This window comes from Arachis hypogaea, chromosome 15 (genome assembly GCF_003086295.3).
Source record: "Arachis hypogaea cultivar Tifrunner chromosome 15, arahy.Tifrunner.gnm2.J5K5, whole genome shotgun sequence".
Taxonomy (NCBI): domain Eukaryota; kingdom Viridiplantae; phylum Streptophyta; class Magnoliopsida; order Fabales; family Fabaceae; genus Arachis; species Arachis hypogaea.
In genome coordinates, this window is record NC_092050.1 from 157569742 (window position 1) to 157689324 (window position 119583).

A 119583-nucleotide genomic window follows, 5' to 3' on the forward strand; every position below is an offset into this window, starting at 1 on the left:
ATCATGTAATATCTCACCATATAATACAAAATAATTTTATTAAAAAATTATCATGAATATTTTTTAATAAATTTATTTAAATTATACCATAAAAAATATTTTATTCTATGCAAAATAATTTAAAAAATGCCTTAAAAGATGTTAGAAGTACTATACTATAAAAATTTGTAATGTCCTAATGACTTAAAACATTAAAGAAATACTCCACATAGTCACTAATAATTTAGAAATTAAAAAAAAATATTTTTATCATGTATTTACCTAAATCACTAGAATATTTACAAACTTTTATAGTACTCATAACATATTTTAAGCCATTTTTTAAAATTATTTTGTATAGAATAAAATATTTTCTTTCATTTCTAAATTATTATTGACTATGTAGAATATTTTATTTAAAATTTGAGTACATGCATGTATTTACCTAAGTTATTATAACATTACAAATTTTTATAGTACTCCTAACATTTTTTAAGCCATTTTTTTAAATTGTTTTGCATAGGATAAAATATTTTTTGTAGTATAATTTAAAAAAATTTATTAAAAAATTTATTAAAAAATATTCATGAACTATTAAAAATGGACAGAAAAGTATTGTATGGAATTCGAATTGATAGCTCATTAATATTTTAAAGAAATCTCGTAATTAAATATTTTGTTAGCTTTTTTTAACGTATGAAATAAAAATATATTTTTTTTAATTTTTAAATTATTAATTTTTTTAATAAATTTTTTAATAATTTTTTTTAATAAATTATTAATTTTTTAACAGCATAATTCGAATTATACCATGAATTACTGTGTGTAATTCGAACCAAGCTAGTTCGAATTAGTGTGTGCGTGTGTTTGTGTGTAATTCGAACCAAGCTGGTTCGAATTATGTGTGTGCATGTGTTTGTATATAATTCGAACTAAGCAGGTTCGAATTATGTAGAGATGGAGTTCGAACCAAGCTGGTTCGAATTACATAAAAATAGCTTCTGGCTTATTGCTGAAACGATTTTCAGTTTGGCGTATTTACGTTACACTATTTTTGGCTTGGCTTATTAAGGTTTTTTACCCTTATTGTTATTGTTATTATTGTAATAGAAGGTAAGGAAAAAGAGTTTTGGACTGCACAGGACAACGAATCTAAATACACCTTAATTCACTCGGAAATGAACTGAAATTACATAACAATTGTGACACAATTAACTCAGAAATGAACTAAAATTATATAAAAATTGCAACACATAAACTCAGTTCGAGAACAAACACACAAATAAGACTGAATCATGAACAAAAACACATTTAAAATCAATTTTAGATCAGATAACATCGTTAACATGACAAAAATTTAACAATAACAATAACAATAACAATAACGATGATAATGAAAACGCGATATGTATAAGAAGAAGATGATGATAACGATAACGATGATCATGATGATGATGGAGGAGAAGAAAAAGAAAAGAGAAAAAAAATTCAAATGAAAAAAGAAAGAGAATGAGATAGTGATGTTGCTGAATTTAAAATACTTTAAAATATTTAGTTAGAATTAGTTAGGGTTATGACTTGGATGTAAATCTTTATTGTTAATTAATTTAATGCAGCTAAATATTGAGGATGACAACAAGATTAGCGATAGCACTTTGAACAGTCATAATAACTATTCTCATTACGAGGAAGCCAACAATAATGTAACTACTCCATTCACAAGTGATTCTGCTCCGAATAAATGTGAGTAAGCATGAATTTGATTACTCGCTTGTTATAATTTTTAAACTTAGATTTTGTAATTCAATACTCAATTTAGCTCCTAAAATTTGAATTGGATTCAATATGACCCTTTAACTCAAATTGTTAGATCAGCAAGTTTCTCTACATCCATTGACCATGTCAATTCAAGAATTTGCTTCTGCTGCCAAGCAAGTTGATGATGAATCAAAGGTAAACCAAACAATGCTTGCAAATGATGTATCTTTTAGTGCTAGAATCCCTTTTTTTCTTCTTATTCCATTTCAATTCCAATTCGTACTCATCTTTGTTCTGAATTGCAGCTACTGAGATTGCAAGAAACTGCAGGTGATATAGTAGATATGAAGAAGCGAGCGTTGAATGATAGAATAATCCTTGCCGAAAAAGGCTTCCTTGATGCAGATGGTCTTCATGGAAGCATCTTGTGAGTGTGCTTGAGTTAGTTGACTTAGTTAATCACTTTCTTATTACTAAACTTGACTTAATCATCAATCCATGAATGCTTCTTATAGGTGTTTGGGCGTCCAAGGGACCAAGAAAGCAAGCTAGCTTTCTTCCCTGGGATTGCTGATTCAAACAGGGATTCAACATGAAATCTGGAGGGTTGCAAGAGCAATTCAAACAGCTGCTTCTGCACTCAAAGGAGAATTCACCTAACTCATCACACTCACACCACATGCAAATCCGTTTCTATGTTTTGGGTTACTCGTAAAGATTCCACTCGAAATAGTTTTGACACTTATAAATGTACATTAGCTTTCCAAAAGGGGGATGTTAATGTATTATGTCTTATATACTCTTATGTATGTAATAAGCAATTTTTGTTATGGTTGGACACTTATTATTCAAACTACTAGGTGATTTTGCAATTTTTTATTTTGTGGTTACTGAAATATATAATAGACAATTAGACTTGAAGTTTGGACAACGTCGTATAGCTTATTGTAGTGCTTTTCTATGTGCTGAATTTTTACTTTTTATTTAGCTCAAATAGTAGAGAATGTTGCAGAAAAGAGCAAGGAATTGGCCACTTGCCAGACCTTCAAGTTAACTGAAGCTCTCAAGAACAAGGCTATAGAAGAGGTATTTTTTTGTCTCTGTATTTCAGTTGCATTATAATTACAAAACATATATAAGAGCTTCTCATAACTAACTATTCTCTTTCGAGTTTGCCAGTTGAGAAATGAAGTTGATAAACTGAAGGAGAGGCTTGGAGTTACTGAGGATCATCTCAAATAGAAACGCAAGTCCTCATATTGCTATTGGGGCACTTGCTGCTTCAGCTCCAATTCTCCAATTTGAAGACATTGTGCCACTAGAAACATTCTATGACATCATTTCCAGTGATTTTAAGGTAGGTTAGTGAATTAGTAGTCTTGTGGTTATTACTATCTTATTTTGACCATTTTATGAATTTGTGTGCTACTAAGATTTTTGCTTTCTTGTTTTTAACTACATAAAACAGTAATGGAATGACATATCATCAATAGGTCAGACGCGTAATGGCCTTGTGCAACTGTCAACACTTGCCACTTCTGTTGGTAAGGATTTCCTTCCTTTTTCTTTTGTTTCTTTTCTTCTTCTTTTTTCCTTCTTTTTTGTTAACAGAAATCTCCTTGCTAGTTTGTGATGCAACCGGGAAATTGATTTAACTAATGGTTGTATAAGGAATATTGGTGGGAGTGGTGAGAGCAGGGGGAGACTAATGGTACTCTAAGCCAGGAACTAACCAATCCTTTTTCTAGTTTCCATTCCATTCTAACCAAGAAGGCTCCTGATTGTCTTTACATATCACCAAGATTATATATATATATATTTTTATGAATAAATGACCATTTGTATCCATAAAAGATGAAAACACTGACATATGTACCTACACTAGATCGAAACTAAACTTGTACCCACGCAAGATGCCTTCTGTGTGAGAAAAGTACCCTGTCTTTGGAAGGTTGGGTACTTTTGTCACACGGCAGGCATCTTGCGTGGGTACAAGTTTAGTTTCGATTTAGTGTGGGTCAGCGTTTTCATTTTTCATGGGTACAAATGGTCATTTATTCATTTTTTCATTTTTTTATAGTTTGCAAACGGATTGATGGCCAATCTGCTGGGACTAGTGTTCTGGAGCACATCTACGAGGGAGTGAATGTCTACTACAATTATACTGGAGAAACTGTTTTGAGTTAGATAAAGATCCTCAAGTGTTAGAGCTCCTTTCAGTCTTTAACTGCTTTGTTACATTTTAGCTTCCAGTCCTTTCTGTTTTATGTGATTATTTGTTGTGGAGCTTTTGTTCATTATGTTTTTTGTATTTTTTTTTAAGTACTTCCATTACTTTATGGTTTTTGTTACAAATTGATTCTAAAAGCTTGCAAAGAATTTGGCCCAATTTTACTAGATTCAAGTATTGTTTGTTAGGTTGAATCAGATAATTAATATTATTTTGGCTTTTGTTCTTTCGAAAAATATTCTGCCTTTATTTACAAAATGTAATTTTAAATTTGGCTTTATTAACAAACTTACAGTGGTTTCTTTTTATTTGATCAAATTAGACTTCAACTACAAATCTGATAACTATTTCTTTGTTCAAATGTGTTTATAGTTTAAATGATTTAATATAGTTATTGTTCAATTTTTCTTATGTGGATGAGCAATTTTTTTGCAGCCTAAATACAATAAAAAATTAAAATCTTCTTGCTTTTGGGCTGTTGTCTACTCTGCCATCTGCTTCAAGCTTTGATCATTCAATAGAATGACCTTTAAATAACTTTGCAAATTAGATTTCTTTTTTAGTTTCTAATTGAAATGATTGGTGCTATCAACACTCATAGGTAGGAACCGAGAGGCTCCTCAAAACCACTTCTTACCATGGTACACTAAATCCGACAACAATCTAAGAAAACAGAGGAAAAAAGAATTTGTATCCTTTTTTTTTTCACCTTTCTTATGTATGTGTCCTATTATACTATTTAAGTTGTGTGTTTTACCGTTGGTATTTTTACTTTGATATTATCTCTTAAGAGTTCACTTATTTTACATATCTTGAAGATTTGTTAAGCTTAAATTTAAATATTTGATCATTCCTCCAGTATATCAAGTAACTTTTGCAAATAAGTTATGCTTATCTTTTATCATAGAATTCTTATCTTACCATAACTTGATCTATTGTCATATTTTAAATGTTTTAAATCCTGCTATTCTTGACATTCATGTTTGTGCATTGGGGGATGGATATTGAAATTATATATTATTATACAAATTGCCTAAAAGTTAGGTAATGTCATTATGAAAATAAATTTGTTAGGTACTCATAAAGATGTCTTATGCCTTTGAATGATTAATTTAAATTATTAATTTAGTCAACAAAAAAATACTGCAAAAGCATTATGCTGTCTTATATCATAAAGAATGAGAAAATGGATGCGGAATGAATGATTGATGTGACTTAGTATTTTTTCTATATTAGTGTCGCAGGGTAGTTCTATTTCACTTGGTACAATAGAACATGCAAATAAAGACTAACAAAGTCAATGGAATTTACTTATCATAGCACATTATAATCCAACAAGTGAAACCAGAGATAAGCATCTTCTTCAATGTGAATGCACTATATTATTGATGCTGTTTCTAAAATGCATGTGCTTTTAATATGCTTTTGAACCATGTGTCTTCTTTTTTTTTTTTTGTCATTTGTGTTTTTAAAAAGTTTTTTTCTTTTCTTTTTGAGATGTAGATTTAAATAGGTTAATAGGACGGATAATAGCCTACTTTAAGTATTTCTTTGAATAGACAGAGACGTGAAATGTTCAATTTATACTTATGTGCACACTTTTTTCTTTTAATGCATGATATCTTTCCTATTGTGCATACTTGTATTTTTTTTTCATCCATTCAAAGCATATTTGTTCTTTTGGTCATTGTTATCAAGAAACAATCCATAAAAAATTTAAAAAATGTGACTAAACTGTAATGATATTATTTTTTAAACAAATTAGTTATATTTAATACAATGACCCTTTTGCATGCTATTATTATTCCTTTGGTAATGAGTATGTTGTTTTCATGCATTCAAAGTTCATGTTCTTTGTTTATCTTTATCTCTCATATATATTCAACGGCTCATTAAAAAAATATTATATTAAATTAAATAGATAATACAAATGGATAATAAAATTAGCAAGTTTAAATAAATAATTAAGAATAAAGATGTTTTGACTGAGTTATTCGAATAATGCCAAAGACAATATACAAAGAAAAAGACTAAAACCAAAGAGATTAACAGACCGAACAAAATGGGGGTGTGTCCACACATATTGACTTTCATAGATTACTACTAAAGAATGATTACTATGTCGCTCTACATAATCATCTCATAATTTATTGATTTTTTTAATATATATATATATATATATATATATATATATATATATATATAAGGAAATTTAAATAGTCAATATATTTTAATAAAATTAGTATAAAACTATAATAAAATAGGATGTTAAAAATATTTTTATTACATATATTTATGCAATATATATTTATCCAAGGAACAAGTGCAAGTAATTACTTATTTAGGTTTTAGTATAGATATATATTTGATTTTTTTATTAGAAGACACACAAAAAAAAATATTATGGAACAAGTGCGGAATTTTTCTAGTGTCTTCTTATAAAAGGCCATGCCACCATTCAATACACTTGAGTTTTCTCTCATTTCAGTTTTCTTTCATTCCTTCCAACTCAATTCATTCCTTTCACTTCAACCATCAACACAACCATCACTATGGCTGAACAGTTCCATCTGCAGCTGTTGTTCAAATGCGTCCATTGTTCAGACCCTACTTTCTTGGAAAGAACAAGATTGGGACAACATTCCAAAAACTAGATGTTTGATTATATTATATATTATAATTTTAATTTGAGTATGAAAAAATTAAAATTTTAATTTTATTACAAAAATAATAAAATATTCTTTAAATATTAAAGTAAAAATACTAAATTATTCACTTGAATAGTCATATTTTTATATGTACTATTTATATATATAATTTTATCAATTTTTAATATTATTTAATTTTATTTATTCAACTTAAACTTATAGAGGAAATTATTAATAATATATTATTGGTAAAAAACTTAATGACTCAAGATAACTTGATGCAAATATTTCTTCCATTGCAAAGAGATACAACAAAGGTTAGTTGAGTGAAAAGTGAATCAATTTCAACCTTTTTTTTTTATTTCTTTTTAGATCATCTAACTCATCGTATTTCATCTTTCAATCAGTGTGTACATTGGGATGGTTTTATATTCACTGACGAAACCAAACAGGAGCTAGTATGGGCCATTATACTAAAAAAAACTTCATATTTATATATAGGTTAAATTCATAAATTATTAATTATTGATTTTTCATTTTTTATTTTATTAAACATATTTTTAATATAATTTTATATAATAATTCTATAAATTTTGTTACTTTTTTTAATGAATGGTTAGATAAAATTATCACATAAAATAATTATTTTATTTTTTAATTTAAAATAAAAATAAATATTCATCTTTCTATATATAAAAATCTTTTTAGGTTAGAATTAATCTAAAAAAAATATTTCATTAAAAATTTCAAATTTTTTTAGTATTATATTTTTAAAATATACTTTAAGGATGAGTATATTTTAAAAATTAAAACATCTTGTTTATTCTCATAATAGTTTTTTAAATTTTTTATAATGAAAGATAAAAGACAAGAAAAGAAAGAAAAGGATTTCAATGCTCCAGTCTCAAACTGGTTTGAACACTTCCTACAGATAATTTAACCCTTTTCTTTTTCTTTTCTTTTTTTGTCTAACCCAAATAATTTTGCCTTCAGTATGTGTATTGGTGTGGCCATATATTTAAGGAGAAGAATCATGAAATTGGGCAAGAATGTGAATTTTGTGAGGGAAAGGGAGGAGGTGGTTGAGTAAACAAATTTGATTTTTGTGAGGGAGAGGTGGAATGAGATGATCTTTCAAGTGCATCTCAGAAGGGTGAAAAAAGGTCAAGCGAACTGTCAAGGACCTGTAATCTGGTCTGTGTTTAGTCTGATCTGTTATAAAATAGGTACAATTTTTGTAAAAATCTTAATATGTTAATAGGTCATGTTCACGCTCACTAATTAGTTTTATTGATCTGTTAGGTCTGTTAACACATAATTAAATATATAAATAATTTTTTTATTATTAACAAAATTATAGAATATCTTAAATTTATTATATTCTATTATAAATACTTTAAAAATTTAAATTTTTTTATAAATATTAAATATTATATACTACAAAATATTTTTATTAAAAGATAAATTTTTTAAATAATATTTGTATTTTTATAAACAAAAAAATATCAAACATTTTAACCCGTTATAGACTAGGCCAAGCCAAGCCAAGCCAAACTTGTTGAGAACAAAGCCTGGCCTGTTTCATCCTACTCAGAATTAGGGATTCTTCCAAGTGATCAAACATGGTTCTGAAGATGTGGATGAGATGATCCATGGAATCCGTAGTTTGATGAATAAGAAGCTGAGTTAAAGATATTGTTTTATTCAAGGGATAACAACAATAAAGTTAGGTATTTCTCCAATAGTAAGTTGTTCAGAGACTATGCTATTTCATTTGTTGCAAATCCTGATCTTCTTAATCCAGAACAATTACCAGAAGTGTGTACTTGTAGGTAACGGTTTCTAATATTAGTTTTAGTTCTAAAACTATCAAATTCTAAGGTGCTTGATGATGTTTCTTTAAAATTAGTAAGTTGGTTACTCTTATTAATTTCATTATATAGACTATAGTTTAACAATAATTACATGAATATCCTGATTAGGTGTCCATATCGAAACGTATTGCTTTCAATGTAAATCATGCTTGCTTGCTGAAAAATATTAAATGCTGCACATCACCTCACCAAGCATTGAGACAACAATTTAATGTGCGAAAATTGAGGTAGAACTAGCTAAAATTTTATGGGGAAAAAAATGTACAAATGTGAGTGAATGTTTTTGGACAATATATCTTTATAGCCCTTTCCTTTCTTCTAATGATATAAGCAGAGTAAGTATTCTAGCTATTTACCTTTAGTTTTTATGCAACTTTTCTTATACCTTGTTACATGGCTTTTGATTGGTCACGGTCATCACTTGCTGCCATTGTGCACTTTAGACCCCCTTCTTATATAATTATGTGTCTTTTGATGAAAACATTTGTGATTTGTACAGAGATATAGTGTCTGAATATTCAAAACAAGTACAGGCATTGTGTATTATAATTTTTGGCCTTAACTACTCTTACCTTAAAGACATGGATGAGCATCATATTATGGTCAGTACTACCCACAGTGTCCTGAACCTGAGTTAACCTTGGGACTTACAAAGCACACTGATTTCGATTTCATAACAATACTTCCGCAAGATCAAATTGGAGCTCTTCAAGTTCTTCATCAAAATCAATGGGTTGGTATTCCTCTAGTGCAAGGAAGCTCTTGTTGTAAATATTGGAGATATTCTACACGTAAACTAATGTATTTAGTTATAGAGTGTATTAAGATACATTGATTTATTTAAGAATGGTATTCAGAGAAGGTACATTGATTATAGAAAATGTAACAGTTGTATTATAGAAAATCATAACTTAACAGTTTCCTATATCATTGCAATACTTAGCTTGTTGAGTGTAACATATTGGTTAATTTCTTTTTGTTGGTTTTATTTGATCATTACTATTTTTAAGATTTGAGAGGTTTAATATCTCGGTTCATGGGACTTATAATGGTACAATTCCTTATTTGATATTCCATAAATAACTCCTCACATCATCTAGTTTGGCATATACCAAATGAATTTTGAAGAGACTTTTATTGAAATATAAGACATGAGAGTTTTTTAAAACAATAAATGTTGAATCTCTCACTCTAGCATCCCTCAAGAAAGTTTGTAATTAATATACTTTCATACATGAGTTTCTTTGATTCTTGATGCTTCAGAGCCTGAAGTGGTTTAGTGGAGAGGAGATTAGCTTTGTAGTGTACACCAATTTAACCAAGTCCGGCATTTTCATTTCCTTATAAATTGGAGGATTATCTTCTGTCAGCAACTCTTTTATTGGTCCATACATTCTTGGAGATTCATCATCAACATGTTGTCTCAAAAAGTATGCAACCGAAACTCGTGGACCCACTTTCTGAGCCACAACTCTGTGCATGGCGCTCATGAATTTGTCATTTGTGATTAGCTGTAATCAGTGCTAATACATTAATAGATCAATTGAAGAACTTAAATGTTTGTTTAATATTGTGAAATATTATATACAGGAGTTTATACTAACATAGTAATAACATGATTAGATATCTATATAAAATTAAATTAAATTCAATATATAATATAAATTACTACCAAAAACATTGATGAAATTATCATCACCTGCATCATATCTCCAAGGTTAATGATAAAAGCACCAGGAATGGGAGTGACATCAATCCACTGGTCTTCATGAAAGACTTGAAGTCCACCAACTTGGTCTTGTAGAAGAATAGTTACAAAGCCAATATCAGTATGACCACCTATTCCCCAAGTGAGTTCAGGCTCAGGGCAAGGAGGGTAATAATGTCCAACCATGAAAATTCCTTCACCACAATCTATGTCCTTAAGGTAACTGCTTTCTAAGCCTAATGCCTCCGAAAGCAGTTCTAAAAGAGTTAGTGTCAATTTCTTGACTTGGTCTGAGTACTCGATTGTTATGTCTCTGCAAACAAATTAATAGTCATGAAAACAAACATTTCTAGAATACATTTAGTTTGTATTTGTCGTTAAACCACTCATCCTAAAAGTTTAAGCTGATGGGAAGAGACAACATGAATAGTTATATTTCTAACACGCATTCTCAAGTAAGAGTCTCTTTTGGATTTGCTTATATTTTTGCATAAGCTTCCTTTTCTCCTTTTATTTATCTTATACTATTTTTTTTGACTTGTGGAGTTCACCAAAGATTTAACTCTTAATCTTTTAAACATAAAATTTTGATACCAGGCCATAAAACCACTTATCCTAAAAAGTTAAAGGATGGAAAAAGGCAATCTCTAAAATATTTTTATTTTATTTTCAAAATTTTGTTAAAAAAAGAGAAAACAGGATTTGATGGTTCTAAGCTATTTACATATACATAGTAAATATGATACCTGCAAATTGAAGGGAGTTGGTGAGGGTCAAGGGGCCCTGGCGCCAATAAACAATAGAGGGTGTCCCTCCAATTAATCTCTGAAGCTGTATAAAAATTGAAGTTGGTGTTGTAGAACACTCTCTTTGTAATATCACGTGAATAGAATTCTTTCTTCACCTCAACATCTTGCTCATGAAATCTACGCAACCCATCAAGCATTTCATCCAAAACACTCTGTGGAATGTCATGGTTGACCACTTGAAAGAACCCCCATTTCTCACACGCATCTTTCACTTTCTGAACGATCTCATGGCGTGAATTACCTTCTTCGTGTAGTGATCCCAAATCAATTACTGGAATACTAACATCGGTAGCAGGGGAGGAGGAGGAGGAGGAAGAAGAAGAAAAATCGTTGACTTTATGGCTGTCATGAACGAATATCTTTGGTAACTTGGATAAACCAGCATCAACAAGACCCTTCACACCTGCTTTTGTTTCATCAAGAAGCTTTAGTTCCCTGTTCCTGTCATAGTCTCCATGTTCGTGATCTGCTTCCACCATGTTTCACTCCGTTCTCAATAAAATTTATCTATTCAACTAAGAACTTAATTCACGATATCTGGAAACCTTGCGTGTAATGTTATTTTCTCTGCCTTGCTTGCCTTAATGGTATCAATTATCGTAAGTCAACTTTGATAATTGCAACATTTATAATATAATCAAACATTGAAACTTGAAAGTTTGTAAAGATTGAATATTTTATTGCAACCCAAAAATAGTTTTGGAAGAAGCTAAAAAAAATAGTTGTATTACAAAAATTCAAAACTAATAGATTCCTGTATCATTACATCATTACAGTATCTTTTTCTAACAATTTAATAACACTCAAATAAAGTCTTAATATCTCAGGTCATGAAATTTATAATGGTACAACCACACTTATGTTAGATGCCACGCCATCTTTAGAATCCAAATTATACTACAATGACTTTTAGGATTCTTATTTGATATTCCATAAATAACTCCTAACATCATCTAGTTTGACATACACCAAATGAATTTTGAAGAGACCTCACCAACTCTTTTATTGGTCCATATATTCTTAGACATTCATCCTGAACATGTTGTTTCAGAGAGCATGAAATCGAAACTCATGGACCTACTTTTTGAGCCACAACTCTGTGTTTGGTGCTCATAAACTTGTCATTTGTGATTAGTTGCAATCAGTGCTAAGACCTTAAATATGTCACTTGAACAACTTAACTATTTGTTTTGTGGAATATTATATAACATAGTAATACATTATTAGATATTTGCTTAAAATAGAAATTAAATTCGATATATAAATATAAGGAAAAGTCTAGGGCCAATAACTTTGTTAAATTTTGGCCAACATGTAACCAGCAAAGAAAAAATGAGCCATTGGATGAAATCTCACACCAATCTCATACCATTAAAACCATCATTGATGGCTATTTGATGGCTACAAATCACAAAAATTGATGGCCCCCTAGCAGTCCTTTAAATATAAAGATTAAAGTACGTTTTTCTAATGTATATTTTTTTTTAATTTTTAATATGAATTTTTTATTTATATCAAAATTATTTTTATACGTTTTTAATTTTGTTTCTAACATTTTAAATAGAGTTAGCGTTCAGAATTAATTTTGACATAAATAAAATATTAAAAACAAATTTAAATTAAAAATATTTTTAAAAATTTTAAAAAATTATAAATATTAAAAATAAAAAATATATTTTACTTTTAATATAAATCACAAACAAAAACAATGATAAAATTATGATCACCTGCATCATGTCACCAAGGATAATGATAAAAGCACCGGCAAAGGGAGTGATTTTTTTTTTTTTGGTAATTGAAAGGGAGGTGATATTAAACCATTGGTTTTTATGAAAGATTTGAAGTCCACCAACTTGGTCTTGTAGAAGAACAGTTATAAAGCCCATATCCTTATGATGAGCACTTAACCCCCAAATGAGTTCAGGCTCAGGGCAAGGAGGGTAATAATTTCCAACCATAAAAATCCCTTCAGCGCAATCTATGTTCTTGAGGTAATTGCCTTCTAGGCCTAACACCTACAAAAGCAATTTCAACAGCATCAGTGCCAGTTTCTTGACATGATCTAAGTACTCAATTATTAAATTTCTGCAAACAAATTAATCTCGCATGTCATAGAAACAAATAATTTTAACATTTTTATTGTGTTATTATTTTTAAAATTTATTTTAAATAATGAGAATATAAAAAATGAAATAGAAACGTAACTAGCTTCTTCTAAACAAAAATCAAATCTATCACCTTATTTAAAGAAAAGAAATAGTTATTACCTAACCTAATTAAATTAATAGGTGAAAATTCATGTATAGTTATTTTTATGAAACGTTAATAGTTGAAAGCATATCAAATTTTTTAATAATTTTTTATTATTAACTATTTTTTAAAATTTTCACTATATCTCCCTAATTTGGTAAGTCAAGAATTAATTCATTCTAAATTAAAATTTTATTTAAGGGTTTACAACCAATCAATATTTATTACATATTCAAACCTTTTGACATTTATTTAAACGAACGAATAAATTAGTCATTTGACTAATTTAAATTAGTTTTCAACTATCCACTACATACTACGTGTAAGTCTCTACCAAACTAAAGCAAGCTAGAGTTATATACCTCCAAATAGAAGGGAGTTGGTGAGGGTCAAGGGGCCTTGGTGCCAATAAACAATAGAGGGTGTCCCTCAAATTAACCTCTGAAGTTGTATAAAAATTGAAGTTGGTGTTGTAGAACACACTGTATAATATCACGTGAATAAAATTCTCTCTTCACCTCAGCTTTGGTAGTTAACATTGGAGATATGCTACAAGTGAGTCCAATATTTTCCTAATCTATTAAAATCTTCCAGTTTGTTCTCTATATGACGTGTGAATCTTTCGTGGAATCAGCCATCGATACTGTTATTAAGTTAGGCCGCCTACATTACACCTTTTTGACAGAATGTTTATGCACTACTTGACTACCGTTTATGACATGTGAATCCTTTCCAATAGATGCATAATTTATAATGTAACTCAATAATCTTAATTCATGTTACCATTCGCAGCTGATATCTAATGACAAATTGAAAAGCGTAGAGCACCGTATTGTGGCAAACCATAGAGGACCTAGAGTATCAGTTGCATGCTTCTTCACTCTTGATAACTACCCATCACAAAGAATATATGGTCCTATCAAGTTACTTTCACAAGATAACCCCCCTCTGTATCGGGATACATCATTACAAGATTTTAATGCTTATTACTATAACAAGGGACTTGGTGGCAATTCTGCTCTTTATCATTTTTTGTTGCAAAGATAAAATATGATATCACAAAATATGGTTTCAAAGAACATAATATAGGGCTCAAACACTTGCTGTATCAACACATCATATTCACATTTCTAAGGCTACTTAGAGATTAATGTATGTGGTCCAGAGTAGTATACTTGTTAGAAATAGCAATGTTCATCACTCATGATCACTCTCCAGTCTCCATCAACAATAATCTATGCCCCCCATAAGGGAGCTATTGTCTCGAGATAATCCTTCTCTCTTTATGGGGAAACATTATTGGAGGATTACAGAGCATACTTTTATGACAAAGCACTTGATGGAAATTCGGCTCTTTACCATTTTAAGTTACACAGATAGATATTAAGCATCATGCACCTGCATCTGAATTATATTAAGCACTGGTCTTGTTTTCATTATATTATAGTTATACTATATATATATATATAAAATGTCTCCTAAATAAGCATATACTAGATTTTGACCCACGCAATGAGGAGAATTTGTATTATGATTTTTACCTAAAGTTTTTTAATTAAGTTTTATTAAATGAAATATTATTTATACGAAGAATTTATCTAATATTTTTAAATAAAATAGTATATATTTATATGAAGAATTTAATCGAGTAATTGCAATAAATAATATATTAATAAATTTTTTATTTAATCATATATGAATATATTTAAAATTGTCTAAGGTTTTAATTTATTACGTAGTAAATTTAAAAAAGTTGTTCAATATAGTTTTTTACTTAATTTTTTTTGCTTTTGGCGTCTTCCTTTTTGTTATAATGTTATGTTGCTACTTGTTGGTGATACTTGTTTTGTTTTCCTTCGTTTGAATGTTTGGAGTAAAATTATCTTGTCATTAATTTGCATTTATGATCTTGATTGTCTTTTTTTTCGTTGTTGCTATTATTTGTTGATCTAATTATTCCTATTGTTGCTTGTTAATGTATTTTAGTTTTTTCTTCGTAATGTGTTTATTGGCAGTAGATTTTCATCGGATGATATTAGCGTTGGTGAGTTCTTTTTTCTTTTTTTTCAAAGGATATAATTTTGTTAGTAAGTGTCGAAAAATATATAAATATTAAATTATTTGTAACATAGAGTTTAATATTACGATTTAATATTAATACCTGTTTGATTTCTTTTAAGGATATTTTGTATTGGGCTTCATTTTGTAGAACAAATGTCTTTGTCATAGTGAATTTTTTGGATCCTTCCTTTAGGTTATAATCGTTTAATTTGACTTTAAATATGAGTGATCTATTACATAGATTTTTCATTTTTGTTTGGACGTCAGCTTCATCTTGTAGTTTCTTTAAATCAGCTACAGTTGTTCCAAGTAATTTCCTTGTCCTCTTGTTTCATTTTGAATCCTATAAAACCTTGCAAAAAATTTCATGAAGTACTATGGTAGTTATTTGCTAAAAGTTAAAAATAGCCTTAAAATTAAAATATATTGTTTTATTCATTTTTATTAGATACACTTTAAACTGCACCTTTTATTATTGTATAAGATAGGTGATTCACATGATAAGTTTTACACCCAACTCAACTATAAAAAAATATATGAGAACTAACATTAACATAATTCGTCAAGTAATACTTACAAAGAATGTTGTTACTTTGATTTAGTAATTATGTTAAGTGACTTAAGTCAAGTCTTTTTTTTTTATGTTTGGTTGAGTCACTATCATTTTCTCTTCACCTTTTTTCTAATAAATACAATTATGTCAAACAATACTTATAAAAAATGTTACCTTGACTTAGCAATTATGTTAAATCAAGTCTTCTTTTTCATGGTTGGTTGAGTCACTATTATTTTTTTCTTCATTTTTTCTTAATAAATACAATTAAATAGTCATTTACTATATATATATTTAACAAAAGTGATAAAAAAAAGAGATATAAAATTATGTGAAGAGGGATAAAAAAAAGTGTATAAATTGAATGTTGATTTATATAGTGATATAAGAAAAAATAAATATAAAATGTGAAAATGAATTAGAATTTAACTCAATTCATACCTATTAAAAAAAATTTATTAACGTTGAAAAAGTATAATAACATATATAAAATTAATGAATAAAAGAATATGAAAAATAAAATTTAAAAAATTCTATAACATTGAAAGCATAGAATAATCTATGTAAAATTAAAGAATAAGAGAATATAAAAAATAATATTAAACAAATCCTATGATATTAAGAAGGTATTACAAAAAATAGTAACATATATTTTTATTTTTTGTAACTTTTGATAATTTTAGTGACTAAAAATAGTAAAATTTTAAAAAGTTAAGAATGAACTTAAAATTGACGTGGCTCATACTAAAAATTTATAAAACTAAAAATGAATATGAAATAGTAAAATTCTAAAAAGTTAAGAATAAATCTAGAATCACTTAAAGTTAATATAGCATCATACTAAAAATCTAAGAAGTTAAGAATAAATATAAAAACTACTTTTAATTTTTTTTTTAATATATTATTATCTTCTTTTAGTGCTCTTTTAATATATTACTAATAAATAATAGATATTATTACCATAATACTATTGAATGATATTGATAGATCATAAGTTTGAGTGTGGCTTTCTAAAGCTGCAAACATACCCTCTGCATTTATGACATCAATTAATATTGATTTTTTAAAATAAAACATAATAGCTCCAAAAATGTTCAAATGAAAAATCAAATACTTCCAGACAATACGAAAAAAATATTAACAATAATAAAAAATAAAAAATAACCAAAAACAAAAGAAAGAAACGAAAAAATTCCAGACAAAACCAACATATTTGGGCCACTGTAAAGTTTTGTTTATAGAGATTGGGCCTTTCAATCTAAATAAAACTGCGTTAGACTTGGATCGTGTCAGATGACAGCCTGGTTTTTGTGATAAGAAACAAAAATCGGTTTTAATAAATCTAATTGTGTTAGCCGGTTTTATTTTTAGCCGGTGTCTAACACTGATAACGTCCAAAAAGAAAAAGTTTCTAACAATCAGTAACATAGGGGGAACATTGAATTTGTCCTCTCCATGTTAAAAGCAGAACTAACGTGGACAATAAGAGGTGTATATCAGTATATGTAAAATCAAATGCTTGTGTCACATATCAGCACCCTCATGTCACACAAATACATCTGTACATGGTTGTAATATGTACAAGAAACGGATTAACAAGAACTAACAAATCATCTCAGAAGGCTAAAGCTACAGAAAGTGACCAAAACTTAGACTACTCTCTCTTTTGAAACTAACGAGTTCAACATTCAACATGTTTATGCAAACGACAAGAATGAATTAACTAGGTCCTTGCTCTTGAAATGCCAAAGGAGATGGTATTTTATCAGCATGGAAGAATCAATGGAAGTTCCTAATATGCATTAGTTGTTCATTCTAAACTCAAATCTGGAAATCTGCTGAGGAATGCTGGATATAACGGCACCATATCTCTGCAACCAAGTTTGATTGATACACAAATTAGGATATGATCCTTCTAATGCAAACTTTAAGATTAGTCGAACCATCTTCAAAATCAAAAGCTTCAGTTCATGGAAATGTTTTTATATAGAGAATTTGACGATAAAATGTTTCAACCCACCAATTTACAAAACAATTTTCAACATAGTAACAGGAAGAAAAAAGAGTAAATAAATCATACATAATTTGCCATACCTGAGCATTGTCATACAGTTCAAACATTGGAATAGCATTAAGGTTTAGATTTCCCGGCACCTCAAACTCTTCCCTCTCAGATAAATGGACCATGTAAAGCACTCTGCACTCCTGCACAAAGTACTAGCATAATTGTAATCATGGACCAACAAAATCAGGAGTACATGATACTCAATGACAGTGGTAAATTACCTTTGGTTTTTTTATGTGAGCAGGACAGTGTGGATACATAACGGTTTCGAAGTTCGGCCTCCACCATCTTGCCACACATTCACCTATCTACAACATCAACAATATCTTCTGGTATGGGCCCATATAATGTGGAAAGACAACAATATTACACTCATCCAATACACACCAGTAGGTATAGAATCCAAACAATTGTCCAGTTTCATAGATTCATTCATCCATAAGACAGAAACATTTCGATTCTTCTACAACCACATCAGTTTTACTTTGTCCAAGTCTTTGCCTCTAGATAATTTCTTCCATACATCCAAAAAGCAAGTAATACTGTAACAGTACCTTCCAGTTAGGCACAAGATTTTGCGACCTAGGACCGAGCTTGCTAGTCAACTTTCTCTTCAAGCCCTCAATTTCTGTCAAGTTGAGGAACAAGAGCACAAACAGCAGATTAGGATAGCCAAGAACTCCTATTATCAGATAATTTATCATGCTAAACAAGTGGAAATTCAAGATCCTACCATTCTCTCCTGGCCTGAGCCGTCCTCCTGGAAGTTTTTTGAATGTTCCTCCGATTTGAAAAAGTAGTAAATGAGGATAATCGTGTTCTTGTACCTGCAAAATGAAAGCATATGTTGAGACAGAACAACAAACAGAATCACCAAATAAATTATCCTAACAACCCGACACTCATTCCAAATAACCTCCCCTATGAAGATGCTGCTAGATGAGTACCTTCTCAATGTTCATATTCCAGCTTCAAACTTAACATAAGCTCATGTGTTATAAAAGATATGATCATTTATATTCTATTAATATATTATAAATAACATTTCAGAGTACCTTACAGAAGGGGATTCATTGTTACATTAAAAACACTAGTGATAAAAATGCAGAACATACCAAAAATGCTAAATTCAAAGAAGATTAAATCAACAAGTGAACCCACCAGTAAGACGCCTGCAACGCTGGTTCTCATTCCTTCTTTCTTATAGCTGAAATTCATAAAACAAAAGCAAAAAAATATGCATCATATAAGCAACAAAGAACAAACACACCAACCTAAACCCTAAAGGCCTAAAACCCTATAAAATTCCCAGTGCACTCTAGAACGTTATAACAAAATCATGTCAAGAAAGTGCAACATGTCAAAATCTCAACTTTAAATAAAAAATAAAAGAAAGAAAAGGAGGATATAGCCTTATAGAAAGTGTTTTAAATTTTGTATTTGTTTGAGGGGAAAGAAAAGAAGAGAAAAACGAGTAATGAAAGAAAGAGTGAAAAGAAAACGAACATCTCTCTCAGACGATCAAAGCGAGCGGCGACGGAGGTGTCCTTCTCAACCTTGGTCTCTTTAGTGCCGAAACTGTAGTGAGAAAGAGAGTATAAGTCCACTATCGGCCTCATTTCTTCTTCTTCTTCTTCTTCAAAGTGCGAAACAAAAACAGCGCGAAACAAATTCAAAGATTTTTTTGGTGTCTAATTCAAAGAGACTTTGACATCTTAAATACCCTTCCTCATTGCGTAATTGCGTTTTCTTTTTTTTCCGTAATTAATATATTTTATTTTTTATTTATGAAAAAATGCCTTGGGTTTAAAAAAATTTTAAACTTTTTTTTTTTTTAAAACATTATAAGTAATAGTATTATAGTTTTAATTAAAAAAATAAAAAAGGCATAATTACTGTTAAGAATTAAGATATCTAGACCAATTGTGCAAAAAATCTAATACTATAAACTTTTTTTTACATAAAATTTTAGATAACTAAAATAATAATAGTTTTTTTATTTTTTAATTACTTATAAAATAATTTATATAACTCTTCAACAAATAATTGGATCATAACATAATAATAATAATAATAATAATAATAATAATAATAATAGTTTTGTCGACCTATACCTTATATATATTAAAATAATTGTTTAAACAAATTAAAGAATTTTATTGTAATAGATTTTATAGTATATATAATACAATTAAAATAGTATAACAAAGCTAATTCTCTCAGTTTATATATATATAAGTATTTGTTTAAGTGAAAATTTTTATAAAATATAAAAAAAAGATAATTTTTCTTATTTAAGTTAGATTTAAACTAAAATTTGATAAATAAATACGAAAATAATACGTTTATTAACCCTCAAACATAACTTGATTCATCTAAATCTCACTAAAAAGATTTTTAATCTTAGAAAAAATAATCTATTTGTCCTTTTCTCAAAAAATTATGATTATTTATACAAGTTAAGAAAAATCAAATTATAAAGAATTAAAATAACATTAAGTATTTGAGTAAAATGACAATTAAGTTCTCGAAAATTTGTATTTTAAATAAAATAGTTTTTAATAAAAAAAAACAAATAGATTAAAAAAAAAATTAACGGTAGACACATTCAATTCTTCTTGTTAGATTTTTTTATAAATATTGACGGTGTTACTAATGTGTAGCATTAAATAAAATGACCTGCCTGTTAAGTTACATCTTAGAATAAAACAAAAAAAAGATAATTTAGCCTTTATTCACTCTCAATCAAATACCTTTTTTAATCCCTAATTTTTCTAAAATCTCCGATTTCATACTTTTTTTTCCGGAACATTTAACTCTAGATCTTGATGACTTGACCTATTAAAAGAGATCCAATAAATGGATTATCTTCAACTTCTTTTGCAGCATTTTTAACAAGCTCAGAATTCACACAATATCTAATATTATCATCGACAATAACATTCTTCTTAGCATCTGTCTTTTTTGTAGTTATACTTTCAATGTCCAGATCCTCAAACCTCACATTTGACACATTTTTTCTTGAACCACTGACCTTTCGTTTTTCCACATTCTTCCTCATCTTAGTTGCATTATCATCCACCTCAGTCTCATATTAGTTTCATCATGCCATTGGATCACACAAAAAGAAACCACAACTTTTCAAACACAAAATTATTTAAAAAAAAAATTAGAGAAAAGGACAAATAGGTCTCTGATCTTTTGTCATGCGGACATTTTTGTTCCTGACCATTGAAAAATACTTTTAAGTCCTTCACCTTCACAAAATTTGAACGGATCAGTCCCTCCGTCCAAATGCCTCCGTCAGGGACTGATCCGTCCAAATGCCTCCGTCGGGGACTGATCCGTCCAAATTTTGTGAAGGTCAAAAACTTAAAAGTATTTTTGAATAGTTAAGGATGAAAATATCTGCTGAACAAAAATTCAAGGACTTATTTGTCTTTTTCTCTAAAAATTATCTAGAGGATGAATATGATAACAACGCACACCGTCTTCTTCCTTCTACAACATCGCAAGATCGTCACAAAAATCACCAGATTTAAAAGGAAGTTTTCATGGTCTGTTAAGGTTTGTGGGTAAATAAAGAAATGTGAAAAGGATTAACGAGAATTTCTGAATTTAAAAGCGAGGAGGAGGATTACTCGAAAAAACGTTTTATTTCCAGTTAGTACTAATGAATACATCACTGTTAATAATAGTATACGTGGCCAATTTCGTTTCGTTTTGTATCAACACTTAATAGAAAAATCAAACATGCTTGACGTTAGTCATTTTTAAAGATCTATTTGTTATTTTTTTTCCCCTTAAAACCTATTTTATCTGAAGTGCAAATCCTCATGAATTTAATCATCACTTTACTTCAAGTATTTTTGTAACAATTTCACTTAATATCATTGAATATCAATAAATTGATTGATCTATAACATAAAATATATAAGAATAGAATAATCTTTCAATAAATAGAATTGATAAAAATATAGTAAGTCAAATTTTTTTTATTAAAAAAACTTAATAATCATATTAAACTATTCATAAAAAACTTAAGTTATATGCATTACATAAAACTTCATACCATTTTTTTGGTGACTATACTTCATACCATTTGATTTTCACACATTAACCATTATATATTACTTTTAAAAAAGATAAGATTTTCATATACAAATATTCAAAATATTAACAAAATTATTTGTAAAAAAATTTAGTATTATTTTCATAAAAAATAAGTTTTATAAGACAAATATATTCCATTTTTTTTTGTTGATTTCTAAATAAAATTAACTAAAATTCTTAAATATAACCCAATTTAAAGAGAAAAGGACAAATAAGTCCTAATATTTTATTCTGCGGACATTTTCATCCCTAATCATTAAAAAATATTTTTAAGTCCCTGACCTTCATAAAACTTGGACGGATTAGTCCCTCCGTCTAAATGCCTCCATCAGGAACTGATCCGTCCAAGTTTTATGAAGGTCAGGAATTTAAAAGTATTTTTCAATGGTTAGAGACAAAAATGTCTGCGGGACAAAAGGTCAAGGACCTATTTGTCATTTTCTCTAATTTAAAAAAAAAAAAAAGGAAAATCGGGGATTCATTCTCTTCTGTTCTGAGTCTCGTATCTGCAACCCGGTCTCCTCACCCTCTCACATCTGCTGCAACTGCAACTCGGTAATGTTTGATTCAAACTAGATCTGGTAACATGATACATGAGCAATAGATCCATTCTCGGTTGCTAACTTGACAACTCTTGGGGATTCATCCATCCCACCAATTTGAACCAGCTTATCCTTTAAATTCATGCTTCATCCATCCCTTAAATTTATTCCCACTATCATCGATTTTATTATTTCTTTTTATTATATTTTTAGAATTTTTGGTTTAGTTGTTTACTGATTTGCTGTTAGAATTTTTGATAGCACTAGAAAAGATGGGGCTGGATAGTGTAAACATTACATGCAAGGTTTTAAATACTATGAATTAAGTTCTTAATTGAATACAGAAATTTTATTGAAAACAGAGGAAACATGATGGAAGCAGTTCATGAAGATGGAGGCTATGATAGGAACAAGGAATTAAAGCTTTTTGATGAAACAAAAGCAGGTGTGAAGGGTCTTGTTGATGCTGGTTTGACTAAATTACCAAAGATATTCGTTCATGACAACCATAAAGTCAACGTTTCTTCCTTCTCCTCTGCTACCAATGTTAGTATTCCAGTTATTGATTTGGGATCATTACACGAAGAAGGTAATTCACGCCATGAAATCATTCAGAAAGTGAAAGATGCGGGTTAGAACTGGGGTTTTTTTCAAGTGGTCAACCATGACATTCCACAGTGTGTTTTGGATGAAATGCTTGACGGGGTGCGTAGATTCCATGAGCAAGATGCTGAGGTGAAGAGAGAATTCTATTCACGTGATATTACAAAGAGAGTGTTCTACAACACACACTTCAACTTTCATAAAGCTTCAGAGGTTAATTGGAGGGACACCCTCTCTTGTCTATTGGCACCAGGGCCCCTTGACCCTCACCAACTCCCTTCTATTTGCAGGTATATGCAGAAAGACTAGAACTCTAGCCTGGTTGTTGATTTGGTAGAGACTCATGTAGTTTGTCATCGTATAAACTTGATAATTGAGAACTATTAGATGATTTAATTTGATATGCTTGCAGAGATGTAACAATTAAATACTTAGATCATGTCAAAAAACTGGCACTGACTCTGTTAGAATTGTTCTCGGAGGCATTAGGCCTAGAACGCAGTTACCTTAAGGACATAGATTGTGCTAAAGGGATTTTCATGCTGGGACATTATTACCCTCCTTGCCCTGAGCCTGAACTCACTTGGGGGTTAAGTTCTCATACAGATGTGGGCTTTGTAACTATACTTCTACAAGACCTTGTTGGTGGACTTCAAGTCTTCTATGAAAACCAGTGGATTGATGTCACTCCTATTCCTGGTGCTTTCATCATTAATCTTGGTAATATGATGCAGGTGATTATAATAAATTCATCAATGTTTTTGGTAGTGATTTATATTGTATATCTAATTGTGTATTAAGTCACCAAAAAAATCTAATTGTGTATTAATAGGTTAACCATATACCCTTGTATATAATCTTCTACAAAATTAAACAAACATTTAAGTTGTTCAATTGACCTATTAATGTCTGAGTACTGATTACAGCTAATCACAAATGACAAGTTTATTAGCGTCAAGCACAGAGTTCTTGCTCAGAAAGTAGGTCCACGAGTTTCGGTTTCATGCTCTCTGAGACAACATGTTCAGGATGAATGTCAAAGAATGTATGGACCAATAAAAGAGTTGGTGACAAAAGAGAATCCTCCAATTTATAAGGAAATGAAAATGTCGGACTTGGTTAAACTGGCGTATACCAAAGAGCTAGATGACGATGTCTCTCTACTAAAACACTTCAGGATATGAAGCACATCAAGAATTAAGGATACTCATGTATGAAAGTATATTAATTACAAACCTTGTTGAGAGATTCTAAAGTGAGATATTCAACATTTACTGTTAGAGAAACTCTCATGTCTTGTATCTAAATAAAAGTCGCTTCAAAATTCATTAGGTGTATGTTAAAGTAGATAATGTGAGTCATTTAAGTAATATCAAATTAGGGGGTGTACTATTATAAGCCCCATGAACTGAGATATTAAACCTCTCAAATCTTTAAAAAGTTTAATTTTGATGAATGACATAGTTTATTTTTTATAAGCTGACAGTATAAAAAGTTTGTCTTTTTGAATGACTATTCATATTGTCAATAAAAATAGTAATTATTTTTAATAATGTAGGTAAATAAATATGATTCAAGATAATAATAATAATAATAATTTAGCTAACATACATATACATGATAATATTATTATTAATAAAAAATTTTAAATATTTTTTAATAAATACAAAATAAATACATTAAAAAGTTTAATTTTTTATATTTTTAATAAAAAAATTTTAATTCATAATTTTATCATGTATTTTTAAGGTAATAATAATAATAATAAATAATATTTTTATAACACTTGTAAATTAAGTCCAATCTTTTGCTCAGCCATACTAAATTTTATTTTTATTTAATAAATTGTTGTTAATTTTAATTAATTATGAGAGAAAGACTATACTACACATTTTTAAATAAGTTTTCAGAGTATTGCCAGAAGTCAAGTTCCTTTGTCCTCCTGTTTGAGTGTTATCCTAGTTCATAGTTCTTAAATTTTTGTCCTTCTACTTTAATCTTTTCAAGTCTTCATTAATTTAGACTATTTGCTATATCCTTGAATATTAGTTCTTCCATGTTCCAACAGTATCATTCTCGTTGTGTCTGACTGTCTGTGAGTTCAACTAGTGGGTTATTTTCATTTCAGCTAATATTAATATATATTTTAAAATTTTCATGAGGTATGCTAAGGTGAGAGATTAACATTTCCTGCTCAGAAACTTTAATGTCTTCTTTGTAATAAATTTCCTTTCAAAATATATTTGACGTATGTTAAACTAGTCAATGGAGTCAGTTATACGGTATAATAAGAACTCTAAAATTTATGTGGACGTTAAACATGCTCTGGCATCTAGCATAACTGCATAAGAGATTAATTAATATGTTACACCCACAACACTTAGTACTGTCATGATACAGAAAACTATTATGGTTTTCTATGGTATAGCCATTACATTTGGCTTTACCTTGTGCATCAAGAAACTGATGCTGCTTATTTAAAACAACAACATTCATAGGCACTATTTAACAATTACAACTATTTGGTTCATAACCTTAAAGGGATCAAGTAAGAGTTTCCATCAAGGCCTTTTGCATAATAATTTTCCATGATTTCTTTCCTAGTAACATCTCTGTATAGTGGAGGGTTTTCATCTGATAACAGTTCCTTTATTGGACCATAAACCTGCGATGTACACTCAGATGTGGTAAGGTCCATGAAGAAGGTTGTTACTGAAATTCTAGGACCTACTGTCTTGGCCTTAACCCGGTGATAAACACTGACAAACTTGTCATTGCTCATAAGCTGCATAAAAAAACAATTCAATAAACATTCTCTAAAGACCTTTCATAAATAAATCAATGTATCTTAATACAGTCTATAAGACTATAACTAAATACATTAGTTTACCTGTAGAATATCTCCAATGTTCACAACAAGAGCACCTTGCATTGGAGGAACATCAATCCATTGATTCTGATGAAGAACTTGAAGACCACCAATTTGGTCTTGCAGAAGTATTGTCATGAAATCAAAATCAGTGTGCTTTGTAAGTCCCAAGGTTAAGTCAGGTTCAGGGCACTGTGGGTAGTAATTACCCATAATATGAAGTGCCTCAGCAGCATCCATGTCTTTAAGGTAAGAAGAGTTAAGGCCAAGAGCCTCTGACAACAGCTCAAAGATTATAATACCCAATGCCCTTACTTGTTTTGCATATTCAGACACAATATCTCTGCATAAATCACAAGTGTTTCATCGAAGTCATAAGAAGAGGGTCTAAAGTTTACAATGGCAGCAAGTGATGACCGTGACCAATAAAAAGTTGCATAAAGCTAAACAGCTAGAATACTTATTCTGCTTATATCATAGAAGAAAGGCAAGGACTATAAAGATATATTATAAAAAATTATGCACTTGCATTTGTGCATCCCCCCCCCCCCCCCTTTTTAAATTGTAGCTAGTTCTACCTCAATTTTTGCACATTAAATTGTTGTATCAATTAACCTCTGAGTCTTAATTGGAAACTAGTATCATTATCTCTATTGGTGTTGGAGATCCATAGATGAACTAATTCCGATATGCGGATGAATTGCAAATCGATACAGGCAAACCTGTATCCAATACGTCATCTAATTGGTGAATTTATGTAACTTTCTATAAACTATAGTCTATAAAATGAAATTAATAACAGAAACCACCCTACTAATTTTAGTGAACCATCATCAAGTGCCTAAGAATTTGATAGTTTCAGAACCAAAATTAATATTAGAAACCATTACCTACACACTGCTGGTAATTGTTCCGGATTAAGAAGATCAGGATTTGCAACAAATGAAATAGTATCCCTCCAAGTAGCAGCATAGTCTCTGAAAAGCTTACTATTGGAGAAATACCTAACTTTCTTGTTGCTATCCCTTGAATAAAATGGTTTCTTTAATTCAGCTTCTTGTTCATGAAACCTACAGATTCCATTGATCATCTCATCCATAACATCTTCAGGAACACCATGGTTGATCACTTGAAAGAATCCCCATTTCTGAGATGCACTTCTAATCTGATCAACTACTTGGCAGCGAAGCAATGAACTCTTGTCTATGTCTTGAAGATCTATGATTGGGATGCTGAAATTTGAGTCACTTGGTTTGATGTTTTCTAAAGGGTCTAACTTGACATAGAACATGCTAGGAATCTTTGTCATCCCAGAATCTAGAAGACCTTTTACACCAGCTTTTGAATCATCAAATGCTTGTACTTCAGCTTTTCTGTCATAAGTAGAATCATTAACTGACTCTGACTCCATGGTAGGAAATTTTGCAGAAAAGTACAGCAGATCTAGATTCTAGAGTCAGAACACCTGAGACTCAGTTCCTTGCAGTGATGAGAAAGTTGGTGAAAGGAAGATATTTTGTAATAATTTTGTCCATTTTCGGGCCAAGGCTTCATATAATCTTGGATCAACTATTCCTCAGCCCATAATTATCAAAGTTGATAATACTTTGAGAATAAATCCTATTTAAGATTAAGTATAATCTCTTATCATACAATTTCTTGTATCACATTTGTTGAACATAAAAATTGTACAATATTGACAAAAAATATACTTCATAGGTATCACATGCTTGGTGTTACTTAGATAGCAAAACTGATTAGTACTAAAGATTCAAGCTTTCAGAAGAAAGTAGAAGCTTAAAGAGTATTCATTGATGGAATATTTCATGATGGTTTTCAATAGTACAATTATTATATTTGACTTTGCCTTGTGCATCTAGAAATTGATGCTGCTTATTTAAAAGAACAACAGTCACAGGCACTAGTTAACTACTTGAGAATCAAGAAGGTATCAGTGTTAATACAATACCTTATATTTGGTTCACAACCTTAAAGGGATCAAGTAAGAGTTGCCATCAAGGCCTTTTGCATAATAATTTGTCAAGATTTCTTTCATTGTAACGTCCCTGTATCGCGGAGGGTTTTCATCTGATAACAATTCCTTGATTGGACCATAAACTTTTGATGTACACTCAGATATGGTGAAGTTCATGAAGAAGCTTGATACTGAAATTCTAGGGCCTATCGTCTTGGACAAAACCCGGTGATAAACACTGATAAACTTGTCATTGCTCATAAGCTGCATAAAAAAGCAATTCAATAAATATAATCAATACATTCTCTTAAGATCATTTATGCAATCTCAAGATCATTTATCTTTAGAAAAACTTAAACTACTCCATCATTATGTATTATAAGTCGCTTTAACTTCTATAATACATCTATAAATCAATATATTTTCATGCAATATGTAACTAAATACATTGATTTACCAAGGTAATGTAAAAATCAAAATGTCTGATCAATGTGGAATGGAGGGAGTGTTACAGTATTTACCTGTAGAACATCTCCAATGTTTACAACAAGAGCACCTTGCATTGGAGGAACATCCACCCATTGATTCTGATGAAGAACTTGAAGACCACCAATTTGGTCTTGCAGAAGTATAGTTATGAAGTCACAATCAGTGTGCTTTGTGAGTCCCATAGTTAACTCAGGTTCAGGGCATTGTGGATAGTACTGACCCATAATATAAAGTGCCTCAGCACAATCCATCTCTTTAGTAAGGTAAGAAGAATCAAGGCCAAGAGCCTCTGACAGCAGCTCAAGGATTATAATACCCAATGCCCTTACTTGTTTTGTATATTCACACACAATATCTCTGCATAACACACAACAGTTTCATAAAAAACATAAGAAAAAGGTCAAAAGTTTACAATTCCAACAAGTGAAATGAACAAGTGAGCTTAACCAACCAAAAGCCATGTCACAAGTACAAGAAAGGTGCTTAAAAGTTAAATTACCAGAAAAGTGTTTTGCTTATTCATTAAAGCCATGTTACTCACATTTGTACAGTTTTTTAACAATCAATAGAGCTATCTCAAAGTGAAGTGTCAAGTGAGGTGCAGCAAGCATTATTCAACTATGAATAGCAATTAATAAGAGAAACCACCCTAGTAATTTTAATGAATTATCATCAAGCTCAAGGATAAGCATTTGAAAGTTTTAGATCCAAAACTAATATCAGAAAGTAAGAAATCATTACCTACACACTTCTGGTAATTGTTCTGGATTGGGAATATCAGGATTTGCAACAAATGAAATAGTATCCCTCCAAGTAGCAGCATAGTCTCTGAACAACTTGCCATTGGAGAAGTACCTGACTTTCTTGCTGTTCTCCCTTGAGTAAAACGGTTTCTTTAATTCAGCTTCTTGTTCATGAAACCTACAGATTCCAGTGATCATCTCATCCATAACATCTTCAGGAACACCATGGTTGATCACTTGGAAGAATCCCCACTTCTGAGATGCACTTCTAATCTGGTCAACTACTTTGCCGCGAAGCGATGAACTCTTGTCTATGTCTTGAAGATCTATGGCTGGGATGCTGAAATTTGAGTCACTTTGTTTGGTGTTTTCTAAAGGGTCTAACTTGACATAGAACATGCTTGGAATCTTTGTCACCCCAGAATCTAGCAGACCTTTTACACCAGATTTTGAATCTTCAAATGCTTGTACTTCAGCTTTTCTGTCACAATTAGAATCATTAACTGACTCTAACTCCATGGTAGGAACCTTCATCAGAAAGGTACAGCAGTTCAAGTACAATAGATCTAGAGTCAGGACACCTGAGATTGAGTCCTTTGGAAAGATGTGAGAGTTGGTGAAAGGAAAGATATTTTGGAATTTTGTTCACATTTGGGCCTGGCTTCATAAAAGCTTGGACAACCATTTGTTTCCTCAGCCCATGGTTATCAAGTTCATAATGCTTTGGAAATAATTAGTTGAGTGGTCAGCTCACTCGTCTGCTTAAGCAAGTATTGGAAGTTCGAATTCCGCATTGTGCATGCAGCAATCCGTTTGCTAGATTAGTCCTTGGCCTGACCAATCGAACTGGGAAATACTGTGGGCAACAAAAAAAAATAACTCTGGATTTAATAATTTAGTGTAACCGGAGCCTTACATTTTTGTTCTTGCTTCATGTTACTTTGCTAAATATGGTATACTTTGATGATAATGTAAAAAAAGCATATGTATTTAGAGATAGAATGATACGTATAGACTTATTTGATTTCTTTTGATTAATAGTATTTCCAATAGTATAAGTCTATGAAAAGTTGGCTCAATTTTAAAAGAATAGTCAAAGTAAATCTTTGTGATTATTTATTCTTTTTCTTTCTTTCTTTCTTTCTTTTTTCTGAACCCTCTCCATGCCTCAATCATGTTCCTTTTCCTTATGTCTAATTTGTTCAAGCATCCATGTCTTGTCCTTTTTTCTTTTCCTCTTTTATTTGAAAAATAACTTTATAGCATATATCCATGTAGAAGTCAGAAAAATAAATATGATAAAAGCAAAAGAAGCCTCTCAGCATCAGATTCTTTCTACTGCATAATGATTGGCATTGGACAAAGATCACTGCATTTCCATATAACATAAAAATTGGTTTCTGTTTGTGAAAATTCTATAACAAAGCTACATACAAAACTAGCATATATCTTCTATATAAACTATGCTTTTGGCCAGCATAGACAATAAACATGGCTTTAATTACCTAAAATTCCCTAGATAAGGAAAACCACAAAACACAAGTTGACAACAATAAAGAACAAAGTAAAAGACCGAATCAAAAATAGTAAAATACAGAGCAAAACCAACTATATCTTATTTGTTTGCATCACAAGTCACAACCTGAAGGGATGCAAGCAAGAGTTGCCATCAAGGCCTTTTGCATAGTTATGTGCCAAGAACTCCTTCATAGTAATGTCCCTGTAGATTGGAGGATTCTCTTCTGATAACAATTCTTTTATTGGACCATAAACCTTTGATGTACACTCAGACGATGTAGAAAAATTCATGAAGAAGGTCGCAATCGAAACTCTAGGCCCTGTATTTTGTGCTAGAACCCGATGATAAACACTGACGAATGTGTCATTTGTCATAAGCTGCATCAATAAGAAGAAAAGGCAATGAAAATTTAAACTATGATCAAAAGAAATTAAGAAACCAAATTGATTATCTAGAGGATTAAGGGAAGTTAAGAAAAGAGTTGTTAGTGTGAGTATGATAACAAAATATTTGCATCTTTCATTGTCTAACAAACAAGTCAATAAAATCAATGTTATAAAATTTAACAAGTCCATAACAAGGAATGTCCACATCATTATTCTTTTGTTAATTTGGTTACACAATGCACTCAACTTTATTTTTCTCTGAATTAATTGTTAGATAAACCATATGCTATCTCGAGAATATTGAGACCATTTACATATCAATAATATAATGAGTTTAATTTTTATGCACTGCTTGCATTTACCTGTAAAATATCTCCAATATTTACAACAAGAGCTCCATGAACTGGAGGGATATTAACCCATTGATTGTCATGAAGAACTTGAAGCCCTCCCATCTGATCTTGCAGGAGTATTGTCATGAAATCGCTATCGGTGTGCTTGCTAGTGCCCATAGTTAATTGAGGTTCAGGACATGGAGGATAGTATTGACCCATCATGAAAAGATCCTGAGCACACCCCATTTCTTTGAGGTAACAAGGATTAAGGCCAAGAGCCTCTGATAATAGCTCAAATATTGTAACCCCCAATTCCCTTATTCTCTTCAAATATTCTATCACAATGTCTCTACAAGTATACAACAACCAATTCATCAAAAATAGCATAAGAAATTAGTCAAATTACCATAAAACACCCAAGAAAATTGGCATTAATTAGAAACATGATTGATTACCTACAAAGATGTGGTATTTCTTGAGGATTTGGAGGATTAGGATTTGCAACAAAAGCAATAGTATCCCTCCAATTAGCAGCAGGGTCTTTGAAAAGGGTACCATTGGAGAAATACCTAACATTCTTGTTCTTATCCCTGGAGTAAAATAATGACCTTACTCCAGCATCTTGTTCATGAAACCTACGGATTCCACTGATCATCTCATCAAGAACATCAACAGGAACACCATGATTGATCACCTGAAAGAAACCCCACTCCTTGCATGCACTTCTGATTTGATCAATAACTTGAACATGAAGAAGATTATTATTATTATTGTTGTTGTGTATGTTTTGAAGATCTATGACAGGGATGCTTCTCAGATTTGAGACACTTGCTGTTGTTGAGGTTTCATCAAAGTTTGGTGAATAGAACATGCGTGGGATCTTTGTGACACCAGATTCTACAAGACCCTTCACACCTGATTTTGAATCTTCAAAAGATATTAGTTCAGCTTCTCTATCATAACAAGAAGAACTATTATCATTATCAGCACATGCCTCTAACTCCATCATGGAGGAACTACTAGAACAACAGTGTAATGATGCAGAGTATAAAGGAGTTAGCCAAGGTTGAATAATTGTACTATGTTACCTTATCCTGTCTACTTTTCCAATTTCAAACTATTCTTAGTCTTCAGTCTTCGCGGTTTACTAATAAAAAAATGGCTTAAAAAGATGTTACGAAATATATTTTATTCTCACAAAATATATTTTTTAATTATTTTGTATGAAATAAAATATTTTTTTTTATTTTTAAATTATTATTGATTATGTAGAGTATTTTATTTAAAATTTGAGTACATGCATATATTTATCTAAGTTATTAGAACATTACAAATTTTTATAATACTCTTAACATTTTTAAGCCATTCTTTTTAAATTATTTTGCATAGGATAAAATATTTTTTGTAGTATAATTTAAATAAATTTATTAAAAAATTTATTAAAAAATATTCATGAGCTATTAAAAATGGACAAAAGAGTATTGTCTGTAATTCGAATTGATAGATCACAAATATTTTAAAGAAGTCTCGTAATTAAATATTTTGTTAGCTTTTTTTTAATGTATGAAATAAAATAAAAAATTTTTAATAAATTTTTAATTTTTTAATAGTCAAATTTGAATTATTTAGAAACGCGTGCTGTGTGTAATTCGAACTAACCTTGTTCGAATTAGGTGCATTCTTAGTTCGAACCAACCTGGTTCGATTTATGAAGAACAATCAACTGGTAATTCGAACTGCCCAGGTTCGAATTACTATCATATGCAGTTCGAACCACACTGGTTCGAATTATATAAATATAACATCTGGCGCATTATTGAAACGATTTTCAGTTTGGCTTATATACGTCAATTCTAAATGGCATTGGCTTGTAATGGTTTTTTACCCTATCCTGTCTACTTTTCCAATTTCAAACTATTCTTAGTCTTCAGTCTTCACGGTTTACTAATCAAAAAGCTTTTTTTTTTTTTTTTTTTTGACAATTAGTCCAAAATTTTAAAACTTTTTAATGCTCAAGATGAAGTTTGAGTTTTCAACACTTATCCTTGTGTTTATTATTATATATCAAGTTATTCTTAATAAAAACTTTCACAAATAAAGTTGCAATTTACATTACACTATTTTCATACTCTAGTATAGGTACCAAAAATGTGCAACATTGATGATTTTCAACTCCATTCAAAATCTTAAGCAACTTAAATTAATCCGAAGCACACACCATTTTAGTTCTTGATGATTTAATCAATCAACCTCCAAACAAAACAAGATTGCCTCATGCATCAAATGAGGTGGGTTGATCCACAAAATTATTCTTATTATAGAAAAAATGAATTATCTTTATCATGCTCAGTCCTACAACGCAAAATGTGGCTGCAGCCACGGCGGTAGGGTCTGATTGGACGGAGACGTCGACGGCAACCGGGATCAAACGGAGAACACCTGGCAATGTCCCTGCCCATGACACCTTTCCTAATGTAAACAACTTTGTTACATAGTACAATACATGGTGAAGTAGCCATGAAAACAAGCATAAGCCACCACAGTGCAACCAACTTATAATTATTGCTTTTTCTCATAACACCTTTGTTTAATTCATAACTCACTTTGTAGCTTGGAGAATGATGGGTTTCTATTAGCAATTATGCTATATATACTATGTTTAAATATACGTTACATGATATCTTCTATATGTGTGCAGTTATTATAAATTTATAATATTGTAATGTATTTATAATTTATGTTACACATGATTATTCATGTGTTAATTCTTGAGTTAAATTTCAAACTGGTCCTGAGATGGGCCTGTGCACTGAAATTGCTCTTGAAATTCCAATTGTACTATGTACGTCTTTTATATTGATAAAAGTGCACCATATTAGTCTCTAATCTATTTTTCATTAATGACGTGATGACATGGTTTGATGATATAAACTGTAAGTGACATGTGTCACTCTATGATTTGGCCATGTGTAATGATATGATGATGTGGTTACCAGTGACACGTGGCATGCTGATGTGGATGGTTGTGCCACGTGTCACAAGAGTATTTGTCCACGTGTCGTCCATTATGTCATCATTATAGATGCACCAAATTAGTCACTCACTTTGCATTAAATGACTCATTTTAGTCCCTGAAATTGAATGTCGTGCACTAAATTAGTCCTTTTACCAGTTTTTTCTCATTTTTTCTATAAATTCAAAATTCTCAATATTTTTTAATGCATTAATTTCAATTCTATTTTTTCACATGTTAATCAAATAAAAGTGCTTTTATAAAATATTTTTTCTCTTGCGAATACCCTAACCACCGACTTAGAGTTGACGTGAAGCCGTGAAGGCATTTCAAGCACTTTCACTACCATCTCTGACCTCTTTTAGTGCTTTTATAAAATATTTTTTTCTCTTGTGGATATTCCTAACTGCCGTTTTGGAGTTGACATAAAAACATTTCAAACTTCCCTCATTACCATCTTCGACCTTTTTTGTCTAGACTGCAGAGGCCGGAGATGGTAGCGAGGATGTTTGAAGTGCATTCAATCTAGCTCATTTACACATAACGAAAACGTGTATTTCATAAGAACAAAAAAAGACGTTTATTTTAATTATTGATTTCTTGTTAAAAACACGTCTTTTATGAAAAAAATGTGTCTAATAATCATATAATTATTTTTTTATAATAACATACTTATATGTTATAAAATTTACCAATGTTAAATTATTAAAAAAAATTATATAATTAAAACTAAAGTCTTAAAATTTTTTATGAAAGCACTTGTATTTAAACAATATATGAAAAATAGAAAAGATATTGAAAATTTTAAATTTTAAAAAATGAGAAAAAATTGGTGAAAGGACTAGTTTGGTGCACGACATTCAATTTTAGAGACTAAAATGAGTCACTTAATGCAAAGTGAGGGACTAATTTGGTGCATCTATAATGATGACATAATGGACAACACGTGGACGAATACTGTTGTGACACGTGGCACAAACGGACATGTGGCCAAATAACATTGTGACATGTGGCACAACCATCCACATCAGCATGCCACGTGTCACTAGTCACCACATCATTATATCATTACACGTGACCAAATTATAGAGTGACACGTGTCACTTACAGTCCATCAAGTTATGTCATCACGTCGTTAATAAAAAATGAGTCAAAGACTAATATGGTACACTTTTTTCAATCTCAGATACGTAACTGGTGCAATTAAAATCTCAAAAACGTGCATGGCGCCAATCTCAAAGACCATTTTGAGATTTAATTCGTTAATTCTTTCTATCTATTTTAGTTTGTAAGAAGAGTGCAGTACTTCCTAGTTAGTTAGTAGTTACTAACAACAACTTCAAAATATTCTAGCGTTTTAACTAACTCATTGATTTTATATACCATGTTGAAGTTATTTTGTGTGTGTATATATACACGTAACATTCTCCATCTTAATTTTTCATATATAGTCACATGAAGTTGAGCCCCTACATTTTTTTTTTGTGACGAAGGAAATTAAAGTGATTATTGGAAGATGTGATGGAAGGATGAACATGCGTTGTAAAAATGATGTGTTATAAACTATGAATAAATTTGATTTTATAAGGTTGAATTTTTTACTTAAGCTTTTAGAATGTCAAAATTAAATTATTCTTTACTATTTGAATTCTAAAATAAAACTTATATACTTTTTAATTTAGGTGTCTTTTCACATGTTTAATTTTTCAACTACTTGATACAAATATAAATGGTGAGATAGATTCACCCTTTCATCTCCTACTTTTTAGATAAATCGGACATAAGCTTTATAGGCACCATAAAATTTTTCTTTAATTTATTAGAAGGTTAATATAAACAAACCAAAAAAAATTGTTATGTATACTTGAAACTAGTGTTTAGAACTACGTGATCTTTGTTCAATAGATGCAAAATTTGATTGATTTAATTTGTTTTTCCTCTTCGATACGTTTCTTTTTCTTTCCTTTCAACATTAGTAGTGTCCTCACAAAAAATACTTTACATATAAATAAGATTGTAGGGAAGGGGACAAGACAATGCCGCCCGTGACTTCATTGACACATGACACATGTGTGCTTCATGCATGTCAGATATGGACGTAACAAGGCTGGTTTGTATACCATGACAAGATTTGAATATAAAAACACAAAATCGTATTTAATAAATAAGATACGAATAAATATATTATATCTTAAAATATTAAATTAGTATATTTTATGTTATAAAAATATTATATGAAAAAATACAATTTATTTTAATAAATTATAATTTAAACGGTATAATCTTTTTTATATTCACCTACTTAAAATTGTAAATTTGAATTTTATTCATAACTTAAAAAAAATATTTTTTTTATTTTTTTTATTATTTTATTAACTTTTTTATAATTTTATATTTTTATTATTTATTTATCTTACATTTAATTTATCATAAAAAATATAAAAATATTAATTTTTATATCTTTATCATTTATATATTATTCTCGGTATTTTATCCTATTTGTTAAAATCAAACGGACCTTTAATACTTTCATATTCAACAAAGATGTGTCACATAAATATAGTAACATACATAACACAAGGTCGTGGCGTCATCTCCATAAAAATAGAAATGCTGACATTTAATTATCATTATTATCATCATTATAATTATAGAAAAAGAAAATCGTGCAAGTGATCTCAAAATGCTATAATAGTAGCATATACCCTACACGCAAACATCAAAATGTTTTAGATTTAATTCTTAATGAGTGTCTTAATTATCCGTTTGCCACTTTGTCAAATCCTAAAAAGTCCATAAATGGTTAATTAATTAAGAATATGATTTTACTAATAATTATCATAAATATATCTTTATTACCATTTTTAATTCATAAAAATAATATTGTAGTAAGTTAATATAGATACCTTTTGGTTTGACAAGTTAAAAAAAATAAATAAATAACCCTAGATATTCGTAAACGTATGTGGATTGAATAACTAATTTAGTGCTTGGAGACAACGGCAATTTGAGGCACTCCACCTTCCTAGATCTAAGTTTTGGAATTTGCTTCGAAATGCATGCCTCCATTAATTTGTATATATGCTATTTTATTAGACAATTAATACTTTTAAAACAAATAGTAATTTATTTAGGGATGGCAATTTTATGTTTGTTTTTTTAATCTTTGACAAGTAATATTCTATGGGTAGTATTAGATAATTAACTTTTTAAATTATTTTATTTATTTTAAATTATTAATATTTAACTTTAAATTTTAAATTTTAAATAATAAATTTAAATTTTAAAATTTATTAATATTGTCTAATTAAAAGTTAGATTTCACAGTTTCTCATAATCAACAAGGACGCCTTTATTGAAAAATCCAATTTACCATATGCTGCCCTCTGTATATCTTAGTTCAGATGTATGTATATATGGATCTGACTCTCACTAAGCAAGATCTTACTGAAACATAAATAACATTATAACAAGATCTATATTCTATATTCTATATATTGTTGAAAGATCTTTTAAAATACCGTTTTATTAAATAGATATACAAATTAATATATATATATATTTAATAATACGATATTTTAAAATTTGATGAGTTAAATGTGATGTAAGCTAAGTCTCACGTTTTCTTACTTTTTAATATATGAGTTTGCATGCAAGAATGCTAGTTAGAAGATTCACAGTTACTAACTATTTGTTTAAGAAAAAGTCTCAGAAGTTAATACTTTTCATTATATTAAAATTTAGTTAATATTTAATTATTAAAAAAATATATAATTTTACATTATTAAATATAATTTTGTATAATTAAAAAAATTAATAATAACTTATTAATATTGATTATTTAATTTTACCCCATATATAGAAGTAGCAGTTGTTTAATTTAGTCCAAGTCAACTAAGAGATTACTAAAGCCAGACGTTGAAGATCCATAGTGCAAACTCGACCATATTACTCAAGATCCTATTCCTATGCACAACTAAAATAAAATACAGCAAGTAAGTAGCACATTATACGTTTAACTTCGCCAAAACACTTATCTCCGAGACTGCACTGAATAGCGGGCTAGCGGCGGTTGATTTAGGGATTTGCAGCGATTTTAAATCGCTGCGAAACATTTAAAAGTGTGGACTAAAAATATGTTGTTGGATTATTATATTAAAAAAATTAAATTAATGACTAAAAATAATGATAAAAAATAAAAAATTTTAATGAATATTGAATATTTCTTTATTTCTAATACTTCTCTTCTCACAAAAATTGATTTTGGGTTTTGTGTGAATCTTTACATAAATATTTTTTTAATTCGTCTTATGTCTTTTTTAAATTCAACAAAGATAAAAATCTATATTTTTTTATTATAAAAATTTTAATATCATGTTATTATGATATTATTTCTCTCAAAAATTTAAATTAATAAAAAGATGCATAAAAATGATTATAACTCTGAAAATTAAATCAATTATTTAATCGATTCAAACTATAAATTAATTGCAGTAAAACGATTAAAATTTTGATAAAGCAGGTCAAACATATAAACCAATTGAACCAATCTGATTTGTTATAATATATTAGAGGATCATGTGACACTTTTTTCTTTTAGGCCAAAGGTCGTTACAGGGGATTATTTTTCCAGGACAATATGTACTGGACCAATTTATTTGGTGCATTCTACGTAAATAATATTATTTTGTATAATGTTTTATTTATATATTTATTTAATAACCAAATTATATAAACAGATTATTAGAGGGGGATGGATATAATTAATTATAAGGGATCATATATATATATAAGTCCATTATATTGTTAATGTACTTCATTCAATAGTAATTTCACTGCATTTAAAGGATTTTCGAAGATTAGAGTTTGACTTCACTACTACTGTAAGCTCTTTACTCATTCATGAAGAAAAGTAGAAAATTTTGGCTATTAACAACAACTATTTGGATTTAGCTTACTTGTTAATCTAAAGTCCCTGTTTTAGTATAACTATATAAATTGAGTTTGATATGATTTTTAAATATGAGCGTGAATCTATATATAACTTATCTTATTAACAAGTTGTGTTTATCGTACAGAGTATAATTTTTCTAAATCTCATTATGAATACCCAAAAATATGTTGAATAACAACTACTAGGATCATTGTTTTTGTTACAAGAATGAATAGCCAACAATAGAATTTCATAGTAGTTGATAATCTCAGTGAAAACACTAAGCAATTAGTTTTTGGTTAAAAACTTAATATGAGAAAGAGAGAGAGTTATCTCACATAATAAAATTAATCATTTTTATATTATTTAGAGCAATGCTAGGAACCAAAAAGGTATTAGCTAAAAATTAGCTAAATATCTTTGGATGAATCCAAAATCTCTACGAGTTAATATATATGGATGTTTTTTTTTGCTAAGTATTATAATGTTTCTTTTTCATACTAAGGGTTTGTTTGGGTGAACTTTTAAAAAAAGATCTTTTTTTTTAATTATCTTTTTTTAAAAGATCTTATAGAGAAGTAAAAGTAATTTTATGTTTGGATATCTCATGTAAAAAGGTCTTTTTATCTATCAATTATGTTTGGGTATAACAGTATAAAAGTACTTTTTTGTTCATTTATTATATGAAAAACATCTTTTTTTTAAGGAAAAAAGATCTTTTAAAAAAAGATGTAAATTACAACTTCTCAAAAAAGATCTTTTTTTGATTTTACTAGTGCTTTTACTTTTACTATTAGAAATTTGCCAAACACGTTAAAAAATAAAAAAAGATATTTTTTCATTGAAAAAAGATTTTTTTTTAACAAAATAATAACGCCCAAACATGCACTAAATGGATGTTCTTTTATGTATTTTTAAAATTTTTTTTATTACAAATGTAAATGTCTCTATTTCTGTTTAAATGGTATCACTTCAAGACATGAACAAAGTATGGATTTCCGAATATCAACACTCCATGAATACATAAATCAAAAAATTGTGAAATACAAAGTTTTTGAACTGCACCGTGCTGCCAAAATCAATCTTTCTGAAGTAAAGAAAAATGGCATTCGGTGATATAAGAGTGTGGCTAACTCACTTAAAAAGTAAAAGCTGTTAAAATAAAAAATAAATTAAATGAGATATTTAAAAATAAAATAAAAAATTAAATTACAAAATTAAAAAAATTTAAAATATAATAAACAGTTATTTTAAATGTCATAATTTAATAATTTTTATAAAATTATTAAATTTAATTCCTAGTATACATATTGAAATAAAATTTTAAATAATTATTTAAAATATAATAAATCTATTGCCATACATTTATTTTTTAAATAAAATATTTAAACTATTTATTAAAAAAATTCTAACCAATATTTAGTAAAACAGATTACCAAAAATAAATACCAACAACTAATAAAAACTAAACTAACAATTAACCTATCCTATATCATGTAACTAACACAATATCTATTTTAAATTATGTATCTTACAATCATAAAGCAATCAAACTACTTTAACTATAATAACTCTAGGATTTTTTATTAAAAAATGAAAATAGCAACAATAATCTCAAAATTAATCGCTCCAGCAATATGTCACGTCGTGTTAAGTCAGTTGATGTCGTCTCCTCATACATCTGCACATACTTTAATATGCAACTAACTCAAATATATTGAAAAAAAAAAAGAAAAAAAGTGACATAGTGTTGAAAGTAACAAATGAGAAACGTTGTAAACGACTTCTTATATAGACTTGATTTAAACTTATCTTATTTAAAATGTAAATGAATTATGTATATATCTTATTTACTGTCTAAATGAAATAAGTTATGTTACAAACATGTGTTTACATTATACTTTTGATATATTCATAGATGTAAGTGTCTTATTTCGTTTATAATATAAACTAAATATGTGTATAATTAATTTTTTTTGAACAAACGAGCTCAACACAATTAAAATGGAGCGACAGAAAATAGTACTCAAACAATAAAAGCAACAAAAATCAATCTGAACATGATCCTTATTATTATCTTCGACATTATCATTTGTCAAAAATTTGTGAAATATTTCTTGTACACCAACTTTAATTTATTTATATTATAAATAAGATAAATAATAAAATATAAAATCATAAATTATATTTAAATTATTTATATTCGTAAATAAAATATTTAAATTATTTATTTAAAAAAAATTCTGAAAAGAAAGCTGTTAAGTAAGAATATTTTTCTCAACGTATTGTTTTCTATACACCCAATAAATTTTAATCGAATCCTTAACCAATTACTTTCGAGGAATTGTTCAATCTAAAGATAGATTTAAAAACCATATTAGTATATATACGCAATTGTTTACTTAAAAATTAAAAGAAATCTGAAAGTCACCGATTAGGCAACACCCACTTGCATTCTATTTTCTCTAGAAGTGGTCCCCTCGCATTCTCCATTTCATATCTCACTTGCTCACATACCCGTACCCTTCTGACCTTCTCTTTATTATTAGCATAAGAAATTAACAAGTTTTAATAATATGTAGAGAATGTCTAAGATGAGTATAATTACGTGAATATTGAATGTGTTACATTTATATATACTATTAAATTTTATTAAATAAAAATTAAAAATTAATATAAAAAAAGAATATTAATAAATTTTAATAAATATAAAATATTTTAATATATAAATAAATATTTTTTAATATATAATATTTTAAATGATAATATAATTTTTTATTTTTAAATAAGTAAATATAAAATATATAAATATAAAAAATAAATATTTTTTATTTATTAAAATTAATTATTATACAAATTTTTTTATAATATTAAAAATTATATTAAAAATATTTTAAACTGCAATATAAACATATAAAATAATTAAATTTTATTTTATATTATTTGATGAATAATTTGATTATTATATTTAAAATTTATTAACTAATTATTTTTATTAAAAATATTATTATATAATATAATTTTTTATCAAAATATTTATAAAAATATAATTTATTTAAATATGCATAAAGTTAAATAATATGTCAACTACATATTTGTATTATATGTGTATGTAATAGTGTATATATATATATATATATAAGTGTGTGTGTCACCATATGACTCTTTTTTCTAGTTTTTTTTATTCTTATTTATTTTATGATAATATTAAATAGATAATAATTTAAAATTATTTTTTAAATTTAAGATTTATAATTTTATATATATAATATTATAATTAAATATTTATTATATTTAATATCATCTAATTATTTTAATAATAATTAAAAAATATAAAATAAAGTCATATTTATTTTCTATTATTTTTAAATATTTTTTTTATTTTGCTAGTTAAATTTTTTATTCTTTAACTTGACAAGACTTTTATATATATATTAAAAAATTTAATATACAAATATCCTTCACAAAATATTTCATCATATATAGTTTATTAAAAATATATTTTATTAAATTTAAGAGTAAAACATAATATATTACCTGATTTTAATATTATTATATTATTATTATAATAATTATTTAATATATAAAAAAATTCATAGATAATATACATATTAAAAAGTTATCACTTATTTTATTATACGAAAGTAAAAATTTTTTGTTCTAAAAAATATAAAACATATAAATACAAAATGTATAAGTATTTTTTTTACTAAGATTAATTATTATGTAAAAAAAAATTTATAATATTAAAAAATATATTAAAATAACATTTTAAACAGTAACATAAAAATATAAAATAATTAAATTTTATTTTATATTATTTGACAAATAATTAAATTATTATATTCAAAAATTTATTAACTAACGATTTTTATTAAATATATTGTTATATAATATAATTTTTTAACAAAATATTTATTAAAATATAATTTATTTTAAAAATTATATATAATACATAAAAATATTAATTTTTTTATTTTTTCAATTTTTTTAGACAAACCCATATACATGAGTATAATTATTTTTTTTCAATTATTTAATAAATGTGTGATTATATTTTTGCAATAACCTAATTTTGTATACAATTTTTTAATTACGTAAGTTTCATTAGTTTAAATTCTATTATTATAAATGAATATATAATTGGTAGACATGCATTTAAAAATATATTATTTATTCAACTTTTTTTTAAAATATTGAAAAAAATGTTAATATTTTTATATATATAATTTTTAAATAAATTATTTTTTACAAATATTTTAGTAAAAAATTATATTATAATTAGTTAATAAGTTTTAAATATAATAATCTAATTATTCGTTAAATAATATAAAATAAAATTTAATTATTTTATATTTTTATGTTACAATTTAAAATATATTTTTAATATATTTTTTAATATTATAAAAGTTTTATTGTATAATATTTAATTTTAATAAATAAAAAATACTTATATTTTTGTTTTTATATATTTTATATTTAAAAATAAAAAATAAAGTATTATATGAGTCTCAAATTCACAATAATTACCACATGATAGTACCAACTCAATCACAATAAAATTATTCAAATTCATCATACATGTATTACCTCACCAACAATATACTATAACTCATAAGAAAAACATTGAACATAATTACAAAAGAAAAGACACATAAATAAAAAAATACCAACTCAATCACAATAAAATTATTCAAACCCATTATATATGTATCATCTCACCAATAACATACTACAACATACAAGAAAAATATCGTATTATCTTGTCATTAAATTTAATGTAACAATTATAATTACATTCTCATATTTCATATATAAAATTTATTTTTACTAGATATATTTTTTATGTATATATATAAACATTTAATTGGCCTAAGTGTATTATCTCACATTTTCATGCTCTAAGCCAAGTTCTATGGGGCTTTATACTTCATTCCAAAGAAACACGCTTAATTATTAAATGTGTAGTAGATTTGGTAACTTTTTCTTTAAATTGTGGGGTAGAATATAAATATATAATAGTATGATTAGTTAAAATCTTCTTACTTTGGATGATTAATTGAGGTGCTTTTTAGGCAGCTTCCTAAGTTGCTATCATTTATTTTTATTTTTTTTATCCCATTATTCTCTTATGTTTCACCATTCCTTGCACATAGAATTAATTAAATATATATTCATTTTTAGAAATATTGAGCAACTAAAAAAATATTAAAATTTATAAACTTTTATATATATTTAGTTATTTATAAATTTTTAATGATAAATTATAAATAATTTATTGTGTAAAATTATCAAATTTTAAAATTTATTAGTTTAAAAATATATAAATTTAAATATTTAAAATTATATATTATATTTTTTATAATTTTATTATATATTAAATTAAATCAATTTAATTATAGTTCAATCTCAATTAATTATAGTTCAATCTCAATTAGACTACTAAATCAATCACCAAAAAAATTAGACTACTGAATCATTAAAGCAGCCATTCAACGCAATAATCAAATTCTTAAAATTTTACTGGAGGCACTAATTAAAAGGTGACGCCACGTTTTATTTTTTACGTAGGATTATTTTAGAGAATGTTGCTATGATTTTAAAATTCTGAACTTACCGCTTCTTAGTGATTGAATCAACAATCAACTGACCACAGCACAATGTGCATAGACCTATCTTGGCATTTGAGATGGAGGTGAATCACCATCAGAGACATTGATCTTGAAATTGGCGGGGTGAAAGACGGTGAAGATTCGAGATAAAAGAAATATAATTCTTTTATTAAATTATTTTTAGAAAAGTAAACGAAGCTTGTCACTTTATCGGATAGAATTTAGCTATCTTGTCTCTTATCAGTATATGTTAATATTATAAATTAATTTTATTTATTAAAAATATAAAAATTTAAATTTTTAATGTATTTATTTTATATTTATTAAATATATATTTAAAATATTTTATTAATAATAATCTTAATTATTTTTTATCTAAAAAATACATAATAACTAAATTTTATAAAATATATTATAAATTAAATTATTCTTTTTTATTAAAGGTTAATATATTTAATATTCTAAAATATTAAAGACTAATTTGATAATTTTAAAAAATAGTTTGGAATATTACTTTCTTAGTCTCCTAAATAAATAAAATACGCATTAAGATAAAATACATATAATAATAAATATTTAATTATTAACTATTATATATTATTTGATTAAACTATCGAACTTGAATAATTCGCTTCAAACTATAAGTAGAAGAAATATATTTAAGTATAACGAATTTGACTTTGTCCATATTAGATATATTATTTTTGTGAATTATTAATTTTATTAATTAAAAATCAAATAATTTAATAAAATAAATGTACCAAATGATTTTAATAAATACAAACAAAAATTCATTGAAAACTAAATATCTTTTTATTAAAAAAAAAAAGAATAAAAAATATTATACTGGTGTTAAGTATTAACACTCGAATTATTTTTCAACATTATATAAGTACATAAGGTTTAATTATTCTGTTAGTGCTGATAGTTTCGCAAAATTTTCAATTAGGTCCATATATATATTTTTTTAATTGGGTCTCTGTATCAAAATTTTTTTCAATTGAGTCTCTATACTTGTTTTTCCTTTTATTTAAGTTCCTGCACTAAATTTTTTTTAGTTTAGTTCCTATACAATTAAGCCAATTACTAGCAAGAGGGATCTAATTGAAAAAAATTTGGTGCAGAAACCTGCTTAAAAGAAAAAAAAATATATATGGACCTAATTGAAAATTTCGCGAAACTATAGGGACCAACAGAGTAATTAAACCAATACATAAACAAAATTCTAATGTTGTTTTCACCTTTCATTTTATTTTATTTTTTTCTTTGATAAAGAACAAAACCAAAATAAGATGAAAATTAAAGAAAGAAAAGTGTTTATCTCAATATGATTTTTTGATGCAACAGTTAAGAAAATTACTCTACTTTTTTTATTCACACCTAAATTTTTCAAAAAAAATAAAAAAAAAATTGATTTATCAAAAAAAAAAAGTGACTACAAGATTAATTTAGAGATTTTTATACTTTTTAAGTTTAGACTCTAACTCATAAGTTTACTAAAATAAAAATGGGTCAAATCTTAATTAAACCTAAAATAAATAAAATAAAATAAATTAAACTGTGAAAATTGGACTATCTAATTTTATTTAGTTGTTTTAAATCTTGTATTAAGTATTTAATTGCTAGATATATAAATTTGAAAAACTATTTGAAGTAAAATTAAAACCATCGTCAGTGAAGACAATGTAATTTTAATTAGGGGTGTGCATGGCTCGGCCCGGCCCGAAGATCCGGTCCGGTCCCGAACACTTTAAGGGCTAATTTGGTATGATTTCATCGGGTCTAGGGCCGGGTATGGGTCTCAAAAATAGACCAAGTCATAATTTCGGGTCGAGTCCGGGCCATAGCTCGGGTCACCCGAAATCGGCCCGGTGGCCCAGTCATCATATATAATTAATATTTTGTGTTATTAGTGATGGATGATGGCTATTATTATGTGAAATTTAAGTGTTGTAAGCTTTAATATTTTGTGTTATTAGTCATTATATATAAGAATATAAGTTAATATTTTATGTTTAAAATGCATAAGACTTTAGACTAATGCATAATCTTGTGTTATTTGTATTGATTTAAATATTTGGTGTTATTAGGCAATATTAGTATTGATTATCGTTATGCTTTAATTTTAGAGAAGAGTTGGTTCTTAGTATATATTTCTAAGTGAATTTTACCATGTCAAATAATGATTGGAGTCTTGAAAATTTGGATATTTTTACATGCTAACTTACAAGAAGGTATCAAGGTAATATAATGTTAACGGCCCGGTTTTCACCCGGTATAATCGTGGCCCGAAAGTGTATAGGTTTTATCGGGTCTAGGGTCGGGTTCGGGTCTTAAAAATAGGCCCGGTATATGTTTCGGGTCGGGTCTGGGTCACACCAAACCCGGTTTCACCCGGCTCATGCACACCCCTAATTTTAATAAAAAAAATACAATTCATATATTTTGACTAGGTTATATATCATGTTAGAATAGTTTCCGTTAATTAATAAAAATTAAACATAAGTGTAATAGTATCTTAATTTTGTTTAATATGTTTAATCATTCCCATGTAAAAATGAAAAGAAAGCAAACTAATAAAATGTTAAAATGTAACGATACATGTTATACTTAATTTTTTAATATATATTTATAAATGAATATTTAACAATTTTTTATATATCATACGAATACTATTTTTTATAATTATTATTTAAAAAGTTGTGAATAAAGACGTAGAGAAGAAAAAAAATTAAAAAAATGTGTTATTATTGTTTAAATGGTTATACATGTATTATTTTACCGTCATATAATTATAAATTCTTTTATTCCCATCCTCACTTAGAGGTAAGGTTCTGAAAATCGAACCGGTCATCGAACCGCTTTAATTATTGGTTTATTAGTTCAATTGGTTTGATCGTAGTTGAACCGAAAAAATCGTTTTATAATAAAATAATAAATAAACACATTAAAACATAATTATAGTCTAATATAAACCTTAAAAAATATCATCCAAATTAAAGTACTACATAAAACAGAATGTTATGATCTTACTCAAATACAAACTCAAAAGTCAAATAACAAAAAAAAAAAAAAAAAACAACCAAACATAAAATGCCAAAATCCAAATTTATTATCAATCATCAAAATCTGCCATAAATCACAATGTTATTGATACTAATGCTGCATACCATTAATTCTGGATGGAGTCATAAATTAAGGAATGGAATAATATATATCCTCCTGCTTTCAGTTTGCTTATTGATTCCGTAATATAGTATATATCTGTTCACCAGTTTTATAATTTATCATCCACAAAAAAAAAATTACAATCCAGGGAATCCACAAAGACCTCAAACTTGTCAAGTTTCAAAAATTTAACAAATATGGATATATGTGTGAACTGTTATTAAAATTTGTGTTTGTGTTAAAACAGTAAAACACAAACACAAAATAGCAATTCAATCTCCAGCAGCACATCACTATGCAAAAAGAAATCACAAAATCCTACATAACTGAAATAAATAATCATAAAGACAGTCACCATCTAAGCATAATTAAATCACAAAACAGTAAAACCAACACAAACACACACCAAATAGCAGTAATTCAGTTTCTAGCAGCACATCACTACGCAAAGAAATCACAAAACACAAAACATCAGCACAACAACAGCATAGCAGAACATATGCTGAATTAACTAACTTAACAATATAAGAACAATTAAGCCCAAAGCATAGTTTTAATTGACTTAATTAAACACAAAAATGCTCAGCAGTGAATAACAGAGCCAAAAAACACAGCATAGTAGCGAAGAAGACACAAATCAGAGTACAACACAGCATAGCAGTAGTGAGCAGAGCCATTCAATAATCAATATAATTTGATAATTTATGAACTAAAAAATAAACACGAACAGCAGGCAATAGTAGTGAGCTATGTGATACAAGTATTCCTTTAGGCAATGAGCACAAAATTTATCATCAAGAAACTTTAACAAAATTTAACAACAGAAAAAAATAAAAGCATGTACAAACCAGTAACAATTTATCGGTATCAATTTATCATCAATCAGTAGGAGGATTGGCATTGGGGGAATGGAAGGGCCTTCGAGCACGACAAAACAGGAGGATTGAAGAACGACCACGACGAACCAGGCGGCGACAGTGTAACCAACGGCGGCGCGATGGAGGCTAGGGTTGTATTTTGGGGAGAAATAATGAGAGTATGTACGAGACTGAGGAATTAGGAATGGGACTCGAGAGGGGGGGGGGGGAGGGCTTCACGTCACTTAGGACGACACTGTGCGACGGCAAGGAGTGGTGGCGGTGGCTGCGATTTCCACGGCTGACTTCGCGACGGAAAGGGTTGCGCGAAGCTCCAAGCTGGCTCCACAAACTTGCGACGGTGAGTGACTTCGACAGAGGTGTTGCGACGGTGGCGGTGGCTGGACGGAGGTTGCGCCGGAAGCTCGAGGTGGGGACTGCATGCATGGCCACTGAGTGCGAGAGGTGAGAGTGGATGGCTGCAGGGTGGAGGCTCGAGAGTGGTGTCTGAGTGAATTGAAGACTGAAGGCTAGGGTTCGTTTCTGACTTTCTGGATCTGTGGGCAAAACGCAACGTTTTTTGCAAAATTTAAAAAAACCGACCGAATCACGGTTCGATTCGACCAATCGGTTTTCGGCCAATCCGACGGTTTAACTTCGATTATTAAATTTGGCGATTTTGTCTTCTATTCGAACCATATTTGTTAATAATTTCCGGTTCGATCGGTCGGTTCAAACCAGTTTTTAGAATATTGCTTAGAGATTGTAGGTTCAAATTTTTCTATCTTTGAAAAAGAAAAATAAATTCTTTAATCTACTAATATATTACATTAGAAAAAAGTATAATAAGTCTTAAATTAGTTATTGTTACTTTTTTTTGGGTTTCTTACATTATCTTTCGATCTGTAATGGTCAAAAATTAATTTGTCACGAAATAACACTTACTTAAATAGACGAGTGAGTTGACTACTCAACCAACTCAAATTAGTTAGCTATTGTTACTTCTAATCCAATACAAATATACAACGAAAAAAATTATATAAAATAGGAAACATTTCAAGTACACCAGGAATACCGGTGTACCAGTTGTTTTAACCGTTGATCTGAATTATAAAAAATATATATAATATATATTAATAGAAATCAACTGTTGAAACAACTAGTGCACCGGTACTCCGCGGTGCACTTAAAATGTTTCCTATAAGATAATATTAACAAAAATAGAAATAAAAAAATAGTATTTAATATTTTATGATTTCCCTTGTATATATTATTCTTTTTCCCCAAATCTCCATTTGCTCCCAATATAAAGAGTAAGTTAGTAATACGCTAACACGCACATTAATACACATACATATATCTCCACCACCATGGCCGGCGGTGACTCCACGCCACCGTCCTACCACCCAACCTCAAAACCTTCCAAACACACCACCACCACCACCTGCAAGAAGACCAACCTCTACACCCTCGTAGCACTCCTCTGCATCATCTCCTACCTCTTCGGCTCATACCAACAAACCCCCTCCTCCTCCGCCGCCGCCACCACCACCACCACCACCAAAACCACCCTCCCCACCTGCATTCAAAACCCCACAACCACCACCAGCCGCACATCAACAACTCCCAGAAAACCCACCCACCTAGACTTCACCTCCCACCACAACGCCACCTTCCCCACAACCACCACAACCGCCGCCGCCGCCACCTCGAAACACTACCCGTCATGCCCAGTGAAGCTCAGCGAATACACCCCCTGCGAGGACCACACTCGCTCTCTCCGCTTCCCCCGTGACAAGATGATTTACAGAGAGAGACACTGCCCTTCGAAGAAGGAAGTCTTGAAGTGTCGCATTCCGGCGCCGCACGGTTACAAGAACCCGTTTCCATGGCCCTCGAGCAGGGACGTGGCATGGTACGCCAACGTGCCTCACAGAGAGCTCACGGTGGAGAAGGCCGTTCAGAACTGGATCCGTTACGACGGCGACAAGTTCAGGTTCCCCGGCGGCGGCACCATGTTCCCCAACGGCGCCGATAAGTACATTGACGACATTGGAAAGTTGATTGATCTCAAACATGGTTCCGTTCGCACCGCCGTTGATACTGGCTGTGGGGTACGTACACGCTACCCTTTTTTACTTTTAACTTTTTCTAAAAGAAAAATACGTTTTTTCATGAATCATGGTGAGAAAAACATTTTCGAACAAGAAAAGGAAACTTGTCTTGTTTTTATCTCTATATATTTACTTTCATTTTCTTGTTCTTTTTATTTATAGGATAGAAAACAATTTTTTATTTTAATTAAAAAACTATTTAAAATTCTCCTTTTTTTTTTTCATCATCAATTTCAGCCAAAGCTTACGGCAATTCCACCAAAAAAAGATTAGATAGACTTTTGATACATAGGTAGAAGATAATTATGCGGATTTGAGGTAATAAAATGGGAAACACGCGTATATATTATACATTGTCAAAATAAGAAATGAGTTTGAAATTCAATGTACATATTAATTTTTGTTACCAACACTTTACTTTATATAGTTGCAAAAGATTTCCTTTCTTATAAATATATATTGTTATTAAAACAATAAAAAAAATAAAATGAGGTCTGAAAGGAGGTAGGAGAGAATTTAGTTGGGACTGAATGGGGCTTTTACTGCATTTTACTGTGAAAAGGAAAGGGTCATGGTCTTCAACTTGAGACTGTAACGTTTTCCAGTTTTCCTCACTATTTTTGGAACTTAAGGGAAGGGACTATGAACGGATTATTTGACTAAAAATTAAAAATATATTTCAAATACTAAATGCTATATAGATTCCAAAATTCAAATTCTGAGGGCGTTCGGTTTGTCTTCACCCGGGAGGGTTTTGCGCGTAGATATATATATTTTTACTATATTTTTTAGGAGGAGTGTTCAGCTATCAAATTTTGTAATTTGTAGTCATTAATTAATTATTATAATATAAAATTATATTTAATAATATAAAATTATTTATTTTTTATTAATTAAATACAGATTATATTTTAATAAAAATATTAATTTTTTAAACTTAATCATTTTTTAATTTAACATATTAATAATTAATATATTATGAATCTAATTTTTATTTAAGAATTTGACGTAACAAATAGATTTCTGCAAGGTTTTACATATAGATCTAATTTAAATAAGTTTATATAAAGGGGTAGTAATGAGTAGGATAGAGTAGGGTTTAGATCCAACCCTAATCCTATGTTGAGATTTTTATATAAATTATACCCTACCCTATCTACAGGTTGAAAATATCCTAACCTTAATCCTAACCCTACCCGCTCTTAATCCGAGGATACTCAACTTTACCCACAAGTTACAAAAAATATACAACGTTATTATATAATTTGATGATAATTTAAAATAGAACTGATTTTTATGTAAAAAAATATGAAATTATTAATTAATGATTTTCTTTTAGTGGCTAAGAATCTTTTACATTTAGTGAGAGGTCTTTCATTCAACATCCACTTAAAATATATTTTTATATAAGTATATAATATAAACATATATAGAGTGTGGGTTGGTCGGTAGAGTTGAAGTTCAACCCGCACCCTACCCGACCCGCACGAGACCCTACCTGCACCCTACCTTACCCGCTGCGGATCGGGTTGGGTACCCGCCGGTGGGGTACATATCGACACCCTTATAATAATAACTTATCTATTTTTTAAAATATTTTCAATGGAGCGTTATTTCATTTGTTATTTTTTCTCTCACACAAATATCAAGGACTTGCCAGTTTTAATTTTATTGACATGAATGAGTGGATCCAAAACAGTAACTGGCTTCTGAAGACATGGCTTTCCATAAGGGGAATAATGATTCATGCCAGCATGGATTTTGTGTATGTTTTTCAAAAAGATTATATCACAGGAAAAAGAAATGAAAACGAAGCACACAAGTTAATCATTCATACCCATGGTTTATGTAAAAAGCCAAATATTCCGCCAGTACTATGTTATGTCCTTTGAACTAGTAAGTATAATTACGGTAACTAAGGTGTTTATATAATTTTGATTAAAATTAAGGTTATATTTTTATAGTATTTTACTATTTTTCACTTTTAATTTTTAAATTAAAAAATATATAAAAAAATATTACTTTAATATGCATCATGGCATGCACTTCCTACTTTCTACTATTCGTCTAAGCTATTTTTTTTCTTAATTATTTGGGGCCATCCATGGCCAAGGAACATGGAAGCACAAAAGTATGTAAGGCTTATGAATATGATACTGTTTTTTATTTCCATTGGAGTGTTTTTGCCTTGAAATGTGCAATCCATAATGGTCTCTTTTAGAAAAAAATATAAAATCGAAATCCTAACTGAAAAATTCGTCCTTTTTTTTCTCTTATTTAAAAATAAAGTGAGAATTAAATTTTTAAAAATTTTAACTTCGACCTAATTAACTTTTGGAAAAAAAATATTTTATTATTTATAATAGTAGATATTTTATTGTCGTGAACATGAAAACGATATATTTTTAAATAGTAAAATATTATTATTTTTTAAGTTTTCATATAATTTTTTATCAACTGTTTTTTTATTTATTATGAATCTTACTAAAATAGGTGAAATTTCGTTCCAAAAATATTTATTTACGTAACTATCTTTCATAAATAGATATGTCACATTAATTAATGATACATATAAATATCACTTTTAAATTTTACGTAACAAATTAATAGAATCACATAATATATCTATCGTTTGCATTGTAAAAAACTAAATTAATAATTTTTTTCTTAAAAAATTAATTAGTCCATGATCAAAATATTCAGAACCTAATTATTATTTCCCTCTAAAAAAAATAAAAATGAACCTGGCTGGCGTTACTATAATACTGTACCACCTAAGCCATAGGATTCCACACTCCTAATTTCTAGTAATAGTTGTACTTTTGACTAAATTAATTATTACATGTGAAGGGTGAATATTTTAATAATCAGCAAGTATTATTCTTGCCACGAACGAGGCATTTGTCTAGTCGGTCACCACTAACCACGTTATACTAACTTTCTTGACAAATTTAGATTAATTGCATAATTAATGTTGATTTAATCTTAAGGTTAATGTGTTTAGCATATGCAATTATGCATGGTTGGTTCAGGTTGCAAGTTGGGGAGCATATCTTCTATCCCGTGACATAATAACAATGTCAATAGCACCAAGAGACACACACGAAGCACAAGTTCAGTTTGCTCTTGAAAGAGGTGTTCCCGCCATTATTGGTGTTCTTGCATCTAAGAGGCTCCCATTTCCCTCTAGAGCTTTTGACATGGCACATTGCTCTCGCTGCCTAATTCCATGGGCTCAATATGGTTCGTACCTTATTATTATATATCACTTGTTACACAACTGTCTCAAGATATGTTGTTTTATGTGGTGTTGTTTTTAATTTCCCTTCAAATGTTGAATTAGATGGGGTTTATCTAAATGAAGTTGATCGGATTCTGCGGCCCGGAGGCTATTGGATCCTATCCGGGCCACCCATCAATTGGAAGAGATATTGGAGAGGTTGGGAAAGAACAAAGGAGGATCTGAATGAAGAGCAGACCAAAATTGAGAAGGTGGCTCAAAGTCTATGTTGGAAGAAGCTTGTAGAGAAGGGTGATATTGCTATTTGGCAGAAACCCAAACACCATTTGAAATGCTCTCAAAATAGTAGGCCTTTTTGCCACCCACAAGATAACCCTGACAAGGCATGGTATGTTGCTTCAATTTTCCACCTTCTACTTTATTCTTAGTTACTTTCATGTCATATCATATTCACTAGCAATATATCAGACCGAATACTCATATGAAGTTGTATTTACATGAAGATCATAGTTACAAACTGTTAAATGGTAATTTTCACTTATTATCTTCCTGTCATGTCATGTTCACTTATGATATCTTATGATACATCAGCATAGCAATAGTGATTTACTTCTTAAGTGTTTTGTATATTTATTTTGGTGAGTTGTTTGTATTCAGGTACACTGACATGAAGACATGTTTGAGTCGTCTGCCAGAAGTGTCAGACAATGATGAAACTGCAGGAGGGGCATTGGAGAATTGGCCAGAGAGGCTAACAGCCACCCCACCAAGGATTTACATGGAGACCATAAAAGGGGTTACACCTTCAACCTTCATAAAGGACAATCAATTATGGAAGAAAAGGATATCATATTACAAGAAAGTTAACAGTCAGCTAGGTAAAGCTGGGAGATACAGAAACCTTCTTGACATGAATGCTTACTTGGGTGGATTTGCTGCTTCTCTTGTTGAGTACCCTGTTTGGGTCATGAATGTGGTTCCTGTTCAAGCCAAGGTTGACACACTTGGAGCAATTTATGAAAGGGGATTGATTGGAACATACCATAATTGGTTAGCACAACATTATTTTTTTCCTTATCTCCTTAACATAATGTTCTCTTCTTCATTGTCTAAATTGCTTGTGGCCTAAACTTATGTTGCAGGTGTGAAGCAATGTCCACTTATCCTAGAACTTATGATTTAATTCATGCTGATTCAGTCTTCAGCCTTTACAACCAAAGGTATTTATATATTCAATTCAATATCATATACACTATATAACACATGGTTGTCCCTTTTTAACAAATGATCTTGGAAATTTGGCTCATTGTTTGAAGTAATCTAACAGATTCAAGTACTGTTTAAATTCTGATTAACCTACTTGTATGTTGCAGATGTGAATTAGAAGACATTCTGCTAGAAATGGATAGGATTCTTAGGCCAGAAGGAAGTGTAATAATCAGAGATGATGTTGATATATTAGTAAAAGTAAAGAGTATAGTCAACGGTTTGAATTGGGAAAGTCAAATTGTTGACCATGAAGATGGGCCTCTTGAAAGAGAGAAACTTTTATTTGCTGTGAAGAATTATTGGACAGCTCCTAAAGCTTCAAACAGTAGTTAGTTAAATATTAATTAAGGTCTTTTTAGTTTTTAAAGCCTTCTTTAATTTCTTTTCTCTAGTGCTTTTCTTTTTGTTTGTTCATCTCAAAGTTGTTAGTATTCTTTTGTATCTTTCTTCATTACTTTTCATTAAATGCAAATTCAAAGTGTGCAGAACATACACCTAATTCAGGAGTAAAGTAACCATTGTCATATTTTGCTCAATAATTCAAGTGTTTGAACACCTAATCCAACATGCTTTTTAATTGGCTCTGTTATCATTACTTTGTCATCAACTTTTATAGGCATAGTTATTAGAATCGAATCGGTAATTAACCTGGTCATATAATTGGGTTACTAAGTTACTGGTTCAACCGGTGAGTCACTGATTTACCCGATTGACCTGGTCATAATTAAATAAAAATATAAAATTAAAATTAAAAGTTAAATGCATATTTTCAAAAATATATTAATAACAATTAAATATTAATTCTTAGATATAATTTATATTGCAAAAAAGATAATAAATTAATCACTAGTACAAAATATTTTGTCAATTTAAATGAACAAGAAAAAATAAAAGATAACACAATCAATATCAATATATCAATATATTTATATACCATGTGACAACTTATTTGGTATTCATGTGAATCCATATTTAAAAGAATAAAAAAAAAAAATAAAAAATCATTCACCATTGAAGACGTGAAGCTTCTCATGATAAATCTTTTTTGTTACTTCATGCCTTAATATCTGATTTCATATCATGTTATATGATGCTTTGCGCCCCCAATTTGAGTTAGGATTAGTGGATTACTCATGGATCCCTTTATTGGGTCTGCTATGCAAGCTTCAATTAATTTTTCTTAACCATATTTGCTGGTTTTGTGGGATAGAAAAGAGGCAAAATCTTTGTAGCAATGAGCAATGTGTGTTACTGATTGTAATATTCTTTTCTTTATTTGATGTATTCTTCTTTCATAAAAAGTAAATAAATAAATAAGACAAATAAAAAAGTACTCTTAATATTGGAAGCAGCATATTTTAGTTTGAGTTATATATTAGTTTTGTTAAGTCCATAATAGTTATTTTAGACTCATTGCTGCACTGACTGGTATTCCTGCATCAATTCTCTAGTATGAGTTTAATAGTGGATCCGTTGCATATATTTTGCAGCTTCTTCAAAGCAGTGGTGCTAATATTTTGAATCAAGGACAGGATACTAAATATGTAAAATTTTTGATTCTTGCATTGAGTTTAGTTCTGGAGCTTCATAAAGCAAAGGAAATAGCTGTTGAATACGATAATAAAGCCAAAACTGATGTAGCAAATGCCTTTTCTGGAATAGTTGATGGTCTTAGTTTATGTGAAAAATCGGTGACGGTATTAGCAAAAGACCTTTTGAGATTTTGCTTTTAATTAAGGTTTGGTGCTATTCATTTGATATTACTTGTTGTTGTTGATTTGTGTTTCCATTAAAAATTTTAGTATGTTTTCTGATGTTACAATTTATCATATCTTCTAAGAAAATATTTTGTTGTGGCAAAGACGTTGTAAGAATGCATTGTATTCCCTGCTCACTTTTAATGCTCGACGGCCTGTGCGTCACTTGGCATCAGTTGCATTGGCAAAGATCATATTCAAGGGAGATGGAATATCTGTTTATGCTAGAGCAAGCAGCCTTTAGGGATTTCTTTCTAATGGTTCTTGTTACCATAAGGAAAAATTATTTTTTCAATATACTTGTTTTTGAGTTTTTGTCAGTCAAATTGGTTCTCTTGTTTGAGGAACTATATAGAACTCAATTTTTGTAAACAATTTTAGTTATTATTCTATCAATGGTTCTTGTTACTATATGCCATATGCAAGTTCTTTCATTATATTGGTCATAATAAATACTTGACTGATGGAAATTAAATTTTATATTATACTTATTACTACTATTTCTGTTTCATTTTATTCATTACTTTTTTTTGTATATTCTTAAGATAAGGTATTTTAAAAGTTAAAAAAATAAAGAGAAGGTATTTTGGTACAATTTGTATATAAATAAGAAAAAGAATGATAGTGATAAAATAAAAGGGATTATAGGAATATCTTTCATTGAATATTTATAATTTTTCTAAATTTTCAATTAGGTCCCTATACTTTTTTTTCTTTTTAATTAGGTCCCTAGGAGTATACAAGTAATTTCACAATTTACTAACATTTTTTTAACGTTTAACGTTAACAAGGACTAAATTAAAAAAAAATAATATATAGGGACCCAATTGAAAAGAAAAAAAGTATAGGGACCTAATTGAAAATTCGGTGAAACTATAGGGACCTGCAGAGTAATTAAACCATTATTTTTATATTGATTAAATTGTATTTTTTTAAAATATATTTTTTTCATTTTTAATAATTAAATTATTTTTTCTTAAAATACCCTTTAATAATATTTTAATTATTAAGAAACTTGTTTTGTAAAGATGTGAAGGAATGAGATGTTAATTTTTTAAATTTGGGATTTATCCATGTCGACTTATTTTTAAGTTTTGATAAAGTTTTTAATAATTTTAAATAGTTCTATGAAACAAATTATTTATTAATATTTATTGTTATATATAACAGTGGTAAGATTTTTTTAATTTAATATTAAAATAATATACATCAATATCAAAAAATTAATAGTAAAATACAAAATAATTGTTGACAAAAATTTTGGTAAAATTACAATTTAATAATTAAGAAAATATTGAAGGGTGTCTTAAGAAAAAAATAATTTAATCAATAGACAAATAATTTGTTAAATAATATTTTAGTAAACAAAATTTAATCACAAAAAATAACATTTTTGTTAAAGAGTATTTTTGTAAAAAATAATTTTTTTTCTTAAAAAAGCGGATAAAGTTAACACAAAAAATTTAAAATGGATTAGAAAAGAGGTTTTTTTAAAAGTTATAAAGGAAGGGAGTGTATATTTTACAAATAGAGGGGAGGAGAGTGTCATTTTAGCATCTCTTAGAGAAGAGGAGTGTAATTTTCTCTTTAATTTAATAAGAAGTTATAAATATCTTATAAACTAGGATATTCTTAGCATAGAACGATTTAGAGGTTTGAAAATTTCTTTTTGGTTTCGTAATAAAACCATAGTATGAACAATTGAAGTTAAAAAGTTCCTCTCTTATTGTATCGAAAAATTGGGTAAAAAATTGAGAAGTTCATTCGATTTATTTTTTAAATTTTGACGTTGACAAGTTAGATTATAGAATCTCTTTCTTATTGTGTTAAAAAAATTAAATAAAAAATAAAATAATTATCTTTATATTCAATTTTAACTAATTTTTTTTATTTTAATTATAATTTATCTTTTTCTATTTAATTTTAATTTTTACCATGTTTATCCTTTTATTTCTTTATGATATTGGTTCTTCCAAATCGATTTCTTCCTCTTTGTTCTAATCATATGCCCGGTTTGAGCCAAATTATTATAGTTTGATGATGAATCTTTGATGGGTTTTGTTTAGCTATTTTGATTTTGAATTACACGTCATTGAAAATTGACTCCTTAGTCCCCCCCCCCCCCCCCCCAAAGTCTTTTTTTTGTTCCAATGCAAAATCAAATTAAAATGATGACAAAAAGTAAAAAACTACACTAGCTAGGCCCGGCTAAAAATATCTTCTATCTAACTAAACACTAATGAATAATGATGTTTACATATTGTCCTTTATCCACAAAGAAGGTGGGCAATAGCCTTCATAACTCTAAATATACAAAATTGTGGCATAATAAGGATTATAAGTGAGGTGGTGTTGGTGTATGTCAATTTGTGATATAAACATAGAAACTTTTTGGAAATGAAGCACAAAGAAAAAATTTCATATCATAGTTAATTAGTATTTGTTCTAGAGTTTATTGCTGCACATATATCATTAGTATCACATATGCATCACAAAGTATAATTTCCAAAATAATTAATGACATAGTACATATGTTAACTTTTCCGCAGTAAGTTAGAGCCAAAAGCTGGAAGATAAGATTATTAGAATGGAGTAACTTTGATTATCTTCAAGCTAAAGCAAAGTAATAAAATGTGCAAAAAACCAAAACCATGTGTTTGGACAGGCGAATTCATTACTTGTTTTCTTTTCTTATGCAACTAAAATCTGAGAATCATATGTAAGAAAATGAATATATATGCGTGTGTATATATATACAGAACACTACTGTTCTTTTCACATCTCTATATAGGACCGACTGATATAATATTTCTCTTTATTAAGAATCAACCAAACCTATTCCACACTGGCCACACACTATTCTTTTTTTTCTCAATTGATTTTATGAAATTTGAGTTTTAAATTTTAATTATAGAATAATTAGAAGAAGCCTATGTTGTTCTCTATGACATTTTAGTCTCTCAAAAATTTTCAAGTCAAATACTTTTTTTTTTCGACAAATTTTAAACAGTAAATTAGTTTTTAATATTTTAGTAAAAAAAATTAGATAAAACACTTTTGTAGTTATTGAATAAAGATATACTAGTTTTTAGAAAAATTTAAATCAATCTTTTATAAAGATAAACAATTTGATGTGAAGATTAATTTTTTTTTGGTGACTCGATGTGAAGATTAATTTATATTATAAACTAAAAATTTGAAAATTAATTTAATAACTAAAATTTATTGAGAATTAAAATATATATCTAATTAAAAAACGTGTAGAAACTCATTTAGATATTACTCATCATAATTAAAAACTATCATTAAAGTAAAAAAAAAAAAAAAAGGAAAAGTATGAGACTATGAAGAGATAATTTATGTTTTATACAATGTATATAATAGTTTTAGGGGTTGAGCAAATAGCTTGCTCTGCTGCTTACTCTGCCTCAGTTAGTTTGTTAGTCTAATTTCTGTTAGAGTTAGTGGACCCTGCTGACTCAGCAGAAACTTCTAGGCTATTCAGTTATTCAGATTGTTGCAATACAGTGATACACACATGCTTTCTCTCCTCTCTCTGAATTCTCTCTGACTGTACCTTTCACTCACCTTCCAAATTTCAAAATCTCTCTATTTCTCTCTCTCGGATTGGCATGTCTGATGAAGACCAAGGCGTGGAAGACGGAGGTGGAGGTGTGGAAGACGGAGCCGCATTGTTTGAATGCGTCAACTGTGACGCCACCTTCACCACGAAGATTGGCTTGCAAATTCATTCGGATAATGAGCATTTCAAATTTGGTTTTGTTTGCATCAAATGCGGGAATAGGTTCGAAACCTCTTCCTCACATGATCAACACAAAATTGAGGTAACCGAACACTGAATTTGTAAAAATTAATTGTGACGGAAGTGTTTTTCCTAACTCTAAGAAAATCAAGTATGAATGTGTTCTTCGTGATAAAAATGGTGTATAGATTTCAGGGAGTGCAGAAAAAGTTCATGGTTCAACTGTGCTCCACACAGAGTTGGTGTGAATTGATGTTGGTGCTAGAAAATAGTGTTCGAAATATTGTGTGCGATACCAACTTGATTGATACATATTCCCTTGTTAACACATTAATCCCTCTTTAAGATCACTGTGAATCATAATTTTTTTTTTCAGATTTTTTGAGCTTAAGATGTGCGGAAAAAATTCTGTAACCGAATCTGATTCATTCTTTTCAGTGCGTTCACTGGGCTCCATTTAGGCGGCCACCGCAGCGGAGAGCCAAGCGTCATCCCCGCCGTTGATATTGAATCTAGGTTCCTTTTCTTTAATCTTTCTTTCATGCATCATAAGTCTTATGATCATGTTATACATTTTGTTAGATATGTACAAACCAAAGTTGTGGCCTGTATTGTGCCTTGCAGAACAAGACTCAGTGTGATGGCCTCATCAGATATTGTGAGGGGAAAAACATACGCCGAAGCGGTGGCCGTGTATATGGACGATGATCAGTGGATCTTGTGGGAGAACAAAGAGGTTCTATGCCTTCATGCTGAGCTTTGTATGTGGGCTGATGCCGTGGTCATTGCTCCATTATCTGTACATGCCCTTGGAAAGGTATCAATAAGCTGCTCAATTTTCAGATTTTATATGTAATTTAGATGAATGTGCTATATGTGTTCTCCTAGTGTTTTGGTTGGATTTTGGTTTCGACTTCACCAGGAATCCTGTATCAAGATTTTGATTCGGAGACACGCTTCATGCTGTCCCCTAGTGTTGCTAGCATTCTAATTTGCTTCGACTATCTGTGTTTGGTAGAAATAGTTTTTACCTCAATGCCTAGTTACTAAGAATCATGTAATGTTAAGTTGGTATGTATGTTTGCGTCTAACATATATTAATTATGGTAGAAACTCGTGTAAATTATCTTCATGTAAAGTTAATAATTGAAAACTATTAGATGATAATTTTATCAAACATGTCAAATTATATAACATTCTCATGAATCGTTACCCTTAGTTATTTGCATGGTCTATCTTTATTACTTGTATAAAGTTGAGTTGTTATGTTATGTATGCATCTTAAAAAAGAGTTATTTGCATAATTGCATGTTTCATTTTTAACTTTAATATATAAAAGATGTGTGATATTGCTGTTGTTGTAGTTTGCGGGAGGATATTGTGACACTTTGCTAACAAGTGTTGTGAGAGCATGGAACTGCGCAAAAAAGCCATTGTTTGTAGTATCATGCATGGACCCTTTGTGGAAGGAAAATTATATCACATTGAGAAACTATAATCACACTGGTAATTCAGAAGCAAGATGGGAAAATGCCTGAGCCTGATGAGATTTCCAAATTTGTGAGAATACATGATGCTTTTGAAGAATGTGAGAGTCAAATTTCAGATATATGTACTTAGAGACAAATTTAATGGATTTAGATTTGAAAACCGTAAAACGTGATATGCATGTAAGCAAGGTAGCTGAATTCAATTGTTTGATGCATGGTGGATAACACATTGTTTGGGAAAGTTTTTCAACTTTCTAGATTTTACTTTGTTAATACTTCCAAGAACACATGTTTTGAACTTCCTAATCGATGTTTTTATTTTTTTGGTTGAAATCGATTCTTTTCTTCCTTCATTAGTGACAAGGGGATTTAAATCTAGAATTTTGCACATGTTGCCCAAAATTTTTATGACCAAATTACTTTTTAGAGGACACGTTGAACTTTTTTCTTAAAAAGAGTTTCAAAAAAGGACAATAACGATAATATATTGTCTATCAACCATGCAATTAATTACTATAATTCTACTAAATTTTTAATTAGATTTTATATTTGGAGATTTATAATTAAATTCTTGGTTTTGATAAAAAAATTTAATTAAATCCTTATTAAAAATATTTATCCAGTATAAGAATTTAATTACAAAATTTTAAATAATAAAAATCTAATTAAAAATTTGATAAAATTATAATTAAATCTTATTTTTTGCATTTTATTTTTTCAACAAAAAAAATATAGAGAATTTTAAAATATTAGGAAGCAACCCTTAGAAATTAGAAAATGGATTTTCTTCAATTTTTCTCTCAATTATTATTATAAAGTATGATTCTTTATTATATTTTTTTAAGTAAAACTAAAAAAATATATAAAAAATATTAAATAATAAAAAATACATTTAATAAAACAATTAAAGAAATTGAGAGGTCTATTTTCAGACGTTATAATTTTTTTTAAGATAATCCTCGAATATTATGGATACATCCAAATAAAGAAATCTATAAAAGCATTTAAATTTTTAGGGAAAAAAATATTTTCTAATTAAGTTCTAAATTATTTTTAATATCAAAATGCTTCATTCAACAAAATCTTAGAAGTTAGACTCTATTTAGTCAATATTTTAGAATAGAAATATAAAAAAAATTGAAAGACAAACAAAATTTTAGAAGAAATATATTATAAATGCAGGCGTAGATAGATAAATATTATTTAGAATTAAATAAATTTCAGTATTTATTTATTAATTATTACTACTGTAGACTATAGGTGAGTAGCAGAGATTGGAGATCAGTGTAGTAGGCTTAGGGTTTTCACTTTCAACGATTTTAACCTTCAACCCTTTGTTGTGATTGGAATTTGTAAGAGCGAAAATGGACGAAACCACAGAGGGCAAAGCCGTAACGGTGAAGTTGAACCCAAAAAGCGCGAAGCTGATTCGCAAAGCGACGATCTTGTTGATGTTCCCTCGAAGAAGCCAAAGACGGAAGATTCTTCGGTTTTCGAAGCTTCTTTCGAAATTGATGCTGATGCAGCTGAGGATAAGGGTTCTAGGCACACAATGGAAGATGCTTGGGTTGTTCCCTTAGACGCAACTTTAGATTACCCTGGAAAATTAAGTTATTATGATTATTATTATAGATGATGAATAATCATTTTGATTTATCACTAGTATTTGTCCCTCTTTTATTTTTTAACAAATAAATGGTGTGATTTGTGGATAATTTGTTGCCTGTTCCTGAAATCAAATTCATTTCTTGATCTTTTGCTTTCTGTTCTCTACTAATGATTATGAGAGCTTGGTTTTCAGGTGTGCACATGTTGCAATTTATGATGGGCATGGAGGACGGTTGGCTGCAGAATATGCACAGAAGCATTTGCATGGGAATGTTATCTCAGCTGGATTACCACGTGAGTTGGTGTGTTTTGCTTGGTCTAATTTTATGCATACTGTAGCAAAATAATAGTTGTTCTGTATTTACTTTTTAGACAGTTAAATTAGTTACTACATGTACAGATACTAGAATCTATTAGTTCACTTAGTTAGGCTCAGTTGCTTAGATAGAGTTAACACTACATTACACACAGGGTAACTCAAACTCTTCTATTCATTTATTACAAACTTCTATGATCCTCATCAGGCCTCTGTTCTTTCTCGATTGTCATATGAGATACAGTTGAAGTTAACTACAGTTAAGGGAAACTATTCAACTGCAACCATTCTTATTGTTGGTTGACTGAATCATCAAGGAAGATAGTTATGAAGTAGCAAAAATATCAGTATCATTTTGCAAAGTTTTGTTGAAAGCCGTTGAACCGTAGGGTGTGTACCCTTGTTCTAACTGAGATTTTATTTTGAAGAACATGATGGGGCACGAGAGGAACCCATATATTGTCTGTTAGGCCTTTTACAGCAGATTTGTATAGTTGAGTTGATGAGATGAGTCTCCATAGTCAATAAAACAATTAAGGGAAACATGAAAGCCAGTTTTCTTGACCATAAGCTCATAAGTAAAATGGATGTTTCTATCAAAATGAATTCTTCTGGTCTTCTTGGGCAATTTCTTTTTCTTCTTTTTCAAAATAAAAATATATTGCTTTCAACTTCCGTAGTCTTTGATATCTTTTCCCTCTATTGCTCTCAGTTTTATATATTTTTGCCTCTAATATCTTGGTTGCTTTGCTTTGTTTCAGTTGGATGTAAAGGCAGCTAAAAGAGCTATACTTGATGGTAAGCATTCAAGTTTATGATTTTCGTTATTCAATCCCCCATTTGTTTATTGCAAAACTGAATTGTGGACGAATACTTATATTCATCTATTTTTTGGTTACAGAATGTTCTCATTTGATGTTTTTACTCTGATTTAGGTTTTCGTAAAACCGATGAGTCTCTTCTTCAAGAAAGTTCTGAAGGTACAGTTTGATTGCTTCGATTTGTTAATCTCTCGTTATAGGTGGCTAGATTGTGCTTAAATTTTGATGTTAATCAAGTTTTTACTGGGGTTTTAAAGTTTATTGGTTTGAAGTCCATGTGATTTTTTGTTTTATAATTGGTTAGCAGTACAATGTACTTTTTCCCTTGGTATTAAAAAAGGGAAATGTATCACACTATGCTGCAGGCCACTTGCCTAGGTTTTTGAATTATAGATTTCGATACAAGTTAATTAATAATAATTAATATAATCTTTAGAGATTTCTTTCATGTTATCTATATCTTTATGAGTCTATGTACTGCTACCAGGGGATGGCAGGATGGTGCCACAGCTGTCTCTGTCTGGGTATTGGGACAAAAAGTAAGCTTGTGTTTACTTATTCTCTATTCTGCCAATTCATTAAGTAAGCTTGTGTTTACTTATTCTCTATTCTGCCAATTCATTCATAACCTGTTTTTCCCCAATTATTTAACACTGTTTGACGACTGTTTTTAGGTTTTCGTTGCAAACATAGAAGATGCCAGAGCAGTTTTGGCTCGGTCAACTATAAGTGATGGATCCCAAGGTAATTCTGATGGAGCCCATGCACTAAAGGCTATTGTTTTGACGAGAGAGCACAAACCTATCCTTCCACTCAGAAGGTTCAAAATGCTTCAATGATGATTGGTTAGATCTTTGGGTTTATATATACCTGTTACTTGACAGTTATCAGGACGTGCAGTTGATCTATAACTTTTGGCTCTATGCAAAAAACTCAAGTTACCATATCCATCTCTTTATATAGAACTTTCCACACTCTTCCAACTAATGTACCTTTTCGCACATAATTGGACACAGCAACATTCTGGTATAAAGTTAAGCATCCATAATAAGAATTTTGATTTAGCATTCAGTCTTATGTTGCCAGAAGCTTTAATAACTCATGATTCACAATCTTATTAGGATCAGCTTATCTAGTAAGGTGTCAAATTCAAACTAGTTCAAAATTTGAATTAATGAGAAGCCCATGACTGTATGTCTATGTGTCTGTGTATAGCTGTGCTTTGAAGAACTTTCATTAGTCCCTTGAAGCATTCATTATCTGTGATGCATTACATTTAGAATTGTTGGTTACGTGACTTATCTATGTAGACCTGGTGTTGAGTTTCATCAATTGGTTCTCTATTCTGATCACTTCAATTTGCAGGTTGGTGGTGTTGTAAGTCAAATGGGCGATTGCAAGGGCGTCTAAAATTTCTAGGGGTTTTGGAGACCGGCAGTTCAAAAAGGTTTGCTGCTAACTTAGAAATGCTTCCTTGTTCTCTTTGTCAGTTAGGCAATAAAATTTATCCATACCATGAAATAGGCCTAAAACAGGATTTTAATGTTAAAGAAAAATACCATTTGCAGGTGGGTTGTAGTGCAACCCCAGATATCCATTCTTTTGATCTTACTGAGAGAGAGCATTTCATCATTCTTGGCTGTGATGGCTTGTGGGGGGTATGTTTTCTAGGATCCATCATTGTCCTATTTAGTTGTTTTGCTGGTTTGATTAACTGTTATGAATGAAATGAAATGAGATTTTCCGGATGTTAGGTATTTGGTCCCAGTGATGCTGTTGATTTTGTTCAGAAGTTAAATTATCAACAAAAGAGACAGAACAGAAAATATTCAATCACATATTTCCTTGTCAAACACAAAAACTCGAAAATTAAAATAAATAAAACCGTAATATAAAACTCCAAAATTAAAATCCAAAAACTACCCCAAGAAACACAACGTAATGATCAGAGAAATTAAAGCATTATACTTACATTTTTCAGGAGAGCTTGTTGGGCAGTCCCTTGCAAAAGCCCAGAATACCCACAGTTGTTGCGGCTTCCACCACCGCCTCCGCCGTCGTACCTACCACGGCATCCGCCTCTTCCGTGGTTGTAATCTGTGGTCATGTGATCCATCCCACCGCAGCTGCAGCAAGCACCACCGCCTCCTCCTCCTCCGTATCCATCACCACTGTCATAGCTCTTGAATGGCTCTTGCCTAATCCGTTGAGTACACGCACCGTTTGAGGGGAGATCGTCGTCGTTGCCGGAGTTGACGTCTTTGCATCGCGATTAAAATGAACAATGCGCACAAGGGATTATATAAATGTGAGGGAATAATATATGAAAGAATGATCCTGGAAAACTTTAAATTTTGAAATGAGGGACAAAATTTAAAAAATATGGGATGAAAATGGGGGTGAATGAGGAAAATGTATATGATTTCAGACTGAAAAGTGGGGGTAAGGGATATAAGCAATTGATCTTATTAGTTAAGAAGAGGAACTACAGGAAGATGTTTTTAGTAATTAAGCATGGCATCAGAAAGAGGAAAAATCAGGAGGTAAAACATTTAGAAATCTTTGTATGGTGTGCACCAGTTATCTGAACATGATACATGTGAGTATTATGATATTGAGAGATGCTGGTAGCCAATTCCTATGCATGTATATACCATGGTATGGCAGGTGGAATGATAAACATGACACCAACAGTATCACCCATAGTTGTCAGAACCGAACTGATAATCAAACCGGTCAAGTCACTGAGTTATTGGATCATTGGTTCAATCGGTGGATCACTGGTTGAATCAATTAATCCGGTCCTATGTAAATAAAAAATAAAATATAGTCAAAAATTTAAAATACATATTTTTACTAACATTTTAAAAATATCTAGCTATTCTAAAACAATATGAAACAGGGACAATAAGTATTTTGTTAATTTTACTCTATTATAAATATTTTTATTTTGTTTTTATATTAAAATAATTATTATTTTCGAATTTTAATAATTTATTAATTAGTTTATATCTATTATACTATTATATATTACAAGTATTTATTGAAAAATAATATTAATAAATATTATATAATTATAAAAAAATAAGTAAATTTATAATTATTGCTAAATAAAAATATAATTAAAATAAATAAAACTAAATTATTTGCTGAAAGATATATATATATATATATATATACTTAACAATATGATGGTTGTGAGTATCATGTTTTTTCTTGATGAGGGGGCTCGAACTCTAACTTCAACATTTCGGAAAAATTTTGAAACTCAAGCGGTTCGGTCGAACTGGTCTTATTGAGTTTGATCAATTTTAACCGGTTTACTCTAAATTTGACCGGTTCATATCGATTCGTTGTTTTATTCGGTCAAATTATCGGGTTAGACTGGCTTAGGATCCGGTTTACCAAAAAAATTTTTGGTCGAACCGACCGATCCAGTTTTACTAACAATGGTGTCACCAACTCACCATACTTAGTAGGGTTGACAGCTTGGAATTCCCCTACAACATGCTGTCTTTTATTTATAATGATGATATAGGATAGGATAGGATATAGGATATAGGATGTTCACTTTCCCTTTTCGATTTCACGTTTTGTTCGTTTCTCGTGATTATTGGGAGATCTCTTTTGCTTTGTTGGGTCCTTATAATATCAATATAGACACCTGTTTCGTTCTATTTCTATTAATGAAATATCATTGATTTTGAAAAAAAAAAAATTATTTTTGTTATATTAGATTAATTTAATTAGAGTTGGTTAATAAAAAAATTTAGATGTATAATATTATTAAGTTTATATTATTTAAATTTTAAATTTAAATTCTAAAATAAAAAAATTAATAAAATAAGAAATTAATTATAATTAATTTTGTAACTTTTATAAAATATTTATTTAACTATCTTAATTTAAAAGTGATTAATTTTTTTATTTTACTATTTTGTCAACTTCATTTTAAAAGATATTAATTTCTAAATTTTAAAAGTTAATTTTATAATTTTTATGAGTTAATATTTAAATTTTGTTTAATTTATCTTCTTTTGTAATAAATTTTAAATTTAAAAAAATATATTTTTATATTTTTTAAATTAAATAATTCAAAACACATGTATATATCTTTGAGCAACCGAAATCAAACCGACATCTTTCTTTGCAAATCTTTGAAACGGCGCCGTTTTTTTTTTCTTCAAAAAGAAAACCCAGCGCATAACACCCCTACCCCCAACCCTTTTTCACTCTCTCGCACCCAGCAGAAAACCCTAATCTTCTCTTCGAATACGAAGAACAGCCACCATCCTTCTCTCCCTTCTCTCTCTGTCGCCCTCTCTGTCCGAGCTCTCTCTGTCGCTGCTCCTCGCCGTGGGTAGTCGCCGCTTCTCTGCTCCTCGCCGTGGGTCGTCGCCGCTTTTCCCCTCCTCCCCGTGCGTCGTTTCTGCTTCTCCCCTCATCGCCGGCGTGGAGTCTCTAGTCTCTGCTTCAACCCTCTCAGGTCTCAGGTCTCAGGTCTCAGTCTCTAACTCTCCCTGATTCTATCTCCCTGACTCTATCCCTCTAAAATTTGAAATTTATTCTAAACATGCATATGATGTATTATTGAAGATTCTGCTGAATTTTGAGATATTAATGTTTTGAATTTTTATTTGAATTGAGTCCGTTGATATTGAATTAATTCTGCTGAGATTGAGTTATAAATTCAATTGTTTAATTTATTAATTCTGCTGAGATTGATTTTTAAATTCAATATGTTAAATTTGTTTTGGTTGTTTAATTTATTAATTCTGCTGAGATTTATTTTTAAATCCAATATGTTAAATTTGTTTTGGTGAATTGTTGTTTTGCTGTTATTGATTCAAAATGAAAACATTGCCACAATTCTGAATTGAATTTCCTATATGGCTTCATTTGATTTGGTTGAATTATGCTTATGATTTCGTTGGATATATGATTTGGTTGAACTATGGTTATGATTCTTTGATGCAGCACAGAGTGACTTTTTTCTAGGGTTTGGTTTTGACGATTATTATGAGTACTTGTTTGGACGTCATTATTTTGAAAAAAAATTTTTTTTTTCAATAAAAAAAAGAAATAAAAAAAAGATTTTTTTATTTTTTAACGTATTTGACAAATTTAGTAAAAGTAAAAGCTACTAGAAAAATAAAAAAAATCTTTTTTGAAAAGTGGTAATTTACATCTTTTTTTTAAAAGATCTTTTTTTCCTTAAAAAAAAGGGATGTTTTTCATGTAATAAATAAACAAAGACGTACTTTTATATCGTTATATCCAAACATAATTGATAGATAAAAAGATCTTTTTGCATGAAATATCCAAACATAAAATTATTTTTACTTTTCCATAAAATCTTTTAAAAATAAATAACTCAAAAAAAAGATATTTTTTAGAAGTTCACCCAAACAAGCTCTGAATCCTTTTTCGTGTTTGTAGTTTTATTTGTGGGTGGGAGTGAATTGACGTTTATTTTCTATGAATTTTCAAATTCTTGGATCTGACTCTTTGTAACTCAACATAGCTCGAGTCAGAGACATGGACGAGATTAATCGATGGGCAGACATCGATGAAAATTTGTTGAAAGAAATTTCAAAACGGTTCCATGCCTACGATGATTACATCCAACTTCGATTGGTTTGCAAAGAGTGGAGCTTGAAACTTCCAAAGATTCCCAATGGAAACAAAATTCCGTGGTTATTGTTACCTGACGAAACTGTCAAGAATCATTCATACGAAGACGAGGAGATTTATCATCTCATGCAATTAGCTGCTGCAGATGATGAAACTCTTGATACTTGCGCCCTTGAAGAGAAAGATATTTACCATGTCAAGCTGCCAGAGATGCAGTCGGACAACAAGTTCATCCGCGGTTCTGGTCATGGATGGTTTATTGTCCAATCCATATCTGATGGCACTATGCAAATGTTAAATCCATTTACAAATCGTAGATCGTATCTTCCTCCAGTCTCAGCTTTTCCCGATATAATTGATTACCAGCCTGATAATCATGGGGATGAATACACACTGTGGGATTTTCGTGACATTAGGAGCACCATGGAAAGAGATTTAGTGCATAGACGCCATGTTTATAAGGTTATTATAAACTCATCTCCTGAGCATGACATTGAAAATTTTATGGCGGTAGTGATATTCGGACCTAACCGGAGACTGGCCTTTTACAAGCCTGGCAATATGAGATGGGTAGAATTTCCGACAAGAGATAAGAGGTTTGATGATGTAATATTTTTCCAAGAAAAGATATATGCCATAAACAATTACGGGCAGCTATATGAATTTGATACAAAGACAAGAGCAGGGCTCAAGGGAGGAATCCATGAAACCAGACCTCCATCTAAAATTTTCTTAAGCCCTCTCAGGCATAAATATCTTATTGGGTGCCCCAATGGAAGCTTATTGATGTTGGTAAGACATATAGAGAAAAAAGGCAAAGAATTTGAAACTTCTAAATTCGATATCTATGAGTTAAAAAGAAACAGGAAAAAATGGTCAACATTAGATAATTTAGGTAATTATATACTAGTGATTGGATTTAATTCTTCTGTTCAAATTCCTGTGCCTTATCTAAGCAAAGGAAATCAGATTTGGTTTACGGATAACCTATCATTATATTACGGTCCTGTTGCTCAAGATATCGGCATCTTTGACTTGGACCATGGAAGTTTCCAGAGAGTATTGTTAGCGGTGAAGTTCCTTTGTCCTCCTGTTTGGTTGTTGCCCTAATTCATACTCTTTAAGCTTTTGTCTTTGTACTTTAATCTTGTCAAATTTCAAGTCTCTTAATTTATTTAGACGATTTGTTATATATCCTTGAATATTAGGTCTTCAAATTCTAACTGTACCATTCTCCATGTATGTTGAATATATGTTTTCAAATTATTATTAAAGCACTAGTTTGTGCGTTATTCAGATTTAGATTTAATTTAGAGAATTATTAGAGGGCGAGTATAATTTTATTAATTTTAGCCAACATTTGTAATGAAATGAAAATGCCGGACTTGGTTAATCTGGTGTATAACTTTTTTGAGGGATGCTAGAGTGAGAGATTCAACATTTATTGTTTTAAAAAACTCTCATGTCTTGTATTTTAATAAATGTCCTTTCAAAATTCATTTGGTATATGTCAAACCAGATGATGTGAGGAGTTATTTTTATGGAATATCAAATAAGGGGTTGTATGTACCATTACAAGTCTCATGAACCGAGATATTAAGTGTGTGTGATATTAAGTGTGTGTTTGGATTATAGTTTACACTTAGGTGTTTGGATTATAGTTTATAAATAGAAATTTGCATAAAATTGATTTTGTAAACTTGATTTTATAAAAAAGTAAGTTTGTATTAAGGTGATTTATGTTTAGTAATCTTTATATGAAAAGTAAGTTTGTGTTAAGGTGTTAAGGTTATTTATGATTTTCTTTTTGTTTGTTCATCTCAAAGTTGTTAGTATTCTTTTGTATCTTTCTTCATTACTTTTCATTAAATGCAAATTCAACTTGTGTAGAACATACACCTAATTCAGGAGTAAAGTAACCATTGTCATGTTTTGCTCAATAATTCAAGGGTTTGAGCACCTAATCCAACTTGCTTTTTAATTGGCTCTGTTATCAGTACTTTGTCATCAACTTTTAGGGAGGAGTCATAATTACAAATAGCCCTATAAAAGTAATGCATGCTAGATCCACAAGTCTTTTGTGCAAGAATATTTTAAATTTTGAGTATATACTTAAAGGTGAATTCTATGATGTAGAAGAAAGATTTTTTCTATACCTATATATTTGTGTTGTCAAAAAAGGTTATGAGACAAGTGTGTAGAGAGAGAATGTAGTTAAAGATAATCTATTCATAGTAACTGATACTCTGACAGACTTCATATGTTACATCAATATCACGTGATGGTGGTATATAAAAGAAGCTACTTAATTGTGTTTGTTATGATTAATTATTAAAAATGATATTGGGCTTGGTTGTAGTTGTGTTTTTAGTTTAAACTATTTTGAGAAAATAAAAATAAATTTTGATTGTGGATTAACCTATTGTTAAGCTTGCAAAAGGACTATATGTATTCATTAAAGTAACTCCACTAAACTTGCATAAAATTCAGACTCTCTTTTTTCATGAATTAATTTCTTTTATTCACATATGAAAAATTAAACTTAACTCCCAAATATTTATTAATAACTACTTATTTTAATATGTATATATAATTATATATCCATATATAAATATATATTTAATTATTTATATATAAATAAATTAATATTTTTTTCAAATTATATATTACTAATCGTAGAATCAAAGTAATGTGATTAAGTGTAATTTACTTAAATGTGATTAAAAAATAATTGAATAACTATGTACAGTAAAAGATTGATATTAGTGAAGGATAAAATTAAAATTTATTTCTATGTATCGTTTTTGTCCCCAATATTTTCGTCCTATTTAAATCCCCAACGTTTTAAAATCGTCTCAATTTTATTCTGTCATCAATTTCGTTAACATATTTTTAGCGGTAGGACAACATTGAGTCAATTTTGAAACGTTAAAGATTTAAATAAGATGATTCAAACGTTAGGGACAATTTTAAAACTTACTCCAAATGTTAAAGATAAAAACGATACTCTACTCTTATTTTTAATATCAAAATGCTTCATTCAACAAAATCGTAGAAGCTAGACTCTGTTTAGTCAATATTTTAGAATAGAAATATAAAAAAAAAATTGAAGGACAAACAAAATTTTAGAAGAAATAAATTATAAATGCAGGCGTAGATAGATAAATATTATTTAGAATTAAATAAATTTCAGTATTTATTTATTAATTATTACTATCAATGGAGGCGTGTGCTGTTGATTAGGGGTGCACATGACCTGGTCCGGCTCGAAAGTTTGGCCCAGTTTCGAATATTTTAGGGGCTAATTTGGTGTGATTTCATCGGGTTTAGGGCCGCGTAAGGGTCTCAAAAATAGACCCGATCATTATTTCGGGTCGGGTCCGGGCCATAATTCGGGTCACCCGAAGTCGGCCCGGTGACCCGGTCATCATATACAATTAATATTTTGTGTTATTAGTGATGTATCATGACTATTCTTATGTGGAATTTAAGTATTGTAAACCTTAATATTTTGTGTTATTAGTCATTATAAGACTATAAGTTAATGTTTTATGTTTAGAATGCATAAGACTTTAGACTAATGCATAATATTGTGTTATTTGTATTGATTTAAATATTTAGTATTATTAGACAATATTAGTATTGACTGTGGTTTTGCTTTAGTATTGATTGTGGTTATGCTTTAATTTTGAAGAAGGGTTGGTTCTTGTTATATTTTTCTAAGTAAATTTTACCATGTTAAATAATGGTTGGAGTCTTGTAAATTTGGATATTTTTACATGTTAGCTTACAAGAAGGTATCAACGTAATGTAATGTTAACGGCCCAGTTTTTACTCGGTATAATTGTGGCCTAAAAGTGTATTGGTTTCATCGGGTCTAGGGTCGGGTTCGGGTCTAATAAATAGAGCCGGTGTATGTTTCGGGTCGGGTCTGAATCACATCACATCCGGCTTCACCCGGCCCATGTGCACCTCTATTGTTGATCGCATTGATTCGAACATAATTTCTACATACATCTACATGTACTCGGTTGTGTGGAGTACTACGGTGTCGTTGGTGTCTTTTGAATGTATTGAATGACATGCAACCGATAGGTTTAGACGACAGTTCGGTTTCGTTCAGGGAGTTACTCATCAGGAACGGAATCTAGACAAGGCACACGGAGAAGTCTTGACTGGTCCTAAAAATCTTAATTGTGCCACAGCCACGACTCATTTATTTTTGGTGATGAGTGGACAAATATTATTATCTTAAACTTGACTAAATAAACACTTTTACAAATGTCAATTGAGTATATTTTCACATGTCACTTAACTATTTGATCCATCCATCAATATCAACTATTACAAAATTCTAATCCTTCTTATAAATATAGACAATTACGTACCTGCACTCATATATTCCGAAAACTCCGGAGCATGCATAGCTTCCAAATTCAAAACTCGCATGAAAGATGACTCCTCAAACGGCACTTTGTTTGCGAGTGCATTTGTCACGTCTGTCACATTTGGAGCCACAGTGCCGTCGCCTTGATCTTCATCTCCGTTTGGACCAACAACTTTGTAATTGCTTTCAAACTCTTTCTCAATGTCACTATTATAATCTTCCCGTACAATATTTCGGTCGGCTTCAGATTGTTCGAATTCAATGTACAATTCGATGAACGAGATTTGAGAACGACTTTCAATATACATTGCAAACATCTCTTGGATACTCGCTTCGTCTGTTATATATTTGGTTTGAAATTGAAAGAATCCACCAAATACTAGTATGGGATATCTGTATTTTATATTTTTCTTGACATCTTCGAATCTATCTTCTTACAAATCACATCTTTGAGCTCTTTAAATGAGATTATGAAGGGAATAACAACATCTAACAGATCTTCACAAATAAATTTTACTCTTTCAGATGTTTGTAATAAAATCTGACCAAAACAATACACTTTCAAAAGGACTCTATCATCCATTTCTCTTACTCACTTAAACAGAAACAGAAACTTCACTATCAATTTTTTTTTCTTCATACCCAACAAGAGAAATACAGGAGCATAAAAAAGAAGAGCAAGCCGAAGAAGAAGAAGATTGAATATGATAAGTTGTTTACGCGTTAGACACATTCATATATATATATATATCGGACCCAACGATTAGTTTAAATTCATTAAAAAAAATATATAATAATCAATTCGGACCGTCCGATTTAGTTTTTGGAAAATAAAAAAAAATATTACATATACAAAACAGACGGTCCGATTAGCTTTCATCAAAATTTAAATCTCCCTTCTATTGAAAACGGACCCTCCGATTTGTTTACAAAATTTTTCACTCAAAAAAATCGAATGGTCCGATTTCTTCACACCAAAACGCAGCAAAAGCTGTCCCACATATTTGTCTAACACCTCCAACATCCATAACGAAGCACAACGCATACTCAGCTTCCATAACTAAAAAATTCAGCCAACAGCCACCCCCACCAAGGATTTAAATGGAGACCATAAAAGGGGTTACACCTTCAACCTTCATAAAGGACAATCAATTATGGAAGAAAAGGATATCATATTACAAGAAAGTTAACAGTCAGCTAGGTAAAGCTGGGAGATACAGAAACCTTCTTGACATGAATGCTTACTTGGGTGGATTTGCTGCTTCTCTTGTTGAGTACCCTGTTTGGGTCATGAATGTGGTTCCTGTTCAAGCCAAGGTTGACACACTTGGAGCAATTTATGAAAGGGGATTGATTGGAACATACCATAATTGGTTAGCACAACATTGTTTTTTCCTTATCTCCTTAACATAATGTTCTCTTCTTCATTGTCTAAATTGCTTGTGGCCTAAACTTATGTTGCAGGTGTGAAGCAATGTCCACTTATCCTAGAACTTATGATTTAATTCATGCTGATTCAGTCTTCAGCCTTTACAACCAAAGGTATTTATATATTCAATTCAATATCATATACACTATATAACACATAGTTGTCCCTTTTTAACAAATGATCTTGGAAATATGGCTCATTGTTTGAAGTAATCTTAACAGATTCAAGTACTGATTAACCTACTTGTATGTTGCAGATGTGAATTAGAAGACATTCTACTAGAAATGGATAGGATTCTTAGGCCAGAAGGAAGTGTAATAATCAGAGATGATGTTGATATATTAGTAAAAGTAAAGAGTATAGTCAACGGTTTAAATTGGGAAAGTCAAATTGTTGACCATGAAGTTGGGCCTCTTGAAAGAGAGAAACTTTTATTTGCTGTGAAGAATTATTGGACAGCTCCTAAAGCTTCAAACAGTAGTTCGTTAAATATTAATTAAGGTCTTTTTAGTTTTTAAAGCCTCCTTTAATTTCTTTTCTCTAGTGAGTTTCTTTTTGTTTGCTCAAAGTTGTTAGTATTCTTTTGTATCTTTCTTTATTACTTTTCATTAAATGCAAATTCAAAGTGTGCAGAACATACACCTAATTCAGGAGTAAAGTAACCATTGTCATGTTTTGCTCAATAATTCAAGGGTTTGAGTACCTAATCCAACATGCTTTTTAATTGGCTCTGTTATCATTACTTTGTCATCAACTTGTAGGGATTGAGCAAATAGCTTGCTCTGTCACGTGTTCTGTTGCTTATTCTGCTTCAGTTAGTTTGTTGCTTACTCTGTTTTAGTTAGTTTATTAGTCTAATAAGCTGTGATTCAATTTTTCTGTTAGAGTTAGCGGACCCTGCTGACTCAGCAGAAGCTTCTAGACCAATATTCAGTTATTCAGTTTGTTACAATTCACACATGTTTTCAGCCCCATTCGTCTTTTTCTCCTCTCTCTGAATTCTCTTTGAGGCCTGTACCTTTCACTCACCTTCCAAATTTCAAATTCTCTCTCGTGCTCGAGTATATAGTCTCGAATTGGCATGTCTGATGAAGACGGAGGTGTGGAAGACGGAGGTGTGAAAAATCAAGCCCCATTGTCTGAGTGCGTTAATTGTTACACCAAATTCACCAGAAATATCGATTTGGAGATTCATTCAGATCAAGCACATTTCAAGTTTGGATTCATTTGTATCAATTGTAGGAATCGATTTGAAACCGATGCCTCACACGATCAACACAAAAATGAAGTTACATTCGTTTCTTTCTAATTTTTGTTCAGTTCTTTTCTTTTCCAACTGTAACGAAATCTTACTTGTTCGTTTTCAGTAGGGATCCGTTTAGCAGCCACCGCAACGGAGGGCCGAGCTTCATCAACACCGCCACCGTTGATATTGAACGCACTTTGGTGGATTTTAAATCCAGGTTCGTTTCTTTTCAGACTTTCTTTAATTATCCGCACTTTTACGTATTCTTTCTAATATAAAAAACTAGTGTAGAAAGTAAAAACCGCACTTCGCACGAGTCACGTAAATAATTTATTTTATTATATTTATAAATTATTTACTTATGAAAAGAGAGATTTTTAATTTTATATTGGATTTATAATAATGTTTTTTAATAACATGTAAATTTGTGTGTTTTTTTTTTCATACAGAAATCACAACTTCAAAAGGTCCGATTTGTAAATTTTAATTTTTTAAAATGTTTAAAATGCAAAACCTATTTTTTTTATTTGTGACCTTTAGAAAACTTATTTTTCGATTTGTGAATTTTAATTTTTTTTTTAATTTTTAACTCAACAAATCGAACTCTTTAATTTGTAATTATTTTCATATTAAATTAAAATACATCACTTCTCCATAACTAAAAATAATATAACAATAATTTTTATATAAAAAAATTAGCCACAAAAAGATTATTACATATTTGTGAGAAAAATTAATTTACTTAGTATATAGATATACTAATTAATATTCAATCAGATTACTTAATAATTTTTTTAATAATTTCTAATTTAAGATAGATAATACATACTTAATTGATCATTTTTAAAGGAAAGAACATATATTTTAACAAATATTATATTTAAATTTAAATTATCCTTTCTTACAAAGCAATTACCTAAACTACTTCACAACTCTCATATAAAAAATTTACAAATTTAATAAATATCAATGTTTATATATAAAAGTATATTAATTAAAATCGCAAAATAGCAATAAAATCTTTTTAAAAAATTTAAGACAAATTCTTATTACACGCTATTTAATCTTTTCAAAATATAGAATGCATTGAGTGATTTTTTTGTATAATATTCATAAGAGGTTAAAAATTATAAATGCTCCTTTTATAACAAAAAATCATGAAATTTAATGTCTCATACTAAATTCATGTTATTTCACAAACTACTATAACCAATTTATTTTATATGTATAAAATACCAATATTGATATTTGATACAAAATGAATGAGGTCTCAAATAGAAAAAGGCTTGAAAAGAATTGAGTTTAAATACAAATCATTATAATTGCATTTCATTGGTTGACCATACAAAAATAATTAATGTATTTATTCACCAAGATATCCAAGAAAAAAAAAAAAGACAGGATCCAAATATCTTTTACAAATATCTCACAAAAGAATTAATTGAGAAAAAATAGTAAATTAAGTGTCACATTTTTTTGTCTAATAAATTTCAATAAACATTCATTTCTCTATTTAGATTAAATTTCAATTCTTGTTTACAAATTTCTTATTTTCATCCTTACTAAGTGTAATTTAAAGGAATAAAGCAAAAGGAATGATGTCAACCTTCCAAAGTTTTTTCACAATTTTATGTTTATATGACTATAGTAAATCAATTTGCGAATAGAATATGTAGCTTTCTTGAAATTCCGATTTTGAAAAGAGATAGCAAAGGCGTTCCACCAACTTTTTAAATTCTCTTTCATCTAAATGAAAATGACACGATATGAAGAATATATATTAAATTATAATTCAAACTAATAATTAGTTATGCATGATAAACGAAAATAATAAGTAACATATATGATATACAGCATGACATACATATATGTAGTACAAACTATTACAGTGGTGTTAGAAGTTAGGACCAGACTTTTGTTTTTTGTTTTATATTTTATTTTTTTTCCCACAAACTATTACAGTGGTGTAAATTGCTTTTGGCCTAATCTTATGTTGCAGGTGCGAAGTAATGTCCACTTATCCTAGAACTTATGATTTAAGGGTTTTTTACTTAAATAAATTGTTTGCATTTTAAAATTACCTGATTCCCCTAAAACAGATTTTGCAACGTGATTATCCTTTTTGTATTATTATATAAATCGTCCTAGGGTGCAAAGGGTTATATAAAACATGAATCATCTCACCCTAGGACGATTAATACATGAACTTGTGAGGCAAAGTAAGAGTAAATCGTGGCAGGGCTTCTTGGGTTAGAAGTAGAGCATAAATCGTCCCAGGGTAGTAGGTTTTACGTGTTAATGGGCTAAACCAAACTGGGCTGCCACGATTTATGTGTTATTGAGACCCTCAGGAGCCTGGGACGATTTATGTGTTACTTTGTAACCCTCAAAGGGATGGAACGATTTATGCCCAAGTTATAACCCTAAGGACTCAAGTCAACGGGTTAACAGTTCAACCGGAAATTCACCGGTTGAACCGATTGACCTGGTGCAATATAATTAAAAAATAAAATATATTAAAAATTTTCAAATTTAAAATTTAAATACATATTTTCACTAATAATCCAACTTCAACTTTTTTAAAAAAATTTGAAACTCAAGCGGTTCGGTCGAACCGGTCTTATCGAGTGATATCAGTTTAAACCATTTCATTCCGGGTTTGACCATATCCAACCGGTTCGTTTCCTCATCCGGTCAGATCATCAGATTGGACCGGCTCAGAACCCCATTGCCCGATTTTTCTCTCGAACCGGTTCGGTCCGGTCCAGTTCGATCCAGTCCTGTTCGGTCCGGTTCGGTTCGGTCCAGTCCGGTCCGAACTCAATAGTAAAATCAGCAAATTTCATGGGATTCTACCGTCAGAACCATCACCCTATCATGAGCGAATTCCATAATCTATTAAGAACACTAATTTCTAACATCTTATACTAAACCAAAAACTAACTAAATCACTATACATGGTATCCGACAACGTCTTAATAAAAAAATATTCTAAGATGCATATTCACCCTATACAATATCATCCAACATACTATATCATCCAAAATTTAAAAACATTAGAAAATTTAAAATCTTACCTCTTGATCGATAAATCCAGCAACATGCGCAATGCCGTTTAGGCGGTACATATCTCCTTGGTTCGCGGCCATTACCACCGCCGGTGAGATCCCCCAACTCCACCAACCGGCCGCCGACGGCCCACTGCCACCACCCCCGGTGCCACTCAAACGCCTCTGCCCACCACCAGCTGCACCTCCGCCACCGGCTGGTCCCACCCCCGAAAACAGTTCTCCCTCCAAACTTCCTCTCCGGTCAAATATGGTGGCTCCAAGACCTCCCTCCAATCTGATGATCTGACCAGATGAGGGAACGAACCGGTTGGGTATGGTCAAACCCAGAATGAAATGGTTTAAACTGATATCACTCGATAAGACCGGTTCGACCGAACCGCTTGAGTTTCAATTTTTTTTAAAAAAGTTGAAGTTGGATTATTAGTGAAAATATGTATTTAAATTTTAAATTTGAAAATTTTTAATATATTTTATTTTTTAATTATATTGCACCAGGTCAATCGGTTCAACCGATGAATTTCCGGTTGAACCGTTAACCCGTTGACTTGAGTCCTTAGGGTTATAACTTGGGCATAAATCGTCCCAGCCCTTTGAGTGTTACAAAGTAACACATAAATCGTCCCAGGCTCCTGAGGGTCTCAATAACTCATAAATCGTAGCAGCCCAGTTTGGTTTAGCCCATTAACACGTAAAACCTACTACCCTGGGACGATTTATACTCTACTTCTAACACAAGAAGCCCTGCCACGATTTACTCTTACTTTGCCTCACAAGTTCATGCATTAATCGTCCTAGGGTGAGATGATTCATGTTTTATATAACCCTTTGCACCCTAGAACGATTTATATAATAATACAAAAAGGATAATCACGTTGCAGAATCTGTTTTAGGGGAACCAGGTAATTTTGAAATGCAAACAATTTATTTAAGTAAAAAACCCTATGATTTAATTCATGCTGATTCAGTCTTCAGCCTTTACAACCAAAGGTATTTATATATTCAATTCAATATCATATACACTATATAACACATACTTGTCCCTTTTTAACAAATGATCTTGGAAATATGGCTCATTGTTTGAAGTAATCTAACAGATTCAAGTACGGATTAACCTACTTGTATGTTGCAGATGTGAATTAGAAGACATTCTGCTAGAAATGGATAGGATTCTTAGGCCAGAAGGAAGTGTAATAATCAGAGATGATGTTGATATATTAGTAAAAGTAAAGAGTATAGTCAACGGTTTGAATTGGGAAAGTCAAATTGTTGACCATGAAGATGGGCCTCTTAAAAGAGAGAAACTTTTATTTACTGTGAAGAATTATTGGACAGCTCCTAAAGCTTCAAACAGTAGTTAGTTAAATATTAATTAAGGTCTTTTTAGTTTTTAAAGCATCCTTTAATTTCTTTTCTCTAGTGCTTTTCTTTTTGTTTGTTCATCTCAAAGTTGTTAGTATTCTGTTGTATCTTTTTTCATTACTTTTCATTAAATGCAAATTCAAAGTGTGCAGAACATACACCTAATTCAGGAGTAAAGTAACCATTGTCATGTTTTGCTCAATAATTCAAGGGTTTGAGCACCTAATCCAACATGCTTTTTAATTGGCTCTGTTATCATTACTTTATCATCAACTTTTAGGGAGCAGTCATAATTACAAATAGCCCTATAAAAGTAATGCATGCTAGATCCACAAGTCTTTTGTGGAAGAATATTTTAAATTTTTAAATATTCATTTATAATCCATTGCTGAAAACTTTCTTGCAGATTTTAAATATTTCTGTGTGGTAATGATTACTTAAAATTACATGGTTAACTTAATAAAACACCTACAAAAACGGTTCATATAAATTAGTGTTCCCTCATTCCATGTGTATTTAATTTTAAATTAGAATTCAACAAATATACATTGTATAATAGACCTTAACTGTAGTAACATTTAAGAAGTATTAAGAGCTAGATTAGTGGAATGATAGATAAACTCGTCATATTCTCAATTATTCTATTTTTAAAATTAATATGGAATAAGCAAAATTGAATATCGATGGCAAAAACAAAAAGAACACTTGAAAAGAAAGATGATTGATTCCTAAATCCTAACTCAATGCCATTTTAAACTAATAATGATTAAATATACAAATAATTAATTACACTTTATCTTCGTTTTTCGTTTAGTATTAAAAAAAAGATGTTCAGAAAAATTATTATATTAGAAGTCTATATCATGCCACAAAACCTACCATGAAAACACCAATGTTGTAGCCAGTAAGTTATAACTCAAATGGCATAGTCTTTCCATACTCAATTAAGACGTTGCGGGTTTGAGTCTTCTATCTTTGGTAATAAAAAAAAAAAAAAAAAACACCAATGTTGTATGTTTTGAATTGTGTAACTGAATATCCTCTTAGGTAGGTGACTCATGAAACATAACACCAATGTTTAATTAACTTGCAAACTTAACACTATAAATTGAGACATGAAATCCCATTAATTAAGAGTCAGAAGGAGAGAAAGCAATTAATAAGCTAACCTAGGCATGGAATCAATGAAGTGTTTGTTGTCTCTAAAGTCACAAATGGCATTGATGTTGATGTTGGTTGTGGCGACAGGAGGAATGGCTAAGGCACAGAGTCAGAGAGGTACATGCTCGAACGAGCTGAGTAACCTAAACGTTTGTGCACCGTTTGTGGTGCCTGGTTCATCCAACACAAACCCAAATGCTGGGTGCTGCAATGCTCTCGGATCTGTTGACACTGAATGTCTTTGCAGCACTATTAGGATTGGTTCTCAATTGCGCTCTAAGTGTAATCTTCCAACCCTTGGTTGCGCCAATTAATTAACTCACTCTCTCTCTCTAATAAGGTATCTACATATTCTTACTCTATTTTAATTTACTTCTTTATAATAAGACTTTAATTTTTTTGATATATCTCACTCATGTCTCGTGTATTTTGTAGGTGCGAATTAGTGCATATGAAGATGCATGCATGCAATGAGATGAATAATAATTATAAGAGAGAATTAATAATGCTGAAGACTCTTGACAATGTCTTTTTTTTTTTTTAAATTTGATTTTTGCTGAAGTTTTCGTTCTGAATCTGAGCCATTTAGATTATTATGAAGATAAATGTCTCCAGCAATTGCACACTTTGTTAGAAACATAATACATTATGGGAAACAATGCAATAATATATGATTTCCATATCAATATGATTTGGGATCGATAATTATTTGCATGTGATGAGCGCATTCTCTCAATGACGCAACCAAATGAAACGAAATATGATAAAAAAAAAAATCATATCGGTGACCATATGATAACTTATTTTTTATTTTAATTTGTAAATCATAATTCCTAATTTTAAACTCTCAAAAAATAGGTTAAAAGTTTAATTGAAAATTGATTCCTATATTTATTCTTTAGAATTTTCGGCAAACTTTAGAACCAAATGACTCATAGGTTACAATAGCGTATTCAAACTCTCTCTCTCTGTGAAGGAATACCTTCATCAAAAAATAAATTAATAAAATAAAACCATATATATATACTTTATCATAATTACTATATCAACTGAACTGCCTTCAATTAGTTTAATATACTTTTTTTTTTATAGATCTCCCAAATCAACAAGTTAAAAATTAATCTGTTGCGGATATAGACTTCATTTAAAGGTATATTGCTGGACAATAGATTACTACATATAATAATAGGTGAAATTCGAATTCTTAATACTTATTATATATATATATTTTTTGGTAATTTATACATTGTTATTAACTTATTATTATTAACGAAGGATAATAATAAGAATATTATTAACAAAGAAAAAACTGAAGGTATATACGAGCATTGGAGCATGACAAAAAATCATTTTTTTTTGTCTGTTTTTTTTTTTCACGAGTTTTTGGTCTATTTTATTTGGGTCATTAAACAAATGGATTGAAAAATAGCTTATTTTCTAATCAAAGTAGGGTATGTGAGGTTGTTCCTGGAAGAAGCATTGGGTCCAATATTAAATACCATGTTAGGCCCCCTCAATGTTTAACTTAAGGGAGGAGTACAATTTAAGGGTCTAGTACATGAAAAACTAGTGCAATTCCATGCTCTGCAAAGTTGTACCTGTGGGGCTATGCCACATTTAGATTCCTTATGATTTAGGGTGTCACAAATTTCAACCAAGAAATGGGAAGCCATTAATGACCGAAGAATAGAAGCCATTTATTTTCTCCACTCCTAATGTTTCAATGAACATAAAGAAGATTTCTGTAATCTTTTATCCAACAAGTTAAGATAGTTTCTTCTTGTACCTTTTGAAGGACTATACTATAACATCATTTATGAAAAATGTAATAAGAAGTAAAATAATAGAATAAATAAATAAATAAAACAAGAGTAAGCAATCAATGAGATATTTTATTTCATTTATTAAAATAATCAAAGGTATAAGTATGGTACATAAAATAACATTAGGGAATTAGCATTTTAGCAATGATAATAAGATGGGCTGTGACATATATAAACATTGACATAATTATTGTTGTTTTGGGAAATGATAAAACTGACCCAACCCAAAAACAAAACTATACTAATTCTTCCACATATATTTTTTATCATATTGAAAGTATTATTTGGAAATTTCCTTGTTGGGACAGGGGGATGCTACATCTTGATGGATGAGTGCACTGTACAAAAATTGGACCCTGACTTAATACTTATTTGTTGTTTTTCATGAATTTAATGTGTGTAGGTCCGGTTCTTCTACCACCCTAAATAGCCCCACTTACGCCATGACAATTGAAGTATTCATCAAGTTTAATTGTCAATTGCATGAGCAAGAAAAGTTGGATTTTCAATTACTACTCTGCAATGAATTAAAAGTCCACTCTTGATATATTAAAAGCTTTCATCTTCTTTCTTTGATGTGTGTGTATATATATATGATGGTGATGATTTTGATGGGTTTGACCTTTTTACTCTACCAATTCACAACATTGTAGTATATTTTAATATAAGGTTTAAATTAATGTTGCTTAAATTTAAAATATGAGAATGTTGGACAATTCAGTATGGATGTAACTATAAAGCCTTTCGGCTATAGACCTGGGTAGACTCTAAATTTATCATAGTTGAGACTAGGGAGTAGATTAAGACTTTTTCATTGTCCATTAAACTTTCAAGTGCTAGTTTTACAATGAACCAAAAGAAACACTAGTATTTTATTAGATTCACTTAATTTACGTTAAACTATAGTATTATTACTATTCAAGTGACATGTTTCTTGCCAATTGGATTTGTTTGATTATTCCTTATGCTTATTTGGAAGGAATGAAGTATAACACATATAAAGCCTATTATTGCTTTACTCCATTACTATTCAATTTTGATATCAGCATTCAGCACAGTAAATTCCCAATTCAAACAGCGCGTGGCACCAAACTCTTATAATAGCGCGTGGGCTTACACCATTGAACATGATACCACTTCCCAAATCCAAATCTCTGCAAAAAGAAAACACACAAAACTCCATATAAGAGTTCCACACTTCCCCAAACTCTTCTATCTCCAATCTCCTTGTCCTCCAAAAAAGTAAATAATCTTTCATTCTAAAATCTAAATTCTTTTCGTTTACTTGCTTCCTTCTCTCTCTCTTTCTCAGTCAAAATTTTCTACTAATGAGCTGAGAGTGGAAAACACATATCATTATGGGGTTTCTCCGGCGACTCTTCGGCGGCGGAGGAAAGAAGAACCACCACCATACTCCGCCGCCGGGAAAGGAAAAACGGAGCTGGAGCTTTGTGAAACAAAGCACCAGAGACAACAAATCCAACAACAATAACGGCTATGACAACTTCACCGACAACTTGGACCCCAACAGGCACGCCATCGCCGTCGCCGCCGCAACCGCCGCCGTAGCTGAGGCAGCTCTCGCAGCCGCACATGCCGCAGCAGAGGTTGTCAGGCTCACCAGCGGCGGCGGGGCCGCCACGCCGGCGCAGGTTCAACTCCGGCTGGCGGAGGAAATCGCCGCCGTGAAAATACAGTCGGCGTTCCGTGGTTACTTGGTAAATTTCAGCTTTTATTTTTTTTACCAGAATGTCCTCGGAATCATGAACATAGAATAATGTTGTTATGCTGAGTTTTTTCTTGTTTTTTCTTTGCATGGTTTTCTGGATTCACCTCTTCTTCTTTTTCAAAATAATATTTATTATTATTATTATTATTATATTATTATTATTTTTTTTTACTAAAGATAGGAGACTCGAACCCACAATCTCTTAATTGAGTATCGAGAGACTATGACATTTGAGCTATAACTCATTGGAATTATTATTATTATTATTATTATTATTATTATTATTATGTGTTCTTAGCGGGACTACTAATTTCAAACATATTGACACACTCTGTGAATCATGATGTATGCTCACTTTTCGTTTGTTAATCAATTTTTTAATTGAAGGGAGTTTCTAATTATTATTAGTATAATCGTATTTTATATATTTTTTAAACTGTTTCTCTGTGGCTGCGATAATCAAATTTCAAAATGTCACATCTATCTTCGTTTTTCCGAATATTATTATTATCTTGGGAGAAAGTTAATGGACCCAAAGTTAATAATTACCTGCTTCGGAGAAAGTTAAAATCTTATACCAAATTCTCTTAATTGTTGATGTTTGTTAGATAAGAGTTTTTATTTTCTGAGAAGAAATCTAGTATCCAATTATTTTCGATTAACATTCAATCAACTTTATTTTTACTTTTCATTTCTTGATTATTAGTTTTAAAAAAAATGGTTGATTTCTTAGGCAGGCCCTTAATTTCCTTCAGAAATTGCTGGTTAAAAATACATAATAAGTAAAAGTGTTTTTATAGAAATTTATTTTTTTAAAAAATTGTGTTACTAATCACTTTTTTTAATATATATTCTTAAGCAATATGCTTTGAATAAAACTTTTGTTGATGGTTGGATTCTGGAAAGTTCATTTTGTTTGTCCGCGCTTTCGGATGCGCCGACAAATTTTGTGCATGTTATCATTTCAATATATTTGGTCATCAAACTACGTTTTTCTCTTATTATTATTATATAAAACATTGGTTTATCTTATCATGTGGTGATGAAGTTAACCCTTGTCCAAAGATAATACTAATTGTTGTAAGATGAGCATTGGTAGGAATTGAAGTGAAGTAAGGTCTCTTTCTGAAAAGGGACCACAGTTAATGAAGACTAGTAGTGCTTAATTTATCTTAATTTTTTTTTCATTAAATGAAATCACAGTATTGAGTGCCACATGTATTGTTGTCACATGCTAGCTGCATTATTTCGTGTATTGTGTTTTTGTTCTGCCCTGTGTCCTGTACTTGGGAGTTGGGACCCCATTGTAAGTGATGTTGGTCCTCATGGTTTTACAGTGAGAAATGGGAAGAGAGTAGTACTAGACTACTAGTATTAGGATTGTGTGATAGAAATCTAGGAATTATATGATTCATTCATACCAAAAGGGCTTGTAGAGTAGGTGAAGCCAATAAAATCTAACTGGGAAAAATGGGAGCCTTGTGTGTGAATATTGTCATCTTAGTTAAGATTGGCCCCACATACTTGGCTACTTATGATACTTTACTTTCCTTTTGCCAAATTAGAATGTCCCTTTGTACCCAAAAATAACACCCAACTTGTAGTGGCCCTCCATGCGCCAACCCATGCATCATCATCCATGTCTTAGGTGCTAGCTAGCTACTTTATTGTATAAAAGAGTGAAGTGATGCAAATATTATTTCTCTTTTACTAATTACTAAAAGAGTGAAGTGTTAAAATAGTATTGAAAGATAAGGAAAATCGATCCATGAAAAATTGAATATTTGTCTGATTTATACGCAAAGTTTTAATTATCTAACAAAATAATCCTGTCAAAAAGTCAAATTATTGATCGGATGAATATGTCAACCAGAATTCATTTTTGGAACATATTTGACAAATACATTCGGCCTTTTATGTGTTATTTTTGGTCTTTTACTCATAAGTGAATGTAAGAATAGGAGATTCACGTGCATGATGGTAACTACTAACTACCGTTCATTTTGGTTGGGTAAGGGGTATGAAAAGGTTATGATTTGTGATTTGTGAACAAGTTGTTTCTTGTCATTTGACAAGTGAAAACCAAAAGGGTTTACTAATTTACTTACTTTTTTGAAGGGGGGAAAAAGTTGATGTTCTAACCTTCACGTGAAACTTGAACGAAGTAAACACTTGTTAAGGATACTATTATAGTAACATGTTAGGCTGTAAAGCATTACTTTCTTTTCTTATAGTGTTCAAACATAGCAAGGCTACTATGTTAATTAACCTTAGTTATTTATATATGTCTTCTCCTTTTGCCATCATGCTCATTATTTCGTGTCATGTCAAGGTGGGGAATGTGACACAAGGAATGATATATCAATAAGGGGTGACTTTACACTATGTATTTGTGTTTCTTAATCATTACCTCCATAACCCCCTAACCCACCATTCTCTCTCTAATGTCCTTTTCCTTTGCTTTTAATATTCTATACCTTTTTGACATTCCATGCTTATCTATAGTACCCTATCTTGTATATCTTATTATTGTTTTAGACTCATGGTAGTGATCTCACAAATGGGAATCATAATATTTAATTTGGACAACCCTCTTCTACCAGCTCTTTTGATATATATTTAATTAAAATATGATATTGTTAATCCTATACTTAATTTGCCTAATTCAGTTATTCATTTCTTCTTGGATCTTTTGAATGTTGAAGGCAAGGAGGGCATTGAGAGCACTTAAAGCATTGGTGAAGTTACAAGCACTGGTGAGAGGCCACATTGTGAGGAAGCAGAGTGCGGATATGCTGAGGCGCATGCAAACTTTGGTGCGCCTCCAGGCTCGTGCACGTGCGAGTCGCGTGCACTTGTCTGACAACATGCCTTCTTTCAAGTCTTCACTTTCTCATTACCCTGTAAGCCTAAACATGTTTATTTATTTATTTATAATTATTCTTAATTTGTTGTCCTTTTTCTTATCTTAACAAGCTGTTGCTAACTTGTTTATGTTATCCTTAACTCCTTAACAATGTACTTTACTTTATGCCCTGTCACAAACTGCATGTTTCAAACAAAGGTTAATGTAAAATTTGGCTTTTAGGTTGGAATGTGCGTATCTTTTGAGATGAGAACTACTATGCAAAGAATAGCTTATGATTATATCACAATCTGTCAGGTTTTTCATTTTCATGATTAATTGCAGGTTCCTGAAGAGTATGAGTATCCACTTCGTGCCTATAGTACGAAATTTGATGGATCTTCTATCCTCAAGGTACAAAAATTTATAGGGAACTCTAAGTAACCAAAAGTTTTCTATTGTACTACTTTAGAATGATGAATTGGCCATTTTGACTTGCAGAGATGTTGTTCCAATTCAAATTTTAGGGACATTGAGTTAGAGAGAGCCCGATTCGGTTCCAGTTGGTTAGACAGTTGGATGGAACAAAGTGCGTGGAGCCAAACTGGCAATGCTTCAAAGAAAAACGGGCACATAGATGACGAGAAGAGTGACAAGATTCTTGAAGTTGATACTTGGAAGCCACACATGAATTCCCACAATAACAGTAGCAGCTCATTCAAGGCACCACAACATTATTTCGCTCCAGATTACAGCGACAACTTTCTCATGGCATATGAATCTCCATCGAAACGTTCCTCGAAAGCGCTAAATACAAGTTTCTCATCTAGGGAAGTGTTGCCCTTAGGTTCTCCTAGATTCCACAAAGGAAAAGAAGTGGTGATGGCTTCAAGAACCGCAGAGAATAGTCCCCAAGCATTTTCGGCCTCATCTAGGCTCAGTAATGGTGGAAGGAGAGGCCCTTTCACACCAACAAAGAGCGAGTGTTCTTGGGGTTTCTTCAATGGATATACTAGTCACCCAAGCTACATGGCTAACACTGAATCTTCAAGAGCTAAGGTTAGGTCACAAAGTGCTCCAAGGCAAAGGCTTGAGTTTGAGAGATATGGTTCAACAAGAAGGAGTTTTCAGAATCCTTGGGATGCAAGGCCTAACCCAAGTTCTACCTCAAGCCAATTTAACTGAATTGGGAGTACCAAATTAAGATTATTCAAGTTTTATGGTGAATTTTATTATCTCTACCCTCTTTCTTCCCATTAAAAAAAAAAAAGAGAAGAGAAAAAAGAAGAAAGAAAGGAGAGGCATTGTTTTGTTTTGCTTTGGTTGGTTTTTATTTGTATGACAGTGGTTTTAGATTGTAAGTAGTTCAATAGTTGACTTGTACTCTTGTAGAAAAAAAAAATCCTCAAAAATGAACAAATAACTTTTTTTTTTACCAACCATCTCTCTTGCTTTCTTGATGATTGCCATTAATCTCGACACTCTTAACCAAAAACACTCGAATCATGTTCAAATTCTCTTCCAAAACTACGTATCATAGCCACCATGTAATTTTATGAAGGGATTATTAATCTATAATTTCAGATATGCAAGGCCTAACTTATAATCCTGTCCCCTTAGATACTTTTTCCATGCTCTTAATTTGTTCATTGATACATGATAAATTGTAGTCATATATGTAAAATTAGAAGTCTAGAGTTCCACATTGTTTACTCTCAATGGTCTTTCCACCATTCCTTTCATTTCTGTCCCCGGATGCACCAATGACACCATGACTTTGTCCAATTCCAAGCTTAGGCAAACCTCGATTCAATCCGTCAAGAAGGACACAAGCTTTACACCATTTCTGTACATGAAAAATATTGTCAATCAGCTGATAAAGTGAAAACCCAAACATCTAGGCAATCCAAATATGAAACAAACTGAAAATTGAATGTTAAAATATAAAAGGAAACAACTATATCTAACAGGTATATCTTTTTTGTGAAAGAAAGTTAGGCAGAGTGGAGGTTAGTCCATTCTATGATCAATCTATATCTTAGTACTTAAAATATCACAAAAAGAAACATCAGGTTTTGTTGAAATGCATCATTTATATATGAAACAAGTTTCCCTGAGATCTGATATTCATCCAATGGGGCACACTGAAGGTAATACCTGGCTAGAAATATAACCACACCGTTCACATGTTCCTTGCTCTGGCATTTTTGCAGTTGTAGATATCCTGAAATTCTCACCCGATCTAATGATGTCGAGAACCGCCCGAGGTCTACATTTCAAGAGGAAACCATTAATATTCCAATTTCAACACAAGAAAGAAAAAAAATAGCCTATCAAGCACGAGCAGCAACCTAGACAATAAACCCACCTGAGTCTTTCCAAATCTTTGATGAACTCTCGGGCAAAACCACGATAAGCATTTGGAGAATAGATGCCTGTGGGGTATTGAGAGAATATATAGTATTATGTTATAGAGTTTAATCGGAATGGTACTAACTATGATAGGGAATGATAAACATTACATTCAGTGGAAAAGTAGTCGAGCCTCTTGAAATATGCATACGTGAGAGACATCAAAGTGAGTCAAGGATTCGCAAATTTGCATTGCAGTTGGAGAAAGGTGACAAGAACCAACAAATATTTTTACGAATAAGATTAGCTTGTTCAACTAACTAACTAAAAGGATATATTACGATCTCCTTCTCGTATGTATACTTGAAAGGCTTGCACCTGGGAATGGGCCCATCTTCACCTGTGGTTATGGAAGTGCATCTACTCAATCTGATCACAAAGAGAGACAAGCATCACAACGACCGGCGTGAATTCAAAGGGAAAAGCTAAGATAAGAAGCTACCTAGCAATATCTCCTCTAAGTATATTCAAGAGAACTGTCTCTGCAATATCGTCGGCATTATGACCGGTAACGAGCTTATCTACTTTCAAGAGTGCAGCACCACGATCAAGGGCCTGCCGACGGAAGACACCACAGAAGGTACAATTATTCTTTTTACCAATGGTGGCAACAATTTCATCCATGGTCCAACCATAGAGGTCCTTGTAAGAGACAACCTTGAGAGGCAGTCCATACTGAATTTGGTTTCTGTGAACAGTTTCAAGGGAGTCATCACGGTAGCCGGTGATGCCCTCATCAACAGAGAGCAGGAAGAGATGGAGGCCATAGTCATGGGTTTGGTTAAGCTTAGCTAGCACATAGGCCAGGACTGTGGAGTCTTTGCCGCCTGAAGCACCGATTGCCACACGCTCCCCACGTGTGAAGAGGCCATTGGAGACAATGACTTGGTGAATCTCGTCCTCAAAGACCCGAAAGAAGCACTCCCTGCATAACTGTTGGAGGGTTTTCGGCCTTCTCAAGGCGGCCCTCCCACTGCACAGGCAACACAATCGCCCATTTCTCTCCCTTTCTTGTTCCATAGTCTCCACTTCTGTTCTACTTTCAACCAAAGAAATGTGTATTATCATGAGAAAGAGTAATTAATAAAGAGAAACTCTTGGTGGCCAGCAATCTTTAATAGTTTTAGTCATCATTTGACCAGCACAAATACTAAATTGTCTTTAACAAATAAATTTTATTAATTCATGTGGGCAAACTCTAAAAAATGTGGGTGCAAACTGTATTGATTCATGTGTGCAAACTCTGGTAAATATAGGTGCAAACTATATGCTTCTTATCTGCAAAATTCATGTAAATAAGGGTGCAAATTATTTCAGGCCAAGTGCTGGTAAAAAATGATAATATTTACTGATCATATACATTGCTCATTAATAAATTCAACAAAAACAGTTAAGTTAGTTGTTGAAAAATTTTATTCCCATATCTTATCCTCTAATAAATTTTACACCAGACAAATTAGGTTATCAGATTATGATTCTCCCCTTGTAAAAAAGTTGCTCCACATCATTACATACATCATACTGCACATGAACACTAACTCCTAAGGAGTTTGAGTAACATGATTTGCCTATAGAAGACAGAGGCTGAAATTGGATACTATAGATACTGCACATTATTACATACATCCCAATATAAAACATGGAACGAAGACAAACCTAGTCAGAAATTGGATACTATAGATACGAATTCATGAAGGAGAAGATGGTCTGACCTTGAATCGAAAAAGGAATGAAACGCAGTGTGTTGCTTTTGCTTCAGGATATTCAATAGCTTTGGATTTCTTCTTCGAGGCTGCTGGAGTATCCTTACTGTTATCTCTGTTTTCCGTGTCTCTACTCTCTACTGTTCTGAGAGAGTAAAGCGAGTTCCTTTGGTCCGTTCTATTTTCAATTTCATTACTTTTTTTTACAAATTATAAAAAATAAAAACAGAATTTTATTATTTTTATTTTAAAAAAAAAATAATAACAAAAAAATAAAAACACAAACTAAACGCATTGTTAGTTCAAAACGTGATCCATTCGAAAAAACCCTAGCAGAGAAAGAGTACGTACTCCGTACTCAAAGAGAATGAGAGAAGGAGAAAGCGGGGGCGAGCGGTTGAGGGTGAAACACGGTGAGGAAGATGGCCATGCCATCGGAAGAGATAAGGGGGAGAGCGTGGGTGGGTGTGTATCCGGTGTTAAGGAGGGTTCTTCTCGAGAGGGGTTAGGAAAGCCATCCAAGGTCTCTTTTAGAGATAAAGTCATTGGTGCAGAAAAGTCTAAGGCCTTTGCATTAGTAGGGTCTTTATCTGGGGATGGTATCGCAACGGTGACAGGTAAGCAGGGTGATTCTCGTCCACCAAGTGTCAGTTTTACCAAGGAGGCAAAGAGCTGTCTAGCTGAACCTTATAAGGAAGCCATCGTGATCAAGGTGTTGGATAAGTATTATGGCTACACGGCTCTCATGCATAAGCTCCGGATAGTATGGCGCATCAAAGGAGGGTTTGATTTGTTGGATGTGGGATTTGGATATTTTTTGGTTAAATTTGATATTGCTGGGGATCGTGAGAAAGTCATTCTTGGTGGCCCGTGGTTGATAGACGGTCACTATGTTGCAGTAAAGCCATGGGATGTGGATTTTAGGCCATGCGAAAAATCCTTTGGATCAACGCTGGTATGGATTCGAGTCTCGGGACTTCCAATTTGGTGCTACCAGGAACAAGCAATGCTGCGAATTGCTTCTGCAATTGGGATTCCGATGAAAGTAGATTTGGCTACTAAGCTCGCAGAAAGAGGAAAATATGCCCGAGCTTGTGTTCAAATTAATCTTGAGTTGCCTGTAATCAAACATATTATAGTGGAGGGTGTGACTTATGAAGTGGAGTACGAGAGTTTACAGTTGATTTGTGCTACTTGTGCACGGTATGGGCATGATAAATCGTTGTGCATGGAGAAGGAGTCCTTGGAAGGAAACATAAATTCCTTTGGTGATGGAAAAAATAATGAAGCCCCAACACTAGTGCCACACAACAATCATGAGATTCAAAAAGAAGTTGAATCAGAAGCTCGTGATTTGGGTGAGAAATTAGGAGTTGTTAAAGGGAATGATGTGGTTACGGAATCATTGGCTCCTCACATGCCTGATGGTCTTGTTAATGAGGCATGCATGGATGATGGAGAGGGCTGGCAACAAGTGCTGCGTAAGAAAAAATTTACAATGGGCCAGTCATCAGGTTTGAAGGACCAAGATGGAAAGCAGCACAAGTTTGGTTCGAGAAGGGTTCCAAGGCCCAATTTGCATGGTGATGGAGGCAAATCAACTGGCATTAGGATGGGGAAGCAAGAAAAACATGAAATTGCGCCATCTCCATCGCGCAGAACTCCTGCACGTCGTGGAATTTCTCTACGGAAGCGTCCTCGGCCTTCCTCCTTGCAGAACTCGCCAGTTGATAAAAATGGTGGCACAACGGAGGAAACCTTAGTAGATGGAAGCATGGCAAGTGCAGTGTCAGGGGGTCCAAAGGTGGCAATTATTGAGGATCAGAGTGTGCCAGTACCGCAGGACAAACCACCTATTGAGGTTGGTGATTCTGTTTAGAGTTTATGTTCTTATTTATTCTGTCCCTATTATTTATGGATAGTTTAAATATGATTGTTTGGAATATTAGGGGTGCTTCTAATAAGTTAGCCCGGGTGCATTGTAAGGAACTTGTTAGGAAATTTAGACCTGTTTTCTTTATTGTGGTTGAAACTCACTCCCCTTTTCAGCATTTAAAATTATTTTGGGAAAGGTTGGGGTATCACTCTGTTGGTATAGTAGAGGCACAGGGGCATAAGGGAGGTATTTGGTTTCTATCCTCTATGAAGGGTGTTTGTTGTAAGTTCATTGATGCTTTTGATCAGGGTGTTACTGTTGAGGTTCACTTTGATAATTTAATTTGGAGGTGTAGTGGTATTTATGGCAGTCCTCAATTTAATAAAAGGGTTCTTCTTTGGGATTATCTTGTTGCACAATCCATGGTTTTTCAAGGACCTTGGATTGTTCTTGGTGATTTTAATGAAGTCAAATTCTCTCATGAATCTAAGGGCTGTCAATTTTCTCATCAAAGAGCAGACATGTTTGCTACTTCATTAGGGGATAGTGGTTTGTTTGATCTGAAGACTATCGGGAGGCAGTTTTCTTGGTACAGGAGGGTGAAAAATTATGTTGACGTGGCAAAAAAGCTTGATCGAGTCTGTATAAATAGTAGTTGGTTATCTATCTTTCCAGAGGCTTATGCAGAAGTTTTAAATAGGCTTCAGTCTGATCATTGCCCTATTCTGGTGCGTTGTAAAGGTCGTCCTCAGCCTAAAGGGAATCGACCTTTCCGATTTGTTGCTGCTTGGGCTACTCATCCTGGGTATAAAGATATTGTGAACCAGTCATGGTGGTCTGGTAATAGAGGAATTCATGGCAAGCTTTCAGAAGTACAGAAGAATTCACTAGAGTTTAACTCGAAGGTATTTGGTAACATTTTTGTTAAGAAATGTGAATTAGAGCAGCAGATTAATTATTTACAAAAGCGTTTGGAAGTGGTGGATAGTATTTATTTGCGTCAGAAAGAGCAACAGTTGCTTGATGATTATAATAATACTCTAGTGCAAGAAGAGCTCCTATGGTTCCAAAAGTCCAGAGAGCAGTGGGTAAGGTTCGGGGATAGGAATACAAGATTCTTTCATATTCAAACTCTTGCGCGAAGGAAGCATAATAAGATTCATGGCCTTTTTCTCAAGGATGGAGTGTGGGAAACTGATCCAGAAGTTCTGAGTCAAGAAGCAGAGTCTTTCTATAAAAGCTTATTCTGTCATTTGGATGATGTTGATTTGGGTTGCCTTGGTGATGTGCCTCTTCCTTCTCTGAATGAGGAAGCTTGCAATAATCTTACGGCACCAGTTACTATGGAGGAAGTCAAAACAGCTGTTTTTCACATGAACTCTTTTAAAGCTCCAGGTCCGGATGGGTTTCAAGCTTTCTTCTTCAAAGAATATTGGGAGATCATTGGTCTTGATGTTTGGAAGATGGTTAAGCAGGCATTCTCCGGTGTTACTCTTGATCCGAGAATGTTGGAGACTTTACTGGTTCTCATTCCAAAGGTTGAATCACCGGTATCTATGAAAGATTTCAGGCCGATTAGTCTCTGCAATGTAGTTTACAAGATCATCACGAAGGTCCTTGTTAATAGGCTTCGTCCTCATCTTGCAGAGATTGTTGGCCCGCTTCAAGGAGGATTTATTCCGGGACGAGGAACTCCTGACAACATCATTATTGCTCAAGAAGTCCTCCACTTTATGAAGAAGACTAAATCAAAGAAAGGCACACTGGCCTTTAAGATTGATCTGGAGAAAGCTTATGACAGAGTTGACTGGAGGTTTTTAGCTCATACCCTTAAGAGCTTTGGTTTTCCTATTCCTACACTTAATTTGATTATGAATTGTGTCACTGCTTCTTCCTTATCTATTCTTTGGAATGGGAGTCGTCTGAATGGCTTTACTCCTAGTCGAGGTCTTAGACAAGGAGACCCTATGTCACCCTATCTTTTTGTGTTGTGTATGGAGCGACTGGCATGCTTTATTAGTCATCAGGTTGATTTGGGCTTGTGGGAGCCGGTTGCTATTTCTAGAGGGGGACCAAGAATATCCCATTTAATGTTTGCGGATGACTTGCTTCTATTCTGTAAAGCTACAAAGAGACAAGTGCAAAATGTGATGTTGGTTTTAGAGACTTTTTGCAAAGCATCTGGGATGAAGATTAATGTGGAGAAGTCTAAAGCGCTTTGCTCCAAGAATGTCTCTGCAACAAGGAAAGAGGTTTTCACTGGGGTATCCTCTATCAGATTTGTCCAGGATTTGGGCAAGTATCTTGGAGTTACCCTTAGCCATTCTAGAGTGACTCGTTCAGCTTTCAATGGTGTCCTGGATAAGATTCGGAGTAGGCTAGCAAGCTGGAAAGGGAGTTTACTCAATCGGGCTGGTAGACTCTGCTTGGTTAATTCTGTTGCCGCTGCTATTCCCACGTACCAGATGCAGGTCTCTATTTTTCCCAAAGGAATCATTAGTAAATTGGAGTCTATGATGAGGAATTTTCTTTGGAAAGGACAAGTTGATGGAAGAGGATTGAATCTTGTTAGTTGGAAGGTACTGGTTACTCCAAAAAAATATGGAGGTTTGGGGATTAGAGATCCTTATTGTGTAAATATTTCTCTTCTTGGGAAGCTAGTTTGGACTTTTTTCCAGCAGCCAAACAAGCTATGGGTCCAATTATTGGATGCCAAATACCGATCATCTCTATATGACTGTTTTAGTTATCCTAAGAACAAGGACTCTCCCATTTGGAGGTGTCTTTGCAAGGCTTGGAAAGTGTTGAAGGATGGGTTTGCTTGGTGTATTGGAGATTTGAACCAGAATTTTTGGTTTTCTAGCTGGAGGAGAGAAGGACGGTTATCTAATGAGATGGATTATGTCCACATTTCTGATTCGAATCTCCGGATACAGGATATTTGGTCGGTTGGTAGGTGGCATTTGGATACTCTTTATTCTCCTTTATCTCAAAATCTGAAAGATAATATTCTCTCTTACAATCCAGATGAACAAGCAGGTCCGGAAGTGGGTTGGTATTGGAGTGGGTCTGCTGCCAAAGTCTATGACTCACGCAATGGTTACTTGTGGTTGTGTAAGCAGCTGTTTGGTTGGGAGGAGAGGGAGAATTGGCTTTGGCTTTGGCTTTGGCGTCAGCTTGTTCCGGAAAAGCATAAGTTTTTGGCTTGGTTGTGTCTTAAGGAGGCTCTTCCTACTGCAAGTTTTCGCTTTAGAAGAGGGATGTCGTCATCGGATAGGTGTCCAAGATGTCTTTCTAGCCAGGAATCGGTTATACATTGTATTCGGGATTGTCCAAAAGCTCAGCTTGTCTGGCAAAGGTTGGATATTCCTTGTCATCCTTTGGATTTGAAGAACTGGTTCTTGTATCATAGCAGAGAGCACCCGTTCAAGTTCTTTTCGGGACTTTGGTGGATATGGCGAGCAAGGAATAACGACATCTTTAATCCCCATGAAACTTAGCCTCCGGAAAAAGTCATTTGTCTGGCATTAACTTCAGAAAAGGAGCTTAGAAATATTTTTGAATTACAACGTATGTCCCTTCCCTCTACTCTAAATGGTTTTTGGAATCCCCCATCCATTGGTACTTTTAAGATTAATTGTGATGCTAGTTATTTTGGTTCGGGTGATAGTGTTGGTTTTGCTTGTGTTATTAGAGATTGTAATGGGAGCTGGCAAAGGGGGTGTTTGGGAATGATTGAGAGTAATAGTATTCTTCAAGGAGAATTGTTTGCTATTTGGAGAGGATATCTCTTAGCTTGGGATGTGGGTCAACGAGATGTTATTTGTGAGACGGATTGTGTGGAAGCATTTAATCTTGTTACTCAAGATGGTTTTGGGTTTATTGATCCACTGGTGCTCAAAATAAGAGATATCATGCATTGGAATTGGCGTGTTGACTTTCGTTTGATTATGAGAGATGCAAACACGGTGGCAGATACTATGGCAAAGATGGCGATGAAGTTACAACTTTCGCATGTGGAGCTTCTTTCACCTTGGAAGGAGTTTAAGAGTAGTCTTAAACGGGACTGTCCCTCTATTTAAGCAGTTCCTTGTTTTGTTTCTTTTGTTTTTCTTTGTTTAATTTATTTCAGTCACAAAAAAAAAAACGCATTGTTAGTTATGTGAAAATTATGGTTAAGGTACCTATATATTAGGTTAAATAATTGAATAATGTTGAGAACCATCAAAATTATTGTCAACAATTAATCATTAATGTTTAAAGTCAAGGGTGCGAGAATCGAATCGGTCAATGAACTGGTAGAGTAACTGATTTAATGGTTCAGAAGTTCAACCGAGATTCAACTGAGATTCAACCGGTTTAACTAATTATAAAATAAAATTATTAAAAATTTAATATATAATTTTAAATATTTAAATTTAATGATTTTTAAGTCGATAAAATTTAAAATTTTACAATTTTATCTAATTATCCATAATTTATCATTAAAAGTTTACAAACATCTTCAAATATCAAAATTTATAACCAATAAAAATCAAAATACCCATAAATGACAAATCTAAATAAGAAAAATCAGCATAAACAACTCAATCAGAATAAACAAAGAAAAATTCCAACATAAATAATGGAGTGAAGCTCTGCACCACAGCACCATCAACAACTCAGATCAGAAAAATAAACAACCAGAATCAACAAATCAGAAAAATCAGCATAAACAATTTAAAATCAAAATCATAGCATAAACAACTCAGAATTGATTCCAGCATAAACAATTTGGCGCATTAAGTTGAATTGAATCAAGTCAGTCCATGTTTATTGCTTAAGACTTTCTGTTATTGTAAATGTTACTCTCATTCATCAATGCAGTTTATTTTATTGTTTACCTCAACTTGGTGAGTCTACTTTTTGTCCATAAGGTGAGGCAGGCACCATCAATTCATGTTGGAAAACACTAAGCAATGCATGAAAGATGTATAATATAGGATTTCTAAATCATGGAGTCATGACAATTAATCAAATCTTTTACTTTTGAACAACAGCAAAGGTCCTAGGTATGCAGGCACTTACCCTTTTTGCCACCACTTCCATAAAATTTCCAGCCATAAAGTACAAACTAAATATAGGATGTAGCTTCAACATGAAAACTCTGTTTTGTGTTTCAAAAAGTGGTGGGCACAAGGAAAACTTTCAAGTAAATATATTCAGCAAGAGAAGCTCTGATTAACATTTAAAAGAATGGTATGACTTGAACATATTTATAGTTATATATACAACATAGGTGACAATATACTAGAACATCAAAGATAATGCTACCATTTTATGCTATCAACCACTGCCTAAGGTCTTAAACATTCTTCAACAGATGCACTTATTAGATTTTAAACCTTCAATCACTTTGATCCACTCTTCAATTCTGTTTTCTATTTTGCTATTGCTAGGGTTCTTTGTTCCCTTTTCAGTTTCAGAGGAGAGGAGTGGGACTGGGCTGCGTTGGGGGATTTGGGATTTTATGGTTTTTTTTTTTTTTAAGGTATAAAACACTGCCGTTTTGGAGGAGTGCACTGAACCAAAAAAAACCTTTAAAAAAACTGGACGGTTCCGGAGATTCACCGGTTAACCGCCAGTTTGACCGATTTTTTAACTAATTTTTTGCCAAACAGTTTATAAATCTAACCGAACCAACCTATGATTACTGGTTAACCCGATTGAACTGACTAGTTTGGTTCGGTTTTCAAAACAATAAAGCTAATATGTAATTTTTTTTATTTATATGAATTTAACTAATACGGACACACGATAAATTTATTATTAGTAGAAAGTTTTAAATTTTTTTAATAAATATATTAAAAAATTATATTTTTTATATTTTTAACAAGAAAAAAATTAATTTATAATCTTTTTTTTTTACCAAAGATATGAGACTCGAACCCGCAACCTTTTAATTGAATATGGAGAGACTATGCCATTTGAGCTATTACTCATTAGCAAATTAATTTATAATCTTAACATGTAGGCTGGAACATAAAATATAAACCCTATTTATATTTCACAGCTTTTACACTTTATAGTGATATATTTTGGTAGCTACAATTCAAGCATCTTGTCATCATTTCACACGGGAAAAAAAATAGCGGCTCTTCATTCACTGAACCAAACCTCTCATATAACCTCTCATACTTTCAAGCAAAACCATTATAGTGTTAAGAGTGTACGGTTTTGGTTTTGGTTTTAAGAATCGATTATTATGGTTTGAATTTTGTGCAATTCAGTTCGATTTTAAGATTCATATATCATATATGTAATAAGTTTAGGGTGACATGATTTGATGATTGTTTAAGTTCCATACACGTTATAAGTTTTGGATTAGATGATATTAAGTTTAAGTTACTTGTTAAGTAACAAACTGAAAAATGATTATACACATTACTAGTGTAAATTTCAGCTTTCTGTAGTTAAAGACCCAGAAGACTATTGGAAAATGAATTCATGTACAAATAAATTTCTTTGCATATAAAATAGAAGAGTAGAAGTATTCATAAGTCCACATAGTCAAACCATTAGTCAATTTTTAAAGACATTAGCAAAGAAAATAAAATAAACGAATTTCCCAAGCTATTAATATAACTATACATAAAAGAACAGAAACAGGATCATGCCCCCTTCAAACCTTCATTATTAACTGTCATTGCATTTCCATTTAGAAGTTGGAACACATGTTAGATAGTGACACCAATGGCAATGATCATAGCCATTGTCACCCCGGAATAGCATCACCAAAGCAATCAATAACCTGCAATCCAACCACTTGTGATATAACTACAGAAGCGCATGAATTAGATCAATCACAAACTATTAAAATCACAGCAAAGCCAATGATGGAATCAGCATTGGTTGGTAGAAAGTACATTAATCAACAAGTAACAAGCTTCACAATGTTCTACTAAATAGAACTCGTTCTCCCTTTTCCAAGAAAGAAATAAAAATATGGGTAAACTACATTAACCTCTTGTAAAGTTAGGCAATACTACATGCACTGCCCTTGATTTGTCATGCCTATACTAGTTTACCGGAGGGCAAGTTAGTGTCATCTTCTTAGGGAAGCCTTTTCCCATTAAATGACATCGGCTACATGGACCAAAGACGTCACTACGTCGTGTCCATGCATTGGAAGGTGACGAAGTTTTGCGTTAGTTGTAGCAGGCCTAACACAATTCTACATAGATCCAAAGATGTCATTGCGTAGTGGCCATGCATTGAGCAAGTTAATGTCATGTTTTACAAAACAAAAGGGACTAAGTGTTTTATAACCTAAATCTTAGGGAGATTAGTGTATATTTTTCCAATTAGAACGATGCTGTTGGTAATATCGCCTAAACCACTAAAAACAATAACATTACTAATAAGTATTTTAGAAAGGAGCTCACCCAACAATCAATAGAACAAGAGAGATAAGCCATAGAGCATATTGGTAAGCCTTGTATTTTGACTTGAAGCGAACACCAGAAGGAAGACGCTGCTGCTCTAGCCAACCGTATTGAGGACGAGGAAGAAAGATAAAGCCAAGGAGAAATCCTGTTAGGAATCCCCCAATGTGAGCAAAATTATCAACATGGGGCAAAATGCCAATGGCAAGATTGATGACAATAATGACCAAAAGTGAGAGTAATGCAGCAGCCTACAAAATGCAGAAGAAGAAGAAAAGTGAGTCAAATGAAAATTGAGCCTACTGTACTATAAACAGAATCAAGTATTGTTTCAAAACTAAGTCCTTTGAATGTAATTAACTCTTCAACTTAAAGAACTCCTAAGCATAGAGAACAGATAAATAAGACTGGACCAATGTGATCACCTTGTTGGTATAAATAGTCCAGTTAGTAATAAGTTCCGAAAGCATTGCTCCTAGAAGTCCAAAAAGAGCACCAGAAGCACCAACAGAGATATTGTTTCTAATAAATAGAGACGAGAGCACACTCCCACCAAATCCAGACAACAGGTAAATGATTCCTATCCTCACTGCGAAATATAAATGAAAATGTTGGATATAGTCATCTATAGTGTTGATCTTGAATAACACAAACTAAAGTTCAATGGTTTTATCTATGTCTTTCTTTAGAAACATGATGATCAAAATAACCCCTTCGGGAAAAGGAAGCATACCAAACCCGAATTGTTGTTCGAGACGAATGCCGATAAAGACCAAGCTCAACATGTTTGCTGCCAAATGAACAACTCCGGCATGTAACCAAATGCAAGTGATAAGTCTCCATCCCTGATGATGATTAACAACACTATCCCATTGAAGGGCTCCCATCTTAGTCAACCTTCAGAAATCAAAAGAAAACAAAGTAGTTTCAATCAATAAAAGTCCTTCAGGAACATGATTAGTTGATTACTAGACTACTCCACAACTACTATTATCAGTAATTCAGATAACTGCAACTTATTATGCCATGGAAAATCCAATCCTCTTTGTTCAAGTTTTCACAAGAGGATTGAGCAGCAAAGGACAACATTCCATTATTTTGAAGACATTATTTTGGAAAACCTAATAAACTCTTAAACATAATGTTTACTTCAAAGCCAAAACACAACCAGAGGAACTTTTATCTAAACTGAAATGCTAGACTATACTACCAAATTGAGATCATGAGATTAATACCAACATCAACAAAAACACAACAATTCCCAAAATAATAATAATAACAACAAACAATGAGAAAGAACAAAGCATTGAAATTGAAGCAAAATTGAAGAGCAGTGATGAGAGTTGTTACGTTATGGAAGAAGGTCCAAACAATGGATTCTCAGAGAGAGGCTGAAAGGAGAATCTACCGAGAAATGTAGCCACACAATGACCCCGAACCCGAATACCAGAATTTTTGTTGGGACAATCATTGATGTACATAGCGACAATGAAAACAACAGAATTGGCAAGAACAAACATAGGAACAAGCCAGGATGTCCAAGTGGTTTCTGAATGATAAAGATGAGAAGCAGTAGTAGAAGTAGTAGGAGCAGCATAGTAGTAATTCCTGTTGGAATTCCGTATCGGTGCCATGTTGTTCTTGTTAGCCCCACCAGCTTCTAGATCTCTGTAACTCCCAGACATGTTAAAGTTGTTGTCTTTCAGTTCTCATTTGGAGAGAGGAAGCGGAAGCAGAGGTAGATTAGATTTGGAGGAAGAGGGGGAGTTACTGTTTACTAGTTAAGTTTGTAACTTGCACACCATTAACTATTAACCAAGTAATTAAAATCAAACCTTCTAAGAAACGTGTGTTCGTGTGCTGTGCCCCACTCCCATTAATCAAAAACATGAGTTTCAGATTTCTAATTATTTTTCTTATAAAATATCATATCTAGTATTATAAAACTTATTATATATTTTTCTGTTTTCTACTCATTTTTCTTTGTTCAAAATTTTCAAACTAATAATGAAGTATTGAACCATCTCAAGCTATTATTTTCTAATCTATAATTCTAGTTTATTAACATTACAAAATATATAATTAGTTGTATTTAAATATATAATTAGTTAAAATATAATACTTCAATTGTATTTAAAAAGGAAGATCCTAAGATTTCTATTTTAGACATAAAGTTCAATGTCCTATCTCATTTTAATTCTTGTTCTAGACAGAGGCTTAGATGACTAATTTTTTAGAGATAATACTTAATTTGGTCCTGAACTTATATACGAGTTTTAATTTAGTTTCTGAGGTTTCAATTGCCTCTATTTAGTCTCCAAAATTTATAAACGTATCTCATATTAGTCCCTGAGACTATTTTTAGTATAAAAACATTAATAGAACGTTGTTGTAGACTATCACATGTCACGTTAAAACTTGTAAAATGATGCAGTTTTGGTTTTGACATTTAAATAGCTCAAAAACGGCATCGTATTACTTATTTTGTTAGGTAAAATTTTAATAAACACCATTTAGAATATTGTTTTTAGGTTATTTAAGTGCCAAAACCAAAACGACATCATTTTACAAAATTTAGTGTGGCATCCAGCTGTCACGACAGTATTCTGTTAATATTTGTACGTTGAAAATTATTTCAAGAACTAACATGATTTATGTTCACAAAGTTTGGGGACTAAATAGAAGCAATTGAAACTTCATGAACTAAATTAAGACTCGCATAAAAATTTAGGGACCAAATTAAATATTATCTGAATTTTGAACGACAGTGAATTATTTACGAGGATTTGTGGTGTTTACCAAGGAGTCTTTGTCTTTGTTGGTCATCATAGTGACGTGGCAAATGGTGATTGGGTTCAAGTTTGGAGGGTTTGTTGAATGGAACAACGTCAACAGAGATTGTAATGTGTTTTACTTTCCGGGAAAGCTACATTGTTTGTTATTCTAATCAAAGTATAAACTCCTTTTACTCTCTAGAACAGAAATTAAACTTCAAATATGGAACATGCCAGAGCATTGTAAGACAACAACTTTAGGAAGAAAAATCGCTGCTAGGGTGGGAGAAGTCATGGAATGCAATGTATTCTCAGCGGGTCCAGGAAAAGGAAACTTTCTTAAAGCATCAGTCATGATAAGGATAGAGGATCCACTGAAAGAAGGCTTAAACATGGGGAGTAAGCGAGATGGTTTAACAAAGGTGGAGTTCAAATATGAAAGGCTGCCCACATTTTGCTACTTTTGTGGCAGGATCGGACATGATGTAGCAAACTGTGAGATAGCAGAAGCAGAAGAAGAGCACACCAGTAGTTCAAAAAAAGGGCTGGGAGCCTGGCTAAGAGCAGATATAATAGGCAATAAGGTGGAGCAATCAGCAGAACAAGAGAAGCCAACTAAAACGGGAGACAAAGAAACTGAGAAAGGAACGCAACAAGGAAAGGGAGAGGTGTTAGAAAAAATGGCAAAGCTAACTATGAAGGAAAAGAGCCAGCAATTCATAGAATACAAGGAAGGAAGCAAAGTCTCAAACAGGGAGAAAGCACCACATCAAACAGCAGATGTTGAAACCATTATCATCGAAGAGACGAACGGAGAGGCTACAGATCAGGGGGAAGAAGACAAAGAAAAAGGAAAGAAAGTAGATAAGGAACTAAAAGAACAGAAGAAGGACAAAGATAAAATAGAGGACGAGGAGGAATCTCAACTTCAGAAAAATCAAAAGAAATGGAAGAGGATGGCAAGAGAAGCTCCACTAAGAATAACATGCCAGAAAACTAAAGAGCCAGAACAAAATAAAAAGAGGAAAGAAGAAGACACAGAAATGGAGGACAGGGAGATGGGAGGCAGCAGCAAACGCTACCAAGCAAGGAGCAAAAATACACAGGCAGAGGCTGCAGGGCAGCCCTGCCAAATCCCATGAAGATAATTAGTTGGAACTGCCGTGGGCTTGGGAACCCATGGGCAGTGAGAGCTTTGAACAAGCTCTTGAAACAGCAAGCTCCCAACCTCATATTCTTAATGGAGACGAGGAGAAAGATTGACGAATTAAATCGTATTAGGAATAGAGGAGGAATGGGAAACATTGCGGGGATTGACTGTGAAGGGGAAGGAAGAAGTAGAGCGGGCGGCTTGGCGGTTATGTGGGATAGCTCTATTGTTTTGGAAGTATCATCAATGTCCTTGAACCATATAGACATGAGGGTAAAAGCAGCAGAAGTTGGACAGCAGTGGAGGATTACGGGGTTCTATGGGAATCCGGATGCAGCCAACAAGAAAAAATCATGGGATCTCTTGAGCTCGCTTGGTCAATCTCAAAACATGCCGTGGTTGGTTTTTGGAGATTTTAACCAAATCCTGGAACAGAAAGAGAAGACAGGGGGACTGCCAGTTACTTATAGCCAAATGAAAGGCTTTCAAGAGGTACTACAAATGAATCAGCTGCTAGACTTGGGGTTTGTGGGGCACTCTTTTACATGGACAAACAACCAACCAGGAGAAATGAACATTCAAGAGAGACTAGACAGGGCAGTTGCAACAATTGACTGGAAGGAAGCTTTTCCAGAGACAATTGTAAGACACTTGCAGAGGTACAGATCAGATCATTGTCCTCTCTTAATAGATGTAACAGGTCAAGAGAACAAAAGAAGGAGGAATAGGCCAAATATCTTCAGATTTGAAGAAATGTGGCTTCAAAACCAAGAGTGTAAAGAAGTAATTTGCAAGAGCTGGTCGGGAAGTGCAGAACATTTGAAATGGAAGCTGGAAAATTGTGGAAGAAAGCTACAACAATGGGGAAAACATAATTTTGGACAACTACCAAAGAAGATCAAAGAGAAGCAGGATTCTATAGAACATCTCACAACCCTCCCGCAATCTGAATCGACCATCATGAGACTAAAAGAGACACAAAGGGAGTTAGACGATTTGTTGTACCAAGAAGAGATTAAGTGGGCACAAAGATCAAGAGCAACGTGGCTTAAAGCGGGGGACAAAAATACTAAATATTTTCATCAGAAAGCATCACAAAGGAACAAAAGAAACCGTATAGAGAGGATTACCGATGATGCAGGAATTCTTTTTGAAGATGAAGAGAAAATAGAGGAAATTATAGTGAACTTTTATGAGGATTTGTTCAAGACCGAAGGGACAATGGAGGAAGAACAAGTGGCTGCAGTAGTGGGAGGCAGAGTCTCGCAGGAGGCTTTTAATATTTTGGAGGAGGACTTCACACAAGAGGAAGTCAGAACAGCCTTAAAGCACATGCACCCAACTAAAGCCCCCGGACCGGATGGGATGCCGGCACTCTTCTACCAAAGAATGTGGGATATTGTGGGAGAGGAAACTTCCAAGTGGGTCCTTAACTGTCTAAATGGGGAAGGAGACTTTGAAGAGATGAACAACACCTTTTTGTGTCTAATCCCCAAAACAAAGACCCCAAAGCACACTAGAGAATATAGGCCGATATCTCTTTGCAATGTGATTTTCAAGCTAGCGACGAAGGTCATTGCAAACAGACTAAAGCAAATTCTTCCGGGGATTGTGGGAGAGTACCAAAGCGCCTTTACTCCAGGTAGATTAATTACGGACAATGGCTTGGTGGCTTTTGATATATTCCATTATATGAGGAAAAAGGTAAACGGAGCAAAGGGTTATGTGGGCATAAAGTTAGATATGGCAAAGGCTTATGATCGGATCGAATGGAGTTTTCTCTTGGCGGTTATCAAGTGTATGGGGTTCCCACAAAAGTGGGTGAAACTAATCCAAAAATGCATCAGGTCGGTGTCTTTCTCAGTACTTATCAATGGCAGTCCCTCCAAGAGTTTCAAACCTACTAGAGGCATAAGGCAAGGGGATCCCCTTTCTCCATACCTATTTTTATTGTGTGCGGAAGTGTTCTCAGGTCTCCTTATCAAGGCTCAGGAAAGACAAGCGATTCAAGGAATAAAGATAGCTAGGAATGCACCCGAAATATCACACCTTTTTTTTGCGGATGACAGCATTCTCTTCATAAGAGCAACAGATCAAGACATCATTGAAGTGAAGGAAATTCTACAAACATACCAATTAGCTTCAGGCCAAAGGATCAATTTGGATAAATCGGAAATCTCTTTTAGCCGAAACGTGCCTCCTCTCAGACAGATGCTTATCCAAGATTGGTTACAGATTAAGGCAGTGGAGAACCATTCAAAGTACTTGGGGATTCCAACTTTTGTTGGAAGATCTAAGAAACAAATCTTTGATTTTGTCCAAGATAGAGTTTGGAAGAAGCTGAAGGGATGGAAGGAGAATAGCCTTTCCAAGGTGGGGAAAGAAGTTCTTATAAAATCAGTCGCTCAAGCAATCCCCTCATACATTATGGGATGTTTCCAAATGCCCAAAAGTTTATGTCAACACATAGAGAGCATGATCAGTAAATTCTACTGGGGGAGCAAAAATGGAGAAAGAAAAGTGCATTGGGTTAGATGGTCAAAATTAAGCTTGGCAAAGCAAGAAGGGGGGCTAGGTTTTAGAAGCTTTGAAGCTTTTAATCAAGCACTTTTGGCCAAACAAGGATGGAGATTGATTAAATTTCCTAATTCACTAGCACCAAGGACATTGAAAGCCAAATACTACAACAAAAAATCTTTTCTAAAGTCAGGTATAGGAAACATGCCAAGCTACACTTGGAGAAGTATTTGGAATGCTAAATGGGTTCTACATTTGGGAGGCTTGTGGAGGATCGGTAATGGCAGATCAATTAGTATAAAGGAAGACCCATGGCTTCCAAATCAAAACGGATTCAGAATTTGGAGTACCTGCTCAAGTTTTGATTCGGAAACCAGGGTGGAACAACTTATTGATCAGGAAACTATTCGATGGAGAGAGGACATTATCAGACAGAATTTCTATCATTTCGAAGCAGAACAAATACTTAATATTCCTCTAGACCAAAACCAACAAGAAGACTGCTACTACTGAAAAAAATCAAAGAAGGGAGAATATGAGGTCAAGAAAGCTTACCACCTCATCCGCTCTCAGCCACAAAACCATGCTCAGTCCAGCAACCAGGAGCACCAGAACAGATTCCCTTGGAAACTTCTTTGGAACACAAAAGCACTGAACCGCACTCTTAATTTCACATGGAGACTGCTAACATCATCCCTGCCAACTAGAATCAACATTCAAAAAAGAGGTATCACAAGCACATCACTTTGTCCAAGATGTTGGAGAAAGGAAGAGACAGAAGAACACATATTCAAAGATTGTACCTGGACACAACGATTTTGGTTTGCTAGCCCTTTCAACCTCCGAACAGAGAGAGCACAGAACCACCCAATTGGAGCTTGGATTGAAGAATTACTAAACCAAATCAGAAAGGGGGAAAGAGGTCTTTTTCTGGAATGCCTACATGCAATATGGTGGGGAAGAAACAAATTAATTTTTGAAGATAAGAAAATAGACATACAAGAATTAGTGAACAGAGCAACTCTTAGATACCAGGAATTCACAGTCATGTCAAGGCCGACAGAGAACTTCACAGCAGAGCCACCACCAGGGAGTCGTAGTTTAATGTGTTGGGTGCCGCCGGAGCCAAATCTCTTCAAATTGAATGTGGATGCAGCAATTTCAAATGAAGGAGCGAATGGAGGAGGAGCTGTTATTAGGAATTCTGAAGGAGAAATTATGGTTGCAGCTACTTGGTTATTCTCAACCACATCTACAATTGAAGCGGAAGCCACAGCTTGTCTTTTGGGCCTTAACTTAGCATTGGAGTGCTGTTTTTTTTATTTAGCCTTAGAAGGAGATAACGTTGACGTTATCAAAGCTTTAAAGGGGAATGACACTCACAGGAATTATTTTGGAACTTTAGTGTCAAACTGTAAAGAGGCTTTAGGTAAATTTAGATCTATTCACATTTCCCATGTAAAAAGGGAGGGAAATAAGGTAGCCCATGCTTTGGCCAAATTAGCTCTGACCCAACCAAATGTTATATGGTTGGAAGAAGCTCCTGAACATGTAACTAATTTGGCCCATTTAGATATTTTGAGTTCTTATGTTTGAATACAATTTTCTCCTTTCAAAAAAAAAAAAACTCCTTTTACTCTAAAGCAAACAAGATTCGGTGTAAGAGGTCCAAATTCAAATCCATCTAAATTAAATTTTTTTAATTTAATTTAAACTAAAAATTAATTAAAATGATATTAATTTAGATTTAATTAAAATTTATTTTTAATAAATTATATAAATTGAATTAAATTTAAAATTTATTTTTTAAAATTTATCTAATCTAGTTTAAATTATATAATTTAATATAATATTATTACGTTGTTATATTTAAAATTTTATTTATAATATATTCAATTTATTATATATTTTTATATTATTTATATATTATTATTATTTGGTGAATATTGTATAAATTTAAAATAAAATTTATTTATATATTTATTTTAATTAATTTATAATTTTATTTATATTGTTATTATTGGTTTTTCAAGTATTTATTATTTAAAATTTGAAGTTGAGACTTTTTATATCTATTTAATTTTTTTATTTTATAAAATTACAAATACAATTTAATCCAAACTACTTAGTACTTGTTTGGGCGCCATTATTTTGTTTAAAAAATATCTTTTTTAATGAAAAAAGATCTTTTTTTATTTTTTTTGCGTGTTTGACAAATTTCTAGTAGTAAAAGTAAAAGTATTAGGAAAAAACATCTTTTTTGAGAAGCTGTAATTTATATTTTTTTTAAAAGATTTTTTTTAAAAAAAAATATTTTTCATGTAATAAATAAACAAAAAAGTACTTTTAAATTGTTATACCCAAATATAATTAATAGATAAAAAGATCTTTTTGCATGAGATATCCAAACATAAAATTACTTTTACTTCTCTATAAGATATTTAAAAAAAAGATAACTCGAAAAAATATCTTTTATTAAAAGCTCACTCAAACAAGCACTTATAATTGGATTGGATTAGATCAGATTCTCTACAAAAAATATCAAATATAAACTACTTCTTAAGTAAAATTAGTATTTGAATCGAATGAATTTTTAAATCAAAATCAATCTAAATTGCACGAACACTCTTAATTATTGTTAAGATCGTCAAAATAGATCAAATTTATCGAATCAGATCATTTACTCGTTTAAATGAGCAGATTTTTGTATTTAAAATTAGATATCATTTAAATTTCAGTCTAAAAAATGAGTCTGATTAATTTAAAAAATTATAGGTTAAAGGGATCAATCTACAAACTAAATGGATAGTTCGTTTATTTTTTTGTATTTAAAAAAATTTCAACGCATCACTTATTAAATCCAAAATCCAATTCATACACACACAAAAAAAAACTATTTATTTAAAATTTTGACTCAAAAATAATCTTTTTTGTCAAAGTATTTTTATAAATAAATAAACGAACCAATAAACGCGTACGCATGAGTGGGAAGTTTGTCATACGATACGTATGTGTGACCTACGCGTACGCGTGACAAGCATTACGGGAGTTACGTTAGTTTTTTCGTAGGGTCTAATAGAGGCATTTGGACGAAGGAACTGATCCGTCCAACTTTTTAAAACGTCAGAAATTTAAAAGTGTTTTTCAATTATCAGGGACGAAAATGTCTGCAAGAAAAAAAAAATCAGACATAAAAATGTCCTTTACTCTAATAATAATAAATAATCTAAAAAATTATAACCGATAAATAATGCAAATTTAAATAGGCCAATTTATAAGTTGGGTCTAAATGAATTAAGTTGGCCCATTTAACACCTCCAACTACCCTAACCAAATATATAGCAAACAAAACTTGGATGATTCATACTTTCCATTATCATTGATATAAAAAAACCATATAATTCTTGTTATAAAATTTAACCACTTGAATTATTAATTAGTTTCTCTAATGATGTTTTGCTAAATTATGTGGATCAAGTTCTTCAAAGGGAAATACTATGAAACTTAAACTTCTGTCTTGCATCCAATAGCATGGTACCGTTGTAATAATTTGCTTATGATGATGGTGGTGTACTTAGATTTTGGTCATAATCTAATTTCTAAAAATTAGTGTACTTTTTTTTTGTCATAATTGGATAACTTGTTATTTTTTATCATATAAAGGTTGCAACATCTACATACAGTTCTAATTATAAATGATACAAATTAATTTAATACTTATGAAAATTTAGATTAATTCAGCAAAATTAGCTAACATTATTACATATATACTACTCATTTTGTACGATTTTAAATAGATTTGGTTGATTTAAATAAATTACTTATTTGCTTTGAATTAGACATAAGTTTGAGTCCCATGAATTTACAAACTAAAGTAGAAAGAGCTTTATCTTTGCTGGACATTAATTATTAATTTGAGTTATAACCTTGAATTAAGAGGGTGAATTAAAATTTTTAATGATTATTCACAGTGTGTTATTATTAGATTTTTTGGATATTATTAATTTAAATACAAGATAAGATTGCTGAATTTGTTCAAGGCCAGGTTATCATTAATTATTGAGATGTAAGGTGCATATTATTGTGAAGACTGAAGAGCATTCTTGGATCTCCTATGGGTATATTATTAGATGCATTATTCATTTGTAAAATATAATATTTTTCTATTGTAAAACATTATTTGTGAAATATAGTAAAGTGAAATAATATTTGAAAAAGTATATGTAGATAATGAAAATATTAAACAATGTGAACAATTGATATATCGGATATTTATTTCACTAGGTGTGTGGATGGTTATTCTAATATTAAGATTTAGGTGAGTAATTTAGAGGTGTAGTATGTTTTGATTTGATTAGTGGTTGTTCATATTGTTCAAAAAAATTATTAATTACCTAACATTACCCAGGGGAGTGTTAGGGGAACAATAAAAATTTTGAACAACATGAATAACCACCAATCACATGAAAATATACTACACTCTAATTTAATGCTACTAATTACATTTACTCTTTTAACCCTAATAATTCACATTGTTTACACATTGTTCAAAAATCTTGTTGGTTACCTATATTTTTCCAATATTTTAACACAAAGGTTTAACTATTACAATTTTTTATTAAACAACAACAACAAATGTCTGAATATATATTATTTAATTTTAATATAAAATATTTTATACAATCATATAATTATAATTATTCTCTTATATGATTATTCATGCGATTAATATAAAAGATTAAAAAATAATTATTTTTGTTAATATAACGTTATATGATTTAATACATATATAAAATAATTTTATATCGATAATACATTAAAATTAGATTCATATAATATATATATATATATATGCATGCTTTATTGGACACGGTTATGTTCACATAATCTCTCATGAATATGGATTCGTTGTATTTTGAAGGTAACTAATTTTTCCTCTAAATCCATCCAAATTTATTAGATAAAAAATATTAAGTAATCACGTCTGATGAATTGGATTCTTAAAATCATCTCTTCCGTCTCTCCAAATGATGTGCGCAAGTGATGAGTAACATATAATAAGGTTCTGAAAATTGAATCGATCATCAAACTATTTTAATGATTGATTTATTAGTTTATTGGTTTAATTAATTCAATTAAAATTTAATTAAAAAAATTATTTTATAATAAAATAATAAAAAATTATAAATAAATACATCGCATAATATAATTATAATTTAATATAAATTTTAAAATATTTTTTAAATTTAAAATATTACATGTAAAAACATCAATCAAATTATTATTCACATATGCATTATTATAACTAAATTGATTGTTTTAAATCATAAAATATATTAAAAATATTTAAGCTCATCAATTTAAATTAAAACTCATTAAATTAAAAGACTGATTAATTTAATTAAGCTAATTCAATTTATATATTTTTTCATTAAACTAAAAGGCTAGTAATGATCAATTTATTTCTTTTTTAACAAAGGTTGATCATAAATAAATTTTTTGCATAATTTATTTCTTCCCTAATAAACTTTTAACAAATTTTTAGCATAATTTTAATAAAAATTAACAAAAATTTCAGCACAATTTTAACTAATATTAACCAAGTGAACTAAAATCAACTAATTATTCAAATTAATGATTCAATCCAAAAAAGAGAACAATACAGCACATGAGCATAAATAATCATTCTATAAGGCAAATTTTAATTTGAGTAGCACATTAACACTAGTAAACCCTGAAAGGATAATAACAGCAACACTAAAAAAAAAGTTATGTAGCAAGAAAATAGAAGAGATGAGTATTGTGTGGAGGAATAAGCTAAAGATTACACAAGGTTAACTAATTCAACTGATTACACTTCTTTCAATTTTGTTCTTGATCATCTTAATTCTTTAAAACAAAAGAGTTATTCTCCTTTACAATAAAAAAAACGAAGAACAAGAGAACGAAAATTTTAAAGAAAAATGAAACGATTAACAAAATTTTCAGCACAATTTTAACAAACATTCACCAAAAAACTAAAATCAACTAATCATTCAAATCAATGATTCAATCCAAAGAAGAGAATAATACAACACATGCGCATAACTAATCATTCAATGAGATAGATTTCAATATGAGTAGCACACTAGCACTAGCAAAATCCCCCCAAAAAAATTATTATGAGAAAAAAATGAAGAACAGAGAACGAAAATTAAAAAAATTTACGCCATTGTCTTCGAGGAAAAAGCTGCGCACCTGCGTGAGAGGGAACAGGGTTCAGGGACTTGAAGAACGCCGAAAGGACGAAGAGAGAAACCCCTGAGTGCGACGGACAACGGCTGTGGCCCAATTCTTGCGGCGGTGGAACTGGTGCTGTGGTGGCTGCAATTTCAACAGCTAAAAGAAAAGCTGGCTGTGCGAACGGAAAGTTGGCTGAAAGGAACTTGCGATGGTAAGTGACTTCCACGGACCTTACGACAGCAGCAATGGCTGGACAGAGGTTGTGCCGGAATTTCGAGGTGAAGAATGGAGACTGGAGACGTAAAAATTGAGAACGAGAGGTGATTAATGAGCATGGAGAACTAGAGGCTCGAGAGTGTACTGTGAGTGTCTGAGTGAAAGCCAAAGACTATGGTTCCTTTTTTTGTGCTAAATCAAAATGCAGCATTTTTCATTTTTTTGGTAAAATTTTAAAAATTGGCCAAATTGCGATTTAATCTGACCGACTAATTTTTAACCAGTTTAACAGTCAAATTTTTAGATGTGACGGTTTTATATTTTGTCCAAACTGTATTTACTAATAATTTTAATTCTATCGATTTATTCGAACCGATTTTCAAAGCATTGATATATAATGACCAACAAATTTCATGCGTATTCCAAATTGATGATTTGGGCATGCATGTAATTATTGCTCCAATTCTGACCCTAATGATAATATAATTAATTAAATAAATGATTCACGTATCACATATTCTTGTAATATATGGCTTTAATTACATTTCATGACTTACTCAGATTAAATATTAAAATTGCTTGTTGAAAAATATTATCTGCGAGATCCTTTATGTTATATGATGTATCTTAAAAATATCGTATCGTGTCGTATATCATATTGTGTCATGTACCATAACTATGCTTTCTAATTCTAACTATGATGAAGTAGTAGGCTAATAGCTATTTGCTTGGCCTCCCTTTGATTTCTGGAACCTAATGCTTGTATATACACATTAATATAATTAGATATTTTTTATGTGCCAAGAAATAAAATGAATTGGTGCAAATATTAGGGAATTTGATACTTTTGATTTTAAATGTTAGTGTATAAAAAAAAGTGAAGAATAGGAATGTGATAGGTATTATTGTAGATAAGCAGTGGAAGAATGATGTAATGAATGTTAAAAAACTGGAAATTAGATCATCTCTATCAAATTTGTAGTGGAGGGAAGTACTTTTCATGTGATTAGCGCCTATGCACCGCAAGTAGGTTCGGACGAACAACACAATATAAGATTTTGGGAGGATTTAGAGAGTTTGGTTCAAAACTTACCTTCGGAATATAACATTTTCTTAGGAATAGATTTAAATGGTCATGTTGAAAGAGAAGTGACTGGGTATGAAAATATTCACAGAGGCCATAGTTTCGGGGTGATCAATGTCGAGGGTAAAACTATTTTAGACTTTTCCTCAACCATTGACCTTTTCATCGCAAATACATGTTTTAAAAAGAGAGACGAACATCTTATAACCTATAAGAGTGGCATGAAAAGCCCTCAAATCGACTTCTTCCTTATGAGAGTCGACTAAAAATTTTGCATTAATTGTAAAATTATCCCGGGAGAGAGTTTAACAACGCAACATAGGATGCTCATCATGGATTTTCGCGTTGAGGAAAAGTTGAGAAAAAGACATCATACGAAGAAACCAAGGACGAGGTGGTGGCGGATGAAAGGTGAGGAATAAAGAAGCTTCCTAAGACGGGTAAGAGAAGAGGCAAAGTGGGATGGAAATGGAAGCGCGGAAGAGATGTGGAGGAAAATGACAGAAGTTATCATACGAACAACAAAAGAAAATTTTGGTGAATCTAAAGGGATAGGACCAAGAGATAAGGAATTCTGGCGGTAGAATGCAAGTGTACAAGAAAAGATAAAGGTAAAAAGGGAGTGTTTTAAAGAGTGGTCTTTGTGTCGCAATGTAGATAATTGAAAAAATATAAGACAGCTAAAAAAGAGAAAAAAGTGGCTGTAAGTGAAGCAAGAATAAGAGCATATGAGGGTCTTTACCAGTTTTTAGGTACGAAAGAAGGAGATAAAGGTATATATAGAATCGCAAAGAGGCATAAAAGAAAAACGATAGATTTGGATCAGGTTAAGTGCATAAAGGATAAAGATAGAGAGGTGTTGGCTTAAAAGAAGAAGATTAATGAAAGGTGGAAGAGCTACTTCTACGAGTTATTTAATGAAGGGCAAAAGACTCTTCCGAGCCTTGGTCGATTATGCACAAGAGAAGAAGATCAAAACTTTGACTACTATCGAAGGATTCGTGACTTTGAGGTAAAAGATGTTCTAAAGCAGATGAAAAATGGTAAGGCGGTAGGACCTGATAATATCCCGATTGAAATTTCGAAGGGTCTTGAAGAAAAATGTATCAATTAGTTAACCAAGCTTTTTAATGAGATTTTAAGGTCAAAGAAGATACCTAATGAGTGGAGAAATAGCACCTTGATACCTATCTACAAGAATAAAGGGGATATACAAAGTTGCGAAAACTATAGAGGGATCAGGCTCATGAGCCATACCTTGAAGTTATGGGAAAATGTGATAAAACGGAGGTTGAGAAAAGAGACACAAGTAACAGATAACCAATTTGATTTTATGTCAAGTAGATCAACTACTGAAGTAATATACTTGTTAAGAAGGATGATAGAGAGGTATCGTAGTAATAAAATGGATCTACATATGATGTTTATTGATTTAAAAAAAATATATGATAGAGTAACAAGGGAGGTCTTATAAAAAATTTTAAAAAAGAAGAAAGTAAGAATAGCATATATTCGTGCAATTAAAGACATGTATGATAGAGTCACAACAAGCATAAAAGACTTAAGGTGGTATATATACTATATATATATATATATATAGGGACGGATTTATGTGTAAGGGTGTGAGGGCAATTGCCCATTGAACTTTCAAAAAACTAATAACATGTATATATATGTGTAGAGAATTGTCCCCATTACACTAATTTATTTGCTCCCACACTTTAAACAAAATTATGTGTAAGAAATGTTTACATTATTAGATATTAATACAATAATAAAAATTATTGTATTATATAAATTCAAAACAAATATTAATAATAACTAATAATAGTCTAATTATTTAATTGCCTAAAATTAAGTTTAACTTTTTAAATATAAATGAGATTATTAGTATTTAATATTTTTTTATAATATATATCATTTATATAGTTTTTATTGTTTTGTTTAATTTAATTTCGTTTATATATACATATAATATTGTTTTTGCTAAAAAAAAATTAAATATTATAAAATATCAACTTTGCAATTAAATATCAAAAAATTATTTGAT

General features: G+C 31.2%; 15 protein-coding genes and 1 long non-coding RNA gene across 49 annotated transcripts; 10 read left to right on the plus strand and 6 right to left on the minus strand.

Annotated features, from left to right (window-relative positions):
- The first annotated feature begins 1589 nt into the window (after positions 1-1589).
- On the plus strand, positions 1590-4126 carry LOC140179324 (uncharacterized). 2 transcript variants are annotated; one of them, XR_011872894.1, is made up of 7 exons: positions 1590-1722; positions 1850-1932; positions 2043-2164; positions 2253-2823; positions 2917-3094; positions 3206-3281; positions 3818-4126. It is a non-coding gene; the product is annotated as an uncharacterized lncRNA (long non-coding RNA). The 2 variants fall into 2 exon arrangements; XR_011872895.1 differs by having other exon boundaries at positions 1602-1722; positions 1855-1932.
- A 5412-nt stretch (positions 4127-9538) lies between these two features.
- Positions 9539-11833, minus strand: LOC112751749 (deacetoxyvindoline 4-hydroxylase). The gene is made up of 3 exons (XM_025800976.3): positions 10944-11833; positions 10189-10510; positions 9539-10000 (listed from the first exon to the last, which is right to left on the minus strand). Exons 1-3 carry the CDS (start codon positions 11483-11485, stop codon positions 9749-9751), a joined length of 1116 nt encoding a protein of 371 aa, XP_025656761.1. The 5' UTR covers positions 11486-11833; the 3' UTR covers positions 9539-9748.
- A 5561-nt stretch (positions 11834-17394) lies between these two features.
- On the minus strand, positions 17395-19601 carry LOC112747286 (pre-mRNA cleavage factor Im 25 kDa subunit 2). The gene is made up of 7 exons (XM_025795239.3): positions 19442-19601; positions 19097-19142; positions 18669-18762; positions 18490-18563; positions 18157-18243; positions 17965-18075; positions 17395-17741 (listed from the first exon to the last, which is right to left on the minus strand). The coding sequence occupies exons 1-7, from the start codon at positions 19552-19554 to the stop codon at positions 17673-17675; spliced, it is 594 nt and encodes a 197-aa protein (XP_025651024.1). The 5' UTR covers positions 19555-19601; the 3' UTR covers positions 17395-17672.
- Positions 19602-22484: 2883 nt separating this feature from the next.
- On the plus strand, positions 22485-24521 carry LOC112751751 (deacetoxyvindoline 4-hydroxylase-like). Of its 4 annotated transcripts, none has more exons than XM_029292695.2 (4): positions 22485-22603; positions 22953-23483; positions 23606-23927; positions 24120-24521. In XM_029292695.2, the coding sequence occupies exons 2-4, from the start codon at positions 23284-23286 to the stop codon at positions 24375-24377; spliced, it is 780 nt and encodes a 259-aa protein (XP_029148528.1). In that variant the 5' UTR covers positions 22485-22603; positions 22953-23283; the 3' UTR covers positions 24378-24521. The 4 variants fall into 4 exon arrangements, with proteins under 4 accessions (XP_029148528.1, XP_029148530.1, XP_029148529.1 ...); XM_029292697.2 differs by having other exon boundaries at positions 23606-23913; XM_029292696.2 differs by having other exon boundaries at positions 22520-23483.
- A 1005-nt stretch (positions 24522-25526) lies between these two features.
- LOC112751754 (1-aminocyclopropane-1-carboxylate oxidase homolog 1) lies at positions 25527-29945 on the minus strand. 2 transcript variants are annotated; one of them, XM_025800979.3, is made up of 6 exons: positions 29268-29945; positions 28559-28883; positions 28051-28301; positions 26953-27435; positions 26084-26405; positions 25527-25978 (listed from the first exon to the last, which is right to left on the minus strand). In XM_025800979.3, the coding sequence occupies exons 1-6, from the start codon at positions 29801-29803 to the stop codon at positions 25721-25723; spliced, it is 2175 nt and encodes a 724-aa protein (XP_025656764.2). In that variant the 5' UTR covers positions 29804-29945; the 3' UTR covers positions 25527-25720. The 2 variants fall into 2 exon arrangements, with proteins under 2 accessions (XP_025656764.2, XP_072074156.1); XM_072218055.1 differs by lacking the exon at positions 26953-27435.
- A 673-nt stretch (positions 29946-30618) lies between these two features.
- LOC112751752 (1-aminocyclopropane-1-carboxylate oxidase homolog 1) lies at positions 30619-32648 on the minus strand. The gene is made up of 3 exons (XM_025800977.3): positions 31965-32648; positions 31537-31858; positions 30619-31165 (listed from the first exon to the last, which is right to left on the minus strand). The coding sequence occupies exons 1-3, from the start codon at positions 32516-32518 to the stop codon at positions 30905-30907; spliced, it is 1137 nt and encodes a 378-aa protein (XP_025656762.1). The 5' UTR covers positions 32519-32648; the 3' UTR covers positions 30619-30904.
- A 17736-nt stretch (positions 32649-50384) lies between these two features.
- Positions 50385-56293, plus strand: LOC112751755 (probable methyltransferase PMT16). Its single transcript, XM_025800981.3, has 6 exons — positions 50385-51206; positions 54239-54449; positions 54550-54835; positions 55105-55497; positions 55590-55667; positions 55821-56293. The coding sequence occupies exons 1-6, from the start codon at positions 50463-50465 to the stop codon at positions 56047-56049; spliced, it is 1941 nt and encodes a 646-aa protein (XP_025656766.1). The 5' UTR covers positions 50385-50462; the 3' UTR covers positions 56050-56293.
- A 4589-nt stretch (positions 56294-60882) lies between these two features.
- Positions 60883-62999, plus strand: LOC112751758 (uncharacterized). Its single transcript, XM_025800985.3, has 4 exons — positions 60883-61318; positions 61675-61752; positions 61861-62053; positions 62601-62999. Exons 1-4 carry the CDS (start codon positions 61113-61115, stop codon positions 62772-62774), a joined length of 651 nt encoding a protein of 216 aa, XP_025656770.1. The 5' UTR covers positions 60883-61112; the 3' UTR covers positions 62775-62999.
- A 963-nt stretch (positions 63000-63962) lies between these two features.
- Positions 63963-68172, plus strand: LOC112751759 (probable protein phosphatase 2C 30). 26 transcript variants are annotated; one of them, XM_072218073.1, is made up of 9 exons: positions 63963-64293; positions 64528-64636; positions 65412-65448; positions 65552-65630; positions 65959-66053; positions 66146-66316; positions 66837-66918; positions 67040-67129; positions 67453-68172. In XM_072218073.1, exons 1-4 carry the CDS (start codon positions 64091-64093, stop codon positions 65578-65580), a joined length of 378 nt encoding a protein of 125 aa, XP_072074174.1. In that variant the 5' UTR covers positions 63963-64090; the 3' UTR covers positions 65581-65630; positions 65959-66053; positions 66146-66316; positions 66837-66918; positions 67040-67129; positions 67453-68172. The 26 variants fall into 26 exon arrangements, with proteins under 26 accessions (XP_072074174.1, XP_072074173.1, XP_072074175.1 ...); XM_072218072.1 differs by having other exon boundaries at positions 66146-66291; XM_072218074.1 differs by having other exon boundaries at positions 65959-66010; positions 66146-66215.
- An 864-nt stretch (positions 68173-69036) lies between these two features.
- On the plus strand, positions 69037-72401 carry LOC112751757 (putative F-box protein At5g60060). Of its 2 annotated transcripts, none has more exons than XM_025800983.3 (2): positions 69037-69971; positions 70996-72401. In XM_025800983.3, exon 2 carries the CDS (start codon positions 71010-71012, stop codon positions 72213-72215), a length of 1206 nt encoding a protein of 401 aa, XP_025656768.1. In that variant the 5' UTR covers positions 69037-69971; positions 70996-71009; the 3' UTR covers positions 72216-72401. The 2 variants fall into 2 exon arrangements, with proteins under 2 accessions (XP_025656768.1, XP_025656769.1); XM_025800984.3 differs by having other exon boundaries at positions 69608-69964.
- A 4151-nt stretch (positions 72402-76552) lies between these two features.
- On the plus strand, positions 76553-80245 carry LOC140179325 (probable methyltransferase PMT15). The gene is made up of 5 exons (XM_072218077.1): positions 76553-76865; positions 76957-77034; positions 77178-78209; positions 78289-78384; positions 80167-80245. Exons 1-3 carry the CDS (start codon positions 76594-76596, stop codon positions 77419-77421), a joined length of 594 nt encoding a protein of 197 aa, XP_072074178.1. The 5' UTR covers positions 76553-76593; the 3' UTR covers positions 77422-78209; positions 78289-78384; positions 80167-80245.
- A 3566-nt stretch (positions 80246-83811) lies between these two features.
- LOC112747287 (protein MEN-8-like) lies at positions 83812-84089 on the plus strand. The gene has a single exon (XM_025795240.2). The coding sequence runs from the start codon at positions 83812-83814 to the stop codon at positions 84070-84072; it is 261 nt and encodes an 86-aa protein (XP_025651025.2). The 3' UTR covers positions 84073-84089.
- Positions 84090-86038: 1949 nt separating this feature from the next.
- Positions 86039-91594, plus strand: LOC112751760 (protein IQ-DOMAIN 24). Its single transcript, XM_025801002.3, has 4 exons — positions 86039-87299; positions 90016-90213; positions 90501-90569; positions 90657-91594. Exons 1-4 carry the CDS (start codon positions 86940-86942, stop codon positions 91338-91340), a joined length of 1311 nt encoding a protein of 436 aa, XP_025656787.1. The 5' UTR covers positions 86039-86939; the 3' UTR covers positions 91341-91594.
- On the minus strand, positions 91504-94640 carry LOC112751761 (cytoplasmic tRNA 2-thiolation protein 1). Of its 3 annotated transcripts, none has more exons than XM_025801004.3 (7): positions 94280-94640; positions 93010-93606; positions 92844-92936; positions 92678-92718; positions 92524-92590; positions 92313-92424; positions 91504-92001 (listed from the first exon to the last, which is right to left on the minus strand). In XM_025801004.3, the coding sequence occupies exons 2-7, from the start codon at positions 93585-93587 to the stop codon at positions 91840-91842; spliced, it is 1053 nt and encodes a 350-aa protein (XP_025656789.1). In that variant the 5' UTR covers positions 93588-93606; positions 94280-94640; the 3' UTR covers positions 91504-91839. The 3 variants fall into 3 exon arrangements, with proteins under 3 accessions (XP_025656789.1, XP_025656788.1, XP_025656790.1); XM_025801003.3 differs by having other exon boundaries at positions 93010-93603; positions 94280-94477; XM_025801005.3 differs by having other exon boundaries at positions 93010-93598; positions 94280-94462.
- Positions 94641-102629: 7989 nt separating this feature from the next.
- LOC112751763 (RHOMBOID-like protein 2) lies at positions 102630-105456 on the minus strand. The gene is made up of 5 exons (XM_025801006.3): positions 104921-105456; positions 104304-104467; positions 103996-104159; positions 103571-103821; positions 102630-102936 (listed from the first exon to the last, which is right to left on the minus strand). Exons 1-5 carry the CDS (start codon positions 105253-105255, stop codon positions 102822-102824), a joined length of 1029 nt encoding a protein of 342 aa, XP_025656791.1. The 5' UTR covers positions 105256-105456; the 3' UTR covers positions 102630-102821.
- A 5602-nt stretch (positions 105457-111058) lies between these two features.
- LOC140179457 (uncharacterized) lies at positions 111059-111607 on the plus strand. Its single transcript, XM_072218355.1, has one exon. The coding sequence runs from the start codon at positions 111059-111061 to the stop codon at positions 111605-111607; it is 549 nt and encodes a 182-aa protein (XP_072074456.1).
- Positions 111608-119583: the final 7976 nt, after the last annotated feature.

Excerpts from the sequence above, each read along its gene's own strand:
- LOC112751749 (XM_025800976.3), bottom strand. The coding sequence starts at position 11,485 with ATGGTGGAAGCAGATCACGAACATGGAGACTATGACAGGAACAGGGAA. Across the intron at positions 10,511-10,943 it reads CAACTCCCTTCAATTTGCAG|AGACATAACAATCGAGTACT; the intron begins GTATCATATTTA and ends ATTTGTTTGCAG. Across the intron at positions 10,001-10,188 it reads ACCTTGGAGATATGATGCAG|CTAATCACAAATGACAAATT; the intron begins GTGATGATAATT and ends CACTGATTACAG.
- LOC112747286 (XM_025795239.3), bottom strand. The coding sequence starts at position 19,554 with ATGAGGCCGATAGTGGACTTATACTCTCTTTCTCACTACAGTTTCGGC. Across the intron at positions 18,076-18,156 it reads CTCACATAAAAAAACCAAAG|GAGTGCAGAGTGCTTTACAT; the intron begins GTAATTTACCAC and ends TACTTTGTGCAG. Across the intron at positions 17,742-17,964 it reads AACTGTATGACAATGCTCAG|AGATATGGTGCCGTTATATC; the intron begins GTATGGCAAATT and ends ACTTGGTTGCAG.
- LOC112751751 (XM_029292695.2), top strand. The coding sequence starts at position 23,284 with ATGCTTGACGGGGTGCGTAGATTCCATGAGCAAGATGCTGAGGTGAAG. Across the intron at positions 23,484-23,605 it reads CAACTCCCTTCTATTTGCAG|AGATGTAACAATTAAATACT; the intron begins GTATATGCAGAA and ends ATATGCTTGCAG. Across the intron at positions 23,928-24,119 it reads ATCTTGGTAATATGATGCAG|CTAATCACAAATGACAAGTT; the intron begins GTGATTATAATA and ends TACTGATTACAG.
- LOC112751754 (XM_025800979.3), bottom strand. The coding sequence starts at position 29,803 with ATGAAGGTTCCTACCATGGAGTTAGAGTCAGTTAATGATTCTAATTGT. Across the intron at positions 28,302-28,558 it reads ACATTGGAGATGTTCTACAG|CTTATGAGCAATGACAAGTT; the intron begins GTAAATACTGTA and ends TTTTTTATGCAG. Across the intron at positions 26,406-26,952 it reads CAATTACCAGCAGTGTGTAG|AGATATTGTGTCTGAATATG; the intron begins GTAATGGTTTCT and ends TGATTTATGCAG.
- LOC112751752 (XM_025800977.3), bottom strand. The coding sequence starts at position 32,518 with ATGATGGAGTTAGAGGCATGTGCTGATAATGATAATAGTTCTTCTTGT. Across the intron at positions 31,859-31,964 it reads GAAATACCACATCTTTGTAG|AGACATTGTGATAGAATATT; the intron begins GTAATCAATCAT and ends GTATACTTGTAG. Across the intron at positions 31,166-31,536 it reads ATATTGGAGATATTTTACAG|CTTATGACAAATGACACATT; the intron begins GTAAATGCAAGC and ends TTATTGATGCAG.
- LOC112751755 (XM_025800981.3), top strand. The coding sequence starts at position 50,463 with ATGGCCGGCGGTGACTCCACGCCACCGTCCTACCACCCAACCTCAAAA. Across the intron at positions 54,836-55,104 it reads GATAACCCTGACAAGGCATG|GTACACTGACATGAAGACAT; the intron begins GTATGTTGCTTC and ends GTTTGTATTCAG. Across the intron at positions 55,668-55,820 it reads TTCAGCCTTTACAACCAAAG|ATGTGAATTAGAAGACATTC; the intron begins GTATTTATATAT and ends TGTATGTTGCAG.
- LOC112751758 (XM_025800985.3), top strand. The coding sequence starts at position 61,113 with ATGAAGACCAAGGCGTGGAAGACGGAGGTGGAGGTGTGGAAGACGGAG. Across the intron at positions 61,319-61,674 it reads ATGATCAACACAAAATTGAG|TGCGTTCACTGGGCTCCATT; the intron begins GTAACCGAACAC and ends CATTCTTTTCAG. Across the intron at positions 61,753-61,860 it reads GCCGTTGATATTGAATCTAG|AACAAGACTCAGTGTGATGG; the intron begins GTTCCTTTTCTT and ends TGTGCCTTGCAG.
- LOC112751759 (XM_025800991.3), top strand. The coding sequence starts at position 64,091 with ATGGACGAAACCACAGAGGGCAAAGCCGTAACGGTGAAGTTGAACCCA. Across the intron at positions 64,637-65,411 it reads CTGGATTACCACGTGAGTTG|TTGGATGTAAAGGCAGCTAA; the intron begins GTGTGTTTTGCT and ends GCTTTGTTTCAG. Across the intron at positions 65,449-65,585 it reads TAAAAGAGCTATACTTGATG|GTTTTCGTAAAACCGATGAG; the intron begins GTAAGCATTCAA and ends ACTCTGATTTAG.
- LOC112751757 (XM_025800983.3), top strand. The coding sequence starts at position 71,010 with ATGGACGAGATTAATCGATGGGCAGACATCGATGAAAATTTGTTGAAA.
- LOC140179325 (XM_072218077.1), top strand. The coding sequence starts at position 76,594 with ATGGAGACCATAAAAGGGGTTACACCTTCAACCTTCATAAAGGACAAT. Across the intron at positions 76,866-76,956 it reads ATTGGAACATACCATAATTG|GTGTGAAGCAATGTCCACTT; the intron begins GTTAGCACAACA and ends CTTATGTTGCAG. Across the intron at positions 77,035-77,177 it reads TTCAGCCTTTACAACCAAAG|ATGTGAATTAGAAGACATTC; the intron begins GTATTTATATAT and ends TGTATGTTGCAG.
- LOC112747287 (XM_025795240.2), top strand. The coding sequence starts at position 83,812 with ATGGCATTGATGTTGATGTTGGTTGTGGCGACAGGAGGAATGGCTAAG.
- LOC112751760 (XM_025801002.3), top strand. The coding sequence starts at position 86,940 with ATGGGGTTTCTCCGGCGACTCTTCGGCGGCGGAGGAAAGAAGAACCAC. Across the intron at positions 90,214-90,500 it reads CTTCACTTTCTCATTACCCT|GTTCCTGAAGAGTATGAGTA; the intron begins GTAAGCCTAAAC and ends GATTAATTGCAG. Across the intron at positions 90,570-90,656 it reads ATGGATCTTCTATCCTCAAG|AGATGTTGTTCCAATTCAAA; the intron begins GTACAAAAATTT and ends TTTGACTTGCAG.
- LOC112751761 (XM_025801004.3), bottom strand. The coding sequence starts at position 93,587 with ATGGAACAAGAAAGGGAGAGAAATGGGCGATTGTGTTGCCTGTGCAGT. Across the intron at positions 92,425-92,523 it reads AAAGATTTGGAAAGACTCAG|ACCTCGGGCGGTTCTCGACA; the intron begins GTGGGTTTATTG and ends CTTGAAATGTAG. Across the intron at positions 92,002-92,312 it reads GTGGTTATATTTCTAGCCAG|AAATGGTGTAAAGCTTGTGT; the intron begins GTATTACCTTCA and ends TTTCATGTACAG.
- LOC112751763 (XM_025801006.3), bottom strand. The coding sequence starts at position 105,255 with ATGTCTGGGAGTTACAGAGATCTAGAAGCTGGTGGGGCTAACAAGAAC. Across the intron at positions 104,160-104,303 it reads CGAACAACAATTCGGGTTTG|TGAGGATAGGAATCATTTAC; the intron begins GTATGCTTCCTT and ends TATATTTCGCAG. Across the intron at positions 102,937-103,570 it reads CTTGTTCTATTGATTGTTGG|GTTATTGATTGCTTTGGTGA; the intron begins GTGAGCTCCTTT and ends GTTGGATTGCAG.
- LOC140179457 (XM_072218355.1), top strand. The coding sequence starts at position 111,059 with ATGTCAAGGCCGACAGAGAACTTCACAGCAGAGCCACCACCAGGGAGT.